At 45.8% G+C, this 143,273-nt stretch overlaps 3 protein-coding genes, 1 long non-coding RNA gene and 1 pseudogene across 10 annotated transcripts; 2 read left to right on the top strand and 3 right to left on the bottom strand.

The window, feature by feature from the left end:
* Positions 1-34,605: 34,605 nt before the first annotated feature.
* SLC44A3 (solute carrier family 44 member 3) lies at positions 34,606-109,020 on the top strand. 4 transcript variants are annotated; one of them, XM_084755402.1, is made up of 15 exons: positions 34,612-34,818; positions 35,168-35,275; positions 39,688-39,830; positions 40,789-40,925; positions 41,899-41,992; positions 49,439-49,599; positions 51,426-51,515; positions 53,730-53,854; positions 54,496-54,682; positions 64,894-65,059; positions 73,269-73,425; positions 77,321-77,407; positions 103,184-103,321; positions 106,401-106,637; positions 108,233-109,020. In XM_084755402.1, exons 1-15 carry the CDS (start codon positions 34,792-34,794, stop codon positions 108,335-108,337), a joined length of 1,962 nt encoding a protein of 653 aa, XP_084611528.1. In that variant the 5' UTR covers positions 34,612-34,791; the 3' UTR covers positions 108,338-109,020. The 4 variants fall into 4 exon arrangements, with proteins under 4 accessions (XP_084611530.1, XP_084611529.1, XP_084611528.1 ...); XM_084755401.1 differs by having other exon boundaries at positions 34,613-34,818; positions 77,318-77,407; XM_084755404.1 differs by lacking the exons at positions 103,184-103,321; positions 106,401-106,637; positions 108,233-109,020 and adding an exon at positions 97,764-99,569 and having other exon boundaries at positions 34,606-34,818.
* On the bottom strand, positions 83,554-97,009 carry LOC311582369. 3 transcript variants are annotated; one of them, XR_014774105.1, is made up of 6 exons: positions 96,522-96,834; positions 90,412-90,488; positions 89,303-89,588; positions 88,004-88,117; positions 85,807-86,043; positions 83,554-83,817 (listed from the first exon to the last, which is right to left on the bottom strand). It is a non-coding gene; the product is annotated as an uncharacterized lncRNA (long non-coding RNA). The 3 variants fall into 3 exon arrangements; XR_014774104.1 differs by lacking the exons at positions 90,412-90,488; positions 96,522-96,834 and adding an exon at positions 96,944-97,009; XR_014774106.1 differs by lacking the exon at positions 90,412-90,488 and having other exon boundaries at positions 96,522-96,829.
* On the top strand, positions 86,779-87,996 carry LOC311582368 (interferon-induced transmembrane protein 2-like). Its single transcript, XM_084755406.1, is given in 3 exon segments — positions 86,779-87,494; positions 87,497-87,508; positions 87,511-87,996. Coding segments are annotated over 3 exon segments (396 nt in total). The 5' UTR covers positions 86,779-87,352; the 3' UTR covers positions 87,753-87,996.
* Positions 109,021-110,733: 1,713 nt separating the features above from the next.
* Positions 110,734-141,236, bottom strand: CNN3 (calponin 3). The gene is made up of 6 exons (XM_084755405.1): positions 140,901-141,236; positions 118,384-118,572; positions 116,383-116,520; positions 115,876-115,992; positions 113,660-113,806; positions 110,734-111,617 (listed from the first exon to the last, which is right to left on the bottom strand). Exons 1-6 carry the CDS (start codon positions 140,955-140,957, stop codon positions 111,273-111,275), a joined length of 993 nt encoding a protein of 330 aa, XP_084611531.1. The 5' UTR covers positions 140,958-141,236; the 3' UTR covers positions 110,734-111,272.
* On the bottom strand, positions 134,734-135,169 carry LOC311583074 (large ribosomal subunit protein eL38-like; annotated as a pseudogene). The gene has a single exon. The product of its transcript is annotated as a large ribosomal subunit protein eL38-like (transcript).
* Positions 141,237-143,273: the final 2,037 nt, after the last annotated feature.

Below are 143,273 nucleotides of genomic sequence, written 5' to 3'. Positions count from 1 at the left end.
AATAAAAACATCTACAGAACCCTCTGGATCCTTCTACTTTGCCCTTCTCCCATGCTTCTGTCATCTAGAGTCCCAGTAGGATGTCCTCCCCTCTGTCCCAGTTTCCTGGTAAGTGAAGACTTTCGTGGGACATGCCCCTTGGGCTAGTGTCCAGATATAAGAGAGTATATAGCATTTGACTCTTTCTGCTTCTGGGTAAACTTACTCATTATGATCATTTCTAGTTCAATCCATCTGTCCACAAATTTCATGAATTCTTTGTTTTTAATAGCTGAGTAGTATTCCATAGTGTAAATGTACCACAGTTTCTTTATCCATTCTTCACTGAGGGACACTTAGGCTGTTTCCATGATCTGGCTATTATGAATAAGGCTGCTATGAACATGGAGATTTGGGCCCAGGGGTCCTGCTCAAACTATGGCACCAGCCAAGGACAATATGTGCAGTAAACTTCAAACCCCTACCCATATCTAGCCAATGGACAGGACATTCTCCACAGTTGAGGGGAGAGTGGGGTCTGACTTTCACCCGAATTCTGGTGCCCCATATTTGACCATGCCCCTTGGATGGGGAGACCTGGTGGCACTCAGAGGAAGGATAGCAGGTTACCAAGAAGAGACTTGATACCCTATGAGCATATATAGGGGGAGGAGGTCCCCCTCAGTCACAGTCATAGGGGAGGGGAGTAAGGGGGAAATAGGAGGGAGGGAGGAATGGGAGGATACAAAGGATGGGATAACCATTGAGATGTAATATGAATAAATTAATAAAATATATTTTTAAAAATCTACAGAGGAGGAAGGAAGCAAGCATAAAACTTGGATGTTTTCGTTTGTTCTTGCTGCTTCCTTTAAAAAGGGGTTCACAATAAAAACCAGTGACTTCCCCACCACATCTTCCTTATGTGCTTATTTACAACAGGGAGTGTTTTTAAGTCCTGTTGATAGGGTGGGGAGAAAATTAAGGTGAGCAGGGAGGGGAACTGGAGAGATGGCCCAGCAGCTAGGAGCACTGACTCTTACAGAGAACCCAGACTCGGTTCCTAGCACTAACATGGCAGCTCCAGTTCCAGGGGATCTGATGGCCCCTGTGATGCACAGGGTGATGCACACATGGGAAGCACAGACATGCAGGCACACAAAGCATCCCTGCACATAAAATAAAATGCATAAGCCCTTAATAAACTCCCCATGTCAATATTGGTCAAAACTGGGTTTTCTTTACGTGCTTGTTGCATTTTCCTGTTACCCCGGGGCTGGGAGTAGAGGAGCAACCTTTCAAAGACTTAGAAATTATTTCTGGAATATATTTGTTTAAGATTTTGGAAGAGGATAAGGAGACGTGTTTGGCAACAATATATTACTCCTGTGCTGGATGGGCGTGAAGGACTTTGCTTTGTTTTGTTTTGATTTGATTTCTGTTTTTCGAGACAGGGTTTCTCTGTGTAGCCTAGGCTGTCCTGGACTCACTTTGTAGACCAGGCTGACCTCGAACTCACAGTGATCCACCTGCCTCTGCCTCCAGCATGCTGGGATTATAGGCATGTGCCACCACACCCAGCTGTGTACAGTATTTTTTAAAACCCCAATTACTATTCTCACAGAGACTAAGCTTCCTCACTGAGATGAACTCAAATACTCAACATCTGTAAGCAACACCCGCTTCTCTGGAATAAGCACAGCTATGTGCCATAACCCGGCACCGAAACCTTGTAGCCATGTTCCAGCCCGTGGCACCGTAGTCCAGTCCCTTCCATCACTGTGGTCCCTGGTACAAAGATCGAGAGGAGTGAGTGGAGGTGGGTGGACCTGCTCACCTTCTCCCTCCTCCCTGTGACATGGGAGTGAAACCAGAAATGGGATGTTTCGGTGACTTTTTTTTTTTTCACTGCCATTACAAAATGCCTGGCAAAAGGAATTTAAAGAAGGAAAGGGCCCAGTTCACCGGGAGACACAGCCTGATGTGGAGGGAAGATGTGACCAAAAACTGAGGCAGCTGCTCACCTCCACAGACAATCAGGAAGCCAAGAGCGATAAACGCTGGTGTTCAGCTTACTTCCTCCTTTCAAATTTTTGTTCAGCCCATGGGATGGTACCCTTAACATCTGGGATAGGCTTCCTTCTTTAGCTGAATCTCTGCAAACATTGTCTGTGTTTCCTAGATGCCTCTGAATTCTGTCACGCTGACAATCAAGACCAACCATCACAGGGAGAAATAAACAAGTGTCCTCTGTCCCTTTCTGGAATCTGAACAGGAAGAACAGAAGCCTAGCACCCGCCTGGAGCTAGCAACTCAACTGCAAGTGGCCTCAGCCCTGGAAAGCCCTGCAGCCATGTCCTCAAAAGCAAGCGTCACCTTTTGAGGAATTGGAAGCTTGGATGAACCAACTTTACTCTAGACTCTCCCACTTTCTGGCTTTGTGACTTTGAGCCTCACTGATCTCTCTGAGAATGTGATCTTTAAATGTGATTCCTTGCCAGAGCAGCCATCTTACTGGATAAAATTGCTCTATATTCCTCCTTTTTAAATGTCCTGGTGCCCTGGAGCTGGAGTTACTGACAGTAGTGAGCTGCCACATGGGTTCTGGGATCTGAATCCAGGTCCTCTGGAAAATAAAATAATGTGGTTTTTTGTTTTTGTTTGTTTGGTTGGTTGGTTTTTGGTTTTTCAAGACAGTATTTCTCTGTGTAGCCTTGGCTGTCCTGGACTTGCTTTGTAGATCAAGCTGGCCTCAAACTCACAGTGATCTGCCTGCCTCAGCCTCCCAAGTGCTGGGATTACAGGCATGCACCACCACGCCCAGCTGAGAAGACAATGTTCTTAACCACTGAGCCATCTCTCCAGCCCCATAAACCTTCTACTTTCTTTCCCAGATTGGAGAAGATGATTTTTCCCAAGAGATCTGAAGACTTGGCCCTTTCCCAGGCGCCACACTACAGCCTCTGCATGCAGCACTGCATCCTGGAAACAAGCTGTGCTTATTCTTTTCTGTTCAAAAACGAGTCCTTGAAAACCAGGGAGGGTACAGAGGGCACCCCCACGCGTTTCCAAGACAGAAGCCAACATCACACCTCGAGGCAAACAGAAAGTTGGGCAACATTTTCCTTAAGTACCGTTTACACAAAGAACACCGTGCACTGGTGACAAACGACAAAAACATGAAGGACATTTTGTGATAAAATAATCCACAGCTAGATGTGACCTCAGGAAGGCCCCTGGGTCATGGGTGCACTTCCTATTCTTACTAATAATGGCATCTCAAGCAGGGAGCGACATTTCCGGGCCCTTGTGCTGCGATGGGCAATGCAAGGAGTGGGTCAAGTTCACCTGAAAGTCCATGGTTCCCACTTAAGGAGTCAAAAAGATGGGGAGAAAAGAACAATAAATCGATTTTTTTTTTCTCTGCATCCTGAATCCTGAGCTGTCAAAGCTAGGTCAAGTGGGTCATGAGGCAGAAGGCTGAAATAGCAACTTTACCTATTCAATTTATCTAAATGTTTTAAATCATTTGTGTATGTGTATAGAAGTGAACGTGCTTGTTCATGTATGTGCCAATGCACATGTCAGGGCTGGGACAATGTGGATGCTAGAGGTCAAACTCAAGTGTCATTCCTTAGGAGATGTCCACTTTGGGTTTTTTGAGACAGAGTCCCTCACTGAAACCCAGGGTTCACTGATTAATTTAGGTTGGCTGGCCAGTAAATCCCATAGATCTACCCTTCTCCATATAGCTAGCGATGGGATTACAATACGTGCTGGGGTTTGAACTCAGGTCTCTATGCTTGCTGTCTCGCCAGCCCCTACATGTTTTAAATCTGTGAACTCTCTAGTAGGAAGGAAATAGCTTTGAGAATGTTAGTGCACTGGGGCATTAGCTTGAGGTATTGGGAAGGGACATGCTGGCTATGTTCCAGATGACTAAAGCTCTCCTTCTTGTTTTGCGCCTATGTATGAAACCAAGCCCGAGCTTTGCTTCGCATGAAGAGTCAAGGTCCACACAGGCAGACCAGCCTTGAGGGCAGCAGGGCACCCTGATGTGTTAAGGAACAGGCTGACCTTGGGTATGTCTGTCTCAGGCCTGCTGCCCAGCCAGCCACCCCCCCAAAAAACACCAGCCAAAGCTAGTAATGGTCTCACCCTCCTCAAAGAGTTGTAGGAATAAGGTTGTAGCCCCACCAGGTATTTTCTTGGAGGTTTTAGACACCCACATCTTGGGGAGACTAGCCAAACTGCTCATTTGAGAGTCTCTCCATTGTGAAATGCTAGGAACCTTCTGCTTCCCGCCCACTCACCTATTCCAGGCCATGGCACCCCATCCTGTTCCTGCCTCTCTTTGCTGGGACATGGTCAGTAGTCTTTTCATTTTTTTTTTCTTGTTGTTGTTTAATTTTTTGTTTTGTTTTTTATTGTTTGTTTTTTTAAGTTTTTTGAGACAAGGTTTCTCTGGGTAGCCTTGGTTGGTCTGGACTCTTCTTGTAGACCAGGCTAGCCTCGAACTCAAAGAGTTCCATGTACCTCTGCCTCCTGAGTGCTGGGATTGAAGGCGTGCGACACCACGCCTGACCCTCATTTCTAAAAAAAAAAAAAAAAGAAACCAGAAAATGAGGTGAATTATAGAGACCCGTTCCAGGAAGTGGCTGGATACCTTGAGTCATTTGTCATGACCTCCCTGTCATCAGCTGGTCAGGAGTAGGTTTTCTCAGTGCTATCCTGAGTGACTGATCTTGCAGACACTCCAAGGTTTAAAAAAAAAACAAAAAACTCACAACGGGGCAGGGAAAGTGTAGTTTCTTCACCTGGAGCAAATGTCATCACGCCCGTGATTAAGAACAAACAGCAACCTGGAAATGAGGACCTCGCCCTTACCAAACACACCAACCTGAGCTCTCAATGTGGCTTGGGAACCTCAGTCCTCTAGTGTTAGTGGCCTTCATCATCATAGTCCCGACACCCTTAGCACCTACTTTTGCCAGTTAATTTGTCCTTGTCCCTGAGATTCACAAGGGAGCAGAACACCTCTCTGAGGGCCTTCCTGTGTAGACACACACTATGTACACCTTACTCAAGTGTGTCAGTGTCCCTGTTCAACTAGCCTCTGAGTGTGTCCCAAGATCCTGACTGAATGTGGCAAAGGAAGAGACTGGCAGAAGTTTTCAGGGTGGATAAGTGATCAACTTTGCTACAAGTTGGAAAAGGTAAAATCTTCCTTCCCATGACCTTGAAGATGAGGAAAGAGCACGGACTGCCTCAGGCCAAGGGAGGTGCTGGGAGAGTGATCCACACCCTTAAGAAAGGGAGCATTTCCCAAGCAAGAGACTGAAGGAGAGAAAAACATGTTTTTGTTTAGATCCCCAGTGTGGGATGAGGAACAGACTTGTGAGAGAGCAGGTGATATTTATTCCCTTAGAAGTTGAACCTCTTTGTCGGGGAGCTTGGCTATTACCAGCTGAAAAACATCCTTGAACAAATTCTGAGAAGAGATATAAACATGAGGCAAAAACAGGAGGCAGGGGTCTTTGGTGAGTTGGAATTGAGTGGCTGTTCATCACTGGCTTTCGAGATGCTCCTCAAGAGTACTGCTCCAGTGAAGGCTTCGGGGCTCTGGGCTTTGGCTGCTGCTCCGGGTTCTGGGTTCTGGGTTCTGGGTTCCAGTTGCTCCAGGTTCCAGCAAAAGAAATACTGCTGATGGTGCCAGGAGAGTTGTTTCTGGGAATTAATACCCAGAAGGTTTCATTTTTGTGTTCTTTAATCTTATTTTCCTCAGGTTTATGCTAGCCGGGTTATAAGGGAGGTATACTCGTTTGGTAAGTTCATAATAAAATATAATTGTTAAGAAAATTGGGGACTGGAGAGATGGCTCAGAGAGGGGCTGGAGAGATGGCTCAGAGGTTAAGAGCACTGTCTGCTCTTCCAGAGGTTCTGAGTTCAATTCCCAACAACCACATGGTGGCTCACAACCATCTATAACCTCTAATCCCTCTTCTGGCATGCAGGTATACATGCAGATAGAGCACTCGTATACATAAAAATAAATTTTAAAAAAAATTAAAAAAGAAAGAAAATTGAGCCTACAAGAGACAGTAGCCATCCTTGGTAAAACGTGTGTAACTCTCCCCCACTTGATCAATGGGGCACCTGTGTCACTAGAGTGCAGTTATAAAGCCAGCTTGTCATTTACTAACCTCACACTTATTGGGAAAGTGTCCTCAGGGCTCCAGGCACTTTGTGAGTTACACAAAGAGGTGAGCAAAACAGATTTCGTTCCTGTAGTCATGAAGTGGGTGTGGGAGGAACTGACACGAGCCCAGTAATTGTTTGAGAAGAGCCTGTGATTAGGGCTCTGAAAGAAAAGTACCAAACACCATAGAGAATTGTCTCAGCCGGGCGAGGCCGAAAGCTGCGCATGCTCAGATTTGACGTACTTCCCACTCACCCCTCTCCTCTCAGAGTGGAGGGTTGGGATTAACCCACAGAAAGAAGGCTTGAGCCTCCGGACCTGAAGCCCTCCTTTTCCCATTGTCAGAAGCGCAGATAAGGCAGGGAGACATGACAAGAGGCCTGTGACTGTGAATCACAAGGAAGTCAGCTCCAGGACCCAGCAACCAAGAAAGGCTGTCATTTGGAATGCCCCAAGGATTGTACAAAACCGCCTCCAGCAAAGAAAATCAATCATCTACAAAGAAAGAGCAGCCCGTCAGAGAATTCCTTGCCTTCCCTTTGGAGCAGACAGTGGGATTCTTGAACCATAGGCTTGCTTGATCCTGCCCCTGCCTGCAGAGCAGATCCTATGCTTTCTACTCGCTTCGTGTGGATCTTTGCTTTCGCAACTAGCACCTTATGGCTCTCTCAGTCCTTTGAGACACGTGGCGGGACTGGAAGCCTCCCTCTTCCAGTACCAGAGGCTTCTCAGCTTACTGTGAAGCTCCGCGGTCACAGACTTTGTCTTTTTCAAGCTGATGAGTGAAGTTACTCGTCCCTTGTTCCTTTTCCTGGTATGACCACACTGAGTAAACCTCCTCTGTCTGCTTTTCACATCACACTGTCTACTAACTGGCATCCTGGGGATGGATGACTGGACCAGGTTGTTAGGGCTACCAAGGCCCAGATTCTGACCCTGGCAACTCCAATAACAAGAGCCCAGTTAACAAGTCACTCGTTCACATACTTAAGCTGTCTTCACAAGAACCAAGGCTGTACCACAATCCTTGGTTAGCCAGGACCTAAACAGAGACTAAGAGGGAATGAGTCGTCAAAGAAACAGTAGCCAGGTATGTAGTTATTGGTAAGCTAGGTGTGATGTTATAGCCAATGGCCCCAATAGTGGTCTAGTACCACTTGGGTACCCAGCTGGCAAAGCTGTGTAGCCTAATTTTGTAATCTGGACATTATGCTGGCCAACTTCACAATTTATATGTTAAAACTTAGTTCAGTTCAGGAGTACAACGTGGGCAAAGAGAGGCTGAGCCACAGGTATCAAAGCTCTGGGGAAACAAAGCTTCTATCCCAACAAAATAGAATATTCCTAGCAGTCTGTCTATCTAACAGTGAATGACTGAAAGTTCAAGACAGCTCCTACTGAAATATTGCCATTGCATAAGACTTACACAAGGTTGGTGAGATGGCTTAGTGGGTACAGGTGCTTGCTGCCAAGCCTGGGGGCCTGAGTTCAATCCCCAGAATCCACACAGTAGAAGGAAGTAACCTACCTCCACAAGTTTATATTGAGGTCCCTGTTTATACAGTACTGCACACACATGTGCACAAGCATGCATACACAGATACACTTGCACACAACAAAATTAAAATTTTTAAATGCATATGCATAAGACCTCGAGAAGGGAAATGTCAAGGTCTGATAGTAGTCACTTAAAATGGTAATTATATATCTGAGTATTTTGACTTCATGTCTGTCTGTACCACATGCATGGTTGTGAGCTGCCATGTGGGTGCTGGGAATCAAACCAGGATCCTCTGGAAGTGGTGCCATCTCGTCACCTCTGTTTGGAGTCTCTGAGAAAAGATCTGTCGGCCAAATGTGTGGCATAGACCTACGAGGGCTGAACTTTCAAGGTCAACTTGGGTTACACAATGAGACTCAGTGGAAAAATAAAAAGATAAAGGAGGGGAAAAGAAAAGAAAAAATGACTTTGTTTTACTTGTCTTAACAAATTCTTGGCTATTTTGTTTGTTGATAGGAACTTTAGATATGGCAGATTAAATTAAAGAACAAATGTTTAAACACATCCTGACATTTAATACTTCCCAAAATTCCATTATTTAAAAGTTATCTGCCTCTTATCAAGATTAACATCCTGCAGGCTTCTCAGGAAATCTCATTTCTTATCCAGATACTTGGAGCCCATTGGAATATGGTCTTTGTTTGTAACTGTGTCTCCTTCAGAGTCTTCTGTGTTCTGCTTGGGAATACATTAATAATACACTAGAAAAGGACAATGAAATATTTAATGGCAGGATTTTATACTGGGAAAGTTGTTAGTGGTCACTTAGTGTAACATCCCTCCCAAACCAGGGGTCCCTTCAAGCCATGGCCAGGAGCCTTCTGGTGTCTGCTTGAATGCCATACTTTCTGGGCAGCTCACTAACTCCCATGGAAACCTTGTTTGTTTTTTATTAAAGGTTCTTATCTTTAAATCCACCACAGATGAAGGTTTCCTTATTTTTTTTTTTATGTCTGCATTGCTACTGAGCGCTGTCGCGCCTCGCTCAACCAGCAAGAAAGATGAGACCACCAGTTCTTCTCTCAAGCGGTTTACTCAGGCTTTGTTTCCAGGAGAATCCCCCGAGTCACTCCTGTCATGCTCATTTATACCACCCAAACAGCCAATCACACTAAGCCACGTCTCACACACTGATAGGCTCGTAGAGGCGGAGCTAATGCAAGCAGCGGGCCTCTTCCAAATAAGGGGTTGTTTGTCTAAATCGAGGCGGCTCTGGCTACATGCCAGGCGCCATCTTGGGGCGAGGTCCACAAAGGGCTCTGTGGCTCTCCACAGAGCGCATCAAAAAAAGTTCAAGTTTTTCTTTAAAGAAGTGGAAGTTCTGCTTCTTTCTTTCACTTAGCATAGTTTTGAACACCTACTGTGAGGGGCGCACTACCTGCAGCACTGGGGACGGAGCAGTGGCTGGGAGACAAGGGTCTAGCTTGGGGAGTATTTACTGTCTGGCTGAAATGAATCTTCTACCCATCTTTCCTTTTCCTAGTTAAATACATGCACTATCAATGAGCAGATGGGAAGCAGCCAGCATTAGCTCAGGCTCATGAATATGTAGGGATTCCTTGTATATCTCTAGAAATTACTGGAGAGTCCCACAGGAGGCTTGGACTGTACTATTAGGCTGGGCTGGTAAGCATTCTAGGCGAGCACTGTTTGGACATCAAAGAAATGTAGCCTTATTTCATCCCTGAGGTTGGGAGAGCAGGATACCTCATATAGACAGAGGTAGGATGGGCGTGTCGCAGCTGACTGTTTACACACATCTATTTATGCTACATGCTACATGTGTATATATACATGCATACACATCCACAGTGCACTATGCACACACTCATTTGTTAGCCAATCCCACATACCCAGCCACATAAAGGCAGGAAGACACCGTATCCGCTACTTTTCTCATTGCTATGACCGAATGCCTGACAAGCAGAAACTTAAAGAAGAAAAGATTTATCTTGGCTCCTGTGGGATGCAGCTCTTCTGCTAGGGGAGGCATGGCTGTGCTTGGGGGCAGTGTGAGGATGAGGCTGGCACTCCTCCCCTCCTCACATCTCGGGGGAACAGCAAACGGGACAGCGAACCCAGCACTCCTCTGGCTTCCTTGTTTTCTTTTTTAACTCAGTCTGGGCCTCCACCCCATGACAGCGTCAGCCTTGTTCCAGGTAGACCTTCCCCTGTTCAGCGAATGCTTTCCGGAGCTGTCCTCACAGATGTACTTCCGGGTGCCTGGGAGATTCTGAATCCGGTCAAATCCATGAGGAGGACCAGCCATAACAAACACCTATCCAACTTTCCAAATCACTGTGTCCACGTAATGCACTGTAGAGTCTTTTCTCTTTTGCTCCTCTCTACTTTGTTATCCATTTTCGGCAAGTATTACTTTAACCAAACCCATCAGACAACAAAGACAAACAACTGAGCCAGTCCTGCTGGAAGTTCGGCTACCTGGCCCTTGGCACTTTGTTCCTCCTGGCAAACTCTCCATCCCACTTCTTTCCCAGCAAATAAGACTCTCAGCACAAGCACCAACTCCACTAGGAAGCTTTCCTGGTGTCCCTGGGGCCATACGAGCCCCTTCCTTTCTTTGCACACCTGCCAAGCGGATGGCACCTCCATCTCTGTATTACTTGTTTGCACGGTTGCAGTGCCCACAGGCCTGGCCCTTGCTGTGCCTTTACTTCTGACGCAGCCGTTAGCATGGTGTTCCACCCTCCAGCAAAATGTCAGGTGTGTGATGCATGAAGCGCCTCACCTGGGTCACTCTCATGGCTTCCTACTGGCTTCTCTTCTCCACCTCACATGATGCTCCACTTCCTCCCCAACCTCTGCGGGACTCCCTACAGCACACCAAATAAACCCCGCCTTAGTCTATCCAGGAGCTTCTCCAGTGTGGAGCCAGTTCACTTGTTCGTGTGTGTGTGTGTGTGTGTGTGTGTGTGTGTGTGTGTGTGTGTGTGTGTGTATGCACATGTGTGTATACATATGAGTATGCATATACACATGCATCCACCTCTGAACAGGTCATGCTTCTCACTCAGGGAATTTCTAAAAATAACTATAACATTCATATATCAGGTTAAAGGCCACTACTGCCGGAATGTCCTCATCAAAATCTCTTTTCTCTAGGATTCCCTGGAAGCTTTGAAAGCCTTATCCCTCATGGCCCCAGGGATGTGAGTCTGTTTCTGTTCTTCTGCAAGGATAAATTTCAGTGTGCCATGAGTCGTGTTTTGCTAGCCTCGGTATCTTACCATAGGAGCTACTCAGTAAGGGTGTATTGATTTGAAGTAATTTAGGAAATAGATGGATAAGGGGGAAAAAATGTTCTCAGCATCCTTAGGCATGAGGGAAATGCAAGTCAAAACCACAACTCAGATTGGTTATCATTAAAATAAAATAAAAAAAGAATAGGCAAAAACCATGTTGGTGAGGCTTGGGGGTAGGGAATCCCACTTACGCTGCTGGTGGGCCGTGAACTAGTGCGGACACTGTGGAAATCAGGAGAGCGGCTCCTAAGAAACCCGAAAATAGGATTATTGTGGGCTCTAGCCATTCTTGGATACATACACAAAAGAATCCAACCCACCATACCACAGGGTCGTCTCTGCTTACTGTGGCACTGTTCACGACAGCCTAGTTGTAAAGTCAGCCTCAGGGCCCTTAAGAATCTGTGTGTATAGGCATGCATGGTGCTGTTTTATTCAGCCATAAGGAGGAAAGGAAGTATGTCACTGTAGGAAAATCGAAAGAATTAGAAATCATCATGTTAAGGAAAGTCAGGAAGACTAAGACAAAGATCAGGTTTTCTCTCACATGTGGAACTTAGATCACACACACACACACACACAGAGAGAGAGAGAGAGAGAGAGAGAGAGAGAGAGAGAGAGAGAGAGAGAGAGAGAGAGAGAGAGAGAGAAGGAAGGCAGACTAATTGGGAAGAGGAAGGCACGGTGATGACGGGAGAATACAATGGCTAGTGAAGAGGAGAAGATAGACATGTTTGTACAAAAATGTTACGAAGTCAGGTGATGGTGGCACATGCCTTTAATCCCACAACTCAGAAGGCAGAGGCAGGCAGATCTTTGAGTTCAAGGCCAGTGTGGCCTACAAAGTGAGTTCCAGGACAGCCAGGGCTACACAGAAAAACCCTGACTCAAAAACAAAAACAAAAACAAAACAAGAACAAAAATATTGTTATTATGAAACCCCATGCTTTTGTAATGAATGCATACTAATACAAAAAAAAATGATCTGGGAAAGAAAAATTCTAACTTTTCTCCCACGTGAAGGTCCCTAGCAAGATTAGTAGAAATTTCCAAGGGCAATACAGTTGCCTTGGATAAGATGATTTTAACATAAAATGACAGGAAAGCAGTCCTCACAGTGGAGGGAATAGAGCTACTTATCAGTCAAAAGAGGGACAAAGCTAAGTATAATTCACTTTAAGATAAGCAATTTAGGTGTTGTGGGGATGGAGGGATGACTCAGTGGTTAAGAGCACTAGATGCTTTTGCAGAGGGCTCAGGTTCAGTTCCAGCACCCACATGACAGCTCATAACCATCTGTGACTCAAATTGCAAGGTATCAGACCACATTTTCTGGCCTCCTGGAGCAGCAGGCACACGTGAAGTGCACATACATACATATAGACAAAACATTCACACACAACGGTTTTTAAGTTCAGGTATTGAACATCTCTTTCTGATGTTTTTAAGTGCTAGATCCAAGGTCACCAGCCTAGATTCTGTCCTTGACTTTGCTTCTGGGGAGCTGGTAACTTTGAGTAAGTCAATGAATTCTTCTGATATCCAATATTATCTGCCTTACAATGAATTCAGGGATCAATAAAAACAACAGCTATGAAAATACTTTAGAAAGTTCATACCAGACCATAGAAGCTGGTTGTGGTGGTGCATGCTGAGATACCAAAAGAACCAAAAATGGATTTCAGGGTAACCAGGGCAAAAGTTAAGAAATAGGCCTACAGGAGATAATCTGGCCAGCAGCGAAGAAGAGCCCCACAAGAGATAGCGTTGCCTAGCGACTGACTCGAAGGGTCTCACTGGAGATAGAGTTAATAAGAGACCCAGTTTTATAGCCACATTCCTGGAGATAGGGTTAATAAGAAACCAGACACTTCCCTGGACAAGGTAGTGAACAAAGAAAGCTAAGCCATGGGCGGTCTTGGCGCCTTTTTCTGTAGCCTGTCACCTTTAGACATTAGACTCCTTAGGTTATTCAACCAATAGGTGTTTGCCAAGCTGGAACTCCCCTGCTTTGGGGAGCTGGGAAGGACAGGAACCTATAAATTTACCCTCAGTTTAAAGTTCAGGGCTCCTTCTGGATACCACTGTATTTGTAACTGTCAGAGCCTAGCTCAAGTCGAAAAATTAAAGGTCCTTTTGTGTATTGCATCAGTATCGAGTCCTGGTGGTCTTTTTGGGGGAGTCTTGCAATCCGGGTAGAGCACATGCCTTTAATCCCAGCATCCAGGAGGCAGAGACAGGTGGATCTCTGTAGGATCAAGGCCAACCTGGTCTACAAAGCAAGTCCAGGACAGCCAGGGCTCTGTTAAACAGAGAAACCCTGTCTCAAAAAAAGCAAACAAAAACAAAACACCCATTGAGATATCAGGTATTAGTGAATATAAATTATTTCAACAAATAAATATTAGTTGAACATCAGCTATGTGTCAGATGTTCTGCAGGCTTGGAAGTTACTAGGGGAAGGAGGCAAAAGTCATTAATAGAGTGTCAACTTCCTTCATGACTTCAGACATATCCTTTTATATTTGATTCTGTTGGTAGCAGCATCAATGCAGAAAGCCAGGTAGCCTCTCTTATGTGTAATGAGCAAATGAGAAGGAGACATACACTTTCATCATATATTCCCTGGCCACATCCTGTATGGACCCACAAGGAAGGCAGGGGAAAGGCCCCTCATGGTCCTCTAATGATCCACAAATGAAAGCCAGTATGCTCATCAAGTTTGGACCACCAGTGAGCCATGACTGTGGCCGTGACAGGATGCTGGCCTGATGTTAAGATGGGTGTTTTTCTAAGCACATCAGGAATTTGCTCTATCATGAAGACCTTTTGATCTCTACTGCCTTCCAAAACAGAAGGAAAGACACCATGAACAAGCAAGGAAGGTGGGCCAAATCACCACTATACCACCCAATAGCCCCAAAGAATGAAGCATTCCTCCCTGAGATATTGGGCTCAGGTGGGATGGGACTGAGTACCTGTGCATCAACAGAGTATTTCAGTTGTGTGTCCAAAACTTTTCTTAAAACGCTATACCTTGGGCTGGAGAGATGGCTCAGTGGTTAAGAGCACTGTCTGTTCTCCCAAAGGTCCTGAGTTCAATTCCTAGCAACCACATGGTGGCTCACAACCATCTATAATGAGATCTGGTGCCCTCTTCTGGCCTGCAGGCACACATGGGAGCAGAATCCTGTATAAATAATAAATGAACAAATCTTTTTTTTTTTTTAATGCTATACCTTATGGTTAAAGTGGTATTCTTTTAATGTTGTACAATCTGGGTTCGAATCGTAGGTCCATTTTTACTACCCACGGGACTGGAAACAGGTTATAAAAGCTCAGTACACCCCACCCAACAACTAGGATGAGACCAGTAGTTTCCCCTAAAAGTGGGGGGCGGGGTGTTCAAAGATGTCACAAACAAGGGCCTGGTACCTGCTAAATAGATAATAAGGAATACTATATCAAGATGTCACTGTTACTTCTGTGTTCAGAGCACCACCCTACATGCCAAGGCTAAAGGGGGTGTGTGTGTATGTAGTTTATTTTTAATTTATTCACTTTATATCCCAATTGTAGCCCCCTCCCTTGTCCCCTCATCTCTTCCCAGTCCTAACCTCCCTACCTCTTTGCCCTCCCCCTCTCATCTAGTACTCAGAAAGGGGGAGCCCTCGTCCCCTACCACCTGACCCCAGCCTATCAGGTCTTATCTGGACTGCCCGCATCCTCTTTCTCTGTGGACTGGCATGGCCACCCCACCCCGGGAGAAATGATCAATGAATGGGCAATAGGGTTCTTGTCAGAGGCAGCCCCTACTCCCCATAATAGGGGACCCACAAGGAGACTGTGCTGCCTCTCAACCACATCTGAGCAGGAATTCTAGGTCCTCTCCACGCGTGGTCCTTGGTTGGTGCGTCAGTCTCAAAAATATGGACTGCTTCTCGAATTTGCATGTCATCCTCCCACAGGGGCCATGCTAAATTTTCTCTGTATTGTTGCAATTTTAGTATATTTGCTGCCGAAGCAAGCACTGGTCTTGATTTTTTAACTCCTGCATTCAGGCAGATAAACAACTTACTCTGGTCATATACTGTGATAAGATAAGACCACAAAGCTGTAGGAACAAGGGTTTGGGGATAGAGGTGAATCAAATTCCTAAAAGATATGGTGTCTTCGTTGAGCTTCGGAGATTAAGTAGGACTTTATCAGGAGAGGAGAGAACAAGCCAGACATTCCAGGCAGAGGGACCATCAGAGAGAAGATGGGCGTCATGAGTAGGGTGAGGTTAGACTGCAGCCGTAGGCGTCTTCTTCTAGTTGCTTGCAGAGAGTGGGTGTCGTCTTCTTTCTAGGCTCAGCAAACACAGCCTGCGGCGAGGGGCTGGCTGGCTAACGGGGAGAATCCTCCCGAAGGGTGGACGGTGTAGGACCCTCACAGACGCACTGCTGTCTCTCTGATGTGGGGATAGCAGGCTGGAGAGCATCCTTCAATCATCCAACAGATCTGATCGCTGGTGGGGAGGGTAGAAATGGTGGAAAGGAACTCTCCTTGGAAACCTGGGCCAGCCTTCCCAAAATCCTCAGGGAAAGCCACAGTCGCCTGGCAGCTTGGCTGAGGAGGTGGCCCGACAGCCGAAGCAGAGCCAGCGGGCCGCCCATACAGCTTTTCACCGCAAAGTCCCTGTTTCTTTTGGGTGCCAGCCATTCCACAAGTCACACACAAGATTTAGCACCAGAAGCAGTCACATAGACTGTAACACTTAGGAAGTCCCAAACATAAGCCTTCGCCTCCATGGCTGGCAAGGAGGATGCGGAAGGAGGTAGGCATAATGCCCCGCTCTGGGGAAATTCTAGATGAGTGTACACATTTGGGAAAAGGGCATGCCAGCAATGTAATCATCCCATCGCCAGTGTAATTGGGGGCCTGAAACTTTGAACAGTACTAGCGCTCCCTGCATTTTCTCCAACCCCTTATTTCAACCAAGAAGCCCAGCTTTGTATTTCTCATCGGGAGTAAAGTGGAGAGCAGATGTCAGTCCGGAGCAGTAGAAGCTGGAGGCGTGGCCAAGGAAGAGAGGCTTGAAGGAGCAGTGAGTTAGGAAAGGACTTCTGGAAACTGGTGAGCCTGGAGCCACAACTCAGACCCGAAGGGAATACAGAGAACTTCCTACGCCAACGGGTAACTAACTAGGAGGTATTTATAGACAGCTCTGAACTCAACGAGACTCTCCGTGACTTATAGCACAGGCAACTCCAGTCAAGACAGAGTCCTTCAAATGACTGGGCTGGAATTTCCTCCTAGACAAATAAAATGAGACTGAGTGAGCTTTCTCTGCCAGTAAAAGCGCTCCCCCCCCCCCCCGCCCTCCTCTCTCTCTCTTTCCCGCTTTGAGAGCTCGTGACTGTGTCGCTTGAGGAAACTGTAATGAGGTAGTTAGCTGACCAGACACTTCTGATTCTCCTCCGTGCCCTCATTGCTTCTAAATTCCTAAATTCCAGTCCCAACGATGAGGTACAAAGTGAGACCCATATGAAGCATACTGACATTCCAAAAAATAGTTTACACGATTTTTTTTTCCCAACGTGTACAGATCGGCATGGACATTAAGAATACGGGATTGTTTTGTTCATATGTAATAAAATAAAATGTATGTTTGTGGAAGGAAGGGAGGGGAGATTGGGAAAAGAGGAGGGAGGGGAAACTGAGGTCAGGATGTAATATGTGAGAGAATAAATTTAAAAATTAAAATGGGGGGGGGGGGAAGGAGCAGGAGATGACGTTAGATGAGGCCCAATTTGTTGCCCTGGTCTGCTAAGCAGAGATTCTGGACATAGCCCTATGGCCTAATGAGACAGAAAAGGTTCTAACAGGATGGTTTGCAAAAGTATACTCCAAGGGGGAAAGGTGGCTCTTGTTTGTTTGTTTGGTTGGTTTGGTTTGGGTTTCAGTTTTTCAAGACAGGGTTTCTCTGTGTAGCCTTGTCTATCCCAGACTCGCTTTGTAGACCAGGCTGGCCTCGAACTCACAGCAATCATCTGCCTCTGCCTCCCAAGTGCTGGGATTAAAGGCATGTGTCACCACTACCTAGCCTGAAAAGGTGGTTTTGATGTTGGAACTCTTTGTTTTTTCTTTTTGGTTTGTTTGTTTGTTTGTTTGTTTCAATGCTGGGGATTGTACATCTGGCCTCTTGCATGCTAGGCAAACTTTGTACTCCTGAGCTCCATTTTAGCCCTTTTTAAATCTTTTATTTGGCAATGAACAAGGGTCTCCTTAAGTTATCTGAGACGGCCTTGAATTCATGCTGTAGTCTTGAACTTGTCATTTCTCTTCAGGAAAAGACAATGCTGCCTCCTTAGGAGGCTGCAGAGAGTAATTCCACTGTGAAAGATCTGGAAGGGTACGGAAGGGTGTGGCTTGATGATTCCTGCCACATCTTCAGCTTGCCTGCTTAGCTGTTGCAGAGAGCAGACATCTTAGAGGATGACAGTGGACTGTAATAACCTCAGCCAGATTATGACTCCGCTGTAGCTGATCTTCAAGAAGTTCTTTCATTGCAAGTCAGCACATGCCCTGACACCACTGTGGTATGTCTCTCTTGATCCAGCAATGTTTTGGGTTTTTTTTTTGTTTGTTTGTTTTTGTTTTGGTTTGGTTTGGTTTTTTTGGTCTCAACCATTCAATAAATGGAATAAGTATTCTTCAGAGGAGGAGGAAGAGGCACCACCACATACCACATACAACTCAAGATGTTCCATAACCAAAGTTTTAAATTGTAAAACTATCTACGCTACCACCTTAGGTTGTATAAACATTTGTTAGACATGACAAAACATGACCTATAAATTTCAAAGTATAACACTGGATTTTATAAAAATCAATCTTTGCTATTCCAAAGGCACCACTAAGAAAATTAAAGGATGTACTATGCATTAAAAAAAAAAAAGGATTCACTTTAAGGAAAAAGTGTTTGAGCCAGTGGTGGTGGTGCATGCTATTAATCCCAGCACTCAGGAGGCAGAGGCACATGGATCTTTGTGGGTCCAAGGCCAGTCTGGTCTACAAAGGGAGTCCAGAACAGCCAAGGCTACAAAGAGAAACCCTGTCTCAAAAAAAAAAAAAAAAAAAAAAGGAAAGAAAGAAAAATAAAAAAAAGAAATGGTGTTTGTGAGGATATATATATATATATTTAACTAGATTTAAATGTTATACAATGTATACATGTACCAAAACAAGTACAAAATTCCCACATTGACATCTATGACTTTTATGCTTGATGTATCACTTAAACTCTGAGAAATAAAATTAAAAGTCAAGCCACCACCTAAGGGAAGATATTTGCAAATCACATGTTCAGTAAGGACTAATCAGAATTCTTACAACACAGTAAGAGTAATCCAAAAAAGGGAACAAAGGAGACTAGAAAGGTGGCTCAGCAGTTAAGAGCATTCACTGGATAGGTGTACTGACTCTCAACTTTGGCTCAGCACTGGGGAGACAGAGGCAGGTGAGTCTCTGAGCTTGGTCTACATAGTGAGCTCCGAGATAGAAACACTGTCTTTAAAAAAAGAAAAGAGAAAGAAAAAGGAAAAAAAAAAAAAAAAGTCCAGTAGCAGGGGATCTGGAGCCCTCTTTTGGCCACTTTGGGCACTGCATGTATGTGGTGCACATACACATAACAGAAAACTAAATCTTTTAACATTACATTGAATTTAAAAAATAAAATTAAGGGATGGATAAATCACATCAAAATGCTCCTACATGAAATTCTCAAAAGCTAATAAGAAATTGATTAAAAATGAATTGTACTAGCTTAAAAACAACAAAACAAAACAAGGCTGAGCTCATCCTTTGGGGCTTAAGAGTTTAGTGATATGTGTCATAAAATATATAACCCAAATGAAGGCATGACCATGATTGCTGTCTAAATCTGTAGATTTCAACATACTTGGGTTGTCAAATAAATTGGTACTTCAAATAAGGCGAATGAAATCTGAGCCAAACTAAGTACTGCTTGTACAAGGAAATTCAGAGCAGAACATATACATCCAAAAAGCACCAGGTGCCGAGTGCAGCACCAGCACAGATGTGACCTTATTTACAATGGAGGTGATGATGAAGACATGACTTTTGTGTCAAGCTATTTGTTATTTCTCCAATATCAATAATAATAATTAATGACATATTTTAAGCTTGCTTTTCTATCTTTTTTTTTTTTTACTTTTGTTTGTTTTTGTTCTTCCAATTTAGAGACCACCCAGCTTTTCCCTAGTAAGGAGAGTATCAGACATTGAGTTCCAAATTATTTGATCAAAACATCCCTGAGATTTGGGGTGTCGAAAACATTATCTTCCAGGAGAAATTTACAAGACCCAAGAGAGCCATGGAATGATGTAAAAGCAGAGGCAAGGCCATCCTTCTGGCTCAGGGATCATTCCTACAGCATCCTTGCTCATCTGTCTAACTCTAGGAAACCACGACTCTCAAGGTCAGAGGTCGCAAACCCTCTGGGGATCAACAGGGGTCTCGTATCAGATAGCCTGCATATCAGATATTTACATTATGGTTCATAACTATAGCAAAAGTACATATATGAAATAGCAACAAAAATAACGTTATGGTCTGGAGTCACACCAGCATGAGGACCTGTAGTAAAAGGTTGCAGCCTTGGGAAGGTTGAGAACCACTGACCTAGGTCTAGCATCCTATATCTTGATCAATCAGTGTGTATTGGGATCCATCTGATTGTCCAGAAAGAGATTAGGGAACCAGCTCCAGCTGCATTTGCAGTCAGCTGATTGAACATCTGAATCCTGAGAAAACCGTACCACAACTAAAAAGTGGACAATTGTGAACTGAAGCCCCAGGAGGAAAACAGTGCCCATTCTCCTCCCGTGGCCATCCCATTCCTTATGCCCAAGCACCTCCTTTCATGGACTCCCATACAATCCACAGAGCCCAGCACCAACCCGGGTGAAGACGGCAAGGATGCAGGGTCTGCAGTTTCTTGTGGTTTTTAGTTTTTGTAAAGCCAGGAGTGGTTTCTATCTCTGCTCCACTTGGTGCATGTAAATTGTCAAGTCATTATCTAAAGGATAAAAGAAGCTTCCATAGCTCTGTACACTTATCTTTTTGGGATTTATTTTATTTTATTTATATTTATACTTATTTATTTTGGGTTTTTAGAGGCAGTGTTTCTCTCTGTGTAGCCTTGGCTGTCCTGGACACTCTTTGTAGACCAGACTGGCCTTGAACTCACAGAGATCTGTCTGCCTCTGTCTCCAGAGTGCTGGGATTACAGGCACTCGCCACTGTGCATGTCTCTTTTTGGTTTTCTAATAAATCAGATTTTGCGTACAGACTGGGAAGCTGACTCTCACTCAGAACAGGAAATAAAATAGACAAGAGAACCATGTGGGAGAGGGGATGGGGAGGGTATCAGGATAGGGTGTGCAGAGGGGGGAGGAGGAACACTGGGAAAGAGAATAGAAATCAGTGGGGGGGCATCTCTGGCACAGAGAAGACTCATGGGAGTCAATGGGGGTGATCCTAGGCTGCTGCTTCTTCTTCTTCTTCTTCTTCTTCTTCTTCTTTTTCTTCTTCTTCTTCTTCTTCTTCTTCTTCTTCTTCTTCTTCTTCTGCTTCTTTTTCTTCTTCTTCTTCTTTTTCTTCTTCTTCTTCTTCTTCTTCTTCTTCTTCTTCTTCTTCTTCTTCTTCTTCTTCTTCTTTTTCTTTGAGACAGGGTCTCTCTGTGTTAGCCTTGGCTGTCCTGGACTCCCTTTGTAGACCAGGCTGGCCTCCAACTCACAGCAATCCGCCTGCCTCTGCCTCCCGAGTGCTGGGATTAAAGGCGTGCGCCACCACCGCCTGGCAACCCTAGACTTCTAACAGCAGGGGTTAAGGTCCCTGAAGTGGCCACCTCTTGTAGCCAGGTGGGACTTCCAATGGAAGGAGGGGGGAAGCAATGCACCCATAAAACCTTAGACCCAAAATTTGTCTTGCCTACAAGAAATCTAGGGATAAAGATGGAGCAGAGATTGAGGGAATGGCAAACCAATGACTGGCCCAACTTGAGACCCACCTCATGGGAGAGAGCCAGCTTCTGCCACTACTAATGAGAGTCTGCTACGATTGCAGACAGGAACCTAGCATAACTGTCTTCTGAGAGGTTTCATCCAACAGCTGATGGAAACACATCCATAACCAAACTATAAGCCAGGAGTCTCATGGACAAGTGGGAAGAAGGATAGAGAGAGCCAGAGCGGTCGAGGACACAAAAACACCTACAAAGTCAACTAGAGGCTCACAGAGACTGAGCCACCAACCAAAGAGCATGCATGGACTGGGCCTAGACCCCCTACACAGATGTAGCAGATGTGCAGCATGGTCATTGTGTAGGTCCCCTAACAATGGGAGTAGGGACTGTCTTCGACTCTGTTGCCTGCCACTGCCTTCTCAGACCCCAGTGGGAGAGGATGCTGTGCTTAGTCCTGCTGTGACTTGAGGTGCGTGCGGGGTGAGTTGATACCCCTAGGGGGCCTACTCTTCTCTGAGAAAAAGGAGAGGGTGGGGCTAGGAGGAGAGGAGAGAGGGGGCTGGGATCAGGCTGTAAAGAGATTAAATTAGTAAATAAATGAAAAACCTTGTGGGGGAAAAATGCATAAACCTTTCAAAGAAGGGCTTAAGATGATTGTCTGTGGAAAGCATTATCTTGCTTAATAGTTATTACTCACGAGGCTGAGGGCGCCCCACATTCTTTCTAAAAATAGGCCTTTCTATGAAAAAAACACAATGTGTTGTTACTTTATGAGGTAAAGCTACAAAGGAAATTATTTTTGTCCTCTTAAGCAGATTTTTTTTTAACCCTACATGAAACCAAATAGTTCATGGGAGGAAAAGGGGGAACCCAAACATCTGGAAATTCATGACGTTTCTCTTCCTCCGGATAACACTTCTGAAAGACCTTTTCCTATTACATAAAACGATATTCTGTAACCAAGGGTGTCCAGTAATGAGCGTCCCAGCTAGCAGAAACTAGCGCCCATCAAATGAAGCTTCCAAACCAAACTACAAATGAAGGAAGACAGAGATCGTACTGCCCGAAGGATGTCCACCTTAGAACTCACTGTCTTTTTTCACTCTTATCTGTGCCAGGATCTGTGTTGGAAGGCAATGAAGGATGACAAGGGAACCTGGGCCACAAGGGGAAAGATCTGAGAAGACTCGAGTAAGCCCTGGCTGTACAACTTCCTGAGCATGTGACCTAGAGCAAGACAGTGCTCCCTTGGCTGCTCCAGACCTCCTTCTGCGTAACACAGCACTGATCTGCTTCCAGGCAGGATTAAATGAGGTGTGAGCCCAGAGTTTAATGCATTGTCTGCCTTCCAACAACCACTGTGGAGATTAGCATGAGGGCTGTCAGCTCCCACAGTTCCCAAAGAATGAAAACAATGAAGCTAGGCGGAAAAGAAAGACGAGGCCATGCATAAAGAACAGAAGCGCATAATTTTTTGCCTGCTGACATGGCCAGATACCAGGACCTTTAAGACATGTGACAGCATTTGAGAAAACACCTGAATGATTCTGAGCTCATGCAAGGAATTCTTCAGTAGGCAGCTACTCATAAGCTTCATTATTTTTCATAGGATGAGCTGAAATGCCACCGTGTTTATAAAGTTTTAAAGTGTGTAAAGTATTTATCATTTAAAGCCCATTGCTATATCAGTCTCGGGTCTCTGCTTTCTAGCTCGCTCTCTAATAATTGCAACCTGAAATCCCCGGTGACAGATGAAGCTTTTGGGCTGCCCACCTATTATGAGCTTCCTTCACATTCATAACATGTAGATAATGCTAGAAGAGAAATTCCCACCAACTGCAGTCCATTTCCAGCACATATACTTCACAACTCCACAGAGAAGAAGGAGGAGGAGGAGGAGGAGGGGAGGAGGAAGATGAGGAGGAGAAGGAGGGGGAGGAGGAAGCTAGAAAAAAAAGAAAAATACATAAAATGAAATTTTCTAAGCATATAGTTCTTAAACCTTAAAGAGTGATTCTTGGGACCAGCAACCAAAGCCCTGAGTCCCACTAGGTGGACTTAGGGTAGAGCAGTTCTGAGTTACCAGAAAGCCCAGGAGTTGAGGGACCACTCAGGTAGATTCCCGGGGATGCTATTTAGCAATTTAATCCCAAGTAGTAGTGGTCACCTTCCCCTTCAATCACACCTTGAGAAGCAGCACGGGATCTTTGCAGAGCCGTCATCCTGCTCCAGTCACATGAAAATGTAGAAGAGTGATGAAGTGAGAGTGACGAAGGTGAAGCAAACGACCAGAGGGATGTCTGCTGTTCCTGAGGCAGCTCTTTTGTTGCATTAGACCACCACCAAAGGAAAGACAAGGTGTGACATGCGTGGGGAGTATGCTGCGGCCACTGCACCCAGTTTTCACCCAAGACTCCTGACACACATCCCTTCCCGTCAAAAACAACAGTGTTCCCAGTTCTGAACAAGGTCTGTAATCCCATGGACCCAGGGACTGTCACTGAGGAATTCCCATCATTGCATTTCTATTCTTAGGGACAACACTCATACATTTTCAGGTGACCAGTAAAACCTTTTTTATTTGCATAATGTTAAGTCCAACACAGGCAAATAAAGATGTGACTCTTAGCTAGTTTCATCTGACAAGAATTTAAGGCTTCCCAAAACATGACTTATGAGCTTTCATTCACAGTACTGTTAGGAACTGTACACCAAAGACAACATGCACATTTCGTGCAAACGCCTCCAAACGTCATGTTTTCCCAACTATCTTGGGATATGCCCCCCCTTCCTGCCACCGTGAACAGGATGTGACCCAACAGGATATAAAACTCCCTTGTTTTCTGCTTGAAAGATTGATGTCTCAGCTTGATGACTTGATCATTGACTTCTGTCTGGTGAGCACAGATGACAAGAGGAAAATCCAATGGCTTGAGCCAAAAAGCCTCAGTGCTGCTGGACTTCCTCTTCTTTCTTAAGTGAGTGGCCGTATTCTTCTCTTTGATAGGCAGCGAGGGGTGGAGCCTAATGGATCTGTTGTGCATCTCTGCCAAGGCTGTGCTGTTCTAGCAAGTGAGCATTTTTCAGGGCATAAGGTGACAGGGACCACAGGTCAAGGCCCCCACAGCTCATCTGCTGGGTCTTCTGACATCTTGGGGTGTTCTATGGATGAATGGATGGATGGATGGGTGGATGGATGGATGGATAGATGGATGGATGGACGGATGGATGATGGATGGATGGATGGATCATGGATGGATCATATAGCTCTGTTGTGTATGTAATGCTGAGTCAGGACCCTGTTGTATGTTGGCACTCCACGTCTACAATAATGTTGATATTTTTGCTGTGAGCTGGTTGAGCTGTGAAAGGCTAGTTCACTGGCTTAAGGTCAAAGCTGTTTCTTCCTCATCACACATCTATATGAAACTTGGAGCCGCAGAGAAACTTGGAGGCTAGGGAATTGCCAGGCATGGCCAACAGCCAGCTAAAGATACATGCAATGGAAAGGTAAGACTAGTCTAGCCCAGTTCTATTCAACACCAGGTCCACTGAGACATACACTATTCATCAGTTTTCTGAATCCTTCTGGAATTCATTTCCATCTGTCAGCTCTCCAGGTGCTTGGGATAACCACTGACCATTCTGCTAGTTTCATTTCTCCTGACAGTCCTGTGACAGATCCTAGTGGTCTGAGAGCCTCTGGTGACTGTCCCTCCTGTCCACATACAACAGAGTAGTGAAAGAGTAGACAGGAAAGAAGCGGCAGTCTACCTCAGGTTGGTCTTCCTGCGCTCTGAAGACGGAAGTCTCACTGGGCAGCACTCAGGCCAGCAGACCACTACCATCCCAGCCCACGTTCCCCAAGCTTTCCCCAGAGTGGCTTGGGACTGCAAGTGATAGATTTCCGTGAGAAGACAGCATCAGTAACAGAAAGATGCCTCTATCTTATTACAAAAAAAATGGATAGAAACAAGCAAAGGACCTTAGGAGCTTTGATTTGTGCAGCTAACAGTTTATAAGACAAATTTGAATCTTTTCTCTAATTTCTTGACTCTAATTTGATCTTCAGATAACTATGGTTTTTTTGTTTGTTTGTTTGTTTAACATGCTGCTTAAACCGTTTGTCCAACTCCAGTTAAGAGTTTCTAAACACCTGGAAAGATGACTCAGAATTTAAGAACCACTGGCAGCTGTTCCCAAAGGTCCTGAGTTCAAGTCCCAGAAACCACATGGTGGCTCACAACCATCTATAATGAGATCTGGTGCCCTCTTCTGGCTTGCAGGAGTATATGCAGGCAGAACACTGTATACATAATAAATAAATAGATAAGTAAATTTTTAAAAAAGTTTCTAAGCACCTTTGTTATTTTTGATATAAACAATAAATGTTTGAAACAAGCAATAAACTGTCATCAGTGAACCACCTCGTGGAGAACTCAGAAACAACAGCGTTAACCCAGAACCCCGCAAATCATATGATCATGAACTGACCACGGTGTTCCTGATGTACTCCTGTGTGTACACATGAACTGGGGTGTCTACTGCAGGGTGAACTGCTGGCTCCCTCTCTAATCCCACAGGTCAGGATCACACTTTCCACACAATGGGCTTCTGAAAAACATGAAAGGGCTTAAAATTGAACAGAGGGACCCCCTAGGAGTAAAAGAGCTCATCAACCAGAACTCTGACAGTTGTCCAAACAATTCTGGAACAGTTCCTTTCTCTCTTTGTTTAGATGACTTTCAAGCAAATCTAAAAATAAGCATCAAAGCTGAAGGAATATCAAATTAAACTTCTTTTGTAACGTAAGCATTTCATAAATTTCTAAACTACAATAACCGTCTAGAATGGTTTTTCTAAACTTTGGCCTCACATGTGACTCAATTTTGTAACCCAACAACTTTGAGAAACTGAGGCAAATAGTGAGTTGAAAGCCAACCCGAGCTTTGCAGCAAAAGATTTGTCTTTAAGGGAAGAAAGAGTCCAGGAGCAGTGGTGCTCGCCTTTAAGCACAGCACTCAGGAGGAAGGGGCAGGCAGATCTCTGACCTCAAAGTCAGTCTGGTCTACACAGTGAGCTCCTGAACAGCTAGAGCTACATAGTGATACGTTGTCTCGAAAGAAAGGGGGTGGGGGAAGAAACTATTTAAAAATAGATAAAATCAGGGGCCTGGAGAGATGGCTCAGAGGTTAAGAACATGGTCTGTTCTTCCAAAGGTCCTGAGTTCAGTTCCCAGCAACCACATGGTGTCTCACGACCATCTATAGAATAAGATCTGATGCCCTCTTCTGGCGTGCAGGCACAGATGAAGGCAGAATACTGTATAAATAGTAAATAAATAACTCTTTTTTAAAATTGGTAAAATTAAAAAGTGGAAGGGACTGGAGAGGCGGCTCCTCAGTTAAGAGCATTTGCTCATCATCTAGCAGGGGACCTGGATTCAGTTCCCTGAACCCACATGGCTGTTCTCAACTGTGTGAAAGTACATTTCTAGGGCATCTCTGCCTCTGCATGCACTTGGCACACATGAGGTACATATTCATAGAGGCAAAACACTCATGCCATAAAAAAATAAAAATAAATGAAAGAAAAAAGTAAACAAGCTATCCAAGTAGCAAAACACAATACAGCCATTTCAAGTGAGATAGATTTGTAGCTGTTGCCTTGGAATGACTTCCAGGTCAACTGAAAAGAAGTCATTGATACGATAGTGGTGTGGTGTAATGTCACCTTGGTGAGTCCATAGTCGTGAATATTTTGACATTGTGGAGAAGTTAGGCCCTACCCCCTAGGCTCTTGTGTCCTGACGCTGCCACTTTCCTGCTGTGCAACCTTGGTCCAGAAACTTAAGTTCCCCAGAGAACGATGAAGACTTTTTGGAAAACTTTCCCGAAACAAGCTGTGTGAAACCTTTCCACTGGGGAAGGTGCAGCTCCATCGACACTGGAGAGACGGGGGAGCATTCCTGTCAGAAACGGCAGGAGCGGCCATGTGTCTTCCCTTATACAGCATAGAAATAATGACAGTAAGGTCAGCATAAAATATCAAAGTATATAATTCCATGTTAGGTTTCTCACATTTTAATTTAGTGGCTTCAGGTTATGACAAACAATACAAAAGCAAGAATAATCACAGCAGCCTTTTCTAGCCAAGTTCTGCCTAGCAAGATAGAGTTCCCCATCCACTCAAGGCTGTCTAGTGGCACACGCCTTTAATCCCAGCACTCAGGGAGGCAGAGGCCAGTGGATCTCTGAGTTCAAGGCCAGCCTGGTCTACAAAGCAAGTCCAGGAAATTCTGTCACGAAAAATCAAAATAAATAAATAAATAAATAAATAAATAAATAAATCACTTGGCACTCTGTTTAAAGCTATCTGGCTCCATCTTCTGGCTTAAATTGTAAGTATTTGGAGGAAGAACTGGGTTAAAGTCCACAGAGCAGGACTGGGACTTCAGGGAGTGTAGCCAGGTGCCTGGGATTCCAGGAGCCCCTGGTGCTTTGCACCTGGGCCCAGCCCACCTCAGGAGACTGGCTGTGCCAGCTAGTGCTGAGCCGCGAAGCTAGGAGAGGCACTCACTCCTCCCCCAAGGCTTCCACCTTAGGAACCAAGGATGGGAAGTCTTCTGTCACCATTTCTGAGGAACACTCAGTCAGGCCTGGCAGACCTGCCCCAGCCTTGCTTCTCTGCGCTGCTCTTACTTTTGCAGAAGGTCTGCATGCTAGAGGCGTTCGCCAGCAAAAACGCCCTGTAAACGTTCCCACAGCTCAGTCGCTGGGGTCATGACCCGCACTCTACCATCTCCTGTTGTTCACTGTAAAGCCTTGCAGTCCACTGTCCACCACTAAGTCAGAGGTACCTACCTCAGCACAAGGGCCATTACAATAGCCAGGAAGAGCTGAAAGTAACAGGTGAAAGCAACTGCAAAAAAAAAAAAAATTAAAATAAAATACATATACGTATACAACATCTCAAAGCATTCATATGGAAAGGCTGAATGTGTGCGACATTTAATTCTAACATGTTTGTATGCAATATTAAGAGGCAAAAACACTATTGTGGCTTTGTGTGTTTATCTAGTACATACTTCAATATCTTGAATTTTTTCATTTGTAGCAACTAGCTTTTAAAAGCAAATAGTAAATCATCAAAATGTGAAGAAAGGGTAGGGGTGAGGAATTGTGCGTTCATTGTCTTTTTTTTTCCCGTATCTTTTAAAATATTTTTATTAAATAACCTACTTGGAGAATAATTTAAAGAGCTTTAAGCAGCAATTCCAAGTAGTGAAAGGCATTTTCCTTTAAAAAAAAAAAAAAGACAAAAATTTCCTTTTTGCTGCTTTATACACAGGAATCATTTATTTTACAGTCATTTGTAACATTAGCCTATAAATTCAAAACGTTTCTTAATGTCTGAAATACAGAGTGAAGTCCATAATGACATGCTTTCATATGAAGCTGTCTATCAGCAGGCAAAACTGAACTCTAGATAACAAGTCCATACAGAATTTACAAAACAGTCACTGACTTTTTCGCAGTTTATGTTGCTTTTCCTGAAAAGGAGAGAGTGTCTTTGTTGACAAATGGTTCTAAGGAGGCTAGAGAAATGGCTGAGCGGTTAAAGCACTTTCTACTCTTCCAGAGGACCCAAGTTCATTTTTCAGCACCCACATGATGTCTTAAACCATCTGTAACTCCAGTGCCAGAGGACCTGACCCCCTCTTCTGACCTTCAAGATCACAGGCATGCTCATGGTGTATACACCTACATACAGGCAAAATACTTACACACATGAAATAAAAAATAAATACAAAAAAAAAAGGTTCTAAAATAAAAACATGTAAGAGTGTGCGATTCAGAATGAGAGATGGAAGAAAACAGAAGCAGGAAGGAGGAAAGAAGGATGAGTTTGAATCTCAGCTGGTGGCGTGCCTGTCTCCACACACAGAGCAACGCCTGTATCCCCATCACCACATGTACTGGGTGTGGTGGCTCTTGACTGTAATCCCAGTCGGCAGGAGCTAGAGCTAGGAGGATCAGGAGTTCAAGGTTACCCCCTGCAACATAGTGAGTTCAAGGCCAGCCTGAGATGCAAGAGACCCTTCTAATTAATTAATAGGAGAAAATACCAAAGAGTAGATGCAACAGGGGGCAGCAAGAGGTACACATACAAGAACAAAAAAAAAAACCCTGGGATGGGCATCAAATCGACAGGAGGAGCCATATGCTTCAAATGTAAGGTTTGGGGCATCTTAAATTGCCTTTAACCGTGGAGCCTATTATCAAACACAGGGCTGCCCACCATAAATCTCAAAATGGTTTCCCAACATGTATGCTTCTAATAATGATGACATGTCCTAAGAAGAGGTAATCATATCCCCTGTGCAAAAAACAAAGCCTCACTGCTGTTTCATCACAATGCTATTTGTTTTAGAAATATGGCTATATCAATGAAGAAACATAGCATCCCTTGCAGGAGGCTGCAGTCTGTATCTCCCCATACTCTGAGGGCTACTCTGAGCTCTGTGACCCCCACTGTGCTGCATCACTGCAGCATTAACTGACACCTGCTGATGCTCTCGCACCTGAGCCCTTTCCAGCCCCATCCTGAGCTGATCTCCAAAGCTGTGTGTGCTTTACTTCACCATGGCCTTGTCTCCTGCCATTTAACACATGTCGAGAAAAAAGAAAAAAAAAAACCTATTCTCAGAGTAGGAGATCAAGCACACAGCAGTAGTAGCATTAGTCTTCCAACAGATATTGATATAAAACCCCATCCAAATATACATACTTGTGTGTTTAGATAGATAAACACATATCTGCAGAAATAAATATAAAGATATGTAGATAAATGAATGATAGATGGACAGGTAGATGTATAGACTCCAAGCTTTGGGACACCCTAAGTTGTCTTCGAGACAGTGTTTGAAAAAAGTGTTTAAAATTTTTTTAAATAAATTTAAAAAAATAAATTTAGAATTTTTTTTTTAAGTTTAAAAAAATGATAATAAATTTAAAAGAAAAAAAGAAAAAAGTGTTAAGTCACCCAGCAGTTTGACACTTTAAGGGGGGGTCATACTTGTCACTGGAGCCTTGAGAGTGTGACCAGAAACTGGTGAGTGGACATTGGGGTGATGCTTGCACCCAGCTCCCCACCCAAGCCTCGTCACTAAATAGCTGGATGAGCTCTCCCACTTACTATAAACTAAAGGGGGCTGTTTGGTATCTTAGTTAACTGAATCTGTCAAAAAGTATTTCACAGCAAGCCAGAAGTTACTGACCTTGTTTGGGGCCCACTTACACAGCAGATATAGAACAAGACTCATCTAAGTTGGCCGTTTTAGAGACAAGGAAACTGAAACTGACTACAGCTGTGTTAAATTTGGCTCAGCTCACATAGCTAGCATGTGTTGGAGTCTGGCCTCAAAGCTGACTTTACATCTTCCTGGCCAATGAGGTAAGGCATCAGTTGACTTATCTCAAGTAGTGCTAAGGTTCATAATATAGTAAATACGCTTGACAACTTGAAGAAGTTAATAAGATGCTACATCAATTAATAGCTTTTGACGGCGCATACGGCATTGAAATAAACATCTAGATAGAATATAAGATGACAAAATTTTTAAATTTTAATATGTAAATAACAAAAATATAGATATCTAGTGTAGAATCAATGAAAAAACTTAGAGGTTAGTCTTTTGTTATTTTAGTACAGCCACTGGGCTTACAGTGCCACCTGCTGTTCGAAAGTGCTAACTACACTAGCCCTCCCTGGCGGAGGATTTCAAGGCTCACGTAAAAACATGGATATGGACCAAACGGGGAAGTGATGATTATAGAACAAAAGGAAAACGACATTGTAGAGGAAAAAGCAAAGCAGAGAAGTGGCCCTGCTGTCGCTGTGGTTACAAGCTGCCTAGAATCTTCCACATAATAAGGCACCGTGCATATTTTATCCCTATTCTGTCGACCTTACCAGTCCTACTTTTCTTTTCTGTTTTTTTTTTTTAATTCAAATAACAAGCATTAGCTTTAATTAATGATCTCTCCTCTCCTTTCCCACTCCTTTCCTCCCTCTTTCCCTCTCTCCCTCCCTCTCCCCCTCCCCCCCTCCTGTGTAGTCTTGGCTGTCCTAGGCTCACTTTGTAGACCAGCTGGCCTTGAACTCACAACGATTTGTTTGCTTCTGCCTGCCAGAGTGCTGTGTTTACAGGCATGCACCATCACGCCTGGCCCACTTTTTTCTCTTCTGCTTGTAGTTCACTTGCTTTGGCCGTTTAGTTTTCATACAAACACCATGTTTTGAAATCATAGGTTTTCAGAGCTGGGAAAACAACAGTGAGCCTGAATTTCCCATCTCTTTTACAAAGAGGCCCAGAGAGAAAGGAACTGGACCTCACGACCCCGCAGCCTAGGTTTTCACATTCATGACGATAACACCCAGCTCGGGTGCCTCCTTCTTTCTCGGGTTTCTTTTTAGCCTCACAAAGAACAGAAGAAAGTTGTTGGATTGCAAGCTTCGAGATAATTCAGCAGCAAATTCCTCCTGGGAAGCTCTCCATATACCAATTTTTTTTCATCAGAGCCAATTCCTAGGGGTAGTTAGTGGTTTTCCTGACTTTGCAACTCTACACCTCTCCTCCAAAGGGACAAGTTAACTGCTGGATAGAAGAGGAGAGGAGGGCATGGTGAGCTGAAGGTCAACCTTGCCAGCGTGACGAAAGCGGGTTAACCTTGCCTGGGTGTGGGAAAACAGTCCTCTGGGCTTCTCTGTCAGGGGGCTCCCAGAAAGGACCAACTATGAGGGGAGCGCCCGTTTTGAGTGTGGACTTCTCCGGCCAAGGCTCGGGGCTCAGAACAAAGGAGTAAGCCCCTCATTCCTTCTCTTCGCTCTCCAGCCCAGATAGAGAGCTCTTCTGCTCCCTAAACCTTCCTACCATGACAAATGGAAAGCTCTAAAGTCATGAGTCAAATAAATCTTTCCCACTCTTAAGTTGACATTTGTGTGGGTGTTTATCACAGCGACAAAAAGCTCACTGAAGCGTAATCAAATGCCACGAAACTTTAGGATAAAATATAAGGTGTTTTTCTAGAAACGTCTATGTACAGTCACTATTGCTGCTCTTTATATGAGACATTTGGTGAGCAACAAAAGCAGATAATAGCCTTGTTTTTTCCAGTAATCGTCACAAAATGCAAACATCATCTCACATTTCAGGGTAAACAAATGAGCTGCCAACCATGACATTTATCCAACTGGAGAATGCAAGTCTGGCCTGAGATCGACCAGAGGCTGATGTTTGGCTTGTAGGTCTCCAACCATGCCCTCCACACCATTTCCCAGTCTTGAGTGCCTGGCCTCAGCTCCTCCCCTATCCAAGGCCCTTAACACGAACAGGCTCCAGTAGTGGACACTCACAGCTAATGAGGCAGCTGGTAGTCACACAGGCCCTCTTTGGGGATCACTTGTATCTTAAGCTTTCCTTCAATATATATTCAAAAGCTTATTCTGCTTTGTCTATTTAAGAAACTGTCGATAGGATTAGTCTGTGGGGAAGACACAATGAAGGAGGGGCTTCTGAGTGCCTTAAGAAATTATTTCTCCCACACTAACGCCTTCCATATTTCAGACGAAAGTGTGCTGAATGCGCCCTTCAGTAGAACTTTCCAGTATTACTATGTTATATATATAGAAACACACGGTCCACAGGACGCTTTCTCTCATGAGCATCTCTAGGTTGACCACACCTAGGGACCCCAAAGAACTGTTCTCACACTTAGAAAGAAGAAAATGATTTCGCAAGACCGTAACAGACATCTAAGCGACCAAGGTAAATGAGAGTCGGACGTTTCTTTGGGTCATTCATAATTCCGTGGATCACTCAAGCGCGTGAGACAAGCGATGATGCGAACACTGCAGCTCCTCCCACGACTAACTCACCTTCAGCCACATCTCCCCTACGGCTTACTACATAGAGCCAGCAAGCACTCCTTTCCAATTATCACATTCTCCGCACTTTTGTTCCGGTTTCATCATTTTTTTTCCTGCTTCGTTACCTACTATCATACTCATCTCTGTAAATATGTACGTATTGCGCATACTTAAGCCTCTCCGTCCATCTGTTCTAGTACTAATTTGTTTTAGATGCTGTAACTCAACTGTGGTCTTTCTGTAGTCGTACGGTGGGGTCTACTTGGAGGGGTGTTGGGGGATGAATTCAGGGTCCCCTGGAATTCCAGCTACTCACTCTGAGAAGCGTGCGTTTGGGAAGGTCCTGAGAATTCAGGGTGGGAGGGAGATAATTAGCCTAGAAGGATTTCCACCCCACCCCCCCACACACACACACACACACTAGAGATCCATTAACGATCCTCCCCTCCACCCACCCCTGACTACTTGTAATATCATATTTGTATTATTGGTTTACTTTTCCTGCATACATGCAGTACGTTTTGATGATATTCACCTCCCCCCACTTGTCCTCCTAACTACTCCCACAAAGCCTCAGAGAACATCCCAGGATCAGAAGCAGAAAGACTGTGAGAGCCAGAGGCTAGGAGGAACCAGGGCAAAGAGACTACCTTCTGATATAGGAGGGACCACTGCGCTTAGGAACGCAGGGGCAGGGTCGGTGTGGTTGCCTAACCACAACCACCTGCACAATATCAAACCAGTCAATGTTGCCGTGTGGAGTGGAGGAGAACTTGCTAGCCCTCACCCCTAAAGGAGGAGCTATTGACAATCGATGGCTTCTGGGAAGGAGGGAGAGCCGATTTTCTTTAAGAGTGTGGGTGGCCCCTTGGGAGGAGGATCCTGCTCCAGCGGATGACCTCACATCCTTAAGCACATGAGCCGCACAAACTGGACGCATCCCCGCTTTTCTAAACGCTTTACTGATGGTTGTTGCAATCCAGTTTCTACCCCTGGGGAGAAGCAGCAAAGTAAGCAGCCTGAGGGGGGCGCAGGGATATGAGTTGAAAGGGGGACGGAGAAGGAAGGTCCTCTGCGGTTGTTTTTAATTGCTCATCCTCAGCAGCACTTTTATACCTACCTGACCGTTGAAGAGAAAACTGTTGTCACGGGGCGGGGGTGGGAGGGAGGGATAACACACCCGGTGTGCTTCAGAGGCTGCACACTGTAAAGTCAGGTGATTATACAAAGAGAGAAGTCAGCGCCTTTCCCGTCCCCACACAGATTAAATCAGTCCTCCAGAGGCTTTTTTTCTTTGCTGCGTTCCTGGGACTCAAACTTCTGCAGGGTACACTGTGGGGGAGAAGGTGCAACCTTGCAGAGATAGCGGCTGAAACCGTAGACAGTGAGACCCTTGACAGCGTGTTTCCCTGAGCACCACCGCTGTCCTGTACCTCAGCCTCGCTTGCTCTGCAGCTCAAGGATAGCAACAGCTTGCAACTTGACGCTTGTCGCAGAAAGCTGGCGAAGCTCTCACTGAAGCCCTACTCACTCCCCTGTGTGTGGCACACCCCTGCAAGCTCCCCGCCCTCAGGAATGATCCCTGAGGCCTTATTTCCTACTCCAGACGCTGGCAGCCCGCCCAGGCGGCGGCGCACGGTGGTCAGGTGCACTTCCTGGGAGCCTGGGCTACGCAGGTGCCACCCCAGCTCCTAGCTAGGCGGCGCTGCACCCTGCCCTCCCTGCCTGCCCTGCCTGGGCCACCTGGCCAGGCCGCTGCACCTCTGTCCTGTATGCACCGCGGCCACCACGGCTGCCAATCCCTGTTCCAACTGCTGAGTGTACCATGCAGTGCCTGGGCACCGAGTATCTGGTAAGGGCGACAGTCTGGGCTTTAAGGGAAGTGGCCTCCGCGGGCACCTGCACGGGCAGGACGCTTCTGCCTTCTCTGTCCCTTAGGGATTAGCCATACTTATCCTTTAAGGACACCTGGCCTGGAAGACCCAGTACCCAACAAAAGCGTTGGGCCAAGGCAAGGAAGACACAAGAGACGGGGTGGGAGTGTTCTCTTACCTTAGGTAAGAACTAGGACTTCACATCCACCCTGGAGAGAGCTTCAGGTGACGAAGCTGAGCTGCTTTAAGCAGCCTTTGGGTAGGTTTGGGGGTAAATTTCACCTGACACTTTCCCTTGCTGTTCACGACTCTCCATTTCCCTGAAAGGTAGCTGCAGAGAAAACACCAAGGCAGAGAGAGTGGCGACCCCAGATTTATAGAAAATGCACAGATCCGGCGTGGCTAATCCTGTTCTTTCTCTTTTGGACTGGTTTGGTAAGTATGGCTGCTTGGCAGGCATAGCTCCCGTGTGTGTGTGTGTGTGTGTGTGTGTGTGTGTGTGTGTGTGTGTGTCCTGACACAAGTGTGTCTTAAATGTTAGTCGTTTAAAGTATATGCTTCAAGGACAGACTTCTGAAATTGGCCCGGAATGCTCTTGAGTTGGGAAATTCTTATTATGGCATTTCACAATCTCCTAAACTCTCTGAGGAGACTTCTTGCCGTAGAGCAAGATTTATTGGGTAATTTCATTAGGCAATGGAGTTTGCTTAGGTGTCTTTCCTTAGTAAGGGGGCTGTGGATTCTTTTGCCATCCAAGCTCTCAGAGTCGAAATCATTTTGCATCTCTCGACCCCTCACTCCAATATTCTCCAACGTTCGCTGTGTTCTAACAAAAGAAAAACCAAGAAAGGCCTAGAAAGAGGTTTGGTTTTTTTTTTAAACTGTATGCACACAGAGACACACATACATGTGTGCACGTCTTTGATCTACTGTGTTTAGCAACTTAGTGCAAGCTCTCTCCTTACACACTTTCTTGTGTATGTGACTGCTGGTAGACCCCAGGGGACCCTGAGCTGAGTCTTGACGCTTTCATTCTTAAAGCTTCATTTGCCTTTTCCAACGGCTGCGCTATGCCAGGTTGGGGCTGCTATGTGCTGCACGGTCAATGATTAACTCACGGTGTCCTATAATACCTACCTAATAGTAATTGCCTTCATTGAAAAGACTTTAGTTTGAATTGACCCTAAAATACCACATTTGTTCTTCCCAAGTAAAGAAGGCATTTGTTCCATTTTGTGGCTTTCCAAATGGTTTTGCATAGACTCGGTTAGAGACACAGTGGAGAGCTGGGCCTGAATGTGTTGTTGTTGTTGTTGCTGCTGCTGCTGCTGCTGCTGCTGCTGCTGCTGCTGCTCATACTGAGGCCCTCAGAACTCTCCTTAAGGAGCCCAAAGAAGGCTGTGTACCCACTGAACCTTATTACTTGTCCATATCAACGGTTGCTGTTTTCCTCCAGTTCTGCTGTTATGCAAATATAGGGAGCAGCTGTCCCTCCTGTGTCTGCAGCGCTGACCTTGGGCTGTTAACGTTATTTAATGACCCTCCTGTGTGCCTCCACCACTCTCGAGCTAGCAGCTGCTTGGGGAAAGGATCTTAGATGACTCTTCGAGGCCTGAAGAATTATGAGCTGGCTGAGACATTGCGTGTCCTGAGCTGGAAACTGCAGAGAAAGTACACTTTGTTCGTAGGATAAATCTAAGGGTTTCCATACGCACAGGTTCTCTTTACTGCGTTTAGCCATAAGAGGTCTTTCTTAGCTGACTGGCTTCTTCCATCTCTAAATATTTTAGCTTGTAAATACCTATCTAAAGCAGGACACTGGGTGTGTGATGGGTATACCACTTGACCAAGTGTAGGACAGGATTATTATTGATGGTGCTGCCCTTAGCTGAGGCTGGACAAAGAGGCTTAAGGGAGGATGCCAGACTTGCAAGCAGGGCTGCTCCCCTGCAAATACAAAGAGCACCAGCCTGTGATTATGCTTGTATGAAATACGCAAATGGAAAGCAAGCCTCAAGCTCTGCATGATCCCTGCCTCGACTTACCCTGCAGTGTCCTCTCCCACCCCTTCCTAGCTGTCTTTCAACGATCCCATTTTTCAGACCCCACTTAGAGTAACTGTATTTAAGCCACAAGCACACTAACACACACTACTTCTTTACTGGTCATACGGGAGTCTAGACTCTGACTCCAAGGAGCCTGCCAGCCTTAGCTTAGTGAAAGAAAACCAAGCCACAGGAATTGGTGAAGAAAAGTGTGTTCATTTACAGCTTTTGGCCGAACTGGAGGATGAAAGATTGTCAGTTTTCTCTCCACCTTTTTTTTCTGTTGGAGTCTTACAAAAGTCAGGAAAGCAAAACCAGGAAACATTCCTATGCAAATTGAGCTCTGTGGTAGACATCAGTGCTGTGTGAAGGCTCTTGCTGGGAGACTCGGCCTCCTCCTGTAGTGGGAGGGTGTGCCTGGCATCCCCTGGGAAAGCTTTAGCTTCTTGAGGTCCATCTCTGCAGGGTCCTGTTATGGTGCTCACTTCCTCTCTTGTTGAATTAAAATCGCAGTGATGGCCCACAGTACTAGTGGTGTGGAGCGAACTCAGGTAACCCAAAGCCCTTACCCTCCCCACCAAGCTTTCCAAAGGGGATATCACATGTGAAGTCATGGTACACAGAAAATATTATGTTATTAAATAAATCTCTGGTGAGGTAGGCAAAAGCATGAGAGAGAGAGAGAGTGTCCAGATGACACAAGGACTCACATTCTGGGGCTACAAGGACAGACATGCCAATGTTGGGTCAACGTATCCTGTAGGCCATGATAAGTTGATAAACACACAGAATCACACTGGCCTTGAAGTGACGAAAGGGGCGCTATCTCTCAGTGGCCTGCATCTCACTAGCACAGTTGGAAGGAACAAGGGTCTCCTCCCCAATATGGACTCCAGTTAATAAGTCCTGTTCTTCTGGGGGCTGCAAAGTCTGGTGTCTTCCCCTGAGCCTCTATGGCCAACCATGGGCAAGGACAGAGCCATCAAGAAGAATAAACCTGGGGGCTGAATTTGAAGGTGGGCACTAGGTTTTGTTTATCTTTGCGTCCCTGCTGACAGTCTCTAGCACTTGAAGTATATTTAATGCTCTTGCTTTCTTTCTTTTTTAAGACTTATTTACTTACTATAGAGTGCTCCATCTACACGTATGCCTGCACACCAGAAGAGGACATTAGATCACATTATAGATGGTTGTGAGCCACCGTGCAGTTGCTGGACCTCTGGAAGAGCAGCCAGTGCTCTTAACCTCTGAGCCATCTCTCCAGCTCTACTCTTGTTTTCTTGAGACAAGGTGTTATGTAGCCCAGGCTGGCCTTGAAGTCATTGTCACCAAGGCTTGTCTTTAACCCCTCCTAATCGCCTTCCTCAGCTTCCCGAGAACTGGGGTTTCAGAGCATCACTTGCTCAGCTTATTACTTTTATTTCAGAGTTGACAATGAATGGCAGGGCCTCTGAAATACTGACTTTAAGGCAGTATAACTTCGGAACATATGGTCACACCTTATGTGAATGGACAGCATCCCATAGCCTCTGTGCCTGAATGAGCTTTCCAGTATCATAAATTCTGTGTGTAATAATAGAATGGAAAACTTACCATCACACTAAGTTTGTGTTATGAGAAGCCATCTTGGTGTGTACAGGTGTGTACAAATGTTTCAGTTGTTTGGACTAAAATTTCAAGTATTCTACATTCCCTATTTAAAAAAAAAGGATTTACAAAATAACAAAAACAGCAAAATAAAAACCATCTGCAGATTGCAAGAGCCCTTGCCAAGCAGAATCCTGAACTTCGTTTTTTTTTTTCTCGTAAATTCCCCAATTTGTGAATTTTAAGCAAGCAACCTAAATATTCCTTCAGACTCTGAGCAGTGTTTTGATCTGTGTCAGCTGTGTAGGCTTGATAAGGTTCCCTAAAACTAAGATGAAAAGAACATTTTATTTTATTTTATTTTACTGGGTTTGGGGTTTTGGTGTTTGGAGACAGGGTCTCTCTATGTAGCCTTGGCTATCCTAGACTCACTTTGTAGACCAGGATGGCCTCGAACTCACAGAGATCCTCTTGCCTCTGCCTCCTGAGTTCAGGGGATTATAGGTGTGTGCCACCACGCCCAGCTGAAAAGAACATTTTAAAAAGAAAGATGGGATGCTATATAGTTGAGGCAGGAAGTGTTGGCATTGCAGGTAAGAGGACATGAATTTGGTGGGAGGTGGAGACAGGTGACAACAGATGGAGCCTTGGGCTTCACCGGCCAGCCAGCCTAGCCTTCTTGATGAGTTTGAAGGCAAGAGGAGACCGTGTCTCAGAAAACTCGAAGTGGACATTGTCTGCAGATCAACAGGCAAAGCCATCCTCTGCCCTCCACACATGTCCATGCATGCACACATGTGCACCTACACGCGCTGACATTACAGACACGGGAAAATATTACCGCGGCCTTGACGTGCTTAGATAACCCAGACATGCTGAAGGGATAAAAATGAAATTATCCCAGTCAAGTTTGGCGGGAAGGAAAAAAAAATCACAAAGTGACAGCCTCTTGAAGAAGACAAAAAGGAGGAACATCTGAGTATGTCAGCCTGTCGTCCCCGTTCACCCGCCACACCAGCATTCATAAAGCTGGATCCTACCTTGGTGGGTGGGATTGCTACTGAGGGGAAGTGGGGGGAGGGGGCTGTGGAGCTATAGAGGCTCCTCACTCACTCACTCATCTGCTTGTGGTTCACGCCAGTGTCTTCAGGGATGTGAGGGGCTGTGGTTTTCCCCCTGTGGCCAGACAATCACATGCCCTTTGGGTTTTGCCAGGTCTTCATCATAGGCTATTCGGTGGTGGCCGGGGCAGCAGGAAGACTCCTCTTTGGCTATGACAGCTACGGCAACGTGTGTGGCAAGAGGAACTCCCCCGTGGAGGGGGCCCCCCTCTCGGGCCAGGACATGACTCTAAAAAAGTAAGTCTTTGGAGTTAGGTCTCCAACCTATAGACGGGTGGTATTTTCAATCCTTTGAATTCGTTTAAGAGCTTGGCCACGTTTCCTGTTTGAGACTCAAGTCAGCCCGTCTTAAAATGGAAGGAGAAAGCAGCTGTAGAACTAGCCAGTCCCAAGTTCACATCCAGCCTCTGCTATTTCTCAGCGCTGTGACCTGGGGCAGAGTCCTTAGCCTCTCTGAGACCAGCGTTCATCTTTTAAAACTGGCAATTATGCCTATCTTCCAGGCTGTGCACGAACTAAGGCTTAGCAGAGGTGCATGGGTCCCATGGCAGTGTATCAGACTCAGACAGGTAGTGCACATTCCGCTTTGGGGGAGGCGGTGTAAACTGGTGGTTTCCCGGGTGGGGGGGGGGGGGCGAGGGAGCTCAGGGGGCTTAAGGGGGGCGGTGGCGATGAGGAGCTATTGCCTATGGAAAAGTTTCCGGAGACTGGCAACGGGGACGGTTGCACAGAACCATCTGTGTGCTTAGTGCCCTGAACCGTGTGCTGGAGATGCTTGTTCACATTCGAATATGGCTCACCAGACGCCCCCTCCCCCCGTTGGTGTAATAAACGTTCAGTTATTCAAAAGCAGGGTTTGCCTTGATTAATCCCTCGTGGTGTGGTATGGGATACATTTTCAAAGCTCACAGTTAAGCTAATGAGAGTACATGCTCTGGGCCTGGAGAGATGGCTGAAAGGTTAAGAGCACTGTCTACTCTTCCAGAGGTCTCGAGTTCAATTCCCAGCAACCACATGGTGGCTCACAACCATCTGTAATGTGATCTGGTGCCCTCTTCTGGCAGGCAGGTGTATGTGCAGTGCAGGCAGAACATTGTATACATAATAAATAAATCTTAAAAAAAGAAAAAAGAAAAAAGAAAAGAAAGAAGAGAGTGCATGCTCTGAGATGTGTTTTTATTTCCTCAACCGTTAGGCATGTGTTCTTCATGAATGCCTGCAGTTTGGAAGTCAAAGATAGGGGGCCTGGTCCCACAGCCCTCTGTGTATCCAGCTGTCCCGGGGAGCAGCTGGACACCCTGGAGGCAATCCAGCTCTTTGCCAACATCAACGGTAGGCGCTGAGGGCCCACTTTTCCCCTGCATGACCTAGCAACCTATAGGGTCCTAGCTACTATAACTCACCCTGAGCAGCTTTCTGTGAAAAGATACAAAGCACACACCTTCGCAGGCAGACATTTTTGTGGAAAGGAAGAGGAGTGTTTTCTCATGAGCTTGCTCAAAGACATTTGAGTCTTTCTGGACCAATTTGAACCCCTGCTTGCTCTGAGCCTGCTCCTTGTTCCCTGCAGGACAAGGTCTACCTTAGAGACTAAGAAGGGGACAACAGACACAAGGACCCAAGTCAAATCACACATGGAGGTTTTTGGGCAAGTTGTCAGGGCCAGTGAGTTCTTTCATTGACCAGAAAGAGAGTCAGAAGTTGTACTAAAACCACTTGGTCCAGACTTACATCGATCAAAAAGTGAAAGTAAAATTTACAACAACAATAAAAAGGCAACTTGTGAGGCAGGTGTGTTGGCTTTAATCCCAGCACTCAGGAGGCAGAGGCAGGCAAATTGTTGTGAGTTCGAGGCCAACCTGGTCTACACAGTGAGGACAAGACAGCCAAGGCTACATAGAGAAACCCTGTCTCGTAAAACTAAAAAAAAAAAAAAGAAAAAGAAAAAGAAAGAAAGAAAGAAAAAGGCAACTTGTGAATTTTATTTATCTAAACAATAGAGTGTGAGACCTTAAAAAATACTTTCAAAGCTGGGTTAAAAATCTCAAACCCCTACAATAAATCATCTTCAAATAACCTTCAAATTATTTTAATGCTGATTCTACAATTTATAATGTTCAATTTGGGGTTTTTGAGAGTAGAACCCAAGTCTACCTCAGATGGGACACTTTTTTTTTAAGTCTGAGTAATACGTTTTAATTCCTGCCTGGTTTGGAGAAAATGGTTGTGGTTTCTTTACTGGTTTCCTGAGGAAGATGGATGCAATAGGTGAAAATAGCCTAGTGTGTGTGTCTTCTGCTTCCAGGGTCTTTCCTGTGTGTCTACAGTTTGAATTCCTTCAACTATACTCAGAGTCCAAATGCAGATACACTGTGTCCCAGGCTTCCTGTCCCTCCGAGGTAAGAACGCGCTTCTGTGCCAAAGGCGTTCAGTACTCCATGCTGCCTGTCCCTCTTCTGCGTGATGCCGTCTAGTCCTCTTCTCTGCATTGTGAAAAATAAAAGGGAGCTTCGGGGTGCTGCTCCTGATCAGGGATAAACAGAGGGACTGTTTTATAAACATAATAGACAACATTTATTCCTCCTAAATAAAGGAAAATCAGCAAACAGTAAAGGTAAGTATGGTCTTCAAACACTAGTGCCCGGCTAGTAAGATGGCCCCACGAGAGAAGGCACTTGACACAAAGCCTGGTGACTTGAGTTCATTCCTGGGCCACACATGCTGTGAGGAGAGAACCCACTCCTGAAAATCATCTCTTAACTTCTGTATGTCTCTATATGTGTACACACACATACACGTACACTCACACACACACTCACACACTGAAATGTAATATTTAAAGAGAGTGAAAACAACTATGTACATTGTTACCAAATGACTGGTTTTAGGAGGAGCCTAGTGTGCATTTTTTTCTCCCCCAGTTCTTAGTTGCCATTAGAGAGAAATCATCAATCCTCACATTTTCACTGCAACCAACATTGTTAGTTTTTGTTGTTCAAGACTTTGCTGTAAGAAATAGGCTTGGGGGTCTGAAGATGGCTCAGAGGTTAAGAGCATTAGTTCCTCCTGCAGAGGACCTGGGGTCTATGTCCAGGATCTTCATGGCATTGCACAACCATTTGTAACTCCAGTCCCAGGGGGTCCAACACCCCCTTCTGACCTGGGCTGCCACCAGGCACACAAGTGGTGCACATACATACATGCAGACAAAAACTCAAAAAGTAATTTTTAAAAACATTTTATTTTATTCAAGTTAAACTGATTAGAATTTTACATAAGTCTGTACATTAAGAGCCTGGAAGGGCAGCACAAGCAGGCTCCACCACTTTTCTTTCAGTGAACACATAAGCACAGGTCTTTCCGAGCATCCCAGGTGAACCCCCATGGTCTTCCTCACCTTGGTGTGCTGCAGGCTGCTTGTAAGCGCTTGTTGTAGGCAGTGCTAGCACAGTGCTTCACATTTGCCCATGGAAGGGATGAAGGCCACAGGCAGGATGCTCTGGTTGTAGTCGGGCAGTGGTGGCACACACCTTTAATCCTAGCAGAGGCAGTGGATCTCTGTGAGTATGAGACCAGCCAAGTGTACAGAGCAAGTTCTAAGACAGCCAAGGCTACATAGAGAAACCCTGTCTCAGAAAAAAAAAAAGTGTTGAGTTTGCATGGCCATTCTTTTGGAAAATATAAACATGCTTACAATGAATAAATACTCCATTAAAAAAAACCAAGAAACAATATTTTAAGTAAAACAAGATATTTCCTTGACCATCTTGTAAAGTTTTAAGGAAACTTTGGCTTGGGGCCCACACAACAAAGTGAATTCTGTCACAACACAGTACACATATATCTGCATATGTAGTTGTATAAAACAAATAGAAAGGTCACGAAAGACTCCCCCTTATTACATACGATTCATGTGATAGTTTCCATTCCAATGAAGTTTTTTTTTCTTTAATATCTTTGTACGGAGAACCAGTCAACATTCTATTATGGAGGGGGAGGGGCTCAAAAGGCCCCACTCCTAGTGTGTGTGTGTGTGTGTGTGTGTGTGTGTGTGTGTGTGTGTGCGCGTGCGCGCACGCACATGTAAGTTGAGAGCTTCTGGAAGAAGGAGAGTAGGTTTTCTTTAAGGGCATGGCTCCTGGTGGATGAACTGCACTTCAGTGAGTGGTCCCACATCTAGAAATATATGGTCAGTACAACTTGCACTCAGTGGACTTAAAAACAAAAGGCTTAAAAGCTTAAAAACAAAGCTAAGTGTCTAGGTGGGGAGTAGATCTGGGAGAAGCTAGGGGAAGGGGCGGGGCGAACATGACCAAAATACATTGTATGAAACGCTCAAAGAATTAATACAAATGTTCCATTAAAAATCATGACATCTGGACTGGAGAGATGGCTCAGCAGTTAGGAGCACTGCTTGCTCTTCCAATGGTCATGAGTTCAATTCCCAGCAACCACATGGTAGCTCACAACTATCTATAACAAGATCTGGTGCCCTCTTCTGGCCTGCAGGAATGCATACAGACGAAACAGTAAAATGATATAGATCTTTTTTTAAAACTCACAATCCTTTTTCTGGTTGTAAATACTGTTTGAAAAATTCCAATTTTGCAAGTACTAAAGACAAGCAGGACTCCAAAGGAGTCCATATGTAGTCAGCCATCTTGTAGTATTCTTTCTTAAAAATGAATGCTAGTCTAAGGTAGTTGAAACAGGAAGGAATTATCAGCAGAGAATAGTATTCAATCCACTTTCCTATAGTATCTTATTTTTTAAAATATGGCTATCATTCTTCTCTTAATGAAACATAGCTGAAGCAGAAAACAAAAGCAAAACTGGAATGTTTTAGTGCGGTAGAGAAAATTATCTAATGCTTGGATACAAGGATGTTGGTTTGGGGGAATGCTGTAAGTGTGCCTGAAGATAGAATTGAAGGGACTGTGTGTGTGTGTGTGTGTGTGTGTGTGTGTGTGTGTGTGTGTGTGTGTGTGTGTGTTGTCTGTATGTGTGCATGGGTGCCTTTGCGTCCTATTTAGAAACACCACCCACTTCTTAGAAACAGGGTCTTTGGCCTGGAGCTCACCAATTAGACACTGTCTCTGCCTCTCCGGTGCTGGGATTCCAAGTGTGTACCAACACACCCAGAATTTTTGTACAAGTCCTTTGCAATTGATACTCTTACTTACAAAGCAAGCACTCTGTTCTGGACTAAGCCTCGCCTCAGCAGTGAGGATGGAATTGTTTTAAGGTTTCCAAGTAAACAGTCAGATCAACAGTCCTCTCTCTATAACTGGGGTGACAGCCATGATTCCAGGGGAAGCTTCCGGGGTGCTCTGATGCTGAACACAGTGCTTATTTGTGGAGCTCTCCTTGCCTGTTGGTTCCTCGGGATACATACTAGGACACTGGGGCCTCACAGAGTGTCTGTGCCGTAAGAATTGTCTGATAGACGAGAAGACTGGTCAGAGAAAGGCTGAGCTCGTTCAGGAAGCAAGTAGTAAAGCTGGTATTCAAAAACAAGCAGTGTTACAAAGCAAGTCCGGGACAGCCAAGGCTACACAGAGAAACCTTGTCTGGAAAAACCAAACGAAATGAAACCAAACCAAACCAAACCAAACCAAACAAATACAACCAAGCAGTGCCCTTATTGGATTCTGTAATCCAGTACAAGCAATCAAGGCTGGATTTGACAACCTGGTGAGTGGCCTCCTTAAACTCATACCGAACTAGGAAGGGAAAATATATCACATGTCTTGGAGTCACCACCTCCTCTACCTCTGAAGCCAGCCCTAACCTTTTCACCCCCAAGTTTAGACCTTGCCAACACTAACTTTCCAAGAGCAGACAGAATTGATTGACTAGCTTTTTTTTTTTTTGGACAAAGCGAGGGAGACAAAAATAGGCTTGAGGGCACTGTTTGCTTTTCCTACACAAGTAAGCGTTTGTTTAAGATGGAAATTATCATATTTATCGTGGAAGAGCTGTGCCAAGCCTTAAAAGCTACAAAACATGAGAAGCGTGGCTATAAGGCCAAAGAACATTTTCTAAATACTTCTTGTGAGTACACCCATTGTTTCTTCTGCTGGGCGTCGATCAGTAAGGTATACCATGCCCTGTTAGGGCAGTGGTTGAGTTTCCAGAAGCCGTGTGCACCTGTGCTTGAGCTCTGACAGGCAATGGAAAAGTACTACAGAAGATAACGAGGGACAATGCCTTTTCCCCTTTGGTGCTTAGGGCAGCATGAGTCCACCAGGCACTTGAAGTCCAAAGGTCTGGGACTCTCCCCATAGTCTTGCCCCCAACTCAGTTGTAGTTCTAGCCTCATGCTTGAGGAAAATCCACTTACAACTGTCCTTACATCTATCTGGGCCCTCCTCCAGACTGCTTCCTGCAAGTTGGAGTGGTTTTGCTAGGAACTGGAAAGAAAACTCAGGCTGTGGGCTAATGCATCTCTGGCCAGGTCAGTGGACAGTTAGGTAGCCAACATAGAAGACCCAACGTTTAAGCCAGGTGTGGTGGCGCACGCCTTTAATCCCAGCACTCAGGAGGCAGAGGCAGGCAGTTGGCTGTGAGTTCGAGGCCAGCCTGGTCTACAAAGTGAGTCTAAGACAGTCAAGGCTACACAGAGAAACCCTGTCTCTGTGTCCGTTTCAGCATAAGATGAGTCATTCTTGTTATTCTTTATCAGCACAGGATTAGTGAAACACACACACACACACACACGCGCGCGCGCGCAAAGTCACATGCATAAAATTAAAGTCTGATGAAGAGTAATATTTGAATCAAAGGAATAAGATAGCATTAAGTCTGTATTTGTTCTTAGTCTTTAGGAACCCTAATGAAACTTCAAAATACATTTGCTTTTAATGCTCTTCCAATTTATTGATGTTGTGAAATCGTTTAGTGGCAGAAAAGCAAAAGAAATTAGAGGTTTGGAAATCAGAAATCAGGATATAATTGATGGTGTGTGGAGGGTATGATTAGAGACCTGGGAACCAACTGGAAAGCCCCTGTGGGCAATAAACAAACTTATTTAGGTAGTGTGGGATCAGCTAGAATACTGAAATCTGCACATTTGTGGTCTTTTGAAAAATTCTTACTTAGTACTGCAGGAACAAAAATCACATAGAAAGACACAAAAGTGCCTGGAAATCAATTTAACAAGAAATATATGCAAACCATAGGAGGGAAACATCGGTGCCGTCTTAGGTACAATGAAAATGAAAACAAATGGAAATGGGCTCCATCTTAATCCACAATTCAACATGAAAAGAATTACTCCTGTCTATTGGACTATTAACTTATGATTATGGCAACAGGATTAGATTCAAGTATGGGAGTTTATTGCATGATAAAACCGGCATTGTGAACCAATGGGGAAATGTGAACAATTCAATAAATGGTATTAGACCAACCAGGGAGATATCTAATAGATGGTTTTCATGTTGAAAATGAACCCAGGGCTGGGCATGGTGGTGCACACCTTTAATCGCAGCACTTGGAAGGCAGAGGCAGATAAATTGCTATGAATTCGAGGCCAGCCTGGTCTACAAAGCATGTCCAGGACAGCCAAGGCTACACAGAGAAACCCTATCTTGAAAACAAAAAAACAAAAAGACAAATAAAACAAACAAAACAAAAAAAGAAAATGAAACCAGGATTTATTAGAAGCTTACAAGGATTCTTTTTTTAAAAAATTATGTATACAGTGCTCTGCCTGCATGTACACGTGCACACCAGAAGAGGGCACCAGGTCTCACTATAGATGGTTGTGAGCCACCCTTTGGTTGCTGGGAATTGAACTCAGGACCGTTGGAAGAACAGCCAGTGCTCTTAACCTCTGAGCCATCTCTCCAGCCCTTACAAGGATTCTCCCACAGCCTGAAAATCCTAACTCCTACTGAAAACTATGTGTGGTGACCCATGCCTTTAATCTTAGCCATCGGAAAGCTGAGACAAGAAGGTTGCCATGAGTCTGAGACCAGCACAAAAATCAGTAAAAATGGAATCTGAAAACTCTAAGAAATCTGGTTAGTATTATATGTGATGATCAGCAACAGGTGCTGTCTAACTAAGATTAGAAGCAAGAAAGGTTGTCAATTCCAACCATGGCTGTTCAGCTCTAAAGTGGATGGCCTAAGAAAGGTAACAGGCAAGGAAAAGAAACAGAAGAGAAGAAGAAAATCCCTGTTTATTTAAAAATGAGTAGCAGTGGTCTAGAAATATGCAAAGGGCCTATATAATATTAAGCAAATTGAGCAAAGAGACAAGACACAAGTCAAATGTCTTTATGAGCCAGGCATGGTGGTCCATGCCTTTAACCCCAGCACTCAGGAGGCAGAGGCTGGCGGATGTCTGTGTGTTTGAGGCCAGCCTGGTCTACAGATTAAGTTCCAGAACAGTTAGGACTACACACAGAGAACCTATCTCAAAAAGGGAGGAAAAATGCCTTTTTGGATTCTATTAGCAAACAGTTAAACAGTTTTAAAATCCATCTTTCCCAGAATTTTTTAAGAGAAGGAAGCTTAGAAATAAATTTAACAGTCAAATCCATGACCTTAGCTAAAAATTGTAAGATCTTGCTGAGAGAAATGAAAGAACCTGTGTACACGGATAAACACACCGTGCGCACACTACTCACACTGTTAACTTAATTTTGTTAGGATGTTCTCTCCCCCCCCCCCCCCCCCCGCCTCTCTCTCTCTCTCAAGGTGGCTTAATGAAGATTCTTTATAATGGATATTCTTTAGTGAACTTACATTTTAGAAAGGAGCCAGAAAAAATTAGCTTCCACACAGACCGAAGGTGTCAGTTACACAAGCTTTGCTTCCCTTTCTGAAGAGGACTGGACAGTCATTACTGTCATTAGTGCAGCTTCTGATAGACCCAGTTCATGCCCATAACTGTTCCTTAAGGAAATGTGATTCCTGGCATAGGAAGAGAGTTCAAGCAATAACATACTTGCTGCTCCCGCATGAGGCCCTGAGTTCAAATCCTCAGCACCACATAAAGGCTGGTCACAGGGATGTGCAGGTATGACCCTGAGCTGGGAGACACAGATTCAACATTCACTGGCCAGCCAGTCAAGACAACTGGTGAGCTCCAGGTTCACTGGAGAGACCCTGCCTCAAAAACAGGGTGGAGTGAGAGAGGGAGAGAAACTAAGATTGACCTCTGACCTACGCAAACAAGCACACAGAAGCACACGCACATACACATGTAAACATTAACACAATGATGTACATGAGAGAGAAAGAGAGAGAGAGAGAAAGAGAGAGAGAGAGAGAGAGAGAGAGAGAGAGAGAGAGAGATTTTGTTCTTGTGCTGGAATTGATAGACTAGGGACTAAAACATGAGAATTCAAAACATTCCTACTTTTTTAAAAGTGGCATATAAATACTCTATGTGATGCCATTCAGGCTTTTAAAAAAAAACCCAAAAGGCAACCAGGTTTCACCGAGGCCAATGTAATCAGTTTCTCGTCGTGAACATCAGGTAATCACTGCAGCAAAGCAGGGCTGCCTCTCTCTCTAAGGTGTGCCTTGCAAGCAGACTGCTAAACTTTTTTTTTACGTGTGTGTGTGTGTGTGTGTGTGTGTGTGTGTGTGTGTGTGTGTGTGTTTGAGCTTGCGTAAGTGGACAGGGGCAGATGCTGTCATGTACACATGGTCCGGGAACAACATCTGATTGAACTCTGGTATTGGGGCTTGCGAGGCAAGCGCCTTTACTTGCTGAGCCATCACACAGTCCTTTTTATAAACATTGGGCTGGCGGTCTGAGGCAGTTGGAATTAATTTTAAAGAGAAGCAATTCGCCATTTTGCCATTGATTCTGCCTTTTCTTTTCAGCAAGTCCTTTCCCTTATTTAACCGATGCATCCCTCAGACACCCGAGTGCTATTCCTTATTTGCATCAGTCCTGCTAAATGATGCGGATGCTCTCCATCGGATCCTAAGTGGAATCATGGCGGGAAGGGACACCATCCTCGGCTTGTGTGTCTTCACATTCGGTAACGCTTGGTTAATTTTATTTAGTAATTATGTATAGAAGGCTGAACTTCCTAGCACTCAAGTTCTCTGTGTAATGAAACTCAACCTCTTTGACTTAAAGATAGAGCTTGCTTATTTCCTTTCCAGATCTGTTCTAAGGTTCAAGGGTAGACAGGATGGAGCCGGAAGAATGGAAGGACCAGCTGACTCTCAGACAGGAAGCTGCACTGTGTAGAACTGTTAATAATGTTGGCCTGGTTTCTGTCTTTTGTTAACTCTGAATAAGAGAGAGGAAAATAAAACACCATCAGTTTATGCATTGACCATTAAAGTATGAGCCTTAGGGGCACCAGACACTGGTTCTGCTGGACAGCATTCCTCGCACGTGTCAGTCCATCAGACCAGAAGGCTACAGGGTGAGGAAAAGAAGGAATGTACGTCCATGCTGTGTGTCCCTGATAGTGCAGGGGCAGTGCCAAGCCACTGATGGAGACCCACCTGCTTTGAGCAAAGACCTACTCCCTTGTAGGTTTGCGGAAGCATCTGCCCGCCCTTGGCCCTGTGACTCTCATGCCCCTGTGTTTCACCTTGCTCGGGCTGTTATGAGCCAATTTTCTATCTGAAGAGGTTAAGCCACGCCGCTGTGGGCAAATGATGTGGGTCCTTACTCCTACTCTTTCCAGTAGCAGGCCTCCCACCTCCAAGCTGAAAGAGGCTTTTTGGTGAGGAAATTTCTGCCTATTTAAAAATGTTACTTATTCTCAAATGCTTGGGGAAATTTAACTAGTCACCGTGTGCCACGCACTCACCACACAGTTACCGTGTGCCGTGCACCAGGCTTATTTATAACTCACTGACATCTCATCAGAACGTTGCTCCACTTGTAAAGGAAACTGAGGCTGGGGGAGGTTAACTGTCTGGGCCGTGGCTGCACAGCTTGCAGAATAAGTGGCAGAGCTGACATTCCAAACCCTGTGTTAGTACCCACCGCACAGAAACATCGATAAGCAATCCCAATTGTTTTATTCAGGAGAATTGGTGTTCATAGTCATAGAACTACTCAGAAAATCATAGTGCTAAGGGCCCAACTATTAAAAAATAAAATGTAATCTCATATATTCAGTTTATTTAATAAATATAAGTTTGGTTGTGTTGGGTAATGGTACTGCATGCCTTTGATCTCAGCACTTGGGAGGCAGAAGGAGACAGATCTCTAAGTTCAAGACCTGCCTGGTCTACCAGGCAGGGGGGGTGGGGGGTGTTTGACTGTTTTTCATTATCAAGGCATTATTCTTTGAGATTTCATAAGAGTGTCTAAGAACATTAAGAGCTAGAACTTTATACAGTCCAGCATAAAAGACAAAAGGCATAAATATGGCAAACTTTTTTAAATAGTTCATTTGGACTTGTAAGAAAATATATGATTTTTGGTTATTATGGAATAATACCTTTATTTATTCATTTACTTATTTATCTTTAACTATTTAAACTTTTGAAGAATGCTAGCCTTTTCAGAACCTACTTACCGTAGCTAAGTAAGCTTGTGTCACAGGCCTAGGAGGGTACCCTGGGTACAGGTTGCCGTTTGTATTTAGTGTTTGGTACGTTTCCCAAGATACTTGGCTAGTGAGTAAACCTGTCAGCCCTCGCTTTTCTGGACTTGATCATCCAGCTCTATGTTCACCTCCTTCCATCCTCCCCACCCCTCCCCTCCCCCTCCCCCCACCCCTTCCCTCCCCTCCCCCTCCCCTCCTCTCCCCTCTCCTCCCCTCCCTTCTCCTCCCCCCTCCCCACCCCTCCCATCCTTGCTGCCCTTGGGCTTCACGCACTGTGCTTACCTTTCCAGCCTTGTCCCTGGCCATGCTGTTCGCCTTCCGATACATCTCGACGCTTCTGGTCCACATCATCATTTCATTGGTCATTTTGGGACTGCTGTGTAAGTATTTCCACTCTGTCTGAGTAAACAGAGCATCTTTCCATTGAGGATAGAGTTAAAGGTTGAGGGGTTTCTTTGTTTGTTTTGTTTTGTTTTTTAGTTAACTAGAGTCTTAGAAGGGGCTGCAGCCTAGCTCCATCTGTTCACATAGGAGGGAACCCAAGCCCAGGGAGGACAATGGGAGTTGTTTTTGCTTCGCAAAGAAAGTTAATACACAATCTATCCTTGATTCTATCCCATTGTGTAGCTCCTGAGACAAGCCGACTGAGTGATCCTGGAGCCCATAACACTGAGCTCGGCATAGCGTTCAACTCGAGAGTCTTGCCAAGCATGCACATGGCCCTATTCTCAACCCTTGTCTCAAAACAAACAAAGGGAAAATGAAACAAATGAAAAAGGGAGGGGGCAGAGGCAGGTGGACCGATGTGAGTTCGAGGCCTGCCTGGTCTACAAAGTGTGTCCAGGACAGCCAAGACTACACAGAGAAACCCTGTTTCGGTGGCAGGGGAAGAGGGGAGTAGAATGGAGAGGGGCATCAATCTTTCTTTTCTATTATTTATTTATTTATTTATTTATTTTTCATTTTGAAAGATCTAGTCTGTGCTGCTCTTACCCCTTGAGCCTATAGGAACCCATGGTGGTCAGTCTGAAGAGCAAGCCAGAGAACGAACAGAGACCAGGGGACCCTATGTGTACCTCTCTTTCCTTACCAGTCAATGGATTGTGAATATCTCCAAGAGTTTTGGAGAAAGGGCATCTAAGAGGTAGAAGTTCTATTTTCCAACTGGTATAGGGCATTTTGATTTTGAATGACCAATATGACTGCAATGTTTTTTAAAATGTTTGTTTGTTTATTTATTTATTTATTTATTATGTATACCGTATTATACCTGCATATGTACCAGCAAGCCAGAAAAAGGGCACCAGATCACATTATAGATGGTTGTGAGCCACCATGTGGTTGCCAGTAATTGAACTCAGGTCCTCTGGAGGAGCAGACAGTGCTCTTAACCGCTGAGCCGTCTCTCTGGCCTCTATGACTACAATTTCTTTTTAATCTCTTTGAATATTTAGTTCTGCTCTCAGCAGCCACACAGAGTTCTGTGTTCCTGTATTAATTACTTTTCCATCTCTGTGACAAAATGCCTGAACAAATCAACTTAAAGATGCTTGGGCTCACAGTTTCAGAGACTTCCATTCATAGCCACTGCGCTCGTTTGTTTCTGAGCCTGTAGTACTATTCTAACGGTGGATGCATGTGATAGCCTAAAGCTGATTATGTCATGGCTGCTAAGAAGCAGAGTTGGGGTCCTTATATATGCCTTCCAAGAGTACATCTTGAATAGCCCACTTCCTTCAAATAAAACCTGCCTCCTAAGGTTTCTGCTGCCTCCCAGGACTGCCAACCGGCTGGCGATCTTGCCTTCAACTTCTGGAGGGGGAGGAGGAGGGGCATTTCAGTTCTGAATGATAACAAGCTCCATATTGGAGAAATGACATTGCGACTAGTGAAAGCTGTATCACACCTCTTCCCGTTTATTGGTAGGCAGCTATGGCCTCCCTAGAGTTCCAACAGTGAGGGTTTAAGGTCATGTTCTTACCCAAATGCAGAGCATTTGCAGTGTCAGTGTCTCTCCACAGTGGGACTCTGATGATATGATTTCCATGGGCTGTGTAAATCACCCACTTCTGTGGGAAATAAGCCAACATCCAGCCCTCCACGCCCCACCCCCCACCCTCAGGAACTGTCACCAGCAGACCTTTGTGTGAGCATTTTAGACCACTCTGTTTGGTGCCATTGCTTCCTGATCATGCTCAGACTCATCCTGTGGGTTAGGTCCCTGTGTCTGCCAAAGACAACAAGCTACCCCAGGATTGACAGGTCTCCTGCAGGCTAACCTGGCTTTGGCCAAATCACCCGGAGATAAGTGAGGGGCTAGAAAGCCTCTGGGGACTTAGGATCCACTGTTTGAACTGGGTCAGCCAGAAGTGGTGTCTGAACTTTGTGTGTGTGGGGGGGGCGTGTGTGTGTGTGTGTGTGTGTGTGTGTGTGTGTGTGTGTATGTGTGTGTGTGTATGTGTGTGTGTATGTGTGTGTATGTGTATGTGTGTGTGTGTGTGTGTGTGTGTGTGTGTGTGTGTGTGTGTGTGTGTGTAAAGAGGGGTGGATAATCTCAGGATACACTCCAAGTCCCCTGTTGCTTTGTTTTCTAGTTGTCTGTGGTGTCTTATGGTGGCTGTATTATGACTACACCAACGACCTCAGCACAGAATTGGACACAGAAAGGCAGAATATGAAGTGCATGCTGGCCTTCGCCATCGTCACAACAGTCATGACAGTAAGATAAGCCCTCCCAAAAGCCGGTTGAGTCGCTACCCTCAGCTCTGAATCCAAACCACTGAATTCCAGCCAAAAACAACTTGGATATTACAGAAGACTTAACTTTCCAGATGCGACCTTAGGGAGGACTGTTTTGGAAGGGGGCTAAGGTCAAGGAATTTGTAGTGGATAAAGAGATAGTTAGGGACTAGAAGGGCGGGGGGGGGGGGCGGATGACAGAGCCAAGTGGTAGCGAAGGCTGGATGCACATGGGTGAAAGGTGGGGATTTCCTTAACTTGGAAACTCACAAGGGGAAACCCAGTCAAGACGGCATAGCAAGTAGCCTTTGCCATGAGCTCGTTGTCCTTTTACGTCATACTCTCTTGCCTGTTTGCAGCCCATCTCTGAGTGCATGGTGCAGAGGAGGGAAAATAGAAGATTTACCTTTGACCCATAAAGGGCTTTATTCTCACCATCTCCAGCTCTGATTAGCTCTGATGGGGGTCAGGCCTCATGCACTATTGTGACTGAGCTCACACAGGGACCTGTGCATGGTAGAGGCTCAGTTAGTGATTGGGGAGTTAGCTGTTCTGTTATAACAGACGCACTGAATATCTTAACGGAGAGTTACTTACGAAGAGACATCTCTTTCTCACCAGGTCGTGCTCCTCATCTTGATTTTTACCCTCAGAAAGAGGATGAAGTTGACAGTGGAGCTTCTCCAAGTCACAAACAAAGCCATCAGCCGCTGTCCTTTCCTGCTGTTCCAGCCACTGTGGACATTTGTCATCCTCATTTTCTTCTGGGTCCTCTGGGTGGCTGTGCTGCTGAGCCTGGGGACTGCCGGTAAGCATCGCCACTGGAGAAGTCTTGGCCTATTCCTGAGAATAGTTTGGGGATAACAGCGATGGAGCCAGGGGCTCTGTCCCGGGTGAACTCTTTTGTATTGGCGTTTGGGAGGCTGGGTTTTCATGAGTTAATAAGTTTGGTCCGGCTTGAACACGTCGGTAAAACTATAATATGAGCCGAAGTTGATAGGAAGAGTACTGTTAAATATCTTCAGGTTCAGGGCTGGAGACAACGGCTCAGTGAGTAGACACCTGCCCTCGCAGGCATGAAACCGAGGGGCCAATCCCAGTGCCTTATAAACTGAGTAAATGCCACATGCTTATAATCCTAGCATTCCAGATGTAGGAGCAGGAAATCAGAAGTTCAAGGTCATCCTTGGCTACCTACCAAGTCTGAGCCAGCCTTGGCTGCATAAAGCTGTTTTGGCTCAAAACAAACAAACAACAGAAAGTCTCCGGGTTGAAATCCTTCCCAAGGTAATTTGCCGCCGACTCCTAGGAAATGAGAACATCACAGGTGACAGAGTCCAGGGAAGACTCTGCTAAGTGGGTGTGTTCCAGCAAGGCCAACTTCCATTTAAAACTAGTACATACAGAAGTTCAAATTGCTTTGGTTTCGGAAGGGCCGCTCGGCAGTCTCCATTCGCCTGTCTTATCCTATCCCAAGGCCGCTTCTCCACCAGGGGTCTTCCTCGTCAGCTTCACTGCTTTACTATGCCAGTGTGTGGACTGGACACTCAGAGACTCTGATTTGACTTGATTTGGGGTAGGACAAGGTAGGTGGGTGGATGGATGAATGGACAGGTGGACAGATTGACAGATTAGGTATTCTTATAAAAAATATATAGTTTATCGTTGTCTTAGGACTTCTACTGCAGAGAAGAGACACCGTGACCATGGCAACTCTTATAAAGGAAAACCTTTAGTTGGGGCTGGCTTACGGTTTCAGAGGTTTACTTCATTGTCCTTGTGGTGGGAAGCAAGGCTGCATGCAGGCAGACATGGTGCTGGAGAAGAGGCTGAGAGTTCTACATCTTAATCCACAGGCAGCAGAAGGAGATTGTGTCACACTAGCCAAACATGAGCTCATAAGAGTTCAAAGCCTGCACTTCTTGGCTAGGGAGACAGTACAATCTATAAAGTGGTTGTCTTGCAAACACAAGGGCCTGAGTTTAATAACCAGAACCCAACTGGGAAGTTAGAGACAGTCAGATCTGAGGCTTGCTGGCTGGTGGATAGCCTGGACTATTGGTCAAGCTCTACTGTTCCAGACCAATGAGGGGCACTGTCTCAATAATGAATTAGACGGTGCCTGAAGAGTAACACCTGAGGTTGTCCTCTGGCCTCTGCATGTGCTCTCAACATGCACACACACACACACACCCATACACCCACACCCACACCCACACACATACACACACATACACACACACACACATACACACACATACATATACACACACACATACACACACCCACACATACACACACACACACACATACACCCACACACATACACACACACACACACACACACATACACCCACACACATACACACACACACACACACACACACACACACACACATAGATGTCAGCTGGAAGAGGCAACATGCTCAGTGATGATCTTCATTCAGCTGAAGCCTCGTCATCCTCGCAGAGTTGTGACAATCAGTGTGAAGACAAGTGGTTGGTTTGTGGGCCACCCTTCCAGGGAGACCATCCTGAAAATGCTTTGACTCCGCTCTCCAATGTGGTGATGGCCTCGATTCACACACTGTGGCAAGTACGGGCAATGAGTTGCTTTCATGTGACCATTACCAGACAGATAAGAGAAGAGCAGATGTCATATCAGCGAGGCTGGTGCGGTTCCTTAATGTGTTACTGAGCGTATCTTTTCCCTTCTTTACTCCATTCTGTGAGGCAAAATGCATGCTCTTGTGTAGTGTAGATAACACATGCACAGGCTCATGTCACAGAATGACTTCAGTGTAACAGAGTCTTAGTGAACTTGGCTCCCTTCACTCTCCTCTGGAGTTTAGTGACCCTTCAGAGTTAAGATGCTTACAGGCTCCTTAGAGCCTTGGACCAGCTTCCAGGATGTGGTAGGAGTGACCTCTTCTGCTGGAGGTCTCTGAAGGTCTCCGGTGAACATCCAGTGACTACTCAGAGAGGAACCTGGGTCAAGCAGACAGACTATAATAATCCGAATGAGCTTTGTCTAGAAAGGAAAGAAAACTAAAAGGTATAAAGTACCCAAAATCCCAATGCTTTCCTGTTCCACAACCTCTGTGCTTTCTTGCCTCTTCGTAGTTGAAAGAGCCACATGGGCTCCAACCAAGGTGCCTCACGTCACCTTTAGGAAAGGGATACAGAGGAAGATGAGCATCTGTCCTCTGAAGTCACAAGCCCCCAGTGACCAGATCCAAGGGGCATGGTAACACCTACTTGCTAAGGAGGTTGGGAAATGTAGTTTCTCTTTGGCCAGCCATGATTAGTTTTTTTTAAAAAAATGTACGTGGTCTATTACCCAGAAGGGAGTAAATTCTCTACTCCAGTAGCATATAGAGCCATCCTTTAGCTCAAGGTAGTTTCAATGCTGTCAGAAGGCAGAGCAGTGGCTGTGGTGTACAGAGGGGTGAAACAAACCCTGTGCTGAAAGGCCCTCAGCTAACTCCACACCAGGGAATGTGCTGCATTCTTGTCTTCCAAGACCACAACCCCCTTGCAACTTGTCTGCTTTTCTCAGGTTTCAAGCCAGAGAATTAAAGATCCAGTAAGTCGTCAGTTGATAAGCATGCAGTGATGACAAGCCATGGCTCTCTAACTGTAAAAACTCTCTCAAATGGCGCCTTGACCCTTGCCCCTGCCTGCCTCACTTCCTGAATGTGGAGTACCAACCCCACTGCACACGTTGATAGCCTAGGAGTGGCCAGAATATCAGAACATGCAGAAGGGGCGAAAACAGACTCAATGCAGGTGGAGATGGGGAAGAAGGAAAAGGCCCAATCCTGGGAGTTGAAGGTGACATCATAAGAGTTACAGCCCCAACGCTGACTTGGAAATTGAGCTCCTAGCTTGGCACTCCGTGGCATTCTCCTGTGCAGGCCCAACAAGAGAGCCACCAGCCTCAGCCACCAGAGCAGAGACAGGAAGTCAGGAAGCCATTCTTTGGTTGGAAGCAGCAACTCCCCCCCATCTCCCGCCACCTAATGGTGTCAGAATATGATGGTTCTCTGTTAGTGCAAGAGCTCAGTGGGCATGGATGAGAGGAGCCTACGGGAAGGAAAAGAAAACAGTGTCTAGAACTGAATGTAGGTCTCCAAGTAAGCTGATCTTGGGTTTCAGGGCAAAGCAGGTACCACAAGAGCCACCACCTGCCCTCCGGGCAATAGACCAGGATCATGGACTCCAGCCGGCCACCTGACCCTCCTGTCTACACACCCCTGGGCTGCCCAACAACACAGAGTCTTCATTGTTCTCCAAGGTCTCTTCATCTAGAGTCAGTGCCTTGGCTCTAGGCCAATCAGGGCAGCAACTGCATCTATTCTTGACGCTAGGAAGATGTCCCCGCTATGCCTGTGTGAGTGAAAAGCGTGAGCCGCTTCCACATCTTGGGAAAGGATGCTTGCCACGGGATGCAGGTGGACAGTGGCATGGTGCCCCCTTGGGTCATTTAATGTTCTCTCAGGCAGTGGTATAAGAAGACAGGACCTCTCAGTGACCGACAGGGAAGTTGTGTGTGTTGGGGTGGGGGGAGGGGCAGATCCTCAGCAGGTAAATATTTGTGAGTTTTGGAGGAGAATAAGTTTATAATTTAATGTGAAAAACAATATAGTGAACTTTGGTGGGTCATGTTCTCTCACATGAGCTGTTTCTCAGTAACTTCATTTATCTGTTAGCTAGTTCCCAAGTTGTGGCTTTTTTGAGGGGCATCTCAACAGAGCTTATGAACACCCCCAATGGCGGTACCATCTATTAGTCTGCTAGGACTTGTCTACTAACTCTAATCCAATGAATTTGGCTGATATGATGGTGCATACCTGTGGTGGCGCATGCTCCAGCACTCAGGAGATGAAAGCTCCAGGATCAGGAACTCAAGGTCTGGGCTACAAAGACAGACCCTGTCTTTTTTGATGTTGTCCTTTGTTTGTTTGGTTTTTGTTGTTTTTGAGACAGTGTTTCTATGTGTACTTAGCTTTCCTGGACTCTCTCTGTAGACCAGGCTGGCCTTGAACTCACAGAGATCCACCTGCCTCTGCCTCCCGAGTGCTGAGGTTAAAGGCATGCACCCCCATCACCCGGCTCGACAGACTTTGTCTCTAAAAGCCTCAAAAGAAAACAAAAAGTGAGCATTGCAGTTATCCAGCAGGCGCTGTTGGTGAGTAGAAAAGAGATCTGATGTCTGGGTGACGAGAGCGAACAAGCACTAAGGTAGTCTAGAAGCCTAGAGTGGAGAAGAATAGAAAAGGCCCATTTGGAAGGGGGCCGATACCTCCAGGTCCATACCTTGGCACAAAGGGGCAGTCCCATGCCTGTACATAGTGTGCGAGGAACAGGCATTCGGCTGGGCTTGGGGAGGAGGCAGTAAGCTCAGACAGGTATCCAGCTGCTTCAGAGTCCCTGGGGAATTCATCTTCTTGCCTTCCATGCAGTGGGGAAAATTATTCTACTGAGCTGGAGGAGAGCTTTGCCTTGCAAATGAAGGACCATATGTTGGGGGTTGCTGTTAGGAATTAGCATAGAGTATTTGTTTCCCCTTTGCTATGCCTGGTGCATTTAAGAACATTAGTATCAAAGAAGATAATTGACTTCACTGAGCCTGACAGAGTAGGAGAGACAGCAGTAACCCTTGCCTTGCAGACGTGCAGGTCTTGTCACTGCTTCAGAGGAAGCTCTCCCTGTGCTCCCTGTGGATCCCTCTGTGCCTTGCTCCAGCATGATTTGACTTAGAATGCACACCCCTCCCCAACTCTTGCACTGCAGCTCTCCACCGCAAACTGTTTCAGAAACCTAAGCATCCATTCTTTTTCTTTTTCTTTTTCTTTTCTTTTCTTTCTTTCTTTCTTTATTTTTTACAGAATTTTTCTGTGTAGTCTTGGCTGTCTTGGACTCAATTTGTAGACCAGGCTAGCCTCAAACTCACAGAGATCTGCCTGTGTCTGCCTCCCAAATGCTGAGATTAAAAGTGTGCACCACCACTGCCCAAACAGAAGGTAGACATTCTATTTTGTTTTTTGTTTTTTGTTTTTTCAAGACAGGGTTTCTCTGTGTAATAGCCCTGGCTGCCCTGAGCTCACTTTGTAGGCCAGGCTGGCCTCGAATTCACAGAGATCCGCCTCTGCCTTTCCAAGTGCTGGGATTATAGGCATGTGCCACTACTCCCGCCAAAGCTAAGCATTCTTAAAATTTGTTTCTAGTATCCTATTTTGTGGATGATTGTCTACAAATGTCTTGGGCATGAGTACTTCTTGTGTGTTGTTTTCATATTCTTTCTTCATTCAACAAATGGGAAGGAAGAATGTCCCAAGTAGAGGACCGTAAAGAAGACAGGATTCTGGGGACAGGAAGGAAGCACATTCAACTAGAATGGTATGGGGGGGGGCGGGTTGACTCATAAAGGAGGCAAGAGAAGGAATGGGATCCAATCCTGGGGCTGTGAGATAGGAAGGTTGGAGAATAGAAATAAGACCTGAGGTTAATTTTTAACTCAGCAGTGCAGGATGGAGGGAGATGATGGTGAGTGGTCTTTGTCATGCAGTGTGACATACTGCACTCTGCAACTACGTAAGAGGGAGGAATATTTGATGATATAATAGATAAGGAGGGAGGGAGGCCAGAGAGTTGGCAATGGCTTTGGTTGTCTTGTGTTTTCTCTAACGTTAGCAGCTGGAAGGTGAAAGAGATGGCCGTCAACTGAGATGGAGCAGAGAGTTGAGTGGGACATTTCCTGAGTATTTTTAACAACTATATGGATACTTCTAATAAAAAAAAATATTTACAGTCTCAAGTTCAGAAGGAATGTATAAACAGTATTTCAGAGTAGATAGAGAAAGGATTATGCTTCGAGACATGTCAATGCTAAGGTGCCCTGAAAGGCCCAGGTATAGCTCGGTGGTAGATCACTTGCTTAGATTGTTCTCTTGAAAAAAGTAAATAAATGGGTTCTGGAGATAAGGAAGGACAGCAACGGGGTTGAAAGTGAAGGCCAGGGGGTAGGTGACAAAAGTGGTCTTCTGGGAAAGAGTTTCCAGGTCACGTGAGTGGCTCAGTTTCTACTGTAAGAATGAAGATCACAGCATTGGTTTATTACAGCATCTTGGAAGTCAGACTATTGTGATAATTGTAGAGACGGGAGGAGGAGGAGGTTGTGAAAGAGTGTCTTAACAGAGGGAGGGAGCAGAGGACAAGGGTCCAGCATAGATGATTAATCTGGAAGGAGTTTACTGTAAAAGAGACAGAATGGAGGAAAATGACCAGAGTAGATTTGTTTGTTTGTTTGTTTGTTTGTTTGTTTTTGTTTCTCAAGACAGGGTTTCTCTGCATAGGCTGTCCTGGACTCACTTTGTAGATGAGGCTGGCCTCGAACTCACAGCGATCCTCCTGCCTCTGCCTCCCCCAGTGCTGGGTGGAATTATAGGCATGTGTCACCACACCCGATTAGATTTTTTTTTTTTTTTTTTTTTTGAGAAGAGTTAAAAATGGTTCAGGAAGTGCACATACCTTTAATCCCAGAACTCGGAAGCCAGAGACAGGTGGATCTCTGTGAGGCCTGGTTTCCAGAGCAATTTCCCAGAAGGCCAGGGCTACATGGTGAAACTGCCTCAAACAAAACAAAACAAAACAAAACAAAACAAAAGCTCAGGAAAGTGAGTGTTTTGGTGGTGAACAGAGCTCTAGTGGCAGGATTGGCCTTGGGCTCAGGGCAGCTTACCATTTTAAGGACTAGGGTTAAATTCTGGACATACTGGTATGTATGCGCTGTGGGGAGGCGTGAGTGAAGGCCTTCGATTGCCTCATTTTCCTTAGAGCACAGAAGTGAGGCTTCTATGGTTGGAGGAGAGACTATAAAGCAGTTGTCTAGAAGAGAAGATAAAGGAATAAGCGTGGTCATTTATGAGACTCTCAGAGGAGGTATCTTCTGGTTTTCTTTTGCCTCTTCCATTTTTCCTCCTAATAGCTAATACCCATCAGAATGCCGGTGTTCAGTGGACATTCAATTAGTACTTAATTCCAGCACTGGTATCATATTGCCTACCATCCATTTGGAGCGAACCCTGCACCGCACTTACTGTGCTTAGCACCTTGTCAGTTTTCTGCATTTGCTAGTGGGGGCTGCATGTACGGCATTTAGAGGCATGATGTGATGGGGTCACGGGAGAGTGAGAAGTAGCTGTTACTATCCTGTGGTGAGGGAAAAAACAGATTTTTAGAAGGCTCTATGATTTGTTTGTGGTTGGTCAGCTGTGCAAGGATCTTGCCTGCACTAACGTGACCCATCCAGGAGAGGGCAGTCTTGCATGCATAAGCAAGTCTGCCCCACCCTCTAGCTCTGGAACACTGGCTGTGAAGGTCCTTCTGTTCCCAAGCTCTCCCCTTCAAGCCACAGTGCCAGGTCCTTTAAGAGATTTGCTGAAAGCAGCGGATCTCTTGCAGTGATTTCCTCCCCAGTGGCATTTGGCATCATATGAAGGTATTCTGAATCTCACAAATGGGGAGTAGAGGCAAAGCATACTCTTTTTATTGTTTTGTTTTGTTTTGTTTTTTGTTTTTTGAGACAGGGTTTCTCTGTGTAGCCTTGACAGTCCTGGACTCGCATTGTAGACCAGGCTGGCCTCGAACTCACAGAGATCCGCCTGCCTCTGCCTCCCGAGTGCTGGGATTACAGGCGTGTGCCACCACACCCGGCCCTGATACACAGAAACAAATGAAAGACAGCTTCAGGAGATAGATGCAGACATGGCTCTTAGGGTGAAAGCACGTGCTGTGCAAGCCTGACAGCCTGTGCTTGGGTCTCCAGGAACCACACATAAAAGCCAGCCATGGTAGCACAAGTGTCTAGAATCCCAGCATGCCATAGGAAAAGGGAGGAGGAGGAGGCAGGTGAAACTCCAGAAGCTTTTGTACCAGCTACCCTGGCTTGCACAGCAGTGAAGAGACCGTCTCCAACAAGGGGGAGAGCCAGGGACCGAGGTGTGAAGCCATGGCATGTGTGCCCACACACACACACACACGAGCACACCCGATGGCCTGCACACATGGGGTGCGTAGGGGAGATATGACACTTCGACCCACAGAAATCCATCAAAAATAACCAATGGGTTTTTGCTTCTTTGAGGTCCAAGTGGATCCCCATTTATCACTTCAGACACTCTCCTTGGCTGACTGTTGTCACCAGCGTGACGAACTAGGAGATGTGCAGCAATGGCCCCCACCATGCCGCCCCCACCCCCACTCTATGTAAATACCCTCCACCTGCAAACCATAGTTTGCTGCTGGCACTCGTGGTCTTGCGGACAGACCTGTCCTCCTGTCCTCAGGCCCTGGGTACCTCAGATGGATCACAGCATGGTTCTCAAAGCCTGTTGGCCCATTGTAGCTAAGGGCCTTCGCCATCGCGAGGGGTCACTTCCTTGCTGTTGGGAATGCTTTTCTGAAACACAGCAGCTTTGGAAAACATAGGCATATTTCTGAGCGTCGCCTGAAACACATCTCCTTCCAAGCCGAAATGAGCTCAATATTCTATAGACCAATGCTGCCTTCTCTCTGTGAAGCTACTGCCCCATTTCCTCTCACAGTGGCTATTTTATTTTATTTTATTTTATTTTATTTTATTTTATTTTATTTTATTTTATTTTATTTTGAGACAGGGTTTAATTGCATAGCCTTGGCTGTCCTGGACTCGATTTGTAGACTAGGCTGGCCTTGAGCTCATAGCCATCCTCCTGCCTCTGCCTCCCATGTGCTGGGATTACAGGTATAATCTTTTCCCTTGGTGCGTGAACTCTATTGTGAGTGTCTAAAGGTGAACAAATGGATGAGCTGAAAGTCCATGTGTAGCTGTGACATGAAATAGGAAAATATTTTCAAATAGTAGGCAAGTTGTAGGTCTCACAGAAGATCAAAGTGCCCAGTCTCTTCCTCATAGTAGTTTATTTGAAAAGCTGATGGGAGATCATATAGAAATGAAGCACAGGGAGCTGGAGAGATAGCTCAGAGGTTAAGGGCACTGTCTGCTCTTCCAGAGGTCCTGAGTTCAATCCCCAGCAAACACATGGTGGTTCATAGCCATCTACAATGAGATCTGATGCCCTCTTCTGGTGGGAAGGTGTACATGCAATTAGAGTGCTGTATACAAAATAAATAAATTTTTAAAAAAACAAACAAAAAATGAAGCACAGAGCTGGGGGCTGGTTCACCAACATCTACAGAGCTAACGCAAAACATTCTTTAGGTTGGAGGATAAAGGAGATTAAAGCACATCGACAGTGGAGCATTATTATTAGACCCTTACTGACCTTAACGCAGTATCATGCTCCTAGAATACAGGATGATGATAAATACAATAACGATGGTAATGATAATTGTTATCACACATAGTGGGATATTTCTGGGGTTCAGGCTTTTTATCTCAGAAACCATGCAGATTATATTACTTTATGTTCAAACTGCCAAGAAGAAATTAGTACTCAGGTAAGACTAAGATTCTAAGAAGCCATATAATGTGTCCCAGGCTTCCGGAACAAGAAGGCTAACATGGAGATCTCACCAAGGAAAGTAGGCATTTTCCACTCTCCAAAAGAGTTTGCCACTGAAACAATCTTTAAATGGAGTCTGTTTGAGTAAAGGCGGGTGCTTAAGAGTCTCTTTTCTAGAGTCCAAGTTTTTTTGGTGAAGAGTTCTATAATGCAGTCTTCGTAGTTCATGTGTTTTTGTCAATGTAACATTGACAAAACCCATTTTCTGAACCCATTTTCACACCTTCAAAGTAGGATGAGTTTTAGGGTATATGTCCCTACGGTCACCGTCGATACTGTTGTTTGTATGATTTAAATTCTCAAATTTTAGTGTTTGCCATATGGATTTAAATTTTGACATCTGCATTTTGCGTAGTGCCAAAGACCAAGCATGAGGAAACATGGTTCGCTGAACCATCTTCCAAGATAAGGGAAATAGTGGTGTAAAGCATGTTTGTATTTTAAATTTTAGGCACTGCCCAGGTGATGGAAGATGGCCAAGTGGAATATAAGCCTCTTTCAGGCATTCGGTTTATGTGGTGGTACCATTTAATTGGCCTCATCTGGACTAGCGAGTTCATCCTTGCATGCCAGCGGATGGCTATAGCAGGAGCAATGGTTACTTGTTATTTCAACAGGTGAGTCCACTCTTTTATCCCTGGGGTTTGTCTGGGTGCTTTGGGTTGTATATGCATCCCTGAAGATATCTGGGAGTTTTTACTCAACTCTATAAAAGAGAATAACAAGAATTAGGAAAGAAAAAAAAAAAGACTAAGCTAAAATTTGGCCTATAAACTCATTTATTGGTCAGAAGCAATAGTCTACCTTAAATTTCACACATTTCTAGGCTCTTTTGCTTAAACTAGAAAATGTAGAAAGAAATCAAACAGCAAAGTAGTCATATTCCCTAGAATTTATAAAATACCTAAACTAAAAGGTTGTGGGTCAGACTTTAAACATTATGGATCTATTTTAAAGACACTCCAGTAGCTATATCAATTATTTTATCTCTGTAAAATTTAGAAGATTATTTACTCGGAAAATGGTGTGACGCAGGCCAGGCGGTAGGGGCGTACACCTTTAATCTCAGCACTAGGGAGGCAGAGGCAGGTGGATCTCTGTGAGTTCGAGGCCAGCCTGGTCTACAAAGCGAGTCCAGGACAGTCAAAGATACACAGAGAAACCCTGTCTCCAAAGGAAAGAAAAAGAAAAAGAATGTAATGCCTCAAAGGAAATGTAAACTATAATTCATGTGCTTAGAATTAAGCACTAGTGAATTAATTACTTATTCGGTATCTACAGCCTACTACCTCATGAAAATGACTGAGGACTACTGTCCCCTCACTCCCACCCCACCCCCACTCACATCTACCTGAGCACTTTGCATCTCTCGTGTGTAACTCCATGGACTATAGCCAGAAGAGCAGGCCTGGGACAATGACAGGGTTGGGCTTGGAACAGGAAGTTTACTCCTGGCAGAGCTGACCCTCCTCTGATGTCTCGGACCAAATGAGTAAATAAACATGGTTTAAAAAAAAAAAAAAGCCATTGAGCAATTGCCTCTGGATGATAAAGAGCACTGTGGGCTTTTAATATGGTGGTACACTTTGGGAACCACATCATTAGGACCTCCGGAGGACTCACAGAGGGGCTGCTGCCCTCGGTTGGCATTGAGAGCCTCCTAGCAGCTGGAGATTGGAGCTGCTTGATCTCCAGTAGGGAATAAAGATCTGTCCAGCCAAGCTGGCCAGCAGGTAACATCTGTCTGATGGAGAGAGTCAGTGTCCTCTTAGTATAACCAGACCAAAGCATTTCCGGGAAGGGCTCCACGTGGCGGTCCAATGGGTCCTGGGTACTGATCTCAGCCCTCCCTCCTTTCCACACTCCGTTGTTATAGAATTACACAGACTGTGAGAACTGGACAAGCAATGACAGCAGATGAGAACCGTCAGCCATGTGGCTTCGGATGCTACTTTTTAAAAATAAAATAATAAAATAAAATTCATCTAAATGATGAGAACTGAGGAAAGGACCAGGCCTATGAGGAAAAGCCAGAAAGGTCTGCTTGTGCAGACATGCGGATAAGGGGCTGGCTGGACACGGATGCCAGAAGGACAGGAACTCAAGGACAAAAACGTGCGTTCAGGTCAGCCAGATGGCTCCGCAGGTTAAAGTGCTTGCCATGGAAGCGTGACAAACTGAGTTTGGTCCCCGTATCACATGCTAGAAGGACAGAACTGACTTCCAGAAGTTGCCCTCTGACCTCCACATGGGCATTCCCATGCCCCCATGTTTCCACACACACACGCCATACACATAGACACACAACAACAATAAATACGAATTAAAAAAATATAAACAAGTACAAAATAAAATATGCTTCCAAAGGTGCTAATTCTTCAACACCTAGATCCTTCCTCCATAAAAAGTGAAGAGGTCTTTGTGCGCCAGGCCTATACCCCAGAGAGTGTCTGATCGTGGGGTATCTGGCACAGATGAGGCAGGGAGAGCAAGTTGAAGTGTATGCATTGGTTAATGAGACCCTATTAACCACCACACCCCACTTCCCACATCTCAGTGCCCAGGCTGTTGGTAGCCAGGTTGGTCCTTTAAATGGCGGGGTTAGGGAGTAGGGGGATGGGGGAGGGACAACAGTCTGAGACTGTTCCTAACTTGTCAGGTACCACATGAGCAAGCCCCCAGAGCACTGGACTTCCAAACTTGTACCTCAGAAGTGGCTCTCCCCAGGCACCAAGCAGTCTCTCTCCAAGTGTGTCTGAGCTGGTTGCTACTGGTTATTACGAGTATGAAGAAAGTGAAAGAGATTAGAAAACCAAACAAAAGCAATTTAGGGGAAACAGACACAGTGCAAGCTGCAAAGGAAGCTGATGACTGTGCAGGGGAAGCCCCAGTAATATTATCATAGAGGACAAAGAAATGGTGAGCTCATATCTGAAATCCCTCACATGAAAATGAGTACTGAGAACAATGAGAAAGACCCTTTAATAATTAACAGTTTCAAAAGTAAGAAATTTCAGTTGAATCCTTCAACTATGGAGCTGAAAAGATCTTCTAGAAAAATCCAAAGAGCCAAACAGGAAAATAGGAGAAAGGATAAAATGGTAGACTTACTTAAGGCCACATGGAGCTTTAAAAAAAAATTGAAGAAAGAAAATTTCAAAGAAACTTTGGCTGAGCTGAGGACATAAGTTAGAAGTTTCCAGAAGCTTCTCAAAGGAAAAGAGAAAAGGTCAGACAGAGGCCGGAGCATCAGAATCCAATCTGACGTTCTGGTCTTCCGCAGCTACTGTGACCCCAGAAAACAGCAGAGCAGGACTGTCCAAATACGAGTGCTCCCAGGCTCCTGACCTAGACTTCTGTACCGGTTCCCACCATCGATCAAAAGTCAGCACAGCCACGCTCACACAAAATCCCCAAAGATTTCCCTGGCTCATCCTTTCTAGGAAGGAAGTTTTCCACTGAAAGTCATGAGTAAGCCAGGGAGGAAAAAGAGTTCTGAGTAGAAAGAAGAGATCGGAGTTCCTCCCAAAGTAACAGTGTTGCAAGTGTTAAAACAAAAAGTCAATCATGCCGGGGCAAACCCAGCACTCAGGAGGGAGAAGCAGGTGGATCTTTGTGAGTTCAAAGCCAGTTTGGTCTGCAAAGCAAGTCCAGGACAGCCAAGGCTACACAGAGAAACTCTGTCTCAAAAACAAACAAACAACAAGTCAATCGTAATGTGGAATGTGAGCACGGTGCCCTGCAAGAGGGCTGTCCTCAGGCAAAGACAAGAAAACACAGAGTGAAGAACAGATGTGCTTAAATATGTTAAGGTTTTACATGTTGGCTTGACACTGAGTAAAGCCCAAGGGAAACAAAGCAAAAAAAAAAAAAAAAAAAAAAAAAGAGAGATAAAAGTATGAGTTCCAGTAAACCCTAAAGCTGTGCAGAAAAGGAAATATAGTTGGACACTGCTACTTGGATCAGTTGGGACTATTCCTCACTGCACATTTTATTTACATACTAAGGATTAGGAACACCAACTAAAAAACTCGTGTAATTGAGGAGGCGTGATAAGATGAGGGCATGAGGGCACGTGGGCGAGGCTGAATGCGAAACGAAAACCCGAGTCTTCTGTGTGGGACATCAGAAGGCCATATCTGATGCTGAAAGTTTAAGAAAGGCTGAGTAGGTGGCTCAATGGTAGAGCAGTTTCCGGGCCCTGGCTTGGATCCTCAACACTAGAAAAGAAAACAGGCAAGATGCCATAGGAAACAGCACATCATTACGAGTCTATAGTTAGGGCTGGAGAGATGGCTCAGAGGTTAAGAGCACTGACTGCTCTTCCATGAGTTCATGAGTTCAATTCCCAGCAACCACATGTTTGCTCACAACCATCTATAACATCATCTGTATATGAAATAAATAAATACATACATACATATATACATACATACATACATACATACATCTTTTTTAAAAAAAAGATTCTGTAGTTAGCTGGGCGTGGTGGTGCATACCTTAAATCCCAGCACTAGGGAGGCAGAGGCAGATAGTTCAGGCTAGTCTGGTCTACAAAGTGAGTTCCAGGACAGCCAAGGCTACACAGAGAAACACTGTCTTGAAAAACCTTAAAAACAAATAAATAAATAATTTTTTTAAAAACCTATAGTTTTAAAGTATAGAAGTAAATTCTAGCATCTCTAAGGAGGAAGAATTGAGGATAGGTGATGCAAACCGCTGCCTGCCAGCACTGGTTAGTGTTTTAACTATTATTTTGATTTAAAGTTAATTTAAAATAAGATGCATGAGTGGGTTGAAGATGTGGCCCAGTGTTACAAGCAGCTCACAACAGCTTGCAGCTCACAACAGCTTGCAGCTCACAACAGCTTGCAGCTCACAACAGCTTGCAGCCCCAGCGCCTCTTTTGACCGCCAATAGGCACCTACATACATGTGACAGACATACACGTTAAAAATAAAAAGTAAAATGAATGACAATTCATTTTTAGCATTACAATTATTTAATTATTAAAGAATCTTCTTAACCAGGCATTGTGGCATACTTGGAAGGCAGAGGCCAGAGGATCACCACCTTTGAGGCCTACCTGGTTTACACAGCAACCTGGACTACATAGAGAAACCCTGTTTTAAAACAAACAGACAGGAAGTCAACTTTCCTTTGGACAGTCTGCTTCACTGTGAAACCGCCAGGTTTTTCCTCATCTGTAGTTCACAATTCTTTCAGGCTGTAGTTTCAATTGGACATGGAGCAGAATTTTAGTATAGACCCAGTGCATTGCTTGTTGTCATTTATCTGAGCTTTAAAAAGCGCTGAAGAGTTCATAAAAAGACCACTATGTACCAAGATATGGGCAGCCTGTAAAACTTAACCTGTAATGGCCATTTTGTGGAGTAGTAGAAATGGCTTAGCAGTTAAGGGCATTTCTTCTTGCTCTTGCAGAGGACCTTAGGTTGGTTCCTAGCACCCACGTGGTGGCTTACTTCTGCCTGTAGCTCCAATTCCAGGGGATTCTATGCCCTCTTCTGGATGAACACTTGATACATAGGCCGACATACAGGCAAACATAAAATATAAGTAAATACCTCTTTAAAATACAAACAAGCAACCATTTGCTTGAAGAGGGCATCAACAGAGACCCTATTTGGGAAGCCAAGACTAGTATCCCTTGACTGTAATCTCATCACTAGGGAAGATTGGGAGTTCAAAGGCCATCCTTAATCAAGGATAACTTTGAGGCTACATAGTTTGAAGATAGCCTGGGCACATAAGACCTTGTCTCAAAAAAGTTGGAGGAAGGGGTAGTGGGGAACTAGGCTCAGTCAATAAAGTGCTTGCCATGCAGGCAGGAGTCCCTGAGTTTGAACCCCAGAACCCACATTTTAAAAGCCAGACATGTTGTCACACATTTGTTTTTACATTTACAGTGTGTGTGTAGGGGTGTGTGGGTGTATGGGTGTGTGCTCCCACACTTGCCAGCACACGGGTGTACACATGAGCGTGAAGGTCAGATGACGACTTGCTGGAGTCTGCTCTTTCAGTGTGGGTTCCAAGGGTGGGGACTCAGGTCATCAGAATTGGCTGGGAGCACCTTTCCCCACTGAGCTGTCTCTTCAGGCCTGTGGCGTGGATGTGTAAGCCAGTGTTAGGAAGCTACAGAGAGGCAGCCAGTGGTAGACCCTGTGCGAGGCAGCCAGTGGTACACCCTGCGCACATGCACACATGCCCATAATAAAGACGGTTTGTGTGTGTGTGTGTGTGTGTGTGTGTGTGTGTGTGTGTGTGTGTGTGACGGGAAGGATGCTATTAGCAGCCACCTCACAGCCTCCTCATTCCATCGTGTAGGTTTTGCTAAACACAAGGGAGAGACATGTTCTTTGTTGTGGCCACACTGTGTTTCACACACTACCAGCTTTGTTGGAGGACAGCTACCCCATGCAGCCCAGACTTTATTCAGGGTCTATGGCACCCAATTGGCTTTGTAGAATGTTGGAGGAGTTTCTAGTGAGAGGCTGGATTTAAAACTATTGTTCTGCTGGGTGTGGTGGCGCATGCCTTTAATCCCAGCACTTGGGAGGCAAAGGCAGGCAGATGGCTGTGAGTTTGAGACCAGCCTGAACTACAAAGCGAGCCCAGGACAGCCAAGGCTAACACAGAGAAACCCTATCTACAAAACCCCAAAACAAACAAACAAACAAAACGAAACTATTGTTCTTAGAGCTCTGAAGTAAGACACTATGTTTGCATCTTGACTTAAAGGTATTCTCAATGTTCCCCAGACCACTATTAAAGTTATCAGTGGTTACCCAGCATGCCTAGCACCACAATGTCAGTTCTCAAACTATGCTTAGGTCCAGAGATTAGCATTATTTTCAGCTTCATGGGGAAATAATCAAGTCCTCTTTCCAAAGGCAGGTTGTGTGGCTGGGAGGGAGACAGAGCTGATAGTCCTAGCTACTTGGTGCAGCAGAGAGGAGTGGCAAGCTGATGTCCCTGGTGACTACAGAACAGGGTGGTGACTTCAAAGACGCTCTACTCAACCTCTTTTTTGCAGGGCTGTCTGTGGTATGAAAGCAGGTATTGAGTGACTCTTGGCTTGGGTTAAAAGGGCCTTTTTTTTTTTTAAGTTCCCTCTCTCACCATGTGATAACCCAGCTTAGGAACCTCTGACTCCTCCTGCAGCCAAGCCCTGCAGAGCTGAGCATTGTGACCCGGGAGGGAAGGCAGGGACACAACACTCCTCTTGTCCCAAATGGTTTAGCCCGCTGTGGTGAAACCTGCTCAGCAATCTGATGTCTAAACCCTGACTTCAGTACCTAGAGGACCAGCCCTCCAGGCCCCCTTCGCAGTGGCCTGCGAATCATCTATTTCCCAAGCAGATGGGATGCAGGTGCCTGCTTCTGCCTCCCGCTCTCTTAAGCATTACAGTGAGTTCCACGGCTTATAAATCTCAATGGAAAAGTAAACATTCTCCCTTTAGGGGGAAACAAAAAGCGAGATGGGGGAAAATGTGTCAGAATTTCCTGGCCTGCTCTACTCTCTTCCAATTATCGGCTCAAAATGGCAAAATGGATTTCCATCAGTGAATGTAACCTCTGGCCCATCGCCCCGCCCCCCTGCCCCCACAATCCCACCGCGCAGGATCTCCTGTAGCTTAGGCTGGCTTCGAATGAGAATGACGTTGAACTTTTGGTCCTCCCGCCACTACCTACAGTTCCTGAGTGTTGGAACTATAGACAGCACCGCCGCTCGGGCTTCATACATAGCCGGGGACTGATGCGCATGCTCGGCATGTATTCTACCGAGTGAGCCACACTGAAACACATAGCATCTTTGGGTAGGCAGCTAGCTTGCCATTCTGCCTCTCAGTCTTGCAGCCAAACACAGCGGTTGCCAACTCTTGAGAGTTTGCTGGATGCAGGCCTCTTCCTCCTCCCTCGGATCCCAGGCCATTGTCAAAACTTTAATTCACAGTGACTTAGCAGGCTAGGCTCTAAAGAAAGCGCGCTTCGCTTGGAGCCCATGAAGTTGCTTCTGGGAAAGTCGGCCTCTTTTTCTAGACTGGCAATCCTGAGAACTTAGGGTCACATTCAGGAGGTCACCAGAAGGGTGACATCAGCTCTCTTTTCTTCTGGCTTTCTTGTTTGAGGAAAGGGGGCAGGGGCAGCGGGGGCTGCTACCACCCTGTTCTTTCTCCCCTTTTCTCGCTCCGTGAAGCTGATTCGCACAGATTGTTAGGAGCTGTGTCATTACACGTCCAGTAAATGATTCACGCTGAAGTGACCTTTAAGGGAACAGAGAAGAAATCAGCTGGTTTGGGAGAACCCAAAGCTGAGCAGAAGCTAAACGGCCCAATTTTGTTGTCTCTTGCCTTCAGCCCAAAGCTCCTGGTTACCTTCCCTGGCTCGGATCCTGACCATGTGATTTGATGATGGCTCTAATTACCAAGTTAATACTAGCAATGACCACGCATGTCCCTCTGTCATTTTAACAGTGAACACCAGCAGACTTAATCTACTGCAAGTGAAAATAGTATTCACAGACAACTGGAAGGGTGGGTGGAAGGACCAAGAATTGGAAGAACGCTCATTTATTTTTTTTTCTGTTTTATATTTGTTTACACATGAATGCCACCAAAAAAAAAAAAAGTGAGCTAGCCCAAGATATAAGGTAACCTTGGCTACCAAGGAGGAAAGAAATCTTGCCAAGTGCTTACGGTGTCACCACTTTATAAGTTGTTAATGCCAATGAGGAACTGAACCAGAGAGAACTTTCTTGTTGCTTTTTAAATAGTGGGTTTTAAATGTTCTTTTCCCCTGTTCCCAGGAATAAAAATGACCCTCCTGCTCGGCCAATCCTTTCGTCTCTCTTCACGCTGTTTGGCTACCATCAAGGCACTGCGGTGAAAGGATCATTTTTAATCACTGTGACAAGGATCCCAAGGGTCTTTCTCATGTACATTTATAACATCCTGAAAGAGCCGGTAAGACAACACCCCCATCCCGAGCCAAAGGTTCGGTTAGCGCTGGCCCCATTGAGGGACCCAGACCTGCTTTGGAAGCTCTGCTTTGTGCCTGGGGCTGAGGAAGGCGTCGTTCCGTGCTAGCGGGAGTCCTTCTAATTAAAATGCTGAGCAAATGGTTGAATTCCGATGGATGGCGCAGCCTCAGCTAACAGTTGTGCCTCTTTCTCATGCTTGTTTTGTAAGTAAGATACATTATGAAGTAGGAATAGTAGTTGTTTTGTTTTGATGCCAACATACTCCTTGCCTGCTGTGTTTGTAATGGGTGCCATGGGAAGCGATTGGTGCGGGCCAGGAGTGTGTGTGTGTGTGTGTGTGTGTGTGTGTGTGTGTGTGTGTGTGTACGCGCGCGCATGCCTGAGCACACTTGAGCACGTGTCTACATGCTCACACACACTTGAGAGTGAAAAATAGATACGCTGACCCACATCTCAGCTCAGAGGACAGAAAACTGTAGGGCTTTTGTGCTGAGCCGTTTCTCTTCCTCGGGTTTCATTTCCATGCGCTTTCAGTGAGGAAAGCCAGTGGAAACCCGAACACCGGGAAAACAGCTGCTCGCTAAGGGGCCACACAAGGGAGCCTCGCACTTTGCCCAACTTTCCTGTTCTCACACAAAGCCAGTCCTTCCCGCCTCTGTTCCCACCTTGGGGGTTTGTGACTTGCTCTGAGTTTCACAATCCAGCCCTTTGGGGATAGTTCCATGACCTTAATAAATGGGGAATTTATACTGCTTGGTTCACCTTGTTCGCAGTTGACTGCGTGTGTTTTTAAAAAACAGAAGTCTGAATTGTCCATGTTTTAAAATCCACAATCAAGATTTCAGCTTAGCATATCAAACAGGAGCAATGAGTTGAACAGAACGTGGAGTTGTCTGGCTTGCTTTATCTTACTATATTGCGAAGCTAACTATGCACTGTCTTCCTGTGGTTTTTATTCAAGCCTTGCCTGGCTGCATTTGTGGAGACTTAAAGAGGTGGCGCTACCTGGCCCAGGGCAAATCTAAGCTACCGCAGTCTAAGTGATTTTGCTCTGAGTTTCACAAACCTTCCTTTCTTCTTTTCTTTAATTCCTTCTTTTTTCCCCTAACATTTATTTATTTTTTATTAGTGTGTATGTGTGTGAGCCTGCATGAGTATATGCGCCGGAAGAGCATCAGGTCTTCTAGAACTGAAGTTACAGAGTTCTAAGCCATCATGTGGGTGCTGGGAATCAGACCTGGGTCCTCTGCAAGAGCAGCCAGTGAGCTGTCACTCCAGCCCCAGCAAAGGGTTTCTTGAAGTACAGAATCACTTTTTATTTTTTTATTTTAAATATACTTGTGTCAGGTAAGTATTTTGTACTTATGTAGCACACATCTGAATATATGTTTAATTATGACATGTAGATACACTAATATATTGGCCATTAATACATATATTTATTTTGGGTTTTGTTTGTTTTGGCTTGTCGGGGGTTTTTTTTTTGTTGTTGTTGTTGTTGTTGTTGTTTTTTGAGACAGCATTTCTCTGTGTAATAGCCCTAGCATTCCTGGATGTAGACCAGGATGGCCTTGAACTCACAGTGATCCGACTGCTTCTGACTCCCAGGTGCTGGGATTATAGGCATGTGCCACCATGCCAGGCTCCTAATACATGTATTTAATAATGTACATATTCATTTATTTAACACGAAAATTAGTAATTGATAATCATAAATTAATGAGCAGCTGAGAGCCTGTTGTCCTCTACTGAACAAGACATCTTCAGCCTTTTGGAAAAATAGCTTCCATAAACCCCAAGGTGGAAGGTAGAAGTCTCTCTGACCCGGGTCTAAAGATTCCACAGATTCCACAATGTGCAAGGCAGCCAGACTCTCACTTAGTGATGTCACTGAGGTAAAATATGGCTTCTCATAGGTCTTCTGCAGCATCCTCATGTCCTGTGTGTACAGTGTCAGCATCTCTCACAGCCATGTGTGAACTCGCCTATGTTAAATAGTCTCATTCACAGTTGCTGCTGTGCTAAGACCTGTCCACATCAAGTGTCATTCAGCTGAATTAACACTGGGACAAGAAAATGTCCACAGAAGACTGAGTGGTTCAGGGATCCACAAAGTAGGCTAGTTGAGAATTGTTAGCTGTTTGGGGTTTTTTTTTTCAATTTTGTTTTAACTCTGGGTGGTAGGTGGTACATGGCAGCCAACCCTCACTCAGCTAGTTCATTCAGTTTTGACTTTTAAATTTAAAAGAATTTTATGCATACATATATGTATATATGTATACATGTGTTTATGTATATGTATGTGTGTATGTATATATGTATGCATGCGTGTATGATTGCATGAATTCATGCATGCATGTGTGTATATATGTATGTGTGTTTATGCATGTATATATTATGTATATATATGTATGTATGTATGTGTGTGTGCATGTATGTATGCATGTGTGTGTGCATCTATATATGTATGTATGTGTATATGTGTGTATATATATATGCATGTGGTGTATGTATGTGTGTATGTATATATGTATGCATGTGCATGTGTGCATAATTACATGTATTCAAGCATGTATGTGTGTATATATGTATATATGTATGTGTTTGTGTATGTATATATTGTGTGTATGTATGTATATATGTGTGTGTATGTATACATGCATGTGTGTCTATATATGTATGTGTGTGTGTATATATGTATATATGAATACCTGTATGTGTGTGTGTGTATGTATGTATGTATGTATATATTTAGTATCTGGGGATCTGTGGGCCCTAGGAATCCAACTCAGAGATCATGCCTGGCATAGAGAATTTTTACTTCCTGAGCAGCTCTCTAACATGGGATTTTTTTTTTTTTTACACTAGGTGGTAGGTAGAACTTGGTGAGCCACCCTTCCCCAGATGACTCATTTTCAAGGTACACACTCAAGTTAGATCCCAGAAGATTGACTCTTTGAAACTTAGTCTGAAAACTTCACGATAGGATTTGTTTTCTCCAACATTAAATGTGATTATTTATGTGGACACATGACTAGTATCTACAATATATGGTTTTGATTTCTCGTTGTTTAGAAAAAATTTACAAACTTTGAATTGAAAAATCAGTGTTGAAGGCATGTGGCATATGCCAATTGTCTCAGCGCTCTGGAAGCGGAAGCAAGGAATTGAGAGCTCAGGACTAGTCTGGGATATACAGCAATACCTTGTCTCCAAAATAAAAATAAAACAATGTAGCCAGGCATTACTATAGTCATACATATAAAACCTACATTTGAGAGGCAGAGCAGGAGAATCAGGAGTACAAGGCTAACTTTAGGTGTGAAGTAAGTTACAGCCAGAGCTTGGGCTGTAAGAGACCCTGTCTTAGCCAGGCGTGGTGGCGCACGCCTTTAATCCCCACACTCAGGAGGCAGAGGCAGGTGGATCTCTGTGAGTTCGAGGCCAGCCTGGTCTACAAAGCGAGTCCAACACAGCCAAGGCTACACAGAGAAACCCTGTCTCAAAAAACCAAACACACACACACACACACACACAACTGTGTACACCATTCCACACACTTAAAGACAAATGAAAAGAGAAGTAGAAGGTCATCTTTTCCTTTGCTGTTGAATACTGTTTAACCCTTTCTGCTGAGGTTAACTGACCCATGACATCTAAGGCATGGATGAAAGTTAACTCACCCACATTGATAGCAATCAGTTGAGTTGCTTGCATGTGAGTGAGAAGTGCTCTGGGGTTCCCAAATCCCCCACCCCCACCCACCTGTACACAGACCGACAAATGGAACCGGTCCTCCTGTCAGAGACAAGCTGCTTACCTTCTCTCTGTCGTCTCTCACTCTGTCTTTATGGCCTGGACCTACCTGATCCCAGCAGCAGAGTGCGTGGTCAAGAGGTGGTGAATTCAGATGCAGCTACTGTGGGCTGTGGTGTCTCACCAGATACCTGTACCATCTCAACCAGGTATGTGCCTTCCCTGAGGGTGGCTTCTATTGCTTAGATCAGCAAATTCTTCAGGGTGGGTTGTGGAGTTATTTCAGCTTTTCAGCCATACATCATATCAAATCCTCTTAACTCTGCCACCAAATCGGGGAAAGTAGTCACAGACAAAATGTGAAGAAACGGACATGCTGTGTTTCAATAAAACTTTATTGATGGACTCTGAAATCTGAATATCGTGTGATTCCACATGTCAAGAAATATTTTTCTTTTTTTCTTTTCTACTCATTTTAATGTTGTAGACATCATTCTTTTTTTTAAGATTAATTAATTAATTTATTTATTTATTTATTTATTGTACCGTATTCTGCCCACATGTACACCTTCAGGTCAGAAAAGGGTACCAGATCTCATTATGGATGGTTGTAAGCCACCATGTGGTTGCTGGGAATTGAACTCAGGACCTTTGGAAGCACAGACAGTGCTCTTAACCACTGAGCCATCTCTCCAAACCATAGATATCACTCTTAACTGCAGCCTGAGGAAGGCAGGAGTCTGTTTGTCAGGCTGATCTTACCCCCAGCCTAGCGTTGTGGTTTGTGGACCCTTTCCCTTGGAACGGTAAGCTATTACAACAGTTCTTTAAATTCTGAAGAAATTACTCTTTTTTTTTTTTTTCTAAAATAAAAAAGGGGCACGAGCCTTTTCACATTTGAGCGTAATGAGTATCTGTCAACTGAGAGCAAATGTCAATGCCACAAGAGCCATAACTCTCCTGAACCAGGAGAGTTGCCACCCAACTTTTTTTTCCCGATATTTCACCAGCCCCTCCCTTTCAAGTGACATATACTCTCTTTCAAAATCTTTCAAATTGATGGAGACTTAAATAGTTGTTTTATTTTTCCTGTAGCTCGTTCATGAAAGCTCAATAGCTCTTAGTCACATTTACACAAAGCAGTGTTCTCTGTAAGCACGCAGGCTGCTTTGTAATTTGCGTGTGCACAGAAATCCCACTTACAAAAGTTGTTCCTGTGGTGGCTCATCTTCCTAGCAGACGCTCCACAAGACAGAAAGGGGCTAATTAGGCCAGCCGCCTTTGCTGTCTTATAAGTGGTATTTAGAATAACTTGCATTATTCAGGGAAAGGGTAGCATTTTTAAAAGCCCTGTTTTATTTTTAAGTCTGGATCTGGGTATACATTTTAGAATGTATTTGGACTTAAATGCAACAAGCCATGATATATAAAACGCAATAAAGCAGTGTGGCATTGTTCAGAGAGGCGGGGCATACAGCAGGCCAAGCCACGCCTTGCAGATAAACCCATGGACTAAAATGCCATGTCTCTCTCTTCTCAGGGTTGGGTGCAGGGGTCTAGACACCAGCCAATGGTATAAAGGTTTTTGAAATGCATTGCTACATTGAAATATGATAAGATAAGGTTAAGTGAAAACTTGAGGCTAAAAGAATAAACATTTAGTTTGACCAGACACACTAAAAACATGGGACTATGAATACAAATGCATAAGCTACATGGTCCTCTGAGGATCCAAGATGGAGTCACTGCCTCTCTCTGTTTCCTAGGATTCAGGCTCTTTCTGGGTCCCTCCCTATTTCACCCTTGGTATCAAACTACTCCCATTGAAACCTAGGACCCCATAGGGTGAGCTCTAGCAGGTCGATTCACTCCATCCTGCCTTCCACACAGATTGCTCCACCCATATGTGACTTGGCGTTGGAGTCTACCTTTTTTTTTTTTTTTTTTTTAACATTTGTTTTCTCTACTCTGTTATCCCCAGGGACATAGTCTCTGCCTTCTGAAAATTCAGCTCCTAATATTAACCCAAGACTTTTGCTCTTTGGGGATTGAGAGTATTGCCACGGTCGGATGCAGTGTTCACGTTAACCACGCTGTAATTACCTTAGCACAGGTGATGAGTCCATGTAACAGATATGCGGTGGGAGTGATTTGCCCTGGGTAATTAGAGGAAGCTGGTCTGGCTCCAGCTCTGAGAATGAATCCCTGGCTCAGGCAAGAGCGGCTCTCTGAGATTCTGACCTTGGGGTCTGTGCTGTAAGCCAAGGCCTCCTCTGACTGTTGTGGCCTCGCTGCACTAGGGTGACGCCTACAAGTTTGGGCAATGCCATCTGGCATGAGAGCTGCTGGGAGGAGGACGCTGGGAAAGAAGGGCTGCGGGAGGAAGAATGAAAAAGAAAGAATAGGCTGATGGGAATGCTGACAAGAAGAGAAGGCTCTGGAACGGTCTGGTCTAAAGGACTTTCTGAAAGTGAAGTAGATGTTTAGGCAGGAAGATAGACAGTGGAGACTAGCCATCATGGGACAGGGGAGGCAGAGGGCTACGGAGGAAGAAAATCGGAATACTGACAGGCAGGACAGACCACACAGATACTGCTGTAGTTAACGGAAAGGTTGGGTATTTTGGGGGGGGGGGAGGGGGAAACAAGTTTCAAGACAGGGTTTCTCTGTGTAGCCTTGGCTGTCCTAGGTTCGCTTTGTAGACCAGGCTGGCCTTGAACTCACAGCGATCCTTCTGCCTCTGCCTCTCGAGTGCTGGGATTAAAGGCACACACCACCATGCCCTACTAAGGTTGCTCTTTCTTATAAATGGTGCCAAAAGAAAAGGGACGCTTTTATGGGTGGCGGGGGGTAAGGGGTAGAAGCAATTACACCATAAATGAAAAAATAATTCACAAATGAAAATGATAATTTGGGGTACAGCCCCAAATCCTGTAAAACTTCCAGAAGAGAAACCCTTCATGAGTTTGAACTCTGAGTTCTTAAATATGACACAAAGATCATAAACTATGAAGAAGGATGTGGCTGAGCTGGTAGAGGGCTTAACCTAGCGCGTGCATGTCGCATTCCCAGCAATGCATACACCAGGCGTGGTGTACGTTTGTAATCCCTGCACTAGGGAGATGGAAGCCGGAGGATCAGGAACGCAAGGCTAGACTCAGCGACCCAGAAAGTCCAAGGCAAGTCTGAGTTACACAAGGGTGAGGAGATGAGCGAGGAGGAGGGGCAGTGGGGAAGCTAATGACGGTAACGTGGTAGCCACCACAGCTGTCCGGTCTCATCTGGCAGTAAACAAAGGAAAGTGAGTTCAAAGTGAAGACTTTAGATTAGACTGGGAAATAGTCTCCTGTTGGACGAAGTTAATTGCGGGGGTGGGGAGAAGTTTGGGCATCTCTCTGCCTGGAAATCAGATACAAAGAGGCCAAAGCCTGTTTTCTTTACTCTGGTCGATGGGAGGCTGGAAGAGGATCAAATGCATTCATTCGTCCCACTCAGCACCCAGATTATCTCCCTGCAGCTCGCGGGTGGGGGTGGGGCGCCGTGATTCATCATCACTGCTTCCTAAAAGCCTCGTCCATCTTCGCTAAGACCCTGGGCAGGGACAGGTCGCAGTCTGCCTTATAGCTGCCCACCCTTAAGGCTGCACGGCACTTCATTTGCAGAATTGGGGAGTAAAACTCCAAACCTCATCATTTTTTTTATTTACTTCTCTCTACTTTTCGAGGACTAAACGTGTGTGTAGCTGTAAAATAATTATGTCACCCCACACAGTCATTTGCACAAAAATCCCTTATTCGTTTATGCTGTGTGCAACCATTTGAGCCTAGGCATAATAGGGGAAGGGGCCATGGGAATTAGAGACCTGTATATAGCAGTGAGAAGCAGTGCATAAGACATGAATGCATTCAAAAAAAAATGCAGATGCTCAGAAAAAGACAACCTTGGAATTCAAGTACCTATGGCTATCACCAGCTAATAAAACACTGACAATGCTGGCTGTAGGCTGTTGGCACCAACTGCCAATTGATCCTGCAGGGTCTAGTAGTATCTCCAACTTACATGCCAGGAGGCTAACTAAGGCTTAAAGGCTCATAGTCACTGGGCGTGGTGGTGCATGCCTTTAATGCTGGCACTCAGGAGGCAGAGGCAAGTGGATCTCTGTGAGTTCGAGGCCAGCCTGGTCTACCACATGAGTCCAGGACAGCCAGGACTACAAGAGAAACCCTGTCTTGAAAAACTGTAAGAAAGAAAAAAAGAGGACGGGGAGGGGGCTCATAGTCAATGTCAGAAATAGGAGTCAGGGCTGGAGAGATGGTTAAGAGGTTAAGAGCACTGGCTACTCTTCCAAAGATCCTAAATTCAATTCCTAGCAACCACTTGATGGCTCACAACCATCTATAATGAGATCTAGTGCTCTTTTGTGGTATTCAGGTGTTATTTGTGTGTATGTGTGTGTGTGTGTGTGTGTGTGTGTGTGTGTGTGTGTGTGTGTGTTCCGAGACAGGGTCTCTCTGTGTAGGCTTGGCTGTCCTCGATTCGCTTTGTAGACCAGGCTAGCCTTCTACTCACAGCAATCCACCTGCCTCTGCCTCCCCAGTGCTGGGATTAAAAGCATGTGCCACCACCCCTGCCTGGCAGGTATGCAGGTGTTATATGTAGGCAGAACACTGTATACATAAATAAATCTTTTTTTTTTTTTTAAAGAAAAGACTCAGGAGGCAGAGGCAGGTGGATTGCTGTGAGTTTGAGGCCAGCCTGGTCTACAAAGCAAGTCAAGGACAGCCAAGGCTATGCAGAGAAGCCCTGTCTTGAAAAGCAAACAAAAATTAAAAAGAAAGAAAGAAAGAAAGAAAGAAAAGAAATAGAGTCAATTGGAAGTCCATCTGGCCTCCAGGACCAACCTTACTAATGTGCAGCTTTTGTAGGCACAGACTCAGAACCACCCTCAGTGCTGTTCCCAGCTACTTCCCAATCCAGACAGGCCAGCTTCTTGGCTGGGGGTGTGGTGGTGCTTGCCAATGGCAGACATAGAGAGGACGAGAAGTACATAGGACCACCAGAAGCCACAACTATGAATCCTGCAGTCACAGGGTAGAGAAGCCTTCACTGGGCAACCCAACTCCTCTTCCTCTCCTCAGGCAAGTCAATGGTCCAAGCTTCTGGTTCATCTCAGTCTGAATGGCAACAAAGCCTGGAGCATCCCTTCTCCCTATCCAAGGACCCAACGGAAATCTTCCCAGAGACCAGGCTGCTAACTGCTCCACTGGAAAGGCTGCCTTCTGTGTTCTTACTATCCTCACCCAGTTCCTCATGAAAATGCCTTCCTACCTACATGTAGATCAGCGCCCAGCCGTGATGGCAGCTGTAGGTCAGCGCCCAGCCGTGCTGGTAGCTGTAGATCAGTGCCCAGCTCTGATGGTGGCTGTAGGTCATCACCCAGCTCTGATGGTGGCTGTAGGTCAGCACCTAGCCATGATGGCGGCTGTAGGTCAGTGCCTAGCCATGATGGTGGCTGTAGATCAGCACCCAGCTCTGATGGTGGCTATATGTCAGTGTCCATCCAGCTCTGATGGTGGCTGTAGATCAGTGCCCAGCTCTGATGGTGGCTGTAGGTCACCACCGAGCCCTGATGGTGGCTGTAAGTCAGTGCCCAGCCCTGATGGTGGCTGTAGGTCACCACCCAGCCCTGATGGTGGTTGTAAGTCAGTGCCCAGCCCTGATGGTGGCTGTAGGTCAGTGTCCAGCTCTGATGGTGGCTGTAGATCAGCACCCTTTTAACTACAGAATTCCCTGGTAGGCCCAGAACACTCTCATAGATGCTTCTACATTGATTTGAAAGCATGCTAGAATTTTTTTTTTTTGAAACTTTAGAGAACTACAAAATTCCATCAGTGTGTATTCTTGTATACAAGGAAGAGCTTTTTAACCAGTTAGTGAAGTAGGTGCTATTGTCATTAAAATACGTTGTTGAGCCAGGCGGGGTGGCACACACCTTTAATCCCAGCACTCAGGAGGCAGAGGCAGGGGGATCTCTGTGAGTTCAAGGCTAGCCTGGTCTACAAAGTGAGTCCAGGACAGCCAAGGCTACACAGAGAAACCCTGTCTTGAAAAGCCAAGAAAAAAAAAGTGTTGTTTTGTTGTTTGATGAACCACCATAAGTGTACTGCTTTGTTTCCTTAGCCTTCATATTCTGTAGTCTGTTGTGACATCTTAGTATCCGAGTGGTGCCTGGAAACTATCTAAGCCTGGAACTCTACAGAGAGTTGGGATGGTGCAAATCCGGAAAGATATAAGCAGGATTGTTGAGATGCGGTTGTTCATGTAAACAGATACACTTTGTTCAGCATTTGGTTCTTAATTTTTATTTTTATTTGTTGTCATTTTAAGCATTGTTTTTCCTTTCTTTCTTTCTTCCTTCCTTTCTTTTACTTTCCAGCAGAAGTGGGAATGGGTGTAGGAAGTAAGCTATCAGGTGATGCCAAAACTGCTTGAAAACCACCAGTCTCCTGGGAGGATCTTCCAGAAAAAAAATGTCAGCTCCTTAGTTGGACCTCAGCTGTTTGCCTCTGCCCCTTCCTGCTTTGTGTAACTCAAGCTGGCCACTCGACCTAGGGGACTTCTGTGGGTTCAAAGAGTTGGGTTAAGTAAACCCCCCCTCCCCCACATCCATATGGAGCCTTCTGACACTTGTCAGGGCATCTAGCTCACAACAGAGGTATGCAGATGTCACCCCACTCTGTCATGTGCCTATGAACTAGGATTAGGAACTGGCTGTTTTCCTGTATTCCACAGGGATGCGGTGGCCATTTGGAATCTTGGGGAGTGGCTCTCAAACTCTCTGGGTTCACTCAGAGGGGTTGTGCCAGAGTGCTGCTGGGCTGTCGAAAATAGCCTGTATGAGTGACAGTGGGACTCGGGACAGACACTGGTCATTGTGGGCAGCCTTAGAAGTGGGAGAGTGAGTACTACAGCGCTCAGCACTGTTCTTGTTTCATTTCTTTGTAAGTGATCACACCGGAAGACAGGTGTAGCTCCCTGAGGAGGGGACAGGCTGCACTAATGTACCTTGAAGCAGACTGTCATGCATGCAGCCTCCTTTCCTGTGACTCTGTCTGGATGCAAGCAAAGCCAGTACAGAGGTTGTTGCCTCCTGGCATTTGCATAAAAACACAGGCATCTCTGTCTTCCTTAGCAACAAACACGGTTGTCAGAAAGGTTCAGACAGTCCTACTCATTTGAGTGCAGAGAAGAGCTTGATGCTTCCTGGGGAAATAGGCTCATCTCCCCTCGCTCCTCCTTTCCACTGCCCACTCCCCGCCTGCCTGCCAGTCATTTCTATTAGTGAACTTAAAGTCGGCCTGTCTTCCAAGTTTTGTAGTCAGCTTGACTTTGTAAACTCTCAAGCCTGCTGTCCCCGGGTCCTTGAAGTTAGCTCTGCCTCAATGGCCCTCTTTCTCTCCATCCAGTGCTCCATCAATGCGCCGTCACTTTTCCATGTCAGGTTTCGGTTCATCACAAGCCAGAGGTGGCAGATCTCCCCTGACATTCCTTTTCCTTCCCCCAGAGCAGCAGGTGCATCTTAGGGGACAGATGCAATGAACAGTGGGACATTTTTTCTAGCTAGATTCTAATGATGGAGAGGGGCCTAAGAAGAAGTGCCTTTTGTCACCAATGTGGCCCTAACAGGAACCCTGGTCAGGGAGCATCCAGGCTGTCTTTCTTTCAGTGGGAAAGGTGGCTCTGTCCCCTTGCTTTTCCTGCTGGCTGGCTCGGAACTATCCCTGGACAGCCAGCTGTTGTGAGAGCTCTAGGGCGGTGCCTCCTGTGTGTGCATTCTAGAGAGAAATGCACATGTGTAACTATAGTGACAGTTTGCATGGAGGCTCATATATAGTCAGTGATAATCCTTGGCTGGCAGCTGTTGCACAGCAAATGCTATTACCCCTGCTTTAGATAGGGGGAAAAAAATGAAGGCTCATCTTTGTCAGAGGCCCCAGACTGTCTGGAAGGAAGCATACAGCTGAATCCCCGGGCTTCCCCCTGTGGGGCTCAGGACCTGCTGCTGGGCAAGCAGGGCTTAGTGTGTCTGTTCCAGGCCCAGTTTACACCTGCTGTGAGCAATGCTGCAAGTGTCAGGGCTTAAGAGGGCGAAGCTCTCTAAGTGGGCCTTGGTCCACCCTCTGTCCTTGGGGGAAGGCTCAGGGAGGAGGGGGTCTTGGTCCACCCTCTGTCCTGGGGGGGTGGGGGAAGGCTTGGCGAGCAGCTGCCACCTTAGAGAAGACTCTGAGGTCCTTCCCGATTTGACATTCTACTTTGAGGGAAAAACTATTGAGGTTGATTAAATGGAGGATGGTGTCACCATCAGGGAGGGAGATGGAGTGATACAGGGGTCCTGGGGCAGGCAGGCACCTCTACTGGGAAGTGACTGTATTTAGCATAAATGGCACTGACTTCCTCCCAAGTGTGCTGCCCACAGAGAGAAGGATGCCTGCTGTGTGTATATGTGTGTATATGCCATCCTGAGCACGGTTACCCCACCTGTATTAACTACAGTCAACCTCAACCTCACCCGTCAGCCCTTGGGGCGTTCACGGATGATAACACTTACACTCTTACAGCCTTAGAAGGAAAGTGAGAGCTGTCTCCTGAGGTTCAGAAGACACAAAAGGCCTTTCTTCTTCCTTGTCCAAGTTCAAAACTGCTGAGAGACGCAAGGGTTGAGCCTAGGGATATCACCGCAAACACGAGATCAGCTGGCTGGATCCCATAGACAGCTTGTCAGTGGTTCACCCGAAGTCAGAAGGGCCAAGCCACCGTCTCTCAGGCCTTACCTACAGAGTGAACGCTGGAGGGGAGAGAGTGCAGTCAGTCGCTGTGACAGCAGGATCCCCAAAGGGAGTCAGGAGAGCATTGAACGAGCCTGTGCTCTGCTCCCTGGTCCACATACACTGGCTCCTGAAGTCTGCCTCTTCCCCCAAAGAGAACTGAGTCATGCCCTTCCAAAGAGCGTTGGCCATTAAACAACAAAATCAAGAGCATCTCAGTGACATTGCCTCCAGAATTTCAACTAGGGTTTTCACCAGGCCTGGGGCCACTCCTCCCACAGGCTAGGCCCTCAGACATCAGGAGACACCTTCCCTTCACGACAGCAAAATCTGTAGGCCAGAGGACTTGGCACCTCATCCAAGGGTTCTTTCATTCCCCCATCTCTATGCTGTGTCTTTTTCTGCCTTCCATATTTCACTAAGAGGCCGAGGATGGGCAAGTGTGCCCCATTATCCAGTGTGACCTGAGCAGCACAATATGCAAACCGCCCCTTCACTGGGGCAACATGGAAAACAAACCTGTGCTCCTAAGGCAGAAGGGTGAGGAAGGTTTGGGTCCTGGAAGGGTCTGGATCTCCCCACAATGATGGGACCAGACTGTCAGCTTCCTGCTCCAAGCCTCTCCTACCCCCCTCCTCCTTTCTTCTAGAAGACAGTTACCCACCCACCCACCCACCCACCCACCCACATATCTACCTACCACTGCCTGTCTCCAGTGTTCTCTCTTCCTTGTGCCTTATCCCTCTTGGACACCTGAGTCAACATTTCCATTCCCCCAACAATGGTCTAGATTAAGAAGAAATCAGTCTGAGACAGATAGATCTGGATCTGAGTCATATACTGTGGGGCGTGAGATGGTTCTCGTCAACCCTGTTAGCTTCTGTTTCTTTCTTTCTTTCTTTCTTTCTTTCTTTCTTTCTTTTTTCTTTTCTTTTCTTTTCTTTTTAAGAAAGGGTTTCTCTGTGTAGTCTTGGCTATCTTGGACTCACTTTGTAGACCAGGCTGGCTTTGAACTCACAGCAATCTGCCTGCCTCTGCCTCCCATAGCTTCTGTTTCTGCAAATATAAAAGCCTCATGGACAGGGATGGTTAAGGAAGCCAACACTCCAATATTTAAGTGTGCCATCTGCCTCTCCATACATGTTCCATAAATGGTTATTTGCTATGACGAAGGAAAGGTGTCTCCTGAAGTCTAAAGGCCTAGGAGTCTGAGGACGTAGCCTGTGGAAGGAGTGCCCCTAGAGGACTAGTGCAAATCTAAATTTGACTACAGAGCCAGGGTAGCAGCAGCCATCCTTCAGACAGGGTGATTGTTCCAGAGTTTTTACCATGAGCAACAACTCCCAAGCTTTCTTGACACCCAATTCTGGACTTCCTCCAAGCTATGAGGCAATCAAAGAAGAGTATGGGGTGACTGAGCTGAGGGAACCCCATAACTTAGCTGCTGTGAGAACCACAGTGACCAACATGCCCACCATGTGGTCTGGTCCTATTCAACACATTCTTCTTGAACTTCTGCTGCCTGGGCTTCATTGCCTGTGTCTACTCTGTGAAGTCCAGGGACAGGAAGATGGTGGGTGATGTGACTGAGGCTCAGGCCTACATTTCCACTGCCAAGTGCCTGAACATCAGTGCGGTTATGGTCATTATCTGCATCCTTATTGACCCCACCATCTCTGTGGCAGGCTTTCAAGCCTTTTCACAAAGAATACCACATTCTGGATTCTAATCCTGCCCTGGGCTCCACTGTCCATATCTGGCCCTATGCCTAGGCTGAGGCCTTGACACTACACATTTGCAAATCTTATCCTCACACATCTGTGGACTCAATAAAGCACACATGGTGGCAAAAAGAAAAAGAAAAAAAAAAGACAAGAAAAGAAAGAAAGAAAATCTAAATTTGAATCCAGGAGTCACCCAGATTCTTCTGTTTTTGTTGTTCTGTGGGGGAGAGGGCAGTCAGTTACTTTCACTTACCACCAGTTCATCAAACATTGGACGTTTGTATGCCAGAGAAGTTGATGGTTAAAGTGCCTGTTTCCTGGGGTTATGCCAGACGATTGAAGCAGTTTGGCAAAGCTCTTAGTTCTGCGGCTGGCATGTAGAGATGAAACAGAAAACATTAGCGTTATCTACCATCATCACCCATGCCAAGTGTGTGCGCTCCTGGCTGTGTGCTATGGCACCTGGGAAAGTGCTGAGTCCATAAGGTTATTCATCAAATCCTTTCAGTTGGGTAGATCGCTATCCATGAGGGACTACGTCTACAAATACTTTTGCCTCCCTCAACTCCAGGGACCACTACTGTATCCACCATTCATTAAGAGAGCAGAGTTGCTCAGAGCCCTGCTTTTTTTTTTTTTCTTACAACCCAAAGCAGACAGATGTTTCCCCCAACTGTCCAACACTTACATCCAAACCTGAGATTGGTACACACAGTGTGACTCTGGCTGGAGATTGAGAAAATAGGCTCACTCAGTCCATCAGTTGTAGGAGACAGACTTGTCTGACCCAGTCTCTTCTGCATCAAGCCTTCATTTCGTTTGTTTGTTTGTTTGTTTGTTTCAGACAGGGTTTCTCTGTGTAGCCTTGGCTATCCTGGAGTCACTCTGTAGACCAGGCTGGCTTCAAACTCAGAGATCCACCTGCCTCTGCCTCCTGAGTTCTAGGATTAAAGGCGTGCACCACCATGCCTAGCTTTTTTTTTTTTACATTTATTTATTTATTAAGTATATAGTGTTTTGCCTGCATGTGTGCCTGCATACCAAAAAAGGACACAAAATCTCATTCTAGATGGTTGTGAGCCACCATGTGGTTGCTGGGAATTGAACTCAGGACCTCTGGAACAGCAGCCAGTGCTCTTAACCACTGAGCCACCTCTCCATCCTCTAAACCTTCATTTCTTGCCACTCACAGTGGGAACATTGGTGACATGGCCTAGCAAAAGGTAACTAAGGCTGTTTCCTGAAACAAGTCTAAAAAAAATCACCCTATCCAAGAGGTTGGCTTTTGGTTTTTAAGATTTATTTATATATACACTGCTCTGCCTGCATGGACACCTGCAGGCCAGAAGAGGGCACAAGATCTCATTATAGATGGTTATGAGCCACCATGTGGCTAGCTGGGACTTGAACTCAGGGCCTTTGGGAGACCATCCAGTGTGCTCTTAACCTCTGAGCCATCTCTCCAGCCCCCAGCTGTCATATCTTAATTGTAAGATTCCCTTCATGATTCTGAGTGTCATGTAAAACACAAAGTCACAGCAATTGATGTTCTTACCTTCCCATGAAAACATGTCTTGGAGATGCTGGAAATAGCATATGGGACCACTTGGATCTTTAACTTTGATCTATGAAAACTACCACCGAAGTCAGCAAAAACCCAGTTTCCTCAAGCAGAAATGCTGTGACTCTTTGGTGGTGGATGATCTGGCAGCCATATATGTCGATCTTCGATCTTCTACATTCTTCCCCTCAGCAACTCTGTGACTGGGGTAGGTGCCCTGATTGTTTGCTTTCAAAGACAGACCATCCTCTGTGTTCATAGGCAGGGATGAAGGAGGGCTCTGGGAATGCAAGAAGGATGTTTGACAACCCAACACTACTAAATACTAAAGAATAAAGATTAAAGATGATTGCTGATGTACTTCACTTAGTGCGGAGGAGGGGGGGGATGGGATTAACAATTAAGTAGCTCTTGCCACAAGTCTAATCTTCCTTGCGATAGTAAGCAGGCTTCTTCAGGCTATTCAGGCTATCTCCCTTTGGGTCTTTTTCGGGGATGGGGAGAGGGGAGCTACTTCCAGAGGCTCTTTAAGACTTCTCCTCTGGAGTCTTTACCACCCCCTCCCTTTCCTGCCTTCCAGGCAAGGCATCAGCTGTGGGTTCATTCCTCCGCTGACCTTCCTCAGTTATTTCTGTTATAGACACTGAGAGAAGAAAGTGGTCAGAAGAAAAACAAAGGGGGTGTGAGTCATAGCGATTAAGGAGTTAAAAAGTTTTGACTTGGCAGTCACTAATCCACAAACCTCCCACCATCTGAGCCTCATCCTTGAGCAATTTTCACATGATTCCAAAACAAAGACCAAAACTCAGATGTACGAGGGACACTGTCTTATGTCTCATAATCTGGTTTCTGACTTCGAGGTTCCATTCCATTGGATGGGCAGAAAAGTGGATTGCTATTCTCGCTTTATGTGAGGTTTTGGGTGTTCCCAGGCATCAGTTGGCACAGGTTGCTCTTGGAAAAACCATCTTCTTGTCTTAATGGATCCTTGAGCCCTGTTCAGGAAATGGGATTCTTTTTACAAAGCCATGGCATATGGTCTTATGTGCCCAGATGTGTGACTGGTAGGCTACCTTCTGTCCTGCTCGCCTAAAAGAACTCACCTTGGCAGCCTCCTCTTTCCTAGACAGACAAAGGCCCCAGAAGTGGTCATGGAAGGCTCTTATATTTACTTGTTCTACTAAAATAAAAGAGACACAAGCCACTGGTGAGAAGTCACCAATTTCTGGTTCCTTGTCGCCCCAGCACAGGGGTTTCCTTCTGCAGGTGGAGAAAGACCTGGCCACACACCTGCTGCTCTAAGACATTCAGATCAAACTTGGTAGCTCTTCCCTTCCCTTTCCCCACTGCAGGGAAAGGTTCAAAAGGTTAAAAGATGGAAGAAGGGGGAAAGCTAATAAAAGTGGCAGATGGATTATCTTTTTGCCCTCGCTCCTCACTTGGCACCTCGGGAGAATGAGCAGAGCCTGAGTCCTGTAGGGAGGGGAGAACGGAGGAAATGCGCCGCAAAGGAGTAGGTAACACGCATGCGCCTGGCAGAGACGGTGACCAGCCCTTTCGCTCAGACACATCTCTCTACATCAGTGGTTCTCCAACGTTCCTAACGCTGCGACCCTGTAATACAGTTCATTTTGTGGTAAACCCCAGGCACAAAATTATTTTCGCTGCCACTTCGTAACTGTAATCTTGCTACTGTTATGAACAGTAATGTAAGTGTCTTGTGTTTTTTGATGGTCTTAGGTGATCCCTGCAAAAAGGTCGTTTGACCCAACCCCCTCCCCCAACCCTTTTGAGTTGGGGACCCACAGGTTGAGAACCTCTGCTCTAGCCACTGGGAAACAAGTTTTCTGAAAAGCAGGTGACGGAATGCTGTGGATAAATTTGGTTTCATTAGATTTCTTAAGTAGGTGGGGCCAAGAAGTTTCTAAAAGCTTTGGCAGTTGGATCCAGTCTTTGACAGCAGTTGTGGTTTCATCTTCCCACTCCCTTTGCCTTTTACAGACTGCTTCAGTTGGTAGAGGGGTGGGGTACGGAGGGCATTAGTGGGGATTGCGTTATCTGAGGAATGAGACAGCTGCACCAAATGACTTCATCAGGGTGCATCCCAGTGTGAGAGTGGGGAAGAGTTCTCTCAAGGTGTGAGCCGCGCCACGGTTCTCACCATAAAAGGAGCAGCTAAGAAAGGCGGGGCGGTCCAAGGAACAAGAGGCAGATGATCTCATTAAGTGCTCTATTCTGGTTTGTAACTGGGAGCTTGACCAAGATGACCTTCCAGACATGTCGTGGCCTAAAGGATGATGACTCTGAGGCACGTACAGTTTCAACACCAGCCCTGGCTCCATGCTGCCTTCATATAGCTCTTTCATTTGGAAAGAGTGGCTAGGAATTTATAAAGGAAGGGGCGGGGGACAAACTAGCTCACAAGAGCTGTCCTCATCTGAAACTGCACGTCAGAAGAACGGCTTTCTGAGCAGGTGTACCAGTGGAAAGCAAAGGTTGAAATGGGATGACTGGTAGCCAGGTGTTGGAGGCTCAGAAAGAAAACATGTCATACAAAAGGCCATCATAATTAAGATGCCACCGTACTAGCATAAACGAAGGTACATGTTAGATACGTAGAATTTTGCAACAGAATAGAGAGGCTAGAAATAAATTCTCTCATATATGGCTAGAGAGACCAAATAATATCATAGAAAGAAGGCAGTCTTCCCAACAAAGGTTCTTGAGAAAACTGGGGATCTACACCCAGAAGACTCTCAATGTGTGGCATTCAAACACCAACTCATAGTAAACTAAACCTGAATGTAAAGCCCCAAACGATAAATCCCTGGGTGGGGGAGGTAGCTCAGTGGTTAAGAGCACAGGCTGTTCTTCCAGAGGTCCTGGCCTTGATTCTCAGAACCTTCAGGCAGCTCATAACCACCTGGAACTCCAGATCTAGATTTTCTGTCCACTTTGAGCAGCACACATATGTAGAGCAGTTACATGCAGGCCAAACACCCACATGCAGGACATTAAAGTAGATGAAAATTTAAAAACTGGGCCGGAGAGATGGCTCAGAGGGTAAGAGCACTGACTGTTCTTCCAGAGGTCCTGAGTTCAAGTCCCAGCAACCACATGATGGTTTACAACTATCAAGAATGTAATCTAATGCGATCTTCTGGCCTGCAGGTGTGCATGCGGGCAGAGCACTGCATGCATAATAATAAATAAATAAATCTTTAAAAAGAGAAAGACAAATTAACAACTGACAAAACCCCCTGGTAGAAAACACAGGGCATGGAAGGCATCAGATTTGGCATCAGTTGTTCACATGTAACACAAAAACACAGACCAAAACAATAAAATAGAAGGGTCTATCTTAGACTCAAGACTTACACACCCAGGCACGGTGGTGGCACACGCCTTTAATCCAGCACTCTGGAGGGAGAGGCAGGTGGATCGTTGTGAGTTCAAGGCCAGCCTGGTCTACACAGCGAGTCCACGACAGCCAAGGCCAAACAGAAACCCTGTCTCGAAAAAACAAAATAAAATGGGGGAAAAACAATGCACAGTGATCCACAGAGGAAAAGGCCCATTGCCTGGGAAAAAATTACCACAAGCCATATGTGATAAGGGATTAATGTCATATGTGATAAGGGATTAGTAGCCCCAATGTATAAAGAACTTCAGATCAACTACGACAGACCAAAAACTTAATTTTTTTTTTAATGGGCAAAGGATTTGAAAAGACATATATCCAAAGAATCTACATAAGTGGCCAATAAACATGGGAAAATATTCTCAACATCACAACTCATTAGGGAAATAAGTCCCACAAGAACACCAAGCTAGACAACCATACCATAGATGCAGGGGACCTATCCATCCAGGCTCCCTGGTTGTCACTTCAGTCTCTGTCATCCCCTAGGAACCCTGGTTAGTTGACTCTGTACACCTATCTCTCTTCTAAGAGTCTTTCCTGCAAGGCTAGCCAAGCCACGGTACAAAGCAGAACCGGGGTTCTAGCTGCTCGCCCTCATCCTGCAACCGAGCAGGCTACTGTCGCCTTGCCAACCCCTTGTCAATCTACAGTGTGTCCCTGGATAGGAAGCATCTGACTTAAAACTGTTTCTCCTCGGGGCTGGAGAGATGGCTTATCAGTTAAGAGCACCAGCTGCTCTTCCAAAGAGGTCCATGGTTCAGTTCCCAACAATCATATGGTGGCTCACAACCATCTATAATGAGCTCTGATGCCCTCTTCTGGCCTGCAGGTGTACATGCAGATAGAGCACTCATATCCGTAAATAAACCTTTAAAAAAACAGTTTCACCTTAAACATATGACATCCGGGAACACACACCTGCTCCCACTTTTAGCCTCATCTCACTGGCACCACTTCTTCAATTCTCAGTTCCAAATTGGAGGTGGTTTGTGTTAAGTAAATGACCAATCATCTAACACTTGTGAATACCATAGTGTTTGTGGAGGCTGAATAATAGTAAAACGGGCCCCAGGGTAAACTGTCTTTCTTTCTTTCTCTTTCTTTCTTTCTTTCTTTCTTTTCTTTCTTTCTATCATACCTCTCTCTCTCTCTCTCTCTCTCTCTCTCTCTCTCCTTCTCTCTCTCTCTCTCTCTCTCTCTCTCTCTCTCTCTCTCTCTCTCTCTGTGTGTGTGTGTGTGTCTATGTGTTCTTACACTGACCTTTAGCCATCTACTTGTCTCTGGCATTGGCTGGTTATTCCTGGTGTCCGCTGGAATTCTTGAGGGGGCAGGGAGAGCCCTGGGCAGAAGGCTGGATGTTCCCGTAGCAGCCTTCCTTGGGAGGGTGGGTATGGCTGTAGACCGCCTACTGGATCTTAGGGAAGAGCCCACCATTCTCCTCAGGTGGCTGTGTCCCAGTTGTAGACCCACAGGCAGGGGATGGGAGAGGGGATGTTTAACCTGTATGATGCTGAGGACCATCAAGTCTCCTCAGAAACTCAGGAGCCCTCCTCTCACCAGGGAAAGCACTTGCTTTCTCTCTCTATGATCTCCGAACTTAAGCTGCCTGGAATCACTTGTTCCCAGCACCCACGGGCTCTCCTCTCACCTGGGAAACACAAATGCTGGCATTTTGGAATATACAGCACAGCCTTTCACTGCCCAGTTTCTCCACAGTCATTGCAGACCTGCAACTCAGAAACCATGCGTGCTGGGTGCCGCCATGCATGTATAAATGTGTGTGTGTATATATTTGAGAGTTTCTTGCATGAGTATTGTATTTGTATCAGGGCTAAACATTTGGCACATACAATCTAGGTTTACCTTCTTAAGGACTCTGAGTATCAGGCAGCTGTCAGTCACACTGTACAAATGAAGAAATTGAGGCTCGGAAGCTGAGGAGCTTTACCAGGATGACAATGACAGCAGTACCATGTGGTCATCTGTATGCCCTCCCCACACACACACACAAGTCACGGTATCATTGGCTTTGTGGCACTGCTGGAGTTCCTTCATTCTCAGGTGGTTGTGAGCCAGTTGTAGACCCACAGGCAGGGGGTTGGAATGGGGGGTGTCTAACCTGTATGATCCTGAGGACCATCAGGTCTCCTCAGGAACCCAGGAACCCAGGAACTCAGGAATAAGAATGAACAGGAGGAAGAGGAGGACGACGGTTTCATTTAGCAGGGGCACACCCACCTGTTCCGTGTTTCCGATAAAGCCTGAAGTCGGCAGCCGTACTAGCTTTCCCATTCCACACACCCACGGTTTAGTCTGTCCTTGCAAAAGAGCAGGCTTCCTTTCTGACTCACTCATTTCCTCTGTTGACTACTCACAGGTCAAATGTGATTGATGGATGCCACCATTGGAAGCATGGGGGAGGGGTTGTGGGGGAGGGGGAACGGGACGACGCTGGGTCAAGGTAACAGTCTGCACAGTTCTGATTCCTGAACCTGCCCGGTCACACAGTTGCATTGCAGGGCACAGAGCTTTCTGACATCAGGCAAGGGTCAAATTCAGCAAGATGGGCTTGCCCCGGATCTGAAGGAAAAGGAGTATTCTACACAGAGTGCGTGCTGTCTGCTCCTTGCTTACACTCAAGGACCATGTCCACCTTCCTGACAGGGTCTCACACTCATCTGAAACTCAGCAGGTAGGCTAGGCTGGCTGGGCTGTAAACCATAGGCATCAACACATCTCTGCCTTCTCAATGCTGTAACTACAAAGTTGGTACCACCATATTTTTTGTTAGCTTCGAAACAAGGTTACACTATGTAGCCCTGGCTGGCCTTGAACTCACTGTGTAGACCAAGCCAGCCTTGAACTCATAGAGATCTGCCCACCTCTGCCTCTAGAGCGCTGGGATGAAAGGTGTGAGCTGCTAGGTCTGGCCCATTTTGTTTGTTTTGGTTTTTAACTCCACTTCTATGGATTGGACTTGAGTTTTCATGCCGCCAGGAAAAGCACTTGACCAGCTGAGTTGTCCTTCTAGCCCGAATTTTATGAGTGTTTTAAAAAAGGGTTTTGGGTAAAACTGCTTGCTTGCTGCACAAGCCTAGTAACCTGAGTTACATTCCCAGAACCAACATGAAAAGAGAGAATTGATTCCCTTGTGTTCTTGTCCTTGGTCATCCACATGTGTACTACACACATATAATAATAATAATAGTAATAATAATAATAATAATAATAATAATAATAATAATAATAATAATAATTCAATAAGTTAAAATTGATAGAAAAGGGGTTTAGAAAGCTAATTCTTGTGTGTGAAAATGTGTGAGAAATTCAAATATTCTTCAGTGTGAGTTGAAAGTCACTTTTTTAAATGACATCAACTTAACATTTGTACTTTCATTGAAAAACCTTGTACAATACAGTTCTATTGCCTTTGAGCTGGTCTGTCTGGCTGCCCTTTCAACTGTGCTTACTTGCCAAAGGAATGTTTGGAGGAAAAGGAGGAGGTCCTTCACAGGGCAACTTGAGAGTGATCTCTGGTTTCCTTTCTTCTCTGTGTGTCGCTTATTTTATTTTATTTTTTTAAATGATGAGCTTGGAATGAATAAGACCATTCTAAAACCTAAGCCTACAAGCAAATACATTTCAGAAAAGCAAATAAGACTGCCTTGCTCTGCTTCTGGCTTTCTTGGCAGAAGAAACTCTCAGGCACCACTCCCCACCCCCAACCGGGAGCGCGTCCCTTCTGGCAGGACCCACAAGGGAACTGGGCTTGCAGGCTTCCCCACTCACAGTCTCTTTGGTGATGGTTCGCAGCAGCCTGGTAAACAGTGAATTCTTGCCGGGGCTGGTTAAGGCCAGGCCCTGGTCCCTGGAAGACCCGGGTGTGTTTGTCGGGGTGCCATGATTTCCTCCCTATGTGTTCGCGATAAAATCAGAGATGAAACTGGCTTAGGCTAGTTCCTGCAAGTTTTCCTGGGGGCCTCAGAAGGCCCTCTGGATGGATGTGAATTTAGCTACTCCTGTGCCTCTCTGAGTTCTGAGGGAAATGGTGCCCTACTTTACTCAAGTTTGTCTTAGGAGCTCTCGCTATATTTTGAGTGAATAAAAACAGTATTCAGTTAGAAAAGCCATTCCAGAAATAAAGCAGGCTATTCACACCAGGGCTTTGGGGTGAATCCCTTCCCTTTTCTGTGGAGGAAAACTGTACTTACTTTTTTGGAAGAGTCAACAGCAGCTCAAGTTCACAGCTCTGCCATCAAAAGAAACAGCGGACTCAGTTTGGTGGGGGGTTGGGTGGGTGGGGGTGGGGGGACAGATGGGTGCCCTCAGGGGACAGAGAACTAAGGGCCAGGCTGGGCAAGCTTCAGTTTTGATTTAAGGAGGTGGGAAGGGGCTTTCTATGTGTTAATATTCTTGGAGAAGTTTTTCAAAATAAAGAATTAACCTAATGCCTGGTGTGGTGGCACTCACCTGTAATCCCAGCACTCTGGAAGGCAGAGGCAGACAGATGGATCGCTGTAAATTTGAGGCTAGCCTGGTCTGCAAAGTGAATCCAAGACAGCCAAGACTACACAGAGAAATCCTGTCTTGAAAAAACAAAAGAAAAAAAAAGAAAAGAAAAGCCAAAACAAAAAACAAAAAAACAAAACAAAAACCTCACTACAACAACAAAGAGTTAATCTAGCCTTTTTTGTTATGCAATAGCACAGTGCTTAGACTTTTTATTAAAGGAAAATAATAACGTCACAATGACTTTTTTCCCCCACAGTGATTATTTTACTGAGTTAAATAATGTGATCAGAGGAGGGTGCTTGGTCCGCTATGAAGGAAAAGCATCAGGTGTGTGTGTGTGTGTGTGTGTGTGTGTGTGTGTGTCTGTCTGTCTGTCTGTCTATGTGTGAACATGTATGTATGTATGTGTGGGTGCATGCACACATATATTTCCATGGAGGCCTGAGCAGGATATCAGGTTTCCTGTTTTTTTGTTTTTTGTTTTTGTTTTTTTTTTCATTTTTTACCATGTTTCCACAGGACAGGGTACTGACTGAACCTGGAGCTGACTGGTGGCCAGCAAGCCCCAGTGACCTTCCTGTCTCTGCTCCTCTCTCCTGCACTGAGACTGAAGAAGTGTATGACCACCCTCTGCCTTTCTTATTTAAAGATTTATTTATTTTGTTTATGCGTCTGAATGTTTGCCTGCGTATATGTATGTGTGGACCACATGCGTGTCTGGTGCCTGCAAAGGCCAGAAGAGAGCATCAGATCCTTGGAGCTGGAGTTACGGAGGGTTGTGGGCTTTCATGTTTGTGCTAGGAACCACACTCAGGTCCTCTGTGAGAACAGCAAGTGCTCTTAACCACTGAGCCATCTCTCCAGCCCCCCCCCCCCTTTTGTAGGTTCTGGGAATTTGAATGGAAGTCCTCATGCTAACTTAGTGAGCACTCTTAGCCACTGAGCCAGCTCTCCTAACAAACTTGATAGTCTTTGATGCAAAACCTTAAAGCCAGCAGATGTCTTTTTACAAAGTGCAGGACGGGGTTCCTAAGAAGAGACAAGATTTGGCCAAGGTCACTCTGCAGGCGTTAGGCGGCAACCAGATTTAGAACCCAACCTCCTTCTACAGAACTGGCCTGCTGTGTCTTAGAGAAAGATCTCACATGGGCTCCGTGCTGCTGTTTTGAAGGAAATGCACAAAGTACACCTCACTGTAAATGTCTTCCTGTAGATGGGCCTGGGCGAGCCAGAGATCCTCTCCATGTGACATCAGTCTGGTGTGTGTGACTTGGCATGCCATCTAGCCCTTTTGTGCTCGGGTGCTCTCAGCTGCCTTGCTGACTTGGGGCTGGGAGGAGTAAATGAGTCAGTACGTTCAGGAAGTGTGCCTAGGATGTGCTACAGTGTGCATGGAATGGTCATTTGGGTCAGCATGTACTTCCACATGGAATTTGTACACCTGCCTGCAGGGGGGAAAAAGTAGTTAAAGGCCACAAATATGAGCTAGGAAGCTCCCTTCGGGTTTGTGCCAAGCAGTTTGGGGACACACCACAGGACGTCGGCTTGGGTGGCAGTGTTCAGAGGCACAGCGTCTGGGAAGAATTACAGTGCCTGGTCCTGGCATCTGGGCCCTGGGGAGTGCTTCTTGACTTTGGTCCAGATTCTGGTTTGTCACTGCCACTGGGCCAGTGCACTCATGGGTATGCGGTCACACCACATTGACCCTAAGTGTAGCACGGCCCTGTGGGCATTATGGCTTGTGTGGGAATGTCTTACAGAGTTCTGACATGATGGCGTGCAGCCATAAATCCTGGCTTATTCCTCTTATAGCAGTGGTTCTCAACCTTCCTAATGCTGTGACCCTTCAATACAGTTCCTCATATTATGGTGACCTCCAACCATACTTCTTAATAACTGTAATTTTACTATTGTTATGAGTTGTAATATAAATATCTGATATTCAGAATATCTGTTATGTGACCCCTGTGAAAGGATCGTCTAACACACACACACACACACACACACACACACACACACACACACATACACACCCTTGCCTACAGGTTGAGAACCACTGCCTTATATTACAGCCTTTGTTATTTCTCAAGCAACTAGAAAACTTATAATAAAATTGGATGTTGGGCTGGAGAGATGGCTCAGAGGTTAAGAGCGCTGGCTGCTCTTCCAAAGGTCCTGAGTTCAAATCCCAGCAACCACATGATGGCTCACAGCCATCCGTAATGAGATCTGGCGTCCTCTTCTGGCCTTCAGGAGTTACATGCACTGTATGTGCATATAGAACACTGTATACATAATAAAGAATAAATAAATATTTTTTAAAAATTGGATGCTGCAGACCTCTGATCTGATCCTGCCTTCATTTCACCTGCTTCCCCCTTTCCTTTTAAGGTACATCATATTAGTCAAACATTAATGCCTTTAACCCTGGCTAGTGATGGAGCTCAGCTGGTAGAGCGCTTGTACACACACACAAAAAAATGCTAGTAACTCTAGTACTTGGGAGGTAGAGACAAGATATCATAAAGTCAAAGCCATCCTAGGTACAGAGTTAAGTTTGGGGACAGATGCATGAGCCCCTATTTCAAATTCACTCTGTGAATTTTACGTGGTCATCAACATAAAATGGTTTAACCATTACCCACTTTTTTTCCTTGCTGAAAGGTTAGCCACTTGAGGGGGGGAAGGGGGTTCCCCCTCTAGTCATTTTCATGAGGAACACAATGTGCTTGCTTCCCAGACTTCATCACAGGCTGCCCTTTCCACACACTGTCAAGCTCTGCAGCTGCCTTAGCACACGGCCGAAGCTGTCAGCTCAGATGGGTGCGCACACACACGGTCAACAAGTCTAGTGCAGTGCATCCTCCCGACGCCTGCCAAGAAAGCAGCAGCTTCTACTCAACCTACGCGTGGGGCTGCTAATGCTGAGACAGCAGAACGCCCTGAACCTAGGGCGGGCTGCCCTCCCCCCCACTCACTCAGACAGTCATTAATCTAGGTCTGCATGTGACACTGAGGGCTGAATCTCAAGCTAAAAGTCCAGTACTGCTGTCACTTCAGGAAGGCATATATAATTATAATGGCCCTGTCAGTGTGGGTTTAATGTTCTCTTCCAGTGGGCCACGAGATGTTAAAGAAAAGGTAAGTGGTTATGGGCCTCATTGAAATTGGTGGGATTGACACACACATGAAAATGTACCGTTTAACCTTTGCAAATCTCAGATGAGGAACAAAAGTCTATCTCTGTTGCTTAGAAACGATGGATGGCACTAAAATGAATATGAGGCAGTGGGTTTCTGGGAGATATAACCCTCCCTCAGAGGAACAGAACAAAACCCCAACCTACCCTTTGCCATATGACTCGGGTTGTCCGCTAGGAATCAGTTCAGAAAGGGAACACTTGGGGGCTGTGGGCTTGGGGCTAGAACCTGAATGAAGAGAGTGTTACAATATATGATAAAGATGCCATGCAACAGGTCTGCTATCAAAGGAGATTTATTGTGGGAAGGGGGGAAAGGGGTGCACCAACCATGACAGAAATGGAGAGAAACCAAGAGCGACAGAGAGAGAGAGAGAGAGAGAGAGAGAGAGAGAGAGAGAGAGAGAGGCGGGGGGGGGGGGGTAGCGCAGGCGGGCTAGGTGCTTATAACCCAAGCACCAGGCGACAGTAGCAGGTGATGACGTCAGAGGTTGAAAGCCCCGAGGGGCGGGCTAGCAGGCTGCCAATTTGCTAACAGCGAGAAAGCAAAGATGGGGAGAGCCATGGTAACCCCACTGGGCACGGGGATATGGTCTGAGACACGTGCCTGGCCACTTCTGAATTCTCGCGATGTGAAGCCTGTCGAAGCCTAGACAGGATCTTCCTATGTCTTCCAGAGACTTGAGGAAAGCTGATCTGTGCTCAGTGGTAAATAAACGATGTCATCTTTGAAGAAATCTAGCTCTCTGAGATTGATCAGCCTTGGGTACTTGTCATCGCCAGATGCAGGGCTCCAGAAATGTGTCTTTTAATCCTCCCATCAGCAGGTGCTCTGCCGCTCCTCCCTTTATTGATGAGGAAAAGGAGCTCAGAGAGGCTGGTCGCTGGCCCGTGCCCACTGGAAGAGCTGGGATTTGAGCCCAGAGACATTTGGGCTACAGGGCTTGTGCTTCCCGTAACGATCCGTGCTTTTAAATTGAGTTTTGGCCTAATGAAAACTGATGAATGTAAAATCCAGACAATTGGAATCTAAAGAAAAGATCCTTTGTCTTACGGACTCGTGGGGGGTGGGGGGGGGCGGCTTTGGGAAAATGCCCTAACTTTGGTTTCCAGTCTATGAAAGAATGAATCTGAGCTGGGGATAAAATTCAGTTGGTAGAGTGCTGGTCCAACACCGTATAAACCCGGTGTAATTCCTCAAGCTTAAAAGCTCAGCGTTTGAGAGTAAGATGCAAGAAGACCAGGAGGTCCAGGTCATCTTTGCCTTTATAGTAAGGTGGAGGCCAGTCTGCACTGTGAGCCCCTGTCTCCAACAACTAAAACAAAAACAAATTTGCCATTCTAAACACACACACACACACACACACACACACACACACACACACACACACTTTTTTTATTTAGTCATCTTATTTTTGGAAATTTAGTCTTAAGAAAGTATCTGAAGCTGGGAATGGTGGTGCACACCTTTAATCCAGCACTCAGGAGGCAGAGGCAGGTGGATTTCTATGAGTTTGAAGTCAGCCTGGTCTACAGAGTTCCAGGACAGTGAGGGCTACAAAGAAAAGCCCTGTCTCCAAAAAAAAAGAAAGAAAAAAAAAAAAAAAAAGAAAGAAAGAAAGAAAGAAAAAGAAAAGAAAAGAAAGAAAGAAATAATCTAAAGCTGAGTGTGTTGGCTCACACCTTTAATCTAGCACTCAGGAGGCAGGGGGAGGCAGATATCTGTGCGTTTGGGGTGGAGAGAGAGAGAAAATCTAAAATCAGGAAATTAAAATGTTCATCACATATTCCTAACAGCAGAACAGTTTAAATGGCCAGTAAGTGAAGCTCATTTCTTGAGTTCTTGGCAAAGTTCAAGTGTACCTCCCTGCACATATATAAACACATCCCCCAGAGAACTGACAGTTACTAAAAATTAAAGCTTTAAAAGCCATGTAATAACCTAAAATGCTTACTTAAAGGCAAAAGTCAAATATGTAATCTTTAAAATCTGTTGTTTCATTTCTAGTCAGTTTTTCTACTGTTTCTTCCTTTCTCATTCCATCCTGCTATGCCCTCTGAGCTGAGCTCCGTCTCCGGTGGGAGCCTTCAGCATGCCTCTTTCCTGCGCCACTTTTCCCACTGACCTCAGGGAAGAGTGCTGTTTTGTCTTCCTGGGTCTGTCTTGTTTCCGGGGAGCCACTCTGTCAAGGCAGTTGATGTGGAGTTTCACATCCCCTGGGGGACTGATTTTGTTTTGGTCTTGCCCAGACCCCAGATATTTCACTATCTTGGGTACACAATAGGCTCTATTTTTTTTAAAAGCACTTCTCACAGTAGCTGCTTGACTTTAAATCATGAATCCTTGCCTGTACAGGAAACACAGGTCTCTAATGACAACCAACACTATCTCTCAGGCCCAAGGGATCCCCATCCATCCCAGAAACCTTTACCAATTCCTTACCAGCTGCCATCTTGGGCTCAGCTCACAAGTTGCTAGGGTCTGCTCTTTCTGTACCCAAACTCCCTTTCCTGCCCTCTGACTCTGCTGTGTATTAAAAATTAACTTAGGCATACTCACTGTTTCTATGTCTGTGGTGGGACATTTAACCTGCCGCATTGGTGAGAGATACTTTCCCATTTATCAAACAGTATGAAAATATACTAGGTTTACAGCCACATATTCTGTACTGTTGTCATTCTGTTGTCTAAAAATGATACTTGAAACGATGCAAACCATAACCACTGCCTTTTGTTCTAGAATGCGTACACCGCAGCTGCCATTAATGGGACGGATTTCTGTACATCAGCAAAAGACGCGCACAGAATCATAGCCAAGAATTCGAGTCATCTCACATCTGTTAACTGCCTTGGAAACTTTGTCATTTTCCTGGGAAAGGTGAGATGTCTTTGACTAGATACCAGAGGGTGGAACTCAACAAACTAGACAATATGGAGGCTGACTTGAAAGGGGATTTTGTGTTTGTTGCTTTGGATTTGCTGGCCTGCTTCATGGCCTCACCCATTCCCCCGGGCCCTGAGCGGCTTCCTGTTTTGCAGATGAAGCCAGAGGTTTCATGTTTCCTGGGTCCCACAGCAGGTACAGTTGCTGTTTCAGTCTTATTCTATCTTCCTTGCCTCTGACCAGCTCTACCATTTTGATCCCTGGTTTTGTTTAAAATGAAAAGGCTACTTAACCTCAGAAACAAGTAAACTTTGTGGATTGAGTTTTGGTCCTAAAGCATAGGAGTGGCACTGATTTGATTAATTTGTACGTTATTTAAGGGCACTAAGTCTATAAAATAGAATCTGAAAGCCCATGCTTGTAATCTCAGGACTTTTGAGGCAGAGGCAGGTAGATCTCTGAGGCCAGCTTGGTCTATATAATGAGTTCCAGGATAGCTAGGGCCACATAGTGAGACACTGTCTCAAAAAAAAAAATAAATAAATAATAAAAAATAAAAATAAAAAATAAATAAAAAAAGAGGAAAAAGAAACTGAGCGATCTTAGTGGAGCCAGTTGTATTTCTAATGTTTCTTGACTATATTTTTTAACTGTCTTGTTCCATAAAAAGGTTCCTTAACACTGTTGGGCCTTGTGGTATTAAAGGACAGAGTTTGTAACTTGGAAACTTTGAACTTCAGGGTCTTGTGACACAGGTCTATAATTCTCTAGCTACTCTGGAGGCTGAGCCACGATGCTCTCAAGGCCAAGGGTAGCCTGGACAAATTAGTGAGGCCTTGTCTCCAGGGGCGGGGGGTGAGGGAGTGGGGGGGGGGAGGGGGAAGTGCTGGGCATGATGTGTGTCAGTGGAAGAACACTGGTGTTGCCTGTGTGAGGCCCTTGGGTTCACAGTCCAGTACCACCATCAAAATAAAACAAGTGCCTCTCTTGGAGTGTTGATAAAGGTGATACACTAGCCTGGCTGGCCATGCCCCACATTAGCAGGTTCTCTGTGCAGTGCCACACACCGTGCCTTCTTCCGTGTAATGTTTCATCTTCTGGGTCTAATTCTGCCCAGCTTAGTTTGTCTGGTCTCACTTCCACTTAAAGATCTGTCTGTCTGTCTGTCTGTCTGTCTGTCTATGTCCCCATCTGTCAGTCATCTGCTCTCTGTATGTGTCTGTGTTTATGTCCACCATGTGCATGCAGGTGATACCAGAAGAAGGTATCAGAGCCCCTGGAACAGGAGTTGTAGGCAGTTGGGAGCAGCTTGACTTGGGGGCTGGAGTCAGAAACCTAAGACCCCTGCAGGTGCAGCAAACACTGTAAACTGCTGAGGCCTTTGTGGCTCTCCTACTTCCACTTGGAAGCTGCTGTTTAGATTCCTGACCCTGGTCCTTGCCACCATGTCTCCTGTATTCAAAGCTAAACACTCTTCAGTTCTTTCAACCATTCCTCCTCCTCTGACATAAACACCACCAGTTTCCAGCAATGCACAGCAAGGGCACAAGATCTTAGTCACCAGCTGTGACCTGGGCAAGGCCAATATGGTAACTGTGCTCCACTTAGGGTTCTGTGCTTCTATGGTACATATGGTGGTGCATGACTGACTGTCATAGCTGGCTTCCAGCAAGTTAAGGCATGCTTGGATCTCGCAGGTGTGTGCTCATCACACATACATTTAAGGCTCACCTGGGCCCTGGCAAGACATCATGTGGCAATAGTAATAGAAGCACAACATAATTATGTCTTTCAAAACAGCCAAATAAGGTATAGTTGTATACAGTTTGGTAAGACTATTACCTTAGCAGGATCGTGGGTGATACATTTTCTAATTCCAAAAATATTCTTGGATGCAGTTTCATACGCTTCTATTTTTTATTTCATTTTAAATATGAATTCATTTTCTTAGATTTCCCATAAGAAACATATCGTGCCTACTGACGTGTATGGGATAACTCATGCCTTAGGCTTCTGAAGAAAACAGCATTCAGAATTCCCTGGTCATCTTTACAGGCATCCAGGGTAGTAGAGACCCCACGTGGACTCTGTCATCTTTTTTTTTTTTTTAAAGAAATTGGGTGTATCATGTCTTGTAAATGTGTTCCCAGAAATATAATAATTACATATCACAAAAGCCTGGGAGAATCCATTTATCTTGCACACTAGCACTGAAAAGCTTTTCCACGCTAGTGTCCAGAGGCTAAAAGCAATCACTTAGAAAATCAATAATTCACCTACACAATAGCTTGCAGTATAAAAATGGGGTTAAAAAAAGATGAAGCCAGCCATGGTAGCACACGCCTTTAAACTCAGGACTCAGGAGGGAGAGGAAGGCGAATCTCAGTTCAACTACAACCTGCTCTACCGAGTTCCAGGACAGCCATGGCTACAGAGAAACCCTATCTCGAAAAATCGAGAGAAAAAAAAAAGCTTCTAAGGCCAGGTCTGGTGGTCCAAACCTTTAATCCCAGCACTTGAGAGGCAGAGGCAGGCAGATCTCTGTGAGTTTGAGGCCAGCCTGGTCTACAAAGTGAGTCCAGGACAGCCAGGGCTACACAGAGAATCCCTGTCTCGAAAAAACAAAACACAAAAAACCAACAAGAAACAAACAAACAAAACCACCAGACCTCTAAGGAGCCGAGACTCAGTTCAACTCGTAGTGTCTGCGCCTAGGCATGAGGACCGCCACCCACATAAAGGATGGGTGTGATGTTACATCCCTAAGTCTATGCTGGGAGGTGGGAGTGGTTACAGATGGGAGAATCTTTGGCGCTCACTGGCCGGCCAGCCTAGGTTCAATGAGACCCTGCCTCTCAAAACAAGGTAGAGAGAGCAGAAGAAGGTATCTGGCATTGACCTATGACCTCCACACAAGTGCACACATCCACAGGATTACATATAACACACACACACACACACACACACACACACACACACACACTGTAATTGGGAGTAAATCTCAAAGCCTTGAGTAAAACAGCCTATTGAAACTATAATAAAGTTTTTTACCACGCCCTCGACCCGCCCCCAGGTGCTGGTGGTGTGCTTCACGGTTTTCGGAGGACTGATGGCGTTTAACTACAGCCGAGCGCTCCAGGTGTGGGCCATCCCTTTGCTGCTAGTTGCCTTTTTTGCCTACTTAGTGGCTCACAGTTTCCTATCTGTGTTTGAAACCGTGCTGGATATTCTTTTCCTGTGCTTTGCTGTGGACCTGGAAACAAATGACGGATCGTCAGAGAAGCCGTACTTTATGGGCCCAGAGTTTTTGGTAAGTAAACATTTCATCTCCCGTTGTACTCTCCATCCCTGGTCCAGAGGGCTTTCTTGAGTGTCTACTTCCACCTGCCCCAAAATTGCAGAGGGGGATGGGAGCTGTCTTTCAGAGGCTGAACCACGTTCTTACAGAGAGCCCCCACCCCCACCCCCACCCCATCACCCCATCTCCAAAGAGATGTGAGATAGTCTCTGCCATCTTCTCACCGTGGAAGCTGCTAACCTGCATTTCCCATCTGCTCAATTAATTAATCTGATTCCTTCTCAAGTCTCTGATGGGGTTGAAGACCAGATAGTTTAGTTTCACAATGAAGCTTAGTTGTCTAGGGGTTAAGATGCTTTTAAGTCTAGATAGATGTTTTAAGTTGACAGATAAGATATGATAAGACATTGATTTACATTCAGAATTTTAGACTCACCAAGATAGGAAAGATGTTTTCTTCAAGGTTGCCAAATACAAATAGGCAAAACACTATGAATGTAACATTTATATAATTCCTGATTGTTTTGTGGTTCTTTTTGCTGTAGGTAATTTATTGCATATATGTGAAATGATATAAATGTGTATGTAAAAAAAAAAGAAAAATATTTTTTAAAAAACACAAAGAGAAGTGAGAATGGGGCATGTGGGCTCTTCCACAGCAGCATGTTGGTGGACACAGTAGTAGTTGGTTTATCTTTGGCACCAATAGCTTGATCTTGCCTCTTGGACTTTCTGGGAATTTGGGGCAGTTGATGTTTATATAAAGCGTTTGGCCTTTCCAAGCACCATGTCCTACCCATGAAGCTTTGGGTAGAGGACATTATTTTGCAGACTGCTCACCTTTTGTGCCAATGCTGACAGATCTGCAACCCCGGGGGGGGGGGGGGGGCGGGCTGCTAATCAGGGCACACCCTCTGCAAAACCCCATGCTGCTTGTATCTGGAGCTAGCAGGCAGTTGTTTCCAACAGCTTTTGCAACAATGAATTGCTCACTATGTCTTATCCTCTGCAGACAGGAGACATTTCAACACTGTCTTTAGCTATTGTGGGGGTGGAGGTGTGTCAAATGATATTTTACCAATTTTCTTTCATTTTGTTGCCATAAAAATTAAGCTCCTTTGGCCCTAAACAACATTCAAAGCACTGCCATTTCCGCTGGTACTGGATCTCAACACTTCTATGAATTAATGAGTATAAATATGAATGTCCTCCATTCACAGAAACATAATGATACAATGTTTACCTCTGTATGTACTCTGATGGAGAGACTCTGGTGGTTGCAGTAAAGCCAGGCCTGGTGGCAGACACCTGTAATCCCAGCACTCTGGGAGGAAGAGGCAAGTGGATCTCTGTGAGTTCGAGGCCAGCCTGGTCTACAAAGTTAGTCCAGGATAGCCAAGACTACACAGGGAAAGCCTGTCTTGAAAAGCCAGAAAACAATCCAAAAGAACTGCTTTGAAATCAACCTACTACGCGCACAAATACTTTGAACATACTCGGAAAACTTCTAAAATTTGGTTCCTTAAAACTCTAGGGCCATGATCATCTAGAGTATGGCTACCAACAGTGGTTACATCACTGGTGTCCTTTATTCTTTCGTTTTTCAGAGTTTTGTAAACCGTACCAACAACTTTAACAATTCAACGTCTCAAGGACACAAGGACTCATCACCAGATGAAGAGGGGACAGAACTCCGGCCCATAGTGAGATAGGGGCCAAGAGACATTTGTCCCCTGAAGAACCTAACTGTGCTCTGACTACACTGTGACACCAAAAAGGTCTACAGCTATTTTCATATGATCTAGAGCAAGAAAGATAATGTTAGGCTGGGCGTGATGGCGCACGCCTTTAATCCCAGCACTCGGGAGGCAGGGATCGCTGTGAGTTCGAGGCCAGCCTGGTCTACAAAGTGAGTCCAGGACAGCCAAGGCTACACAGAGAAACCTTGTCTCGAAAAACAAAACAAAAACAAAAACAAAATTAAGAAGGAAAGAAAGAAAGAAAGATAATGTTAAAACTAAGTTCATGTGCATCAATTTAAGAGACTGGGCAGGATGACACACACACACATCTATAATCCCAAGAATTTAGGAAGCCGAAGCATGAAAACCACCAGTGTAAGGCAGCCTGAACTACATAGGAGTTAAAACGCCAGCCTGAATGCTACACAGAGACCTTATCTCTAAAAAAAAAAAAAAGATTGGCTGGTTGAATAAAGGCTCCTGAGGACCTGAATTGATTCCCCTAGACCTACATGGTAGAAAGAGAGAACCTATTTCTACAAGTCATCTTCATACCCCCACACAGGTGTTGTGACCCATGCACACATGCATGCAGATGCACATGTGCACATTAAAAACAAAAGTAAATAAATAACACACTATGTGAAACCTTACCTGGGTTTGTCATTTCCCCTCCCCCTTTCCTTTTCATTTTGGTTTGTCTCTTCTTTTAAAGGAGGATTTTGTTAACAGAAATTTAACAAACCCACAGCACTTCTCTTACACAGAGCAGGACTTTCTTATTCTTCCAACACAGGCTGAGAGCATATTAGCATTTCAAGTTACAGCTCCCAAACTGAGCAACAGAAGAAAGGTCTGACTGGTGCAGGCACGTGTGCAAAAACGCAAACACACACACACACACACACACACACACACACACACACACACACACACACACACACACAGTCGAACAAGACGTGACTCAGCTTGCTAGCAGGCCATACTTTCACAAATCAGCAAACATCATAGGAAGGTGACGCTCAACCTCTACCCAAAATGAGACTTGCCTGGAAGGTTCTTTTTGAATTATTTTAAAAATACACCTTTACAGCCCCCAAACCGTGGATGGAGCGTAGAAGAGGTTTTCCTTTTGAAAGCCCTAAGCAAATCGGAACACTGAACATTGGCCAAGATGCCGTGTGGAGGCTCCCATGCTAGGAGGCTCCATCTGACTGACTTGGCAGGCCAGCCATGTGACGTAACACGAGGCTCCTTCCCTTCCCAGCTGCCTCTGCAATTTGACAAGACACAGCCTGATAGCTTAGTTCCACTTTAGATGCAAATTTTCTTAAATAGTACCATGAAATTCATTTAGCTCCGAAATCTCCTACCAAGACTTCTGGGGCATTCCCAGAAGCATCAAATGAGTCATTATAGACTGGAGAGCAAGTACATGTCACCTCTGTGGATTTAAACCTCTGTGTCTTGGCAAAAGCCACGCAGGCCTACCCACAGCCCTATCAGAGGAAACCACTTGGCAAAGACAAGGTCAGAGGGCGAGAACTCGGCTTCCCTCAAGCAATGGCATTGTCTTCTCCCAGTCAGCTGTTGTTTAGCCTTCTCTAAGGTGAGACTCAGAAGTCCCCACCTTATCATTAACGGCACATCATGTCAGCTTCAGGAGACCGTTCACGTCACACCTTCCACACACATGTAATAAATCTCCCTTGCCGGTGGAAATGCTTTTAAAGAGAATTCCAAATTGCATTTGAGATAAACCTGGGGCAGCCAAGTCGTAATGAAACAAGGACCAACTAATACTTGGCTGCCGCTTTACTGTATGTAATGGACATTTTCTTCTTTTGATAATTAGTTATTGTTTTGGTTTTTATAGCTTTGAGACAGGCTGTAGCTAGCTTGGGCTACAGAGAACCCTGTTCACAGAAATCCTCCTGCTTCAGCCTGCCCAGTGCTAAGATTATGGGTGTGAAGTCACCTCACCCAGGCTCCACCAGAGTGCCATGTTGTATGACTAAGTAATGTCAGAATACCTCAAGTGCCCAAGGAATAAGGCCTCTGGTTTCTGACCTGACTCTGCCTACGTAGAAGCTAGCCAGAAAATAACCAGCCTGTGGTTCATATAAATGTTCCAAAAAAAATATTTATTTATAAAAAATACAATGGGATAAGTTTATGCTGAGAAACGCAGCAATAAATACAGTTGAGGGAAACAGAGCGACTCTACAGTGGTCCGTTGGCACAAATGAAGTCTGCGGGCACGTGGCCAGACCTGCACGTCTGTGGTCATTTTGTACACACGCCTTTAGAAGCGCCACTCAGAAAAGACCTTGTCAGCTTAAGGAAGAGAACGAGTACACACATAATCACAAATGCACACTGATCGTGACTTTATTTAAAACTTAGCAGACAATACTGCAGAAAAGCATCCATGGGTCAGGTTCTAAACGCTGCATCTTAGATTCAGTTGGCAAAGACCACATACAGGAGGAAAAAAAAAATCAACATTTTAGTCTTCCATGTACAAGTCAGATACACACTAAACTGTAAAAAAGAAAAAAGTTTTTCTAGTGTTTGAAAATACCAGTTTAAGTGTAAGATTGTAAAAAAAAAAAAAAAGCATAGATCTTCAATGAGAGAACTGGCTGTCCTTTCACAGCATTCCTTTTTACTTCCCTCGTGGGTTATTGGTTATGCTGTAGGATTTAATTGTTACAGCACTAAAAGGCAACTATTAAGGGAGGAGGCAGAAAAGGAAAAAGGAATGTATGTAAGGCTTTTTTTTTTTTTTAAAGGTACAATAAGCATAATAGTGTTTTAGGAAGACGAGATAAGAATTACTCAAGGCTAGCTTGGGTCTCACTGGATACAAACAATGGACTAAATACTGCGCTCCTGGGTGCGACTAATAATCGATGCCCTGGTCGTCGCCATATTGGTATTCTCGAGGATAGTCATCGGGGTACTCGCCGTGATAGTCATCAGGGTACTCTGCCTGGTAGTCACTATCGCTGATTTCCGACCCGTTCGTTCCTGTGCCCTGGCTTCCGTTGTGAATGACAGGTTCTGTCGGGGCGGCACAGTACTTGGGGTCATACACTTGCCGCCCAAGCCCATACACGCTCATCCCTTTCTGGGAAGCCACTTTGTTGGTACCCATCTGTAGAGAAATGGTCGAGTTGTCCACCGGCTGTAATGTGAGCTTCTGGTCGTAGATGTCTCTTCTGGTACCCGGCGCTAACATCCCGGCCTGGTATTGGAGCGTAACAGCATACACGGTAAGACAACAGCTAAGATCGATGCTTCTTAATACTGTCTAAATTACGAAACTCACACCCACTTGGGATATCGAACACTATAACTTTCGATTGATTTGGTGTGGCCCTGAGTTACCAACAAAAAAAAAAAAAATTTTTTTTTTCTTTTCGCCGAGACAGGGTTTCTCTGTGTAGCCTTGGCCCAGGATAGCCTCGAACTCCCAGAGATCCACCTGCCTCTGCCTCCCAGAGTGCTGGGATTACAGGTGTATGTCACCGCACCTGGCTTACCAAAATGTTTTTCTACCGCTCATTTTTATGACAGCGTTCACTGACTCTTGAGCTCAGTCAGGCCTTCCTTCAAATCTCTGCACACTGTTAAAACCACTATATGGTCTCAAAGAACATAGTAACTTGCTTTGAGTTTTTGACTTCCTATATGTAATATAGAAGCAATACAACATACTCCTAAGTAAAGAACAGACACAAAGCCCGGGGCTGGTGACAATAGTGTGTAGTTAAACACAGCACTCGGTGGTCTTGCTGAGGACCCAGGGCCAGTCCCAGCGCCCACATGATGACTCACAACTATGTGTAACTCAGTTTCAGGAAAGCCCATGTCATTTCTGACTTCCAAGGGTACTAAGCCTTCGGTCACATACATACATACAGGCAAAATAGCCATACACACGAAAATCAAATAACTACATTTTTTAAATATATTTTTTTACAAGGTCCCACATAGGTATACCTAAAGGTTGCACACATGAAAGTCTATTAATGGCCACACATGTATTCAGTAAGAACCACGCTGAGCAGGTCTAACGGACTGGTTCTTCTCAAACTGTGAGAAACAACTACACATGACAGGGCATGGTCCATTAAAGGAAAATAACAGATATCACCATAAAAATGAAAAAGTTTACCAAAACTTATTCCTACTGTTTTTAGATAAAAAAATCCTGCTGCTTTCTTTCAACATTGTTACTGGTACCTCCTCGTTTTCACTACGTGTGTGCGTATGCACACCCGAGACAGGGGACTGAGAAAACAAGGGGTCAGGTAGAGGACAGCTTCTTAGAGTCGCCGCTCTCCTCCCATCTTCACGTGGGTTCCAGGGATCAGCAGACTAGTGCCTTTACCCCTGGGCCATCTTGACCACGCCCTCATCTATTTAAAAAAAACCTCTTAAACTAAGTGACTGAATCTGGGTTTTCAGTAGACACACCAGGAAGTGAACCTCCGAGAAAGAGCAGCCTGTTACCAGTTTGGCCTGTGTGCATGCCTGCAAGGCTTTTTCCTGAGTGTGACTGAAGGCAGGGGGCCCCTGGACAGGAGGCCCCGGGGTCTAAGAAAGACAGCTGAGCAAGTAGGGAGAGCCAGTGGGTGACATTCCTCTGTGGTCTCTGCTTCATCCTCCAGACTCCAGGTGCCTGCCTCAGCTTCCCTCAAGGCTGAACTATGACACTATGACGTGAAAAGGCCAGCCAAATTAACCCTTTGCTCTACAAGTTACTTTTAGTCAGAGTGGTTTACCCGAGCAATAGAGAAAGCTAGCAAACTAACAATTTAAGAATTATTTAGCTGACGTTTCATATAACCTCAAACCTCTCACTATTCATAAGAATGTGGACTAAACGGCTCTTTATCAGAAATGCCAAATATCTAAATAATCTTAGGTACCTACTTAAATGGGCCCCTTTAAAACCAGAACCAACAGGAATAGGGGAGAACCAACTCTCTTTTCCTTGTATTTTGGAGTAGGGATTACACATAAACATCACTTTTTTTCTTCTGGTTAAGCAGAAAGGCCACCGTTCTGTCTGTCAACCAAAACCATAAGTCACATTACACTTTTCAGGCTGGAGAAAGAGTCCTTTGATTCTTTTGCTCTCTCAGCAAAACTGACTTTCCTGAAGACTAAAAATACCGCAGAAAAAATACCGCCTGAGATTCCAGCTACTCACTGTAGCATCAGCGCTAACTTAGCGTGCCCTCCTGTGCCCTTCGCTTCAGGTACTAAGACACTGCTTACCTGGCTGGCTCCTTTGTTGGTGCCCATCTGCAGACTAATCGTGGTCTGGTCAAAGGGCTTGTCAGTCTGCATTTTGGGATCATAAAGGTGCCTCCTAGTCCCATAGGCTGTCATACCCGCCTGGCTGGCACATTTGTTGGTTCCCATCTTTTAAGTTAAAAGATCAACATTAATTATCAGAAGTCAATAACATACACACAATAAAATGTTCTGTGTTACTAAGGAGACGTAAAGTAGAGCTGGGGGTGCGGCTCAGAGCTAGAGTCCCTGCCTACCATGTGTAATGATCCGGATTCAATTCCCAAGCACCAGGGGAAAAAAATTGTAAAGTAAAGAAAGCCAGGGGCTTACAGGTTCCTGAGCTAAGGCGGCTAAGACCTAGGCAACTAGATATGAATTTTAAGAGAAAAGTTCCAAATCTTCTTAAATATTCAGAACCTTATAGCACAGTGAACTTGCAGAAAGAGATGTAATATGAAGTAAGAAGTTACTGTGTTGGCAGAACTATGAACTAAATTTCCCTGATGCTCCTTTCTCTGCAGCGCAGGTACCAGATTAAAGTGTGCTTACTTCAGTCAGAGAAACCAACAGCAGAGAAAGGCCGGGGGTGGGGGTGGGGGGGGCTGGGGGGGTGGAGAAGGAGGGAGGGGTAAAGAGGAGGGAAGGGAGGGGAGGAAGAAAGAGAGGAGGGGGGGGAGGGAGAGGGAGGAGGAGGGAAGGGGAGAACAGGTTCAGAGCCATTCCTATTTTCCTCCTTAAAACAGGTTTTGGCTTTGCTTTCTTTGAGACCACTTCCCATAGAACCTGGCTGGCCTTGCACTGCTAGGTCAAAGGATAAACTCCTCCACTTCAAGGACTGGGCTCACAGTGCACACCACCATGCTCAGGGGACACTTAGAAAAGAAAACGCCCATTATTAAAAGCAAAACCCCTGCTCTGAGAGAAAGATTCGCACAACACACATAACCAAAACAAAAAACAAAAAAGGGGGGGAGGGAAATCACTACAATATTAAGGTTTGTATAAATGCAAGTAGAGTTTGCAACAGACAGCTGAGAATACCTTTTGGGTTTTATTTGCATATTTGCATATGTGCCTGTGCCCCTATGTGTGCCTAAATCGACACACACATACAGAAACCCACATTTTACGAAAGTACTCACATCCCTTTAGAAGTTAACAGCATTTTATAATCTGACTTTTTTCCCCTTAACCTGTCTTTTCAAACACTGATGTCAATTTTTAGGCTGCATGGAGTTAGAACTGCCTAGCTGACCAGTGTTTGGACTCCTCCTTTCCATTTTCCCACCATTTATAGAGTGTTGTACTTTTGTTTGTTTGGGTGCTTTGGTTTTTCAAGACAGGGTTTCTCTGTGTAGCTCTGGCTGTCTTGGCCTTGCTTTGTAGACCAGGCTGGCCTGGAACTAAGAGATTCACCTGCCTCTGTGCTGGGATTAAAGTTGTGTGTCACCACACCCAGCACCATGTTGTACTTTTTATAAAGTTAAAGCACCTGACATACACTCACAATCAAGAGGTCAGTATGTCAAGGAGGTCCCCAGCACTGACACCACTTGGCTGTGTTTTGTGACTCTCTCTGGGGAGACTGTAAAAGTCATCATAACCAAACACTTCCCAAGCACGAAGTGACCCAATCAGTAAGGCTTGACTGCTATAGCATACGTTCTTAGTGTATAAAGACTTTGGCATTCTGGGCTTTGTATATATTGCCTCCCCTGGTCAATAATATCTAAGGATCTATAAAATGCATTTTCTTTCTTTTTTAAAGACAATTTAATTAGGGAGTTAAAAACAACAACATCATCAAGAACTTAATTTCCTAGAGAAACATACCCAACGTTTCTTTTTAAAAGAAACCTAAAACACCATCTTTTTCTTAATTTAATTTTCTTTTTTGAGACAAGATCTCACCCTATAGACCAGACTGGACTTGACCCCATATGTAGTGCATCATGACTTCAAACTCAGAGCAATCCTTGTGCCTCAGCCTGCTGAGTGCAGGGATTACAGGTGCAAGCCACCATGCACCACATAAATCTTAAAACATATTTAACAGAAACTGTGTAAGTCATGTACACATCCAAGCAATTTGCGTGAGAGGACACGCAAATGAGAGGACAACATTTTAACATTTTGTGTGGCAATAATTAATGACACCGTGTGAGCGAATGAGAAAATACTACCATGCCGCTTACCTGCAAGCCAATTACACTTTGGCCAGCCTTTAACTTGCCTTCATCAAAACGTCTTGTTTGTTTTTCTGCATACTTAACTCCAATGTCGATGGTTGTATGGAATCCTTTGGTTTTCGCCTAGACAGAAACAGATTCACCAACTGAGTTGGAACACAGATATTCTGCCACCAGAGTTTTGAAGAGGAAAACAACAAACGTATGTCCACAGATCGGCTTCTTGGGTGAGATCATGTCATGCCAGAGGTAGAAAGCCTACTTAGGGCTATTCAACGATAATACTGTACCCTTTGAAATGTGAGGGTTCTAATTAACCCATCTAGCACAGGCTGATGTCAGCAGCCTTTTCACAAAGCTAGCAATTACAGAAGATACAGGCCCCTCCCCACCGGGTCAGTGCATCCCTGGGAGAACAATGATGTAATTCATTACCTATGTGCAGGGAAGGTTTTTTTTTTTCCCTTCCGGTTTTGATCTTGTTTTTCGACCAAGTGAAAAACATGTACGTACCAGACCTGCTAGAGCCACCAGCGTAGTCTGAACTTGGGTCATGTTGCCATTCTCAAATAGATCATTTGCTTCAAATATGTCGTGGGGCTTCATGCCGTAAGCCTGAATAGCTTTAATAAAGTTGCCAATATTCTCCAGCTGTTAACAGAAAGCATCACGTAAGCTTTGGAGCTACATATGGACACACCAAGATGCTCCAGTCTAAGCCGGATGGTGGTGGCGGCACACAACTCTAATCCCAGCACTCAGGAGGCAGAGGCAGGAGGATCTCTGTGAGTCTGAGGCCAGCCTGGTTTACAGAGCAAGTCCAGCCAGGGCTATACAGAGAAACCCTGTTTCAAACAAACAAAAAACAAAAACAAGATTCTTCAGTCTTGGTGACTACTTACAAGACACCAGATGGAGGCTTTTTGGTGAGGATTCTTCATCAGACAAACAGAAAGCACACAGCTTATTCTGGAAAAGGGCTAATGAACTACTCTTTTACAGTCGATTTTTTAAAATACTTTTTTACTGTTCTTGTTTTGAGACAGAATCTCATGAAGCTCAAACTGGCATCAAACTGGTGGTTATGAGCCAACAAGGACCCCCACCCTCCAGACCTGGTGCTGTAATCATTACTACCACCACTATTTATGCTGTGATCAAACCCAGTACTTCATGCATTCTAGGCACACACTCCACAAACTGGGCCACGTTGACGTCCCCACATTCTCTGCTTTTTAAAGCTCTTTAAGGGCAAAATTGGCCATGTGTGATTGTGTGTGCAGTATGTGTTTGCATGCATTTAGGTAAATGTGCCTATGTATATGTATCTATGTACACTCGCAGGCTAAAGGTTGGTTATTAGCCACTCCCCCCCTGCCCCCCCCCCCGCCCCCGCCATCGTCCTCCACTTTATTGGCTGAGGTAGGGAGTATCTCTGATATACCAGGACTCAAATACATAGCTAGTCGAGCTGGCCAACTTGCTCTGGCCTTTCCCTGTCTCTGCCTCCCACACAACTGGGATGATAGGTCCGTCCAGCAATTCCAGCCCTCAGGCTCAGGTGGCGAGCACTTTGCACACTACTCCCCAGGGCCATCATCATTAACTACGTGCTTAAGAGTGTCAGAGCTATCCAGGCCTGCCTGCACTTTTCTTTGTCAAAAGTTACACACACACACACACATTACTAGTTCACTATGCATTTTAATTTTAGTTTCAAATTAAAGCTAAAATGAAGCTGCGGTGCAACGTTCCACCATGAACTAAGAGTCACTGCATTAAATGCCTCGCTCTCCCCACTTTATTCTTTTTTGGGGGAGGGGGGTTTATTTGCTTATACTTCCATGTCACTGTTCATCACTGAAGAAAGTCAGGACAGAAACTCAAATGGGCCAGGAACCTGGGGGCAGAAGCTGATGCCGAGGCCACAGGAGGGTGTGGCTTACTGGCTCCTCCTGGCGGCTTGCTCCACCCACTTTCTCTCTCTCTTTTTGAATTCTTCTCTCATGTATTACATCCTCATCCCCACTTTATTCTTATGGTCCAGGTGGTACTTGTGTAAAAAAGTATCAAATCCTTCAAAGCAGACTGACTAATGTAGAAAATGTCTAAAACTAAACTTAAAGAAGATTATAGGACCAGCTCAACAATGACAACATTTTAATGGCAAAAACAAATACAGTCATGTGGACAACTTTTGTGTTTGATAATTTTCAGTAGATAAAAAAGAGTGTGGGGAGAGCAGCTCACTTGTAATTCTGGGTCCAGGGAGGCAGAGGCAGGAATAGTCCAAGCTCTGCCCATCGTGGAGGTCATTTATAATGACTGTGAGGTCAGCCTGGGCTACAAAGTAAAACTCAAACAAGAGAAGGAAAGGAGGGAAGGAAGAAAGAAAGGGAGAAGAGGGAGGGAGGAAGGGGGAGCAAGAAAAGGAAAGAAGGGAAGGAGGGAGAAAAGAAAGGATAGAAGGGGGGCCGCGGGAGGAGGACTGGAGGGGGCTCGCCTGGCAGTTACCTGGGGCCAGTTCAGCGAGGACTCGTTGACTTTCTTCACAGAGCCTGGCTGCAGCTTGTTTATGAGTTCGCAGAGGATGATGCCGTCCTTCAGGCCCAGCTGGAAGTTGGTGCCGATGCCCATGCCTGTCACCTCCTCTATCCAGTTGCGCAGATCCTCCTCTGCCTGCTGATCATACTTGGATGCGATCTGAAACACAGGTCCCCTAACTTTAGAGGTCCTCAGTAACGGGGTGACCCCCAACTATTGGCTCACAGAAGTCCTCCCCAGCTGTGACAGGCAGTCCTCCCTACGCAGAAGTTTGCTGGTGACCTCACTCAGGTGTCTCCACTTCAGCACTGACAGTGTCCATTAAGGAACGTGGAGAGAGAAGCTGGGACCAAGGGGAGAATTCAAACAAGACAAAATAAAGTCCCAGTCATGACACGAGGGACGGGAGTGTTGCAATAGGGCACCAGCAGGACCTTAAACTTTAGAGATTGCGTCATTACTCACTACATTCCAAAGGATGAGGAGAGATTTCCACACATGGGACTATTTTTACATAGCATCTCTACTATCTAGGACATACCGTTCCAGGAGTTTGGTCTACAAAGTTCTGGGATCTGCCTTCTATTGCAGCAAAACACATACGCATCTGTGCATGGGCACACAAACATGCACACACACAAGTATCTTTTGTTGTTGTTGTTTTGGTTTGGTTTGGTTTTGGTTTTTTGAGGCAGGGTTTCTCTGTGTAGCCTTGGCTGTCCTGGACTCATTGTAGACCAGGCTGGCCTCGAACTCAGAGAGATCCACCTGCCTCTGCCTCCCTAGTGCTGGAATTAAAGGTGTGCACCACCATGCCCAGCTCTTTTATTTTTTATTTTTTTGTTTTTCTGAGACAGAGTCTCCTTATAGCCCTTGCTGTCCTGGAACTCACTCTGTAAACTAGACTGACCTTGATCTCTGAGTCCATCTCCTTCTGTCTCCTAAGAGCTGGGGTTAAAGGTATGGCACACGCCATTTTTAATACTTGTTTTACTTTTTTAAAAGTTTAGGGTAGCTAGGCAGCAGTAGCCCGTACCTTTAATCCCAGCCCTTGGGAGGCAGAGGCAAGTGGATTTCTGTGAGTTTGGGGACAGCCTGGTTTACAGAGTGAGTTCTAGGACAGCCAGGGCTACACAGAGATACCCTGTCTCAGGAAAAAAACCAGACGAAATAACACACACACAAGTTTAAGGTGCTAGAGTGATGGTTCAGCAGTTAAGAGTGATGGTTGCTTTTCCAGAGAGCCTGGATTAGAATCATAGCCCCCACTTGATGGCCAACATCCTTCTATAACTCCAGTTTGAGGGGATCCAATTGATACCTTCTTCTGGTCTCCATGGGTACTGCATGGTGCATAGACATACAAACAAGCAAAAACACCCATACACATAAAAGAAAAATACATAAAAAATAATATAAAGGTTTAGGTTTATGGTATTATTAGGAAAGGATCTTTCAAAGGTAGTAGTTTATTTTGTATACAGTGCTCTGCCTGCATGTACACCTGCAGTCTAGGGCAGCCAAGGCTACACAGAGAAAGCCTGTCTCGAAAAACCAAAAAGAATAAATAAATAAATGAATAAATAAATAAATAAAATAAAGGAGGAGGAGGAAGGGGCAGCAGCTGGGAGCAAGGCAGGATCATATGCTCTTTGTCTTTTCATTGAGCCCAGGGCCTAGAGACAGGGGCTTGGGCATCAATTACTGTGTTTGTCCGAAAGGGAAATGAACAGCAGGGATGTCTGCTGGCCATAAAACATAATTACGCTTGATCATGGAGCAACGTGCACCACTACGTTGCTCAGGAGGAGGTCCTTAGAGCTCAGCTTTGACCAGCCACGTAGGAGCCAAGCACGACTATGCAGGCGGCTGCACTTTTGTGTCCATTCTGGGAGAGACCATGGGTCGGTAGGGCCAGGGGGGCGGGGAAGAAGCGGGCTAGGTTATATCCAACACCCAACAGTGAAAGTCAGCACCGAGTCTTACAAACCAGCGGGCTCAACTGCCTACCCTTGACTATGCTTCCTCTTCAGGTGAGGATGGCGGCTTTACATATTTTCCCCCCAAGGTGTGCAAAGATGTCATTTCTCACCTCAAATAAATGAAAGTCATACTCTGCTCTTGCAGGCTCAAGAGAGCTTTCAGGTATCTCCAGAACAGTGCCCAGTGCTCCTGACAGGGGCAGGTGCCTCCCCTTCTCCAATCACCATGCTGAGGTAAACATGATTTGGGGGACTACAATGTCCTCCTCACGCTCCATTACTCATAAATAGAGAACCCAGGGAGTGGGTAATGGATAATTTACTTCAACTGTGTGTTTACTTAGCCAGGATTACAAAAGGAACCCCCAACAAGTTTCCACTGTCATGTTAAGAGAACACTGCAGCTTCCCGGAGGATCACAGCTAGCCTGGCGACAGTTCTACAGCATAAAGCGTGCCTCTTGTGCAGCAAGGTTCCTGCCCTTGTGCCCTCATGGCTTGAAAAGGTCTACTTTTACTCTCTGTCTGTTTGGGTGCCACTGGGGGCTGGGTGAGGGAGCAGGAAGGAGGAAGTATGGATAGTGGAAGATTCTGCCAGCAGAGATTCAGTAAGGGAGAGGCAGGAAGCTGCAACTGCTCCAGATAAACATTAGTAGATAATTTATCTCCTCCACACAGCAAGCAGGTCCCTTGCGTGTGACACTTCTTCGCTCTACTTGTCTTCACTTCTTCACTCATTTCACCTCGGATCCAGTTCCTGTCTCCGCGGCAGCACGGCTGACTTCAGTGAGTTCACTAAACTTCTACTTATCCACCCAACTCGGTTGTACCAAGAACCATAGACACACGGTGCAAGGTATGCATGTGGGCAAAACACCCATACACATAAAAGAAATAAATCTTTAAAAAAAAGTAAAGAGGTGTTGCATACTTAGAATCCCAACAAAAGACGGCAGAGACAGGTGGAGCATAAAGCCGGTGTGGGTTACACAGTGAGACCATGTTTGGAGGTCGGGTGGAAAACTATTATCTTGCTTTATCAAATACAGAGATGAAATTGTACAGGTTTGTTTTTTCTCCCTATGCAGAATGGTGGTGACGGTTTTTTAAAATAATCTACCCCCTCCCAGACAGGGTTTGTCTGTGTAGCCTTGGCTGGCCTTGAACTCAAAGCAATCCGCATGCCTCTGCGTCCCAAGTGCTGGGATTACAGGTATGTGCCACCTTGACTGCCTACAAATAATCTTTTATTAGTGTGTGTGCACGATACAAGGGGAGGGAGTCGGGGAACAACACCCATGAGTTGGTCTCTGCTTCTACCTTGTTTCCGAGGCAGAGTCTCTACAGATAGCGTAGTGTTCAAATGGACCTGCCTTATAACATAGGGACAGCGTTTTACCTAGACACCGCAGACTACTAAAAAAAAGCTAACACCAGGTATGGGATACCTGTGAAGGTATAGACCCCCCAAACATTATAGGCTATTGCCAGTCTTCTTGGTTACCCCCAGAATTTGATGCTGAGGCGATAAAAACAGCACATGTACCTGAGTCATAGGACATGGAGAAATCAAGGCTGACCTGGAAGTCAGTCTCTCTACTGGAAGATTACACAGCTGTGAGCCTTAGAGCTATTACCAACTGGCCTGGCAAGACATGGCCGCTGGGGGAACAGAGGAGTGAAGGCCGTAAGAATAACCAATCACTTTCTGACCGGACTTAAGTCTCACTCTGCACGAGGAACTCATGACCAGCACTATGAATGGAGCCAAAAACCGATGGCTGCCTAAGGCATAAGGACCTACTACTCTTTATTTTGCTAAATGGACGCAGTAATAAACTGCACCCTAAGCTCTTACCTGATACCCATAGGTTAGTGCACGGTTCACCCCTCATCAGAGATGCTTCTTTTTGCAGTAGATGGCAAGTCATTCAGAGACCAACAACGGCCCAACATGCACAGAATAACACACCATGGAGTACACAGCCCTAAACGGGATGGATGGAGACCTATATATCTCCCAGGCACTGCCCGCAAGGTTCAGGGATCATTGGATAGAAGGGGTAGAAATTCTGCAGAAGCAAAGAAAGTAAGCATCTGCAGCAAAACGTGAGGCCTGGCACAACAGGCTGTTGCACACATCACCACACAGCCGTGACCACATACTCAAGACCTGCACAGGATCAAGCCAGGCAAAACCCCAGCATGGAAGGGTTCGAGACACCCCCCTGCTAGCTGATGAGCTGATTGGCAAATGTTGGAGACTGGCAGAATGAGAGTTCTCCTCAGGGATGGGATCCTGGAAGGAACATGCATGTTCCGGTAGGTGACCCTTCGCCCATGCACACACAGGCCGCACTAAGTAGAGAAAGCACATGGAGCTGGGAGGGAGCGCGGTGGGCAGAATGGTGAGGAATCTGATCAAAACACATCACATGCATTATCCAAATTTCAGAACAACGGGGAAAAGACCTTTAGCCAATACAGTTAATTCACTATTTTTAATCTCAAAAGCTTTAATTTCTGAACACAAGGCTAAAATGACATTTTCCTCCTTGTAACAAAGCAAAAACAAAACAAACAAAAAACAATAACCCTAATGTAAAAAAAAAAAGATACAGCCAATAAAAATGAGAAAAAATACTTTGCTAGGTCAAGTGTGGTGGTGCATACTTTAGTCCCAGCACTTGAGAAGCAGAAATAAGTGGATCTTTGTGTTCAAGGCCAGCATGGTGAGTTCTAGGCCAGGACTATTTAGTGAGATATTGTCTCAAAAATAAAAAACAAAACAAAACAACCAAACAAACAATAACAACAAAACACAATTATACTTAAGAGTATTAATATCTAAAATATATAAACAGAATACATCAAGAATTTCAGATATGAAACATCAAGACAAAAATCATCCCATCTATAAGTAGGCTATGAAACAGCTCTCAAGAGAAATAAAAATGGTCAATAAATGCTCTTTTGGCAAAAAAATGGCTCAACAACCTTAGACATCATGGAATTGCAAATCAAATCTGCTTTGAAAGTCCAAATCACTCCGATTAGAACAGCTGTCATCAAGAAAGCTGACAACAAATGACAAAACCTAGAGGAAGGAACCTTTATACACACTAGTGATGGCGTGTAGGCTTGTAGAGCAATGTGGAAATCAGTATGGAGGTCTCTTAAAAAACCGAAAAGAGAACTAATACAGACCCCAGCCACAATGCTCTTGGCTTCACACCCGAAGGAAAGGACTCTAAGTCAACATACCATGGAGATACGTTTACCGCTACACTAGTTCCAGGAAATGGAACTAAGGAGATGTCCATCAACAGATGAATGGACAAAAAGGTGGTACACATACACATAAATAGCAGGGTATAGTGGCACACACCTTTAATACCAGCACTAGGGAGGCAGAGGCAGGCAGCCTCTGTGAGTTGAAGGCCAGCCTGGTCTACAGAGTGAGTTCCAGGACAGCCACAGCTACAGAAAGAAACCCTGTCTTTTGGGGGGGGGGGGTGGGGTGGGGGAGAAAGAAAGAAATGCGAGTGAGGACCACAGCTCTGAGAAGTATGTTGGCTGGTAAGCTGGTGGAGCTGAGGTGCAACAGCATCTTCCTGTAAACACCATGAGGGATAAAGACCAAGAGAAAGGCCTTATGGGTAGACCATCCTCCACTGCCAGCCTATGGTCAGTCGGTTCTCACTCCCCTTGAACATCAACTGTCCGTCTGTCCTTCCTTCAGTGCTGAGACCCCAACTCAGAGCAGTAAGTTGAGTCCCCCCGCCTGTGTCTCTCTTCTCTCTGGAGCCTCTGCCACCTGCTCAAGCCTTGGTTCTCTGGTCTGGGCAGTTCAGAGAAGCTGTTTGGAGTTGCTCTTCCCTCAAGTGCAGGCCAATCTGCACAGTTCATCTTTAGCCCTCATTTCAGATTTCTACAGTAGTATTTGTTCACAGAAATTAAATTATGTGCCGGGCAAACTTAGGAGCCTTCAAAGCTCGGTCCATAACACAGTTCCATTCCTTTGTACTAAATCTGGCAGAGATGGGAGACACTAGGGAAAAGTTATTAGGATAAAGTGTCAATGACAGACAACAACTGAGAAATACCAGGTGAACTATCGCATATGAATATCTCCTCATTGCCCCTCCCAAACTCACCCCCTTCCTCAAAGTAAGCATCATCCTCTGTCAAATAAAACATAAGACAACAGAGGAAAAAGACTCTCTTCAAAACCACAAGCCCCAAGGGCCTGCACTTCCTAAGAGCAGAAAGAGACACTACATCAGATAAGAAGCCTTCTAGCTGCTAGGAGGCAGCCAAGAACTGGCACTGGTTTTAGAAAGTTTCACTGGAAGCCTCCAACAGGGAGGGAGACAGAAGGGTTCAGACATCTCGGCACTGGGTTTGAAGCAAGCTGGTGCTCCTGTGGTGCTGGGGTTGATGTGAGCAGCTAGCATTCCACAGGAAGCTGCTGCTAGCACACCTCAGGGTGGCGGGCTCACTCTCATGGGAAAAGAACTGCCTGATGGCCACACATTCCAGGCCCGCCACAGGGTCGTAAAGAGCACTTGACTCCTTTTTTTAATTGCTGTATCCTCAACGGGGCTCTGATTCAGGACCTCTACAAACACCAAAATCCCTAGCTCCTATAGTCCCCTAACACAAAATAGCGCAGTGTTTCCACACAGCCCATGCGTATTCTGCATATTGTAAATCATCTCTCGACTTATCGTACCCAACACTATGTAAGTGCCAGACATATGGCATGCTGAATCGCCCCAACTATCTACCTAAAACTCACTCCTGTCAGCACCTGTGGCGGTTTAAGTGAGAAAGCTCCCAAAGGCTCGTGTTTGAATGCTTAGTCCCCAGCTAGTGAACTAAGAGGGATTTGGAGGTACGGCCTTGCTGGAGAAGTGTGTCATTGGGCGTGGGCTTTGAGGTCTCACAAGCCCATGCTAGGCCACGTCTCTATCTATCCAATCTCTCTCTCTCTCTCTCTCTCTCTCTCTCTCTCTCTCTCTCTCTCTCTCTCTCTCTCTCTACTGCTGTGGATTAGGATGTAAAGCTCACCTGTTTTCCACCATGATGATCACGAACTACCCCCCTCAACAAATGTAAGCAAGCCTCCAGTTAACTGTGTTCTTTTACGAGAGCTGCCTTGGTCAGTCATGGTGTCTCTGCATAGAGACAGAACAGTGACTAAAACGGCATCTGTCACGTTTTCTGGATTCTTCTCTCAGCCTCTTCTTTAATCCTCTCTTCCATGTTCTGCTCAAATGGCTAGGAAGCACAGGTTGAAGGCTGCTCCTGCCCCAAAAATCTTATTTTAGTAATACAGAACCTGGGAGTCATTCTGGGGTGTGGAGTTGCTAGGGAAATTTGAAAGTCAAGGACGATCGCATCCATAATAGGATAACACAGCAGAGTCTACGGGCAAAGGCACAGCCAGGCCTTTACACCAAGGCATCCCCACATGTATACTGTGTTAGCTTCCAGCTGTTGAGACAAAAATATCTGAAGCCAGGTTTATTTTGGCTCACAGTTTCAGTCCATGGCTCCTCGGCCCTGCTGCCTTGGGTCTGTGATGGATCACAGTGGGAAGGGTGAGACAGAAGAAACTGCTCAAAAGGAGGGTGCTATGATCCAATACACCTTTAAGGGGAAGCCCCCCCCAATGAGGTCACTTCCTTTCACTGAGCCCCACAACCTAATGTTTCCTCCACACACCACCACCCATAGGGAGACAACCGAACTTTCAGCAGAGACTTGCCAGACAAACATGAAGACCCTACGACTTGATGATGTATAGATACTGAGAAACTGACAAGAGGCTGAAGCTTTAGCCGGGTGCGGTGGTGCACGCCTTTAATTCCAGCACTCGGGAGGCAGAGGCAGGTGATCGTTATGAGTTTCAGGCCAGCCTGGTCTACAAAAGCTAGTCCAGGACAGCCAGGACTGTTACACAAAGAAACCCTGTCTTGGGGCAGGGGGAGTTGAAGCTTTAAAAAAGCCAAGAGACACCAATCTGGTGCCTAATCCAACCAGCAGGACAGACGATAGGAAAGGCATTTCAGCCTCTGTCTATAAAAAGATCTTTAGATTCTCAGGTGTAGAACATACATACTTAAAAGTATACTTTTAAAGTGCAACTCTAAACAGAGAGAGAGAGAGAGAGAAAGAGAGAGAGAGAGAGAGAGAGAGAGAGAGAGAGAGAGAGAATATGTGTGAGAGAGCGCACAAATATGGCAGCTGGCTGCCCAGAACACGGTAAGATTCAAAAACTTTAGTTAATTAGGATAGAAACATCTCACTTGGTGAACAATGATGAATAAAATCCGGAGGCAGATCTGCCCACTTCCTACACCTATCCGCCCCAAACAAGAGTATCCATTACTGATAGGAGATGGCTGTTGTGGAGGGGACTTGGGACTTCTGGCAACAGTGTGCAAGCACCTGGCAGAAACCACACACGAGACCATCTGCCCAGCCCTCCTTCCTTGAGGTAAATGAGGCACTTCATCTTTGCGGCTCAGAATTTCATTCATGGTACACAGCAGTCCTCCAACAGCGGCCTTCATCTATGGATCTTAGCACCAGCCTAAGGCCTCAGATTTATAGGTCTATCTTGTGACAGAAAGACACCTGCACCTCAGTGCTGCTGTGCTCAATACAGGTGTCACCTCTCCTCGATGAGCCGATCTAGTAATCCTAGACGGGTGGCTAAGCACAGAGTCACTGTCTGTCGTAGGCCAGGAAGAAGGTCAGTCAGCGAGGAGCAGCCACTCTGCTGAGCTGAGGAGTGATCTGGAGCCGTAAGTGTGCTCATAAAACCTAAGCTGGGAGTCACAAAGATCTTATTTTTGTACAATAAATAAATTATTTGAGATACACCTAAATCCCTGCCCCAAAGGTCTAGAACTAACAGTGCTTCCTCGGCGAGCCGAGTTAAACTAATGTTCTCTTTATAGAGAGATATAATTATTGTTTGTCTGAATCACAACAGCCTCAGGAGATAACCAAGGAAAGCATTAGTTACAAGAAACAGGCGTGAAAGGGAGGATGTGAACTATTAAACCGTCTGCAGCTATTAGCACCCAACTTTGCAGAAAGCCAAATCCGTTTGCCAAAGAATCGTCTAGAACAATAGTTTTCAGTCTTCCTAACACTGAAACCCTGTAATACAGTGTCTCATATTCTGGTGACCCCAACCATAAAATCATTTCACTGTTACTTCATAACTATAATTTTGCTACTGTTATAAATCAGACCCAGAGGCTGAGAACCACTGGTCTAGACTCTTGCCTACAGAGAGATGCCTTATCCGTGGCCAGGTTATCATCCTGACTGAAACAGGAGATAGAGTTAAGAATAGAATACAGAGCTCTCTCTCTCTCTCTCTCTCTCTCTCTCTCTCTCTCTCTCTCTCTCTCTCTCTCTTTTCCTGTCTCTATCTTGGTCTCTGTCTCTCTCTGGGGTACCCCTTTTCCCTTTCTTTCTCCCCTCATGCTCATTTAATAAACCTCATATAACATAAAAAAAAGAATTGAATACAGACTGTTGGATGATAATTATTCACTGTACCCTGCCTGGTTAGACCACACCCATGCCAAAACTATGATCCAGATGCATTCCAAAAGAGGACAACAAAACTGATGTCAGTCTAGAAAGATCCAACTGCTGGGGGAAAGAGTAAAGAAATTAGATACAGCCAAGCACAGATGGTTGTAGTGGCACACACCAGTAGGATTTGCTGAAAGAGGAGGAGGCAAGAGGATCACGAGTTCGAGCCTGGGCTACACATTTTGCTAGGCGTGGTGGTGCACGCCTTTAATCCCAGGACTTGGGAGGCAGAAGCAGACAGATTGCTGTGAGTTTGAGGTCAACTTGATCTACAAAGTGGAGTCTAGGACAGCCAAGGCTACACAGAGAAGCCCTGTCTTGAAAAAAGAAAACAAACATACAAACAAACAGCTAAGCACAGTGTCCTATGTTTATAATCCCAGCACTTAGGAGACAGAAGCAGGAGGATTACAAGATGGAAGCTAACCTATCTCACTGAAAGTAACAATGAATGAATGAATGACTACTCAATCAACCATACATAGCCTACTGTAAAAACTGGATAGCCAGAAGTAACTATACATACCCTAGAAGGGGCCTTAAGTTTATGGGAAAGGATAGTTATGACCTGAGCATTAACAACTTATAGGAGAGCCAATTTATTCTGAGATATATGGAGGTTAGACCCAGGATAAATACATAAAAGTCCCAAGGAAATGGACTAAAAGCCAAATGGACAAATAGCCTGAGACAAAGATGCCTCAATGAAGCATAAGCAGGAAGCCCACCCACAAGAAAGCCAGCTGGAGAAGATGCTCTCTCGGATAATGGGCTCCCTTGTCTGCAGAGACTCCGCTGAAGGCGGAATGGATGAGACAAAGCTGCTTCTTAAGTTTGCACTGTCTCTGCTGCCACGGCTGGAGCACACACCCATCTCCACGGCACCCGATGGTGTCAGTTCTTTGCTGCTGTCCAGATTCAGGACTGTAGCTACCTTTGAATAGGCACTTGGGCAGCACTGAGGTCTATGTGGGCGGTGTTGGCTGGAGCGCCTTCTGCAGCTCTGGGATGTGTGTTGGCTTCAACAAGTTTGCCTCAGAGGATGCATCTCGGGATCAACGGTGATTTGAGGAAGTCACAAGGCTCCCTATCCACTAACTATGGAGCTGAGTGATCAGGACAGGCAGGAGGCAAATATCAGCCCTAACTTCGGAACTCCACCCTGGGACCCAGATCTGTCATCTCAGACTACGAGTGCCTTTATTACAGTGGTGTCCGGTCCACTAGACGGTGACGGCCTAACAACAGGCTACAGACATGGAAGACTAAACTTCAGAGGCAGGTTATAGGCTGGCTAGGGAATCGCACAAATACACTAAACGTGCAGGAAAGCGTTCTTTCTCCCTCCGTGAATATCAGAGGACATGAAGTTTCCATTAAATAACAGGATGGAATTTCCAACCTCCCCCTGACAGAAAGCTCCCTTGTGCCTCATGAAGTGGCACGGGAAGCCACTGAAGTCCTGAATGAATGTTGGCATGGGCATGGCCAGGTGAAACTCAAGAGGCCAAGCCTTTTTCTGGTCTGGGTGCAAATGGGTGTGTGCAGAAAATATCCACCAGAGCCTCTCCGCCCTGCGCGCACCGCCTGAGAATGGGGCTTCCCTGCAGAGACTGCTCCGGATCTGTTTCCTTGCTCAACTGTATTTAATAACCATGCCTCCTTATTTCCATATAGCCCTGTTTTCCCATCCAGTTGTATACAATAGCCCTGTAAGCACACTGAGCTCCTAGGCTACTGTGGTTTCTCCATCAGAGAGCCCAGGCCACCCCATGCCAGCTTTTCTGTATGTGTGTCTGTCCTTTCTTCATTCTTGGATCCGCCCCAGTCAGGGTTCCCACACCCCAAGCTCTGCAAGGACATGCGAGAGACCCGAAGTTAAAGACTTGTGTTCTTTTAATTCTTTTAATATGATAATGTGAAAAATAATAAACTTGGGGGTTAGAGTCACATACTTGCATGCCACCATGACCTACATAAATGCCACTGAAGACAGGTTAGGTGCACACTGACGTTTAATCTTCTCACAACAAAGAAGGAAATAATTATTTACAAAACTCAGTTTTTACACACACACACACACACACACCCTTGAACACAGCTTCCCCTTTCCAGCTAGCACCCAGTTACGAGGCCTCAGAACACCCTTATTATTGTCTGTGACTGTCATGCAGTTTGAATACACCCAAGAGGAACAAAGCCGGTCTTCAGTAACCACAGTGTCAGTCAGTATTCTGCCCCAGGATAAAGGTCTCCCAGAGGTGATCTGACAGACACATAGGCACAGAACCCAAAACGGAAATCCGACTTCCCATCCCCTCCAGGTCAAGGGCCAGAGGAACTGGTGGAGGAACAAGTGCCCAGACAGCAAAGGGACTCGGCTGACACAAGCAGCAGAGGGTAATGTATTCCACACACAGACCAGACCACGTTCACTCAGTGACGCCCCAGCCTGCACCGCCTCTGGTTTAGGGCCCTTCGCTTTGTTCCCACCCCTGCTAACCCTCACCTCCACTCTGCTCCCAGCCTTTCCAGCACTAGCCCTTCAATGGGCACAGGCTCCCACCTTGACTGAAACAAGCAAACCATTGGGCGAACCTGATGCCAGCCTCGAAGCCCTGACCTGTTTCTCTTTCATGTCTGTCCAGCCCTCTCCACTTCCTCTCGGAGTGCTCCTGCCTCCTAGAAAACGCTGCACTGAGGACAGTCTCTCGGAAGGTTAGCAGTAAGAGCTCGGCAGTTTGATCCAGAGCCCGTTTGCAGCCCTCCTGGACCTCTCCAACACTCCTCCCTCCTTGTCAATGACCCTGGCCTGGGGCTCCTCACCCTGGCCTGCCCTCTCCAGGCTCAGCACCTTTCTTCTTTGCCCCTTGGGAACTGAGCTTTAGCCTAGGAACTAGAGCCGAGCAGGCTGGAAACTGGTGGGGCATCACCTCTTATGCCAGGCCTCCTCTGCTGCAAACAGGAGATCTTAGTGGCTCTCACACCTCAGGGCTGCTGAAAACCATGAACACTGCAGAGCTCCCCCAAATGTCCCCTTCTCCCCATCAAGACACTGAAGGCTCTTCACACTCAGCAGCTCTCCCTCGGTATTCATGGGGACTGATTCCAGGGCATCACCTCCCAACCACAAATACCAAAATATCCGATGCTTGGCCCCCTTGCATAAAGTGGTGTTTTTAAGCAGCACATGCAAGTAACCTATGCGCACCCTTCCGTGGCTTTTTATGGCTATAGGACTGGAGATGGCACTCAGGGCCTCCTGCCTGCTACGCAGGCACTCTACCAGCAAGTTACACCTCCAGCCTCCCTTCCTATAAATTCAAAATCATCTCTAGATCACTTATTATATCGCCTTATATATCACCTAAATTGTGTTTCCTAAAAGAAAGGCAATGCTTTGTAGTTACTATACTGTACCGTCCGGACAATCGGTGGTAAATTCTGTGCACATGCTCAGTACAGACACAAACATTTTGGGGGATGACACCCATGGTTGGTTGACACCACGGATGTGAAGCTCACAGCCACAGAGGGCTGGCTGCACATCACTGCAATTAATTAACTGATGCCACTTGATAGCCATTTAACATGGGACCATTCTGACGCCTCCGAAGTATTACTTGTCAAATAATTTCTGATGGAACTGTCCTTGCTCCTGCCCACGGTTGAGTCCCCAAGCAAGAAGAGTGAACAGTGAAACAGAGACGACAGGCATTGGTGACTCAGCGCATGATTATAAAGAGCTAAAGCCAGGCCACTCACATAGTTTTGTTGTTTGGATGTTATTTGTCCAGCTCTATTTCTTTTGGGATTTATTTAGGTATGGATGGTCCGAGACGGGGTGTGTATGCACGTGTGGGCACCTGTGTCCACGCAGAGACCTGAGAAAAGGGCACCAGGTGTCCTGGTCCATCACTCTCCACCTATTCCTTTGAGATAGGGTCCCTCCCCAAGTGTGGGGCTCAGTTTTCTCATAGAGGCTGGAAACAGAGATCCTCCTATCTCCACCTGCCTTGCAGCTGAGGCCACAGGGTTGTCACATGGGAACTAAGATCTGAACTCCAGACTTCCTGACTTACAGCATGCACTCTTTACCGCTGATGAGCTGTCTCTCCTGCCCCTGGTGTCTGGTTTTTTTCAGCCTTGCAACTTATTCTGTAGCTGTAGCCAGTCTTGAATTTCTTATCCTTCTTCCTCTACCTTCCAAGTACTGGCTTTCAGTTGATTAAAAAAATAAAGTAAAATAAAAAAGTGACCTTTTCCCCATTTTATACCATTGGATAAGAGAATTAACTGATTTAAAAAGCGAAAACCGCCAGGTGTGGTGGCGCATGCCTTTAATCTCAGCGCTTGGGAGGCGGAGGCAGGTGGATTGCTGTGAGTTTGAGGCCAGCCTGGTCTACAAAGCGAGTCCAGGACAGCCAAGGCTACATAGAGAAACCCTGTCTCGAAAAACAAAAAACGAACAAACAAACCAAAATAAAATATAAGAACTGCTTAATACTTAGCATACACTTGCGCATTGGGTCCAGAGCTATATTCTTTCCCACCCAAGCATCTTTAAAGGAACTTTGCCAGTATGAATGTAGGGAACAAATCACGGAAGTACGTACAACAGCCTAGAGTTGTTTCTGGAATATCCGAGTGACATTCAAGGTGATTCAGGCCAGGGAGATGAGGGTGAGGGATACAGGGTTCTTTCACTGCTTTGCTCTTACATTTTGGCACCACGCCTACTCTTCACAATTATTTCATTCACGAAACAAAGATTAAAGAGTTGGAGAGGTTCTCATGAGCAAGGAAGAAAGCAGAGGACAAAAGCTGAGAGCCAAGCAGGACGCTGGACCCACGTCTGCCCCAGAGTCTGAGCCTTTTTTACTCCCACTCTTCAGCTCTCTCCAGTTCATAAGCCAACTCATCTCAGAGCAGCCAGAGAAGAGAGTGGAGCATGCCTGGACCCCAAAACCACAGAGGAGATGGAGGAAAGAGGACTGCGTGGGCAGAGGAGTTAGATCAATCTGGGCTGTGGTGTAAGACCCTTCTACCTCAGAAAAAGAAGAGAAAGAAGAAAAAGAAAAGAAAAGAAAAAAAAAAGAGTAGCAGCAGCAGCAGCAGCCACTATCCCTGTCCCTCTATGTCACTGTATCACACTGATACACCAGAGCCTGCTGCCAGCCAAGAGCGCTGCTTCCAATAGCCAGGGGAATCCGCAGTCTCAGGGGGGCAGTGCCAGCACGGTTCAAAAGTTCATAGAACATATTTCGTAACGATAGCTCCAACTCAAAACGATTCTACTGGTCTCTCTGGAAAGTAGCCTCTTGCCACAGGTGTTTTGGAAGGTACCAGGAAATCGAGTACAGGAGGAAAACACCTAAAACAGAGTCATTGGCCACCGAGAAGAAAAAGAAAAGGTAAAAAGATCAAGCCAGGAGAAGCGGAAAAGGCTAGAGATGATCGCCTAGCTGGCCAAATACGTGTCTAGGTGTATTTGGTCCAGGTGTGTCTGGTCCAGGTGTATCTGGTGTAGGTGTGTCTGGCCCAGGTGAGCAGCATGAGGGTTCCTAATACAACATCCAGGTTCTCTGCAGAAACAGAGGGAAACCCACAGCAAATGTCTAGGCTCAGAACAGCTGCTAATGGCTATGGATTTCCACAAGCTAATGCAATTCGTGTACAAACACTTTCTATGCATGATGGGAGGGAAAAAATGACCACTGTTGCTTTTCTTTTAGTGGAATGAGTATGTGTGGAAGACAGAGGATAACGTGGGGCGACATTCCTCAAGGACCCCCCCCCCCGCTCCCCAAGACAGAGTCTCTCACTGCCCTGGGACTTGCTTAGTAACTAGGCTACCTGGCCACTGAACTCCAGCAATTTATTTTCCCCTCTCTGCTTCCTCAGTGCTGGGATTACAAGCATATGCTACCCAGCTGCTGTCCCCCCTCTCCCGCAAGGTTTTTTGGGGGGATCAAAATTAGGGCTTCAAGGCAAGCGCTCTACCACTGAATTATCTCCCCACCCCCACCCCTTTAAGACAAGATTGCACAAGCTGTCCTCAAACTCACCGCCCAGCCAAGGATGGCTTTGAACTCTTGAGCCTCTTGCCCGCACCTCCCAAGTGCTAGGATTACAGGCTCGTGTGACCATGCTGGGTTTATACAGTGCTATGATTGAACCCCGGGCTTTGTGTATGCTAGGCAAGCAGCCTACCAGCTGAGCTACAGGCCCCTGGCTTGCTGTTGCTTTTTAAATAGAAGCATATGTCAGAACTAACCAACAGTAAGAGAGACTTGCTACACATGGTATGAATTATTTTTTCTCAGATTTCCTCCCACATGAAGCAAAAAGAGGGGGAGAAAAGTGCAGCAATGAAGCTCATGCTCTGCCCACTGGCTGAGCCCTGTGTGTAAGTTGCAAGGAGGGCTGGGGAAGCTGTGATTTTAAAAAGACAGATCTGAGGGGAAGAGAAAAGAAAAGCTTCTTCTTGCTCACAGCTCTCTGGCTTTCCCATTGAAGATGCCCCGCCCAAGAAGCACACCCACTGCCTCCAGCTTCCCAGCTCCTGCTCAGAAGGAAGATACACAGAGATGCTGTCGCCTGACCTCATAGGGGAAACTGAGCCAGAAAAGAGCAGAGGACGCAGGCCTTCTGGAGGAAAGGCATCATCAGGGCGCTACAGGAAGTCCTGGACAAAGATGCAGGGACTCATCACATTTTTTTTTCTTTTTGACTTTCCAGGGTTTTTAATAGTCGATGCAGAGGACTGGTTCATTTCAGCTCCTTCACTGCCAAACCAGGGGGCAGGGACTGCTTCAGCTTCGCAGCCTTCCCCTCATCCCTGAGGAGCAGGGTGCAGAGGTACCTGCTGCAGAGCGAACCTCAAACTTCAAGCTATCCTTGTTCCTCTTTATCCTGACCGATTTGTGATCCTTCCGACTGGTCTATGAGCAGAAAGTCCTTGATTTCCTCAGTTTTCTTTCTGAGGCATGGCGATGGGCACTCGGCACTGGAGACCGCACAGCAGTAAGAACCCCCATATTCTTGATGAAAAGGGGGAACAGTGTAGGGATGCTTCCGACCCCTATCAGAAGCCTCGGATATAAATGAAAGCTCAGCTTCTGTGACAGTATCAGCATCCACAGGACACATACAGCTCAGAAGCCAGAACTGAACTTAAGTGGCCAGTAAAACACTTGCCTGGTCAGCAAAGTGGCCAACATGCATACTGTGGGCACCCTGGGCTCCAGGCATCGTTCTGAACACTTGACATGGATGGTCCAGGTCGGAGCTTTCCCCCAACAACCTTGTAAAGGTGAGTGTGACATCCATCTCCACTGCGCAGCTGAGATATAGACAGGCTAAGAAGTCCACATCAAAACCTAAAGAAATGGGATTCCAACCCAGGATGCCTACTCTTCACAAAAGTTTCGCTCACTCACTGACGGGAACCAGAGATGGTGCTACCAGGACGCTTTTCAGTGCTCAGAAATCCATGTGTATTTATAAAGCTTGCAAAATATGTTTATATTGCGTACCATAAGGACTAAATGTGAGTCCTCACAACCAACCAGGATGCACTCTCCCATTCCAGAAATACCAAAAATAATTGAGGACTCAAGAAACGGGCATTAATAGTTAAGAGTCCATGTATGGCTGAATTTAAAGCCAGAAAGAACCAACGCTCAAGAGCAACATGGGACCTGCCCCACGCTAAGGACAAGCTTCCCATGGTCACCAACACATCCCGAAAAGGGAGTTAAGATGGATACTATGAAAACAAACCAGAAAACCAAAACCATCCAATTGTGCTTTAAAAGAGGAAAAATACAGTCACAAATAATATTAACCATCTCAGCCTACAAATCCAGTGAGTGAAGAATAGGAGGTAAAAATCATTAAACCTACACGTAGTCAAAACACCCACACACAAAAGAAACTCATTACTTCTCCTATGCTAATCTGGAAGGACGCACGCACTCACGCACCTCTAGCTACTGGAAGTAGTCAGTGTTTTTACAGTCCAGCCTATTTCTGAACTTTAAACCTGCAGGTAGAAGCTGACAATACAATGTTCTCAGACCGTGAAAGGCTACAGGCCCCAGCACAAGATAGGAGAGTGTTCCAGAGCGGGTATGGTGCCTCTCCCCATCCTTGCACGTTTATGTTTTGGTCAAGAAGAGGGGATGGAGGTGAAGAAAACAAAAGCAGGCTAGCAGACAAACCACATGGGAAGTTAACACCGGAGAAGGCTTTTCAGAAGGACTTCCACCATTTCTCAGTTAACTGGGAGTCCAAGAAGAAGTTTTCCCTAGCAGAGTTCCCCCAAATCAGCAACAAAGATGGAATTATTTCAGTGGTTAAGTTGTCATGGTAATATTAACACATAGAACAAGTATATTTACAAAACAAGGACGGCGGGTGTGAGGACACACTTCTTTAGGAAGTCTCCAGCCCTCTCTTGGGCAGAGGCAGGTGGATCTCAGTGAGTTCCAGACCAGCTTAAATCTACATGGCCAGGGCCAACAGTCAGACCCTGGCTCAACAAACACAAAAAAACAAAACCATGTAAAGCCCCTTCAAATACATCAGACCCACACAACAGAATTCTCAAAAAGGAGACTATACAGCAGGACTGAGGACCAGCTGTCAGAATAGCAGTATCTATTCCTGACCGACAAATTCATTAGACCGATAAATATTTACTACAACTTGCAAGCTATGTCCCCATTTACTTTTTGTTTTGTTTTTTTAAGACATAGAACTAGCTTGGTTCATGGCTGGCCTCGAACTCAAAAGAGATCGGCCTGTCTCTTCCTCCCAAGCACTGGGATTAAAGCTGTGGGCCAATTTCTTCCATTTCTTTTCTCCTGTCCTCCCTCCCACCCCCAGACAGAGTTTACTTATTTTGTATTATTGATACAGTATTTTGCCCTAATATGTAAGGAGCGGACTTAAGATTTCAGTATAGAGAGCTGTGAGCCAATATGTGATTATAGGGATTTGAACCTGGGACCTTTGGAAGAGCAGATAGTGCTCTTAGCCGCTGAGCCATCTCTCCAGTGCTTGTTTAATTTACTTATAAGTGACTTAAAATTTTAGTAGTAAGTCTTCCAAAGTAACCAAGAAAATTCTCAAGTAGTTAGTGTGCTGGAACCAGACTTTCTAGAAGGTGGTGAGAACACACTTTCCGAACATCACAGGTCCCAATCTCGTTCGTAACACTCAGCCTCCACCAGGAAAACACACTGAGGTAAAACCACTGGGGATGGGAGCACCACACCCTCCAGCTTATTTCCTCCACTACCCTGAGAGCTGTAAGGTCCCTGGCAACATCCGCCCTAAGCCAGCTTTGCCGGCTCCAACATTTTGTTCAGACCCAACTGTCAGGAAGCGGTGCCTTTCCTTAGCGGATCTGTGGGCTTCATTGTGTTTTCAGTTTCTTTTTTTCCTTTTAGTCCCCACAGCGCCTATTCAGCCTGTGTGACCCAGGGGGCAGTGTCACTTACGAGATCATCCACCCTCCCTCAAGGGTCTATCCTCATCACTTCTATTTCTTCCAGGGCCCCTGTGGATTCTAGAAGGTGCCAGATGTTCCTTTTATTGTTTCTTTTTTCTTTTGTTATTTAAAGACAGGCCTGCAGGTCTGTAATCCCAGCTCACAACTGGGAGGCTGAGGCAGGACTAGGAGGAGTTCAGTATCGGTACTTGGCAAGTGAATTCAAGGTCCACCTCACATCCATGAGACCCTGTCTCAAAGCAGCAATTCTGAGGCACTCACTCTTTCCCCAATGCAGACTGAGGGGTCTTTTTTTTTTTTTTTAAATAAATCCCGTGTTTCCACGTTAAGAAGTTTGTATGTTCTGCTATGTATTGGCATCTCACCAAATAAATGTTAGTTTCAAAGTTGTTGCCCTGGAATTTTACTGATTCCAAGTAGTTAAGGTCAAAGACACCTTCAACTCATTGGTGGACTGTTTTCACCACTAAGCTCCTCCACAACGCACCATCTCAGGATGATACAATTCCCTTCCAATTCACAAAACTAGGGCTCAGAGAGAGAGAGAGAGAGAGAGAGAGAGAGAGAGAGAGAGAGAGAGAGAGAAGTCAAAGGGCTCACTGACCTCATCAAAAGCTGGAACTGGGGAGGGGCCTGAATTTACAATGGCTGAACTCTAAAATTTCACTCCACACTACCCCCTGGGACATTAAATGATATTTTAAGAAACAAAAACGGTGGGGGGGTGGGGGGTGGGGGTGGGGAGGGGGCTGGAGCCACAGTTAAATGCTTAAGAGCCCTGGTTGCTCTTGCAGAGAGAACCTGGGCTCCACCCCCAGAACCCACCTGAGGATGACTTACAATCATCTGTAACTACAATTCCAGGGGATCCAAAGCCCTCTTCTGGCCTCCAGAGGCACTATAGGTACAAGGTATACAGATATACAAAACATCCTTACACACATACACACACACACACACACAATAAATAAACAAACAAACAAACAAACAAGAGTCTGATGTTTAATCAACTCATAAACTGAAACAAAAGCAGAATGGAATGTAAAGATGCAACAATGTCACAATGTCAAGCTCCTGTTCTCATGTGTCTGCTCTTTATCCAAGAGTCCTACACCCTCCGTCAAAAAGTAACACCCCATTCAAGCAGGAAGAGTTGGTTTCTAAGCCCAGAACAGATGATAAATGGCGTGGCAGGAATAACTACAAAGTCCAGTAGTAACAGGTGGATGACAAAAATAGGGGGAGGGCAGGGGCAGACAGCAGTGTCCTGTGGCTGAACATTTCTAAGTACTTAACTAAGACACTGCTTGAAATTCTTAGAATACTCCAAGTTTCTTCTGGGACCTTGGGCCAATCACACCCTTCTGAGTTCAGCATCCTAACCAGAAAAGGATGCTGGAATCCTAGTGGTGCGCCCCGCCTCACCGTGCACCTCTTCTGCTGAGATCAAAAGGGTTTTTATGAACGGATCCTGTATGACAGCCCTACACATAAATGAAAGGATTTTTTTTAAACGGGCTTGGCGTTTAATCCCTATAGCTTTTATACCTTTCCAAAGGTTAAAAACAACAACAAAGACAAAAAAGACAAAAACAAAAACAAAACCCGAGGATTTATTGTTTCTAACACAGCAATAGTGATCCAGCCTGAGTCTCTGTGCGTTTCCTGGGGTTATTGGCTCAATTAGAAGTACAAGGGGACGCTATTACGCTAGTCAGCAAAAAGAAAGCCAGCTTGGATACCAAGAACCAGGAAAAGTCAAGTACTTGTAGGGCTGCCAAAGTCACCAGTACCTCATTTACGATGCAGAGGTAAAGAGATTCAGTGGGCGCCAGAATCCCAGAAGGAATTACAATCCCGGGCGCCAAGCTCACACGCCAACGCCCTAGGCTTCCTAAAGCCAGGGCTATAAACTTGGAAGGACCGCTATTTTCCAACGAAGTTTTCAGTTGGTGAGTGCTGTAGTCCAAGCAAACTTTCTGCCTATTTAGTAAAACTTTCATACAGAAAAAAAAAAAAAACATTTGAAAGGGTTAAAACTCTGAAGATTACAATTTTAGAACATTGTAATTTAGAAAATTAACCTCTTGCTTCAAAGACTGTTTAGGAATCTTCTAGATGAAGTACAAAGGGGTGCGCTAGATACAACAGCGGGAGAGAATTGCCACTCTATCGCTTGGGTCTGACAACGGTGCGCTTTATTACTAAAATGTAATTCCCTTCACACCGTGGACACCCGCAGCTCCAGGGTGTTAACAAGCCCTGACGATGCCAGTGTAGTCTACCAGAGGTGGGATAGCGCGGTGACAATCCTAACATGCTTCGGCTCCCGGGAGGTTAATGGGAATTAAACCACAGCAGCCCTCCTTTGTGGCGCTTTGGCCGGAACAGCAAAAAGGAGACAATGAGCGGTCTGTGCGCAGTTCCACGCCGATTGGCTGGTCACCCCCCCCCCCCCCGAAAGCCCTGATGTCATGGACTTGGAATGCAGGCAGGGAGGAAGGAAAAGGGATTTGGGGAGGGGGACGCCTCTCATCTCTTTCCCAGACCAAAAGTCCGAAAGATAAACCCCGATGCATTCTTGAGGTGAGTATTCCGCAAAGCTGCGTCACCAGACTCCAATCACCCCCCAAAATACAGCCCGCTACAGCAAATAAACCCCGAACAAAAGCGACCCTGCCGAGATATCGTGACAACTCAACGGGCTGCAAACTTCTCAGGATTGCATTTCTAACTCTCCCGTCTACAGCTGATCTCCGGCTCGCAGTCTGCCTGTTCAGGCTTTGTCTGGGGGTTCCCGCACCAGCGCGGCAATTGCATCAAGGAACCACCGACGGGCTCCCTTTCCGCCCGCGGGTCCCAGGGGTCGCCGGGACACTCTGAGTCCCCTCCCAAGGAGGAGAAGAGGAACAATGAGGGGCCCGCTTTGGCCACGTAACCGCCCAACTTGCTTGTGGGAGGAGGAGGGGGCCTGGATGGGAGGAGACGCAGGGTCCCACTGCAGCCCCGGGCTCTGGCGGATGGCGGGGGGGCGTCAACTCCCGGAGTCCCAGCCGCGAGGGAAGGCCCCGCCTAAGGGCCACGGACCACTCAGGAGCGCCCCCTTCCCGGAGGGGCTCACCCTACAGCTTTCGAGCGAGTCCCCGTGGCGCTGCGGGGGCTCCAGGCGTCCGGGAACCCACCGCCCGCCCGGGCCGCGGTGCAGGAACAAAAGCCAGGACCAGCGCGTGCGGGACGGCTCCCGTGAGTTGGGGAGCGCGCTTCTCTCCGGCTGCCTCGACGACCCTCCGCGGTGCTCGCAGCCCTTACCCCCGCGGCAGGACTTCCCCCAGCCCCCTCTCCCCAGCCCTCCGACGCGCGTACCTTGTTCTTGACCTCGGCGGAGAGCCCGTAGGAAGGGCCCTTGTTGAAGTGGGTCATGGCGGTTCGGACGACGGGAAAAGGGGCTGCGTTCGGACTCGGGGGTTAGTCGCCCTCGGTGTCCCTTGCTCCTAGCCCCAGCGGCGGCCGCGCGGGAGATGCAAGAGCTCGCTCCTCTGCGCGGTAAGGAAGAAGCCGGAACGCGGCAGAGAGACGCGGATGCTGCCTCGACGGTCGGTGGGACTCGAATCCCGCGGAGGCTCAGATGCGATCTGGAGCGCGGCCGGCTGTCCTGCTCGCTGCCCGCTCTACCGCTCCGCACGCTCTGCCCCCAGCCGGGTCCCCCACCCACCCACCCCCGCCCCCAGGCCTCCCGGGATTGGCCCGCGAGCCCCACCAATGGAGCACTGCCTCCTCCTCCTCCTCCTGCCCCCCCTCCCGCTCCGGGCTTCCCGGCCAATGGCAGCACGGCAGGAGCGGCGCTCCCTCCCTCGGGTGCCAGCCCCCGGTCCCGCCCTCACGCCACTGAAGACCTCAGTGCCCCTCCTCCAGGCTAGTCCGCGGGCTGCGGCCGCCCCGCCCCGGCGCCTGGGGGGCTTCCCAGCCGCTGCGGTTCTCACCAACTCCCAGGCACCCGTGGCGCTCCGACGGTGGTGGGGACAGGAAGCTCCGAGAGCTGGCCCGCTGCTGGCCCGCCACTCCATCCGCCTCCTCCCGGGCCACAGCGCTCCCAGATGCTTCACTGGAAACCCCGGGAGCAGCCTCCGAACCCACGTGCCAGGCACAGGGAGGCCGGCATCGACACCTGCCAGGTCCTCCCTCCCCACGCAGCTGCCGCACCTGTGGGTCTGACCTCTGCCACGGTCAAGGTTCTTTGCCAAATTCCTGCTCATTCTGTCTAAACTTTAAATGCAGTGCGAAAAAAATTTGGGAAAGTGGTGTGGCAAATGCTTGGGGCTTTTCAGGTCCTTTCTGGATTCTCACCAGTTGGAGTTCAGCCAGCCCAAAAGTCTAAGTGGTTGTTGCTCTGCCTAGTTTTTGTTTGTTCGTTTGTTTTTAATTAGAGGACTGCCTTGGATGAGGAGTCTACTTGCTTTTTGTTTCATAATCAGGGATCTCTTTGAATCAGCACTGTTGTGTTCTTTCACGTACCTTTCCTTTTCTTCTGATCTCAAAGACAAACTGATAGAGGAAGGTGAGAACTGTCCCCTGTTTGTGCTCATGGGACAACACTGGACTGTGTGTCTTCCAAAGGTTAGCCCATTTACTTACCCCAAAACCACTAGTTAGATGTCATATCCGTTTTAGTGGCTTGAAGGCTGCAACTCGGAGATTGCTAATATGACCATTATCACCACCTCCTCCGTAGTGTCACCTCTTGCCTTGGCGTTCTGGGACACACCTAGGACAGGTTTCAGTCCTCTTGAGTCCTAATAATATGAGTTTTCTTTCCCAAATACCAGCTGATATTCCATAAGAGACCACAGAACGAAGGACGGCAGCCTGCGTGAAAAGAGGAGCCCAAATAGCCCAAGTTGAATCTTTCTGGGATAGAAATGAGGAAGTGTTGCGTGGCATAGTGTCCCAAGCCCCCTGTTTTTGGATTGGAGGCCAGGTTGAGCTAGAGGAAAGAAAAAGAGCCAGGTGTGGTGGTGCATGCCTTTAATCCCAGCACTCCGGGAGGCAGAGGCTGGTGGATCACTGTGAGTTCGAGGCCAGCCTGGTCTACAAAGTGACTCCAGGACAGCCAAGGCTACACAGAGAAACCCTGCCTCAAAAAAACCAAAACAAAATAAAACAGGAAAGAAAAAGAAAAGGCACAAAGTTTCTATTAGCTGAAAGAATTTTTCATCAACTCTGTAAGGCACAGTGGGATGGGACAGGGACGAGTCGAATAGGCAGAAACTCGAAATGACTTATGATTTACTGATTGATTCTGAAGGTGCTTAGAATATTTAGGGCATTCTTTCCACAGAAAGATGATGCAACTGATCCAGTACGGAACAAGCAGTTGGGGCAGTTTTTCCAGTCTGGTGATAGTGGCTGTGTCATCCACAAGACCAAATGCACTTTTTAGAACCAACACTTGAGCCAGATGTGAAAGAGAAATTAACAGCTGTCAGCCCCAGCTCCCTGCGAAGCCCAAGCCTCGGGCCTTCTGTTTGACGGTGGTAGGTAAGGAAATCGTGGTCAGTGCCACTCGAATCTCCTAAGTCATACTTGGTAGACTGCTTGGGAGTTTTGTTCAGTTTTGTCACCAAAGGCATGGTTTCTAGGGTTTAACAAGTCATTGTTAAGGACTACAGAGTTTCGCCGTGGTGGGGGTAGGGGCACGCCTTTAATCCCAGCGCTCAGGAGGCAGAGGCAGGAGGATTG

The sequence above is a fragment of the Acomys minous genome (assembly GCF_964271855.1).
Source record: "Acomys minous genome assembly, chromosome: 14".
Lineage (NCBI taxonomy): Eukaryota > Metazoa > Chordata > Mammalia > Rodentia > Muridae > Acomys > Acomys minous.
Note: the sequence above shows the minus strand (reverse complement) of the source record. Positions and strands in the feature narration are given on the sequence as shown.

Excerpts from the sequence above, each read along its gene's own strand:
- CNN3 (XM_084755405.1), bottom strand. The coding sequence starts at position 140,957 with ATGACCCACTTCAACAAGGGCCCTTCCTACGGGCTCTCCGCCGAGGTC. Across the intron at positions 116,521-118,383 it reads CCTCGCTGAACTGGCCCCAG|CTGGAGAATATTGGCAACTT; the intron begins GTAACTGCCAGG and ends TTCTGTTAACAG. Across the intron at positions 113,807-115,875 it reads AAAGTGTAATTGGCTTGCAG|ATGGGAACCAACAAATGTGC; the intron begins GTAAGCGGCATG and ends TTAACTTAAAAG.
- SLC44A3 (XM_084755401.1), top strand. The coding sequence starts at position 34,792 with ATGCAGTGCCTGGGCACCGAGTATCTG. Across the intron at positions 41,993-49,438 it reads AGGCTTCCTGTCCCTCCGAG|CAAGTCCTTTCCCTTATTTA; the intron begins GTAAGAACGCGC and ends TTTTCTTTTCAG. Across the intron at positions 73,426-77,317 it reads ATAACATCCTGAAAGAGCCG|CAGCAGAGTGCGTGGTCAAG; the intron begins GTAAGACAACAC and ends ACCTGATCCCAG.